This window comes from Atractosteus spatula, chromosome 7 (genome assembly GCF_055471065.1).
Source record: "Atractosteus spatula isolate fAtrSpa1 chromosome 7, fAtrSpa1.hap1, whole genome shotgun sequence".
NCBI lineage: Eukaryota > Metazoa > Chordata > Actinopteri > Semionotiformes > Lepisosteidae > Atractosteus > Atractosteus spatula.
In genome coordinates this window covers 52,507,457-52,651,635 of record NC_142712.1, presented here as the reverse complement: position 1 = coordinate 52,651,635, position 144,179 = coordinate 52,507,457, and the positions used below count along the sequence as shown (strand labels likewise).

General features: G+C 38.7%; 7 protein-coding genes across 9 annotated transcripts; 4 read left to right on the top strand and 3 right to left on the bottom strand.

Annotated features, from left to right (window-relative positions):
• Window positions 1-9,374: 9,374 nt before the first annotated feature.
• Window positions 9,375-29,720, top strand: cspg4 (chondroitin sulfate proteoglycan 4). Its single transcript, XM_088922486.1, has 9 exons — window positions 9,375-9,428; window positions 10,691-14,236; window positions 15,815-16,285; window positions 18,225-18,401; window positions 20,984-21,182; window positions 22,731-22,862; window positions 23,055-23,215; window positions 24,308-24,491; window positions 24,680-29,720. Exons 2-9 carry the CDS (start codon window positions 10,703-10,705, stop codon window positions 26,503-26,505), a joined length of 6,684 nt encoding a protein of 2,227 aa, XP_088778612.1. The 5' UTR covers window positions 9,375-9,428; window positions 10,691-10,702; the 3' UTR covers window positions 26,506-29,720.
• A 23,571-nt stretch (window positions 29,721-53,291) lies between these two features.
• Window positions 53,292-74,972, bottom strand: snx33 (sorting nexin 33). 2 transcript variants are annotated; one of them, XM_088920933.1, is made up of 3 exons: window positions 74,636-74,972; window positions 70,990-73,762; window positions 53,292-56,142 (listed from the first exon to the last, which is right to left on the bottom strand). In XM_088920933.1, the coding sequence occupies exons 2-3, from the start codon at window positions 72,413-72,415 to the stop codon at window positions 55,889-55,891; spliced, it is 1,680 nt and encodes a 559-aa protein (XP_088777059.1). In that variant the 5' UTR covers window positions 72,416-73,762; window positions 74,636-74,972; the 3' UTR covers window positions 53,292-55,888. The 2 variants fall into 2 exon arrangements, with proteins under 2 accessions (XP_088777059.1, XP_088777060.1); XM_088920934.1 differs by lacking the exon at window positions 74,636-74,972 and adding an exon at window positions 73,887-74,033.
• A 1,573-nt stretch (window positions 74,973-76,545) lies between these two features.
• slc39a1 (solute carrier family 39 member 1) lies at window positions 76,546-82,860 on the top strand. Of its 2 annotated transcripts, XM_088920932.1 has the most exons (5): window positions 76,546-77,209; window positions 80,033-80,163; window positions 80,765-81,061; window positions 81,580-81,974; window positions 82,404-82,860. In XM_088920932.1, the coding sequence occupies exons 1-4, from the start codon at window positions 77,095-77,097 to the stop codon at window positions 81,931-81,933; spliced, it is 897 nt and encodes a 298-aa protein (XP_088777058.1). In that variant the 5' UTR covers window positions 76,546-77,094; the 3' UTR covers window positions 81,934-81,974; window positions 82,404-82,860. The 2 variants fall into 2 exon arrangements, with proteins under 2 accessions (XP_088777058.1, XP_088777057.1); XM_088920931.1 differs by having other exon boundaries at window positions 81,580-82,860.
• A 505-nt stretch (window positions 82,861-83,365) lies between these two features.
• Window positions 83,366-89,642, bottom strand: LOC148831415 (cation channel sperm-associated protein 2-like). The gene is made up of 12 exons (XM_088920930.1): window positions 89,631-89,642; window positions 89,143-89,314; window positions 87,805-87,978; window positions 87,327-87,395; window positions 86,802-86,974; window positions 86,302-86,463; window positions 85,480-85,604; window positions 84,642-84,820; window positions 84,435-84,534; window positions 84,153-84,194; window positions 83,879-83,985; window positions 83,366-83,658 (listed from the first exon to the last, which is right to left on the bottom strand). The coding sequence occupies exons 1-12, from the start codon at window positions 89,640-89,642 to the stop codon at window positions 83,435-83,437; spliced, it is 1,539 nt and encodes a 512-aa protein (XP_088777056.1). The 3' UTR covers window positions 83,366-83,434.
• A 430-nt stretch (window positions 89,643-90,072) lies between these two features.
• pdia3 (protein disulfide isomerase family A, member 3) lies at window positions 90,073-99,956 on the top strand. The gene is made up of 13 exons (XM_088922331.1): window positions 90,073-90,457; window positions 92,273-92,351; window positions 93,447-93,564; window positions 93,713-93,820; window positions 94,060-94,189; window positions 94,743-94,859; window positions 95,160-95,285; window positions 95,402-95,584; window positions 95,806-95,914; window positions 96,132-96,260; window positions 98,813-98,892; window positions 99,118-99,175; window positions 99,467-99,956. The coding sequence occupies exons 1-13, from the start codon at window positions 90,324-90,326 to the stop codon at window positions 99,575-99,577; spliced, it is 1,482 nt and encodes a 493-aa protein (XP_088778457.1). The 5' UTR covers window positions 90,073-90,323; the 3' UTR covers window positions 99,578-99,956.
• A 1,330-nt stretch (window positions 99,957-101,286) lies between these two features.
• Window positions 101,287-106,348, top strand: LOC148831413 (apoptosis-enhancing nuclease-like). Its single transcript, XM_088922483.1, has 4 exons — window positions 101,287-101,349; window positions 102,098-102,811; window positions 104,140-104,340; window positions 104,846-106,348. Exons 2-4 carry the CDS (start codon window positions 102,128-102,130, stop codon window positions 105,047-105,049), a joined length of 1,089 nt encoding a protein of 362 aa, XP_088778609.1. The 5' UTR covers window positions 101,287-101,349; window positions 102,098-102,127; the 3' UTR covers window positions 105,050-106,348.
• Window positions 106,349-109,403: 3,055 nt separating this feature from the next.
• Window positions 109,404-121,013, bottom strand: LOC148831412 (retinaldehyde-binding protein 1-like). The gene is made up of 8 exons (XM_088921535.1): window positions 120,899-121,013; window positions 118,091-118,126; window positions 115,724-115,852; window positions 114,513-114,717; window positions 113,109-113,287; window positions 112,362-112,520; window positions 111,694-111,804; window positions 109,404-111,394 (listed from the first exon to the last, which is right to left on the bottom strand). Exons 2-8 carry the CDS (start codon window positions 118,100-118,102, stop codon window positions 111,236-111,238), a joined length of 954 nt encoding a protein of 317 aa, XP_088777661.1. The 5' UTR covers window positions 118,103-118,126; window positions 120,899-121,013; the 3' UTR covers window positions 109,404-111,235.
• Window positions 121,014-144,179: the final 23,166 nt, after the last annotated feature.

Sequence of the window (144,179 nt, the reverse complement as noted above, 5' to 3'; positions counted from 1 at the left end):
CATGCTACCAATATTCTCAAAGAGAGAATACTGGTCTGCTTAACAACTCTATAAAATGGTTCCTTTATAAATGTTTCTACACCTTCTTCATCTACCACAGTAAACATGGAGCAAAGTGTATTACAGCACTGGAAACCATAATAAATGACAATTCTCAGAAAGGTATAGTAAACCCGGGATCCCACAACACACAAAATAAATGCATGGTACAAGTATGGTAAAACCATGGTATAATTGCAAAAATAGTTTAAATTTACCACAGTAAACATTCTTAAGAGTTACACTAGCTTCATCACGGAGTAAAATGGATTAGTTCCTACTGCTGCAAGAACTTGGTATGGATATCATAGATGCTCATTCAAGGGAGGGAGTCTTTCCACTAAAATAATTTCAGAAGGTTTTCATTAACATGATTGTACACTTTGCAATGCTTAGAGATGGTTCTCACTTTAAAAGTCATTTCTGTATCACAAGCAATCCTTCAAGAGGAGTCCAAGAACATACAGTTCTATGCAGGGCTTGACAGCCTTGTTGCACCAAGCTTGAGAAGGTGCTGGTTGCATTTATGTTCTTTTGCACTTGAATGAGTTTCTATGTCCCAAATAAAAAAAAAGGCCGTTAAAGCAGGGAGTGACCATGTACAGTAGTGTAAACAGTGGCAGGAGCAGCAGCTGTATTAAGGGTGTGGAGGGTTTCTGCTGGTCTGCTGCTGCTGTGACGACTACAGTACAGCTCTGATTGCAAGCTCTTGGAAACCTAGCAAATGCTGAAAAAATAAGCACAATTTTTCAGCTTGAAAATCATTCATCAGAAGCCAAGTAGAGGGGGGTGAGGGAGGAGATATATCAAACACACTGTAGCCAACCTAAGCTGTTGGAGAGAAGTCTAGTACAGTTCATTGTCATCTGCTATAGATTAGGCCCTCTAATAAAGAAAGCTTGCCATATAAATATTCAAGATGACAGTGAACTCTTAATGCACCCCTTGTACTCCAAACTGTACTCTCAGTTGTCTTTTGTAAAACTCTTGATTTTTCGAAACCTTCGTTTTTTTAAGGTACTGTCTGGATCTTAAAAAAAAGATGCTTGTTCCACCCACTTACAACTATGAGTTGCTTTCAGGAGAACAAGATCTCCTATCTAGTACTTTCTAGACTGTATCATTTTATGTATTACGGAGATCTCCATGACAGATATATCTGTCTGAAAATATTTTGCATTCACAATAAAAGCATCTGGACAGAAAATATCAAAAGGTCATGCCAGCCTACTGTGCTTCAGGCCTAACCTACAGCTTTACATTGAAGGAAAACTGCTTTTGTAAAACTTGAAACTTGGTACTCCAATAGAATTTAATACAATGTATGTAGTAGAATCTACTGTAGAGTCTTTCCAATATGCTGTTCATGCCAGAAAGTGCCATCTTTTCTCTACACTTCAAGCTATTGCAAAGCAATAAGACCTGCTCTTAAAATGTTGAAAATCTACTTTGTGCTCTTTAGAATACCTCAAAGAAATATAACAAACTGAACTGGGAAGACAAGGAATACTCAGTCAATGTTCATAGTCATCCATTAACAGTGTTTCTATTCAACCGCTGGAATTTAACCTCAGAGCAAGGTATACCTAAGCATGTATCCCCACTGTTTTCAGTTTTTCCTCCATACATCCTGGACACAACTATTAATTTACCATCTTCATTAAGAGGAATGAAAAGGAAAGGTCAAGTCTGCTGACGTATGGCAAGGAAAAGGCAAAGTACACACTGCCTCCCTAGGAAACAGCCCAGGCCTTTCTCTCCACACTGAGTGAGTCAAATGTTCCAGCCTGCAGAGAAAGGGGACTTTAAAGGAATTCTGTAACGAAGTCCTCAGGAGCCTTTTATTGCTGTATAAAGTTACTGATCTGTGACTCAGTTTACCTTACAGAAACATAGAGCTCACACATATGTCCACACTCACAATGTACGTGCTTTAAAAAGTTTGTGCTTGTTTCAGACAGGGTGGGGGACCCTGGTGTCATGGGTATAATTAACTAGAACTGCCCCGAGGGACCCTGGGGCTGATGGCTTCCGTTCCTTGCCAGGGCAACAGAGGCACCCTTTGTTCGGGCTCACATAAACTCCCCTTTCTTTTGCTCCTATCACAATGTGCTTCATGAAAAGTCTGTTTTGTTTAGTCTGTTACAAAATGAAATCACCAGGCACACACAGAGTTTGGTATTGTGCTTAATTTTCTTATTATTTTTTAATTTTAAGCATTGAGAATGAATAGAAAGTTCATTTGCCCCCATACCAACCAAAACGTAACCTGATTAGCTTTTGTCCCTCACAGAAGACTCTGATCTACTGTACTAGAGTCACGTGCTGCTGTGCTTTTGTTCTCTCAGGTGCTCTTATTTGGTTTAATAAAGTTTATGTAGGTACAGTATGCATATACAGTATACAGTATCCTTTATGACCTTGATATTGGCAAATTTGTAACTTTACTAATTATACTGAGCCTGTTTAGCTTAGCATGGTTATCACACATTAGAACCACAGGCTGGGTCCTTCACTTTACAAATAACCTAAAAGTGTTTCCCTCCATCATCCTCAAATGCTTTTTTTTGGACAGCTTTCCATGAGAAGATTTGCAAAATAATCCTTATTCATCTAGTTAAAAGCATTAATCTGTATATGAGGGGCATTAAAAAAATCAGTCAGAAACTAAAAAAAATTATAATAACCGTCCAAGAAAATATATATATAATGCTCCTGAGAACATCTGGTTTCCCTACTGGAATTCATTAAACAAAATGCTGTGGTAAACCATGAGCATTAACATGGCTCAGTCACAGTGCAGCTTTGAATAGTGCCCCATCTCTCTGATTCAGCTCATCTCTCTTTCCTCCTAAGAGAGGAACTGCAGTTTGGGTATGATGATATAATTCCCAGGACGGCACAGCGGTGCAGTGGTTAGCATTGCTGCCTCGCAGTTCCAGGGCCCTGAATTAAATTCCTGGGGTGCTATCTGTGGAGTTTGTTTTTTCCCCCAATGTTTGTGTGGGTTTTCTCTTATTGCTCTGGTTTCCTTCCACAGTCCAAAGACGTACTGGTAGGTTGTCTTCTGGAAAAATTGCCTCTGGTGTTAGTGTGTGTTAGTCTCTGCCTGTGTGTGGCCTGCAATGAGATGGTGTCCCATCCAGGGTGTATCCTGCCCTGCACCCATTGTTTGCCTGGAAAGGCTATGGCTCCCCCAATACCTTGTATTGAATAAAGTGTTTTGAAAATGGATGGATAGATAAGGTTCACAAATGGCTTTCTCTGTGTATGTGTTGGAAATTCAAGTAAACTCCCATCTGTTCTAGTACTGTATGTCTTATATGTATATATGTCTATATGTATTATTACAAGCCATTAACCTGATACAGTAAATAATATGTAAGCAGCAGTTAAAAGATTATGTGAATTTTTAAGAACAATTTATCATAGAAAACTGGTTATAATGCAAATTAAGGATTCTGTATCTTTTTTTTATTTTTAGTCTGAATTCTTCATTAAAGTTACTTAGCAAGGATACCCTATATTTTAATTCCTCACCATATTTATGTTATCTTACAATTTTCTCTTCGGAAAAAAGAAAAAATGTTTTGCTCAGATTTGTTTTTTGAGAGAGAAAAAATTGTGTACATTGCAAAAATAGATAAAAATTTGCTTGCAACTGAAATCTGTTTCTTGCAAACTCTTTAAAGCATGTCAGAGACAATATATAAATGATAGAGATAACTAGCAGCACAACTGCGATTTTCTTTATTTTATTTTGTTCTAAATAAACATAAGGCTTGGAGAAGGTTGGAATGCTCTCTACTTGTTCTTATTCAAGGACAATAATTCATTTTACATGTCTCAGTAGCTGAGTGCATCACATACTTTAAAGAATATTGTCTATGTTAGAGTTTTTATTCAATTAGTGTCCTTTTATTTTTCCTTTCGTTTTAGACATTACTTTTCCAATTTATTTATTTTCAATTAGTAGTCTAATTAGTTATTTCTCTAAATATTTGCTTTATTTCACAGATTTTCCTAACCACAGGTACTAAGCAGCAGAAGAGTAAAAACACTTCAGTACATGGTGAAGGTTGTAATATCCCAATAAATTTTACTTTATATATAAAGGCTACAGTGAGCTACTTATGGTGTCCATAAAAATACTTCTCTTGCTTTTATGAGAGACTCTGACTAAGTCTTTCCAGTCATGGTCAGTGTTCATCCAGCAACAACAGAAGAAAATCTTACTAGTACTATATAGATCTTTTTCAAAATAACTGATGTTCACTAATAGCATAAAAGTTAAAGTTTTAAATATGGTCTTTTCAAAACTCAAGACAATAAAGTGTTTTTTATATCTTTGAAGCATGTTTGGAGGTTCTGTTTTTCAACATCTATTCCAGCAGGCTGAGCTGTATCTCAAATGGAACATTTTTGTTTCAAAAGCCTACAGTATGACTGAAAAGGTTACACAAAGTTATTCTTTAATTTAATACAAGAAAGTACTGAAACATATTGTACAGTATCTCTGACTATTGTTCTTTACATGTTTGGACAGTTTTATTAGTGGGATCCTAAGGCAAAAATGGATTTGGATATGTATTTCACCAATTGCTTGTGTGGAGAATATTAACTGTATTTCTAATTACAAGAGTAAAATTTCAGAGTGAGGCAGCTGCATTAATACAGTATGTGAGTTGCAAAGGAACAAGTAAAGGTTTGTGCTGAAAAGTAAAAACAAAAAGCACAATGTTTCAGTGAAGTAGCTACGTGACATCTGACAATTTGCAGAGTGGAATTAACCTCTATTTGCTCCTAAATAAAACGTGGCTCTTTTTAATTACCATAGGGCCTCCATTATTGCCAACCTAAATCTATCAGAGATGGAAAAACCAGTGTATATCACAGCTTTCTTGTCGCCAATTTTCTCCTCTATAGGTTACAGAATACATGAGTCTTATGCTGATTAATATAAGGCAAAGGGGGGAATAAAAAGAAAACAGTGAAACATGAATTGGGAAAAAATTGCTGTCAGTTTCCTTTGAGTGCTATAAATAAAACTATAGCCAGTCATCAAATTATAGCCATCTGCATTGGTCAGGACTCAGCCTAATGTACTCACACAATAACACACTGTTTCCTGGGGTGGGTCAAACAGTCTGCGTACAGGGAACAGCTTTGCAGTGGTGGTGGAGAGGAGTGTTATTTCTGAGGCTTGAAGGGGAAGTAGCTCCTAGATTAATAAAAATGAATTCTCTGCTGGCCAAACATTTTGGCGGGAAGTGGGTAAAAATGTAGTGCTAGGAGCTGCAGACCATAAATGTAAAACTGGACCGTGCTTAATTCTATGACAGAATTGCATAAGAAAGAGCCTACAACAAGCTGATGTCATTTTACAGCAGACGTTTCTGATAAGCTGGAAAATGTGCTCTAGGTGTTTGAATTCAGTTTTGTATTTCATTGAAACGAACTGCCCAAAGATTAGTCTAGAATCACTCAGAAGCTTTACATCATTATTCACAAGAGTACACCATTATAAATTATAAGTAACTGACTCTGTAAAATTTCTTCCATGGGAATATTTATCATACCAAAGCTTCCTTTCTATTTATCTTAGACACGCAAAAAACCAAGAGCAACAGCATAAATTGGCATAAAACACAGATATCAAATTTGTTTGCCATTGATTCCACTTAACTACTTTGGCCCATGAAAGCTTTTTGGAATTTCATCACTTAATTTAGCTTTTGCTGGATTTTTAATACAGGCAGATGTTATTATTACAGATATAGAGGTTACAAAAATAGAGAATACAAGAGGTGACTGAGTGGGTTAGTCAATAAAAAAATATCATAACCCCCAAATTGTAAAGGTTTTGCCAAAAATATACCCTGTTTAGTTGTTTTCAGTAGAGGCACATGTTCTTTGTTCTCTGGCACAGCTTTGGTGAAAAAAGTAATAAAGCTGGCATGCTGTCTTAAATAAAAAATATTAAAAATGACACAACAGAAACTAAACAACACACAACATAAACTTAAAATCTGAAGTAGTTCAAGTAGGTAGCTGCATCAGCATGTGTAGGCTGCAAAGGAACAAGTAAATTCCATGCTGAAAAGAGAAGAAAGGAAACAGCGTTTTGGCTGTGGAACCTTCTTTGGGTGTGAACCTTCTTCACACCCGAAGAAGGTTTCACACCCAAAACGTTGTGTTTCTTTTCTTCTCTTTTCAGTATGGAATAAATCTTTACTTGTTCCATAAACATATGTTATATAACCTATGTGCATATTCTGTAAATGCATCCACAAACCAGGAAAGACCATTTTCTCTATACAGGCAATCAGATTTTTCTAAAAACAACAGAATGGAAAGCGCTCTTAAAAGGTTTTTTAAATACTTAACTCATTTTGGTCTTAAAGGCTGATGGGAACGGAGACCTCCCAATCCACTGTCTCTTCTCCTCTCTCCTGTTCTTCTCTCTCTCTCTGTATCTTCTTTTCTCTTCTCTTCTGTCCTTTCTTCTCTGTTGGCTACCTCCTGTTTTTATCTTCTGTTCCTCAAATGATGATGACTCTTAATCTTTTACCCAGAACTTAATTAACTGAGTTAAACTGGAGGATTACTTTGAACAATGTTTTTCAGACCCTCTTCCACTCAGCAAACTCCCAGTTCCTTTTGTGCTTTGAAGATCCTGAGAACAACAAATGTTGATACTAGCCAGATGTTAATTATTGTAACATTATACATGCAGATGTTCTAACCTGGGAGAAGGGTAGATCTTAAAACACTGTCAGACTGTATTATATTCATTAATTAGATTAAAAAGTAAAATATATACAGGATCCAGATTTGGTTGATTCAAATAGAATTTTCCTCACAAAATTTCAACTCATGGTGATTTTCAAAGTATTTGTAACTTTAGACTAGTTTTCAAGATTTAGTATAAAATAGTAATGCAAACCTTAAAAACTATTTTGTATCACATGATTTGGAAATTTGGGAATGTGTTTGAAAACTTTCAAATATGGAACCTAAAGATGCATATGAAATGTTAAAGATGGGCAGTGGTACATTAGAAGAAATAAACAAAATAGTGTTGTTCATCTTATAGCTGTTCTTATTAGACTTATAGCTGCTTTTACAAGCAGTGGTTCTAGATTTCTCCTTCTGTGGATCATGATCTTAAATATCACACAATATTTGCCAATATTTCTTAAAATATTTCTCATAAGCTTTCAGATTCATTATCTTTGTATTTGCATTGTGGTTATTATACAGTAAATAAGCATTGTGTTCATTTGATATATTTGTATGTTTGTTCTAGTTGCTATGGATCCACACTGTTGTCTTTGTTTATTCCACCATTCTGTGTGAGGTTACAGTTGCTGAATCGCCTGTGATGAAAATAGAGGATTATCTGTCCATCAATAGGAGCCAGGGGTAGAGCTTAGGGTATTTAACCAGACACTTATGATGTAGTGAACTAACCATCATTCTTTTGTGGTATTAAACAGCTTAGGTAATTGAAACTACTAGAAGGGAATTCCTTGCAGAAACTATGTTCAGTTTTTGTTTTTCTAAAAGAATTTGTGCATCAAAGAATTTTTAGTAAATGACACTTTTTGCACTATTCTTTGTCTGGCTGATATTTGTTATGCATTTTTTCTGTGAAAACCCAGATTTACAGCCAGGTGGTTTAGTCAAAATTATTAAATATAATTCTGGAAACAACATTTTTGTTGTTTTTATAATCGCTATGAATCACAGCTATATTACCCTTTAAAAAGCACAGCAAATTCTTGGAAGTATACTTAAACTCTTAATGTTCACAAAACACATAAAGAATGCAAAGGTTTGTATTGGTAATATACGGCTTAAATAACATTCATAATGCATTATTTTTTTCTTTTTAAAAACAAGGATTGTAATTTGGATAATAAATTTAAAAATACCCTCTAATATTTCTTCTCTGAGGCAGACAATTACAACATTTTCATTTGATTTTTTTTTATTTGGCTGTTATAGAATACATTCAGGCTTTAGTCAGTAGTAGATTTCCAAAAGCTTTCCTGATATTTCCTGTTCAATTGTGATTAGGTCTTTGAGGGTTATGTTTCATTGGCTTATGTCAACTGGCAAGATTATGTCACCAAATTCATTTAACTTTTGCAGGCATTTTTAACTTAAACATAAAGAGGTGATATTCTGCAATTCATCCTTCACATCTAAACTGAAAGTTACTTAAATTTACTTAAAATCGATGAGGAAATAAGACCCATTATTTGATTTCTGTGACCTCCAAAGAATGTTCAGAACAGTTCTAAATACAGTATAATCCTCGCCCCCCTCTTTTCTCTTCAAGCCACAGTATTGTCTGGTCTTGGACAAGTATCAGAACAGTTCCCCTCTGGAGCATTTCAGATAGTCTTTCTATGTGACCTCTAGTTTTGCTGCCTGTTTGAGAGTGTGTGGGTGGTTGAGAAGCCCCTTCTTGGCTTCAGCTGCGGAAAACACTGACCTGGATGGGACCTCAGAGAGCTCAGTTCTTATTTAGGAGAACAAGGAATGAGAAACAATTGACTTTCTGAGTACTCTGCAATCACAGAATTCTAAAAAGGGCAGGTGGCTATGTTTGTTTAGTATCCCAAGGGAGAAAGGAAGAAAGACACTAAGGCCTGGGAAGAGTGCACAAGATTCTGGGATGCCCTACCAAATAGTCAGGGGATGTCTACTGACGTCATGATATAAGAGGGAATCCGTGAGAGATCCTGGAGAGGAAATCTAAACCTTGAGAGATTATACTGTATGTGTGGTGTATAAACAATTTTAGCACAGAAAATATGTACTTTTGGCAAAGATTCTCTTTTAAAAAGGAATTCTAGAGCCCTAGTCCCTTACATAAATTTGAAAAGGCTGAATATCAGCATTTTCAAGTGTATGTTTTGTTTAATATATCTGAAATGCAGTCAGATATAACCTAATGAGAAGGTTCTGAGATTTTTCATCACAATATTTTATATGTATGTTCTTCAGCCTTATGTTCTTTCTTCATTCGGTCAGCTTTTTTTGAAGCATCTAATATAAGTGCTTGTAGTGCATCTAATAAGTTCATTAACACCAAAGCAGAGATAGGAGGCTGTGTAGCACAGAGAGGATGTGTATGAAAGAATGTATGTCCAGCCTCATGGAATGCTTTCATGAGTAGGAGTCTTAAAGTCTGTTAACTATTTTCTATTACAGTATCCTACTTTGGAGCAAGTTTCTGCAAGATCCAGGCTGTCCAGGATGTCACATCATTCCATCTCTCACTGCAGTTTCAAACGGGAAAGCGCAGTGGCCTCCTCTTTCTGGCTGGAGGAATCTCAGACTACCTTGTACTAGAGCTCCGGAATGGCAGGTTACAGGTGAATGCAACAAGGGTTTCCATGAGCTCTCTAAAAAATTAGATTTAAAGCATCCTTGTTACTTGTATCATTGAAATTTCCCTGGTACAGAATCAGAGCATTCTTAACCTTTCCATAAATGTGTCGATGTTGGACCACTTTAGTAAAATTACAGTTGTTACTGGTCATGCACTTTGGGCAAAATAGACAAATAAATGTCTTTCCTCAAGACAGCTCATTCTCTTTGAATTACAAATCTTAGCACTTAACAAAATAACAAATAACTGAACAACTACATCTTATTTAGAACATATGTTGCCCATAGGTTCCAAAGGTATGTGCTTGAATAATTGTCTTTAAAACAACTTGAAAATCAGAAATTATTATTTTAAGGAGCTTATAATAAAATATATTATAATAAAATCATATCTTAGATGATTTAAAACGTTATTTATTTACATAGTACTATAAATGCTGTAGTCATCAAATGCATTAGTCATCAGATGTGGGTGTTATTTTATTATTATACACAATGTACCTACTACTCTCCTGTTTAAGTATACTGTATATATCATCCTGTTATCCTTAGAGCTTTGTATCTTTTCAGTCACAATACTGTCCCCAATATGAACCAGTATATATTAACTAGTATATGGGCTCATTTCACTTAATGTTTGATATCGAATATATAAAATGTATATAAAAAGTTAAATTGACAGTGAAATTGACAATTACCACCAAAACAAATGTTTAATAAGCATGCATGGATGATACTGAGTTTTTAGTTGAGATGCAGAAAATAGTCTGCATTATTTTGTATAATTGCAAACATTCTAATGTATATTGTGTACAGTATACTCTATGTATACTGTATAGTATGGTATCTCAAATGGGCAATACTTTAATTAGGAATTTAGTGGTTATAATACAAGCAAATCCTTGATAGAATGAACAAAAACAGTAAACAAATCCTCCTTCTTTCCATATTATAATAATTATAATAATAATTGCTTACACGTATATAGCGCTTTTCTGTACACTCCACTCAAAGCACTTTACATTTAATGGGGATCCCCTCCACCACCACCAATGTGCAGCCCCACCTGGATGATGCGACGGCAGCCATAGTGCACCAGAATGCTCACCACACATCAGCTATCAGTGGGGAGGAGAGCAGTGTAATGAGCAGTGTCATATTACTCATCAGCAGAACTGATTAAAGATTGCAAATACTGAACGTTTTTAAAATTAAGAAATAAATACACAAATTTTTTTTTTTGCAGGCACGTCTAGACATGGGATCTGGTGAAGTGGTTGTTTCATCTGCTCTTGGTCTACAGCTAAATAACTTAATGGACCACCACGTGACACTAACTTTACAAGAGACCAATTTAACTATGGTGATTGATGAAATTTTCCCCAGCGTTGTTATGCTGCCTGGTATCAAACAGGATCTCAACATTGATCTGGGATTTTACTTAGGTGGCAAAGGGAATCTTGAGCGACCTTATCTGGAAGAATCTGTCCCTCAGTTCCGGGGCTGCATGGGGAATGTACGCTTTGAGTCCAATGACTTTGACCTTTTATCAGCAGAGCAACCTACATGCCATGAGACTAAAGAGGGCTGTAGCAGTGAATTTCAGGGTGGCAAAGGGGAAGCTATCAGTTTTATTAGTGCCAATTCATATTATTCCTTGCCAATATGGAACATGGTGGATGGCCTGACTCTTGAGCTACTAATGAAGACCACTATTGAAAATTCACTTTGTTTTTTTCATCTTGATCACCAGTCAAGATTTGTAGGTTTGTGGTCCGTAGGAGGCTACCTCAAGGGTATTGCAGACCTGGGAAATGGAGTGGTTGTTTTGGACAACCCCAATGTACAGATGGATGATAATCAGTGGCACAGAGTTAAAGTACAAGTACATTCTAGTATGTTTGAAATCACTGTGGACAGTCAGAGCATCACGGTTCCTCTGAGTGGTTCAGAAAGCCTGCATCTTACTGGAAATGTATATATGGGAGGTTTGGAAGAGAATGTAAAAGATGTCCTTAGAAGCACTGGGATGCTATCTTCTTTCCAAGATCATTTGACATTAGAGTCTTTCATTGGTTGTATGGGTGAAATTAAAATTAACCAACAAGATATAAGCCTGCAAGACATTTCAGTTAGCAAAGATATTCATGTAAATTGCGAAGGCGACGAATACGATTATTCCCATTATGAATATGATTTTACTACAACTGCACCCTCTGTTAAGTTTCAATATGTTGAAGAACAGCATTGTCACCCTACAGCTGATATGCCAGAAATCTTCCGCAACATCACTAGGCTCCTTGATATCAGGCCTCTGACTGTTCCTGAAGGTGGGCAAGCCTTTGTGAACCTGAACAATATAAAACCTACTCTAGATCTAACAGCATTAGGCATCAGGCAATCCCAAATAGTCTTCACTCTTCAGAGCGAGCCATTGAATGGTCAAATGGATTTAAATGTTATTAACAGAAGAACAAAGAAGTTTACTCTATTGGACGTGGTCAATGGAAAAGTCAAGTATATCCATAATGGTATGGAAAGATATTCAGACCACATACCATTTGATGTTGTGGCCCATAGCTATAGCTACCTTCCAGAATGTTTGAAAACTCCTCAAAACTATATACTTCCTGTAGAGATAATACCCATCAATGATATACCTCAGTTAAGTGGAGGAGACATCTTCATCTCAGAGTATGCAAGGACACTCTTAACTGCAAATCTTATCAAAGTTGTGGATACAGACACCATTTGTGATGAACTGAAGTTTACAATTATCTCGGGACCCAGCACTGAGGAAGGTATTCTAGAAAAAGCACAGCAACCTGGTCATAATATTTTGGAGTTTACATGTAAGGAACTTAAAGATGAAAACATTTACTATGTCCACAAGAGTGGCACTATGGCCGAGCTGAAAATACAGGTTTCTGATGGAAGCTCATTGAGCCAGTCAGCCACCCTCAGACTTTCAGCAAGACAGCCTCAGATCACACTTGTAACAAATACTGGCCTCATTCTTTCTCAGGGTGGGGCTTCTTTGATTGGAATCCATAATATAGCAGTGTCATCAACACCACAGAATGGGGACATTATGTACAATGTGATTGAGGATCTCCGTTTTGGAGAACTGCAGATTCATACAATTAATGGGGATTGGAAGCAAACAAACACCTTTCGGCAATCTGATTTACAAAAAGGACATTTGAAGTATGTCAGTACAGATACTCACAATTATGAAGACATTATGGTAGAACGGGTCAAGTTTGATGTACAGCTAGGCCGAATAATTCTTAGCAACAACACTATGTTGATCAAGATCAAGCCATCTGAAGTAACAATGACTAAGCTGATCCCATTACAAATAGAGAGAGGAGAGCAAAAGGCTATAAAACAAACAGAACTTGAGGCTGCTCTAAAGGGAAGAAGTGTGGATTACAATTCTTTGAAATACAGGCTTTTGGAAGCTCCATCTAAAGGTATTTTGTCACTATTTGGTCGAGACCTTTCAAAAGGAGATTCATTCAGTCAACAAGACCTATGGAATGGTCATCTCATCTACAAAGTAAGGATCCGCAGAACAGTAGACACAGAAGATAAGTTTCAGTTTCAAGTGTTTGTTGAAAACCAGTATTCACCTGTGTATACCTACCCAATTAAGATCCTAGCTGATCCAAATGTACCTGTCCTAACAAATGAAAGACTGACTGTTTTGGAGGGTGGAGAGAATTACCTGACTAAGGAGTACCTCTGGGTTCAGACTAGAAATGTGACAGATTATGTATATAAGGTTATCCATGGTCCTAACCATGGTAAGCTTATCAGAGATTCCCCACCTGGAATGCCTAGATTTGAAGGGGCAATTAAGGTGTTCAGTAATGAAGACTTACTGTTAGAGAGACTTATATACAAGCATGATGGATCAGAGAGCAATGAGGATATGTTTACATTCCTTATTCTTGAACAAACCACAGACAGCTCTACAACTAATGCCATGTTGCAAGAAACATTAAGTGGAGTGTTCAGTATATATATACAATCCCGCAATGACCATGTACCACTCCGAGTAGTCAACAGGACTTTCAATGTGGTGAGAAATGGACAGCGTTTGTTAACCACCGATGACATCCTATTCAAAGACGATGATTCAGACTTCAATGACACCCAGCTGGTCTACGTGCGCATGGGCATTCTTTCTGGGAATATTGTGTCGGCTGAAGATGTCTCCCAGCCACTTTACCGCTTTACCCAAGCTGATCTTAGGGATAAAAAGGTACTCTTTGTGCACCATGGAGCTGATCGTGAGAGGTTTCAGTTGCAGGTGTCTGATGGTTTGCACAAAACAACAGCTTTGCTGGAAGTTCAGGCTAGCGACCCATACCTCCATATCGTTAGTAATACCATGATTGTAATTGACCATGGTGGGTTTAAGGCCCTTGACAACATTGTCTTAAGTGCAGAGTCCAATATGGATATTAGAGACACAAGTGAGATAAGGTATGAAGTGACAACACCCCCAAAAGATGGAAAGATTACTGTTAGGGGAGAAGAGGCCACTACATTCTCTCAAGAAGATCTAAACAAAGGAGAAGTGTCATATCAGCACAGTGACATAAGCCTCAGATCCAAGGACTCATTTGGCTTCACAGTAAAATCTCATCATTTGTCTGAGGATGGTGTTTTCAAAATCAAGATCTTTAAGCAAGGCTACATGTCTCAACCACAAATAATCAACAATGAGAAGATCTACTCTTTTGAAGAAGAAACAACTGAGATAAACCAAGACAATCTTAAGGTAGATAAATATTTTTTATCTTTATCTTTATCTTTGGATAGTGAGAAAATTCAGCTTCTTAACAATAAATATGCTTATACGTATTAAACATTGTATTTGTTTTTAAGCGATTTAATTTGAAAAAATGTGTGTTTATTCTGTTTTTGATGTTTCATGTAATTGTGAATTGCTTTAAAATACATGCGATTAATTTACACTATGTCATAGAAGAAAAGGCACATTTAAGCAATCCCACTCTTCATGAATTTCTTTTACAAAAAGCTAACAGGTGGCATGGCTTATCTTTTATCATGCTTGCATGTGATATGTTATGGGGGGAAAACAGTAATTTTCAGTATTCTGAGAGATTTCATTAAATTGAATTCATTTATTCATTAAACTCCTTTGGTTTGGTGTAAATGATGCAATATTTGTTCAGCAGCACATTTTTCTGTGCTGTTCTAGTGCATATTACACTGTGACTGACAACACTATTCAGCCTGATCTATGCTCCAATTGTTACATGTTGCAAAAGATTACCAGCTGTTATTGCATTTCGGGTTACCTCCACAGAGAGTAGGATCCATACAGTATGACTTGCCATTTGAAACAGCTGTAAGCCAAAAACATTGTAAAACTACCTTGGCCTTATTTTATTAATAAATATGAGTAAACACATCCATTGGGATGACTAAATAAGTGATTTATATTAATTATATTCCAAAACATTATGACCTTTCTTTTAAAAAACAACTGTATATAAACAATATATAACTATATTAATAGCCAAGATTTCCATTTTTTTTGCTTCTTAGCAACTTGTTGAATAACAATAGTCAGATGTTTATGGTAAGCTGTCACTTACAAAGCAATGTTTCTTACTCACTTCATTCAGTATTTCTTTCATAGTAAGAGAAACCCATTATTCATTTGTACATTTGGTTTCATATTAAAAAAGTCAAGGGTTTGAACAGTACTTGGATAGGATCTAAGCAATATAACATAACATGTAAAGAGAGCTGCATAAAAAGGTTTTAATAGAAAACACATATTCTAAACCATACCACAGTCTTCATCTGAAACTCTATACATCTGGTCACAATTAACTTTTGCCTACTGATACATTTTGCACAGCACAGCACTTATTTCTTTTCGTATTTCCCTTCAAAAATAATTGCAATGGCTCTCAACAAAACCATAACTTTCATTAATGTTATTGTTCATATTTAGTGAGAAAGACTGTCATGTTCACATACTTAAAACTATACTTTGTAGCAAGTTTTCACTAAATATGGTTTTGTATATTCAAAACTAATGGCAATTTCTAAAACATGACCATAAAGCCTTATTTCTCCAAATAACCCTTCACTTAAACTCTCAAAATGGATAAATCAGTTCTTAGAATTGATGTAGCAGATACAGTCTGCTATAGGACACAGTATTTTAGCAATTGCGTATACTTACCTATACATTTGATTCCTTTTCCATTGTTAATTTGTTTTTCTTAAAATTAATTTTAAAATGTTATCAATTTTTTCAATGGTGATGCACAACGTTTATTCCAAGGTGTGACACACCAATATTACATGTATTTTACAGGTAGAACAAGCTGACATCCTGCCCTCCGAAATGATGTACACTATTAAAGAGCCTCCCCGCCTGGGCCACATCGTGATGTTGATCAATGACTCAGAGAGCACAGCCACGCCCAGCCTTCACTATATCCACACCTTCTCCCAGGAGGACATCAACAATGGACGCATCCTCTACGTCTCCACACCCATCCAAGGCAGCGATTGGTTCACTGTGGATGTCAGCAATGGCTTCACCTCTGTGGAGGATCTCCAGATCAACATTGAGATCCTCCCCAGAATGGTTCCCTTCCATGCCAGAAATATCACTCTTAGGGAAGGTGGGTCAGCAGCTTTGAACCAGGACATCCTCAATATTTCCCATCCTTTCTACAGCACTACCAATATTGACTTCATTGTGGAAGAGCCTCCTCAACATGGTGCCATAAAGTACTGGGAGGAACATGAGGACAACATAGGTTTTTTCACTTTGGATGAGGTAAGGACATTTTCTCAGCTGGTGTAAGAAAAATCGTAATGTTACAGTATTCAAACAAATAAGGTCTAAAGCATACTGCTTAGTCATCAATTTTGTTATGTCATGTGTAGTGCATGGTTCTTTTGACATATGTCAATACTGTAGAAGTTTATTTGAAGGTACTATGAGTCAGGCATGATTATACATTATGCTTGGCCAGTTCTTGTCTATGTCTTTGATCATAAACCTACAAACGTTTTAAGGTTCAGGTCTACTTTGTGCTGTATGTTTCATTATCCTTCAGCCACAACCCCTCTGGTTATTTCTTGGCTCGCCTTTGTGTGCTGCTTGTGACTATGCTGTGGTTTGTAAAAGAATATAATGAAGATCTTTTTTAATTGGTGTAGAATTATTCACTGTGGTACAACGCAGTCTATTCACGGGATAACCTTCCAAATTTGTGGTTATTCACGGAAACCCATCATTTTGTTAGGATGTATCACAAAACTTTGTGGAGTTTTTTAGTCACTCCACCAAAGCAACACAAAAGACTTTAATATGTAGTTTGCTAAGTGCCATTCTTTTTTATGCTCTTCTAACGCTGTGGAAAAACTGATGCTAACACTACAGTCACTGGAGCCAAACTAAACTGGCTCATTTCCTACAATTCCTATAATAATGAATCGTATGTGCATACATCCTTCAAGCCTCTTGGCAAACTCAGTTCTCAGAGATTACAGCATATGGTTTTATTAATAGAAATGCATATTATTTCTTTCATCCAAAATCTGATCATGGTGATAATTTAAATGTAATACTTCTTATCATATTTTATTGTACTAATCTTATGAAGACTTGACCCATTCTTTACATTTCACTGTAGTTTATGTTTTAGAGCAAAGAAGTACAGTGCTGCTCTCTAAATTAGTATCGCATTGACAAAAATACCATATGCAGTAGTAGAATGTAATTGGTGTTTCATGCATGAAAGTTGAATGTATTTAGATATAATCTATGTCTACAATAATTATGGAACAAGTGGTTCCTGTTGTGTATTCAGTTGCCCGTCACACACCATGTTGCATGCTAATTACTCCTTAGACTTCAGTATACAGTAAGTCTAATTTTACATTATCTTGGCCTCACAATATACCTACCATGTGAGATGTTCAAAAATAACTGAACCATTTCCTTATTGTTGTGGAGGACAATATTTGAAACTAAGACTACACATTTCTTTCCCACTCTGCAAGAGGAATCACACTTGGAACTAAAGAATCTTTTCTTGAATTGAAACAAGGTGCTTATCTGTTACTGAACAGTAAAGCTCTTCTGCTTACAGACAATTATAGTTGAACGAAGTACAAATCAGCGTGAATCTCAATAACATCATAAGCAGAAATCATGAAGTTCTTAAGAAATCACTTATATTTGTAGCTGAGCAAATGCAGTGGCTCACTCTCGGAATTCTGATCTACAGTAAATTATTATTTTTCTGTGATTGGCAAACTACTAAGTGCAGATTTTAATTCAGCCAACTGTAAATATGTGAAGCATTATCATTGCCTAAGAAAATGAGCCTCTTCAGCAATCAGACAGTACAGTAAATACACTCTCCAAAAAGTCTCAGAAATGAGGGATAAAGGCTGAGGAAAATAACAAGAGATGACAGCAGTTTTCAGTGATTGTTACGAAAAGAAAAAACATTGTGAAAACAAAGGTTATCCTTTCATGTATCTATTCCTCTGAGAAAAGTCTCCTTAAAATCATAAATACTGAAAAATGAAGCAGTTCATTCTTCATCTGTTAGGTGCATAAAGTTTTTTTTAAAAGCACCATCTAAAAAATTGCCTCATGTTTGGTTGCTTTAATTTATTGTGCTCATTTAAAAAATTTCACTAAAGCAACACTGACAAAATAAATACTGTAGATAACTGCCCACTGTGTTTTTTTGTCCTAGGTGAAAAAAGGAAAGATCTACTACCTGCATGATGGCACTGAAACTACATCAGATAGTTTCAATCTCACTGCCACAGCATTTGAAATTCAGAGGCAGAGTCTACCAGTGACCATCACCATTACTGTGCTCCCAGTCAATGATGAACCCCCAGTAGTGACAGTCAATGCTGGTTTGGAGGTAAGAAGACTTTTTCATTTCCTTACGTGAAGTCAGCTCTGCAAATATTTTGAATGCACCTGATCAGAAGTCACACAAAATTAAATCCTGTGTAATCTTTAAATAATAAACTTGCAATAAATAATGTTTGAAAAATATGAATGCAAAGAAGTTAGTACTTTCTTTCTGATGGCATTTGAGTTTGCTTGGAATTGTTAAACACTTTAACATGCAGTTGATAAGGTGAGGTGGTAATGGAGGTGCCCATTAAGAAACAACTCCTTGGGTGTAACTTTGCAATTTGTGAGTTGTAATTTGTACACTGCAGACTCTTTCGATCTACGAGAACAATTTGCCGTTATTTTTATTTGCTGTACTTTGGCAAATTAAATTTTCTGCATTATGTTTTATAATTAACAAAATCTCGCATGCAGTGATGTGCAGCCTGGAAGGCAAAACTTTAAATGTTCTTTATTACTTAATAAAGCGCACTAAGAGAAACTATTGATGAATGGGATTAAAATTGCCTATTTATAGCAACAGATTAAGGAATTTAGGAGTTGTAGAGTTGAATTTAAAATACCACTTTTTATTAAAAGGTACCAGGAATCAATACATTAATTAATCCCTTACTATTTATCTATCACCAGTGAGCATTGTACATTCATACATGTGGCTTCAGTACATTAAATTTCAAGGGTATAGTCTGAAATAGGAAAACAGTAAGGACTGGAAGCCTGTGGACAATGTGAACAAGCCTGGCATGGCTGTAGTCTGTATTAAATAAAACAATTCAAGACACTTAACTCTTTTAACCAATGCAAGCAAGACATCCGAATATTTCAGTATTACGTCACATTTTGGTTCCATTTCAATCAGTAAACCTGGGTGAGATCCTAGACCTGACCTTAATTTAAGGCATGAGACTTGACTCTGATCACACTTGATGAGTTACATGACTTAAATAATGTGCATGGATTGCCCCAGATCCTGTCAGGATACACTGCAGCTGGATTTCATTATTACAGTAAGTTAGAAACCCAGTGGAATGTTCTCACAAGCTCTAGTGTGTGGTTGGACTTTAAAACACATGCTGTGTAGCACCTGAGGGGTTTTGTCAGTCCAATAGTCTATAGAACTCCCCTAAAATTACTGCTTGCAGATCTCCCATAAAAGCTGTAACATTAACCAAAAGCAAGAAATCTCTATGAAAGAGTTGACTATCATTTTGATTATAATTTTGATTTTGACAAGTGAGGTAGATTTAATTAAATAAAGTAGTTTATTCAGTGTAGCTTTAATCTCAATATGATATTCTAAATGCCACACCCTTTGCAGTTCAAGGCTTTTCAAAACCTTCAACTGACAAAATGACTTTTTTAGAAAAAGCCCATTACTCCATCTAGTGGAATGTCAACGCACCAGAGTTCCATACCAACAGTGTCCGCTAGAGGGTACTACATACTTGCGACAGATACTCCAAGATACTGATGGCTAAATGCAAGGGTGCAGTGTACTTATCTTTATGATCATAAAACATTTTGAATAAATTGTCAGTCTTCATATAAATCAATTAAAACACATTTTTAAGAAATTGTTTTATTTTAAGGACAAAAGAGAGATGTGCAAAATAAATTTTCTTAGGAATAGATGATGCTCAGAATTTGAAAAACTTCCTCATGCCTTTATATCTGGGAATAAAGATTACATTAAAAGAACATTGGAAGCAAATGAAGAAAATGTAATTTTATTTTCTCATCAAGGTATAGGACATAGAAGGGTTTAGAGTTTATACTCCTGATCAGAGGAGTGTTGGTTTAAAAGACTGTTGCAACTGGTCTTTCTAGACCACCCAGCTGTATTAATAGGTACCAGCCTGGCTGAGTTCCGCTAATATTGTGGGAAAACCCTGCAATGGTTTGGTGTTCCCTCTCTTTACTCTTCACACTGTGGAAACCAGCAGAATCTCTGGCCTGATGAGCCACTAGGTTCATTGCTTGTCTTTATAATGGTCCATGTATGAATGCTCTTATGAATTAGAACTGTGCAGTGATACTCTAACTTCTGATGTGTGACTAAATTTACTATTCCCTGAATTGTAATATTTTGTGGGCTTCTTTGGGAACATGAGGCATATTCAAATAGAAATAGAACAAATTAAAACCAATCATACCACATGGCCTCAATTTTCCCTCCCGCTACTGACTAAATAAGAAGCTCTGTCAGTACATCTGCCTCATTCATACCACAAATGTTCATCGCTTCAACAAAAGAAGCCATTCGAAGTCCATTAAACCCGTGTTCTTGCACGAAAAGCCCAAAAAATGTGCTCTTATCTTAAGATAACTGACCAACCATGCATCAAATTGAGGCGAACTTAGAGCCAGACACATTTTGCAGGTTTTCTGAATACAACAGAGCATTTATCATTGTCTAAAAACACCATGAAACAGAACAGACTTTCTAAAAACAGACATTGACACCGAAAATAACCAACAAGTTATTTTCTGTTAAGACTGCCCTGACGGGGGTTATGTGCATATAGTCCCAATAAAAATAAATGTCTGTCTGCTTTATGAGTTTTCCTGCTTTTTCTGTTTCAGCTTCGGGCACATGCAACAGCTAAAATTACAGCCAGTGAGTTAAATACAGAAGATCTGGATACCCCTCCTGAAGATCTGGTGTATTCCATTGAACCACCTACAAATGGGTACGTGGCACTGGAATCATCACCCAACAACAGCATCCGAGGCTTCACACAGGCACAGATTAATAACGGCCAAGTCATTTTTGTTCACAAAGGTGAGTCTATCAAAGTACACAAATTTCAAATGATAATTGCAGTTGATAATTTTCACAAGTGGAGCATTCACACTGTGCCCTGGAGGCCTTCTTCTGAGCTTTTTCCACCTTCAACCAAGTTGATCATGTTAAAAATGCAATACATGCCCACATTTCTTCCAAGCAATAATTCCTTACATTTCTAAACATTTCTAAATAGGCCCCAGTTTGCTGAACAGGTACACTACAGCTATGTTATAAGTTGTCCCTTTATTTGGATAAGACTTGTGACCAAGGTCCTGACTACATAGTCATTAAAGAGCCCATGATGCTGTTTGAGCCAAATTCCACCTGGTGCTTAAACATTCTAGCCCACCTAAAGTTCTCCCCTATGTCAATTGTTGAAGCAACTTCTCGCTTTTCCACTTGGACTGGTGTGTAGTTTGGTTGTTGAAGCATTAAGGGTGCCCAGGGCATTTCTTGAAAAGAGTAGGGGGTGTTACCCCAGCATCCTGGCCAAATTTCCTATTGGCCTTTCCCATTCATGGCCTCCTAATAATCCCCATCTATGAATTGGCTTCATCCCTCTGTTCTGCTCCCCACTGTTAGCTGATGTGTGATGAGCGGCTGCCGTCGCATCATCCAGGTGGGGCTACACATTGGTGGTGGTGGAGGGGAGTCCCCATCACCTGTAAAGCGCTTTGAGTGGAGTGTCCAGAAAAGCGCTATATAAGTGTAAGCAATTATTATTATTATTATTATTATTATTATTATTATTATTATTATTATTAACCACTAAAAGTCCAAAAGAGTAAAATTGACTGAAGAGCTTCTTCTTGTTTGTACTCTCTTTTATGCTCTTGCCACACTGAATCCTGCATATAAGTCTAACACTCTGTACATAAGGCTTAACTGAATGTCTTCTTTCTGAAGGCTGATCTTCATGCCCAAAATCTCTTTTATATATTTCAGAATGTTGTCTAGAATCGGCAATTTTACTGGACGTGCTCATTTCAGACATTTCCCTTGCATTAGGTTCCAAGCCACTTTTATTAGTTAATTCATTTATATTTAGATTTTAAAAATACATGTGTTAGACTGTCACCAGTCCTAGTGTACTTATTATAGTTTACTAAAAGGAGTAATTTACTGCTTCGTACCTTTTCATTGGAAACATAGTTTCTATGCAATTTTATCTACTGAGCTACACAGCCCCTTTTTCCAGACTAATTCTGAGGATGGGTGGAGTTGTGTGAGCCAACCTATTTACAAGATTTCTGGTCTAAAGTCTTTCACATGAGTAAGGTATTACTTGGGCTTGCATGAATAACTGTTTTATCACATTATCCTTTCTATAGGAACAGTACCCAGTGTAATCCACCCTTTGCTTTCCAGTTCCACATATCCACTGACATCATATTTTTTCCCAACAATTTACCTCACTATACCACTTACTAAAACTCATATATTTATTTTTTATTTCTAAGTAAAAGGTCTTTTTTAATTTAGCATTGTTTTTTGTAAAAACTGATAGATCACTTGACTGAAATGATTGTCTTCTTCCCTCAGGTGCTCTCTCTGGGAGTTTCAGTTTCACAGTGACCGACACAGAGCACACCTCTCCTAAGCATCTCTTCTCCATTACTGTTAAGCAGATTACCATCACTATGGAAGCAAACAAGGAGCTCATTGTGTATCCAGGTGAGTGCTTCTAACGTGATGTCCCTGAACATTTGCATCGATGTACAGTAATAAAAAGCCACCTTCCTTTGTCTCATGTTTAATTTTAAAACATATGGCTTATTTCAGGCATTTTAAAATGGACAATTTAAATGTAGGTTATCCTATTAAGAAAGATGTGCAGGTACTCAAAATCATTTTTCATTTTACAAGGAATGAGGCAACCAATCACAAGCCAGATACTGAAAGCAGTGACAACTGATGAAGCAGAGGTGATAACTTATAATGTAACAAGAGCACCAAGGCTGGGCAGGCTTACTACAACCACTCAGAGCAACGAATTCAAGGAAGTCTCCAGTTTCACCCAAGCAGAGGTGAGGATGAATTTTCTGCCAGTTTGGAGAAACATCATAAGTGTTAAACATAACCAGCTGCAGAACCAGACAAGCCATCTGGGAAATAATGCATGAACCATGTTTTGTACCATTTAGACTCCTAATTGCTGTTTTTCGTGCAGAGAAAATTATCTTTTTGTTCTTAATGTCACACACCCTTCAGCTGCTCCTCTTGCTCTAATTAATTTAACTTAGTTGTGAGTCTCGTGTGGTCTTGCAAACCACAAAGCTGCTGCAGTTTGGTTTGAACCCTGCAGTGATACGGTATACCCCCCACATTCACCTGCAAAAGCATAATAAGCAGTGTAATGTTACACTGACTCCTATCACAGCAGGGTCCTTCTTTAACATTTAATGCTCTGCAACCTTGTCATGGTGCTGTAGAAGGGTATACTGAAGGAAAGTGATTCCTGCATTGGGTGCAAGTGTGTAAGGTATCACCTCACTGTCAGATTTTATCACTCTGCAAAATCCCTTCCAGAGATGCAATTGATCAGTATCTAGATGGAATGAAAATAAGAGTGAAGGCAAATGAGACTGAGGGACTTGTTCTCTTAGGCACCAACTCCATCAGATGCCTATGTCTAAAAATAATTTTACATTAATGGCAGCATGTTATGCTGAAAAAGGATTAAAACACAAAAAGTAATTTGGAATAATTGCTATGAAAATTCCTATTTTTAAAGATTGAAGTATTCTTTGGCAGTACAGTACAAGGGCTCCACTGTAAAGCATATTACTTGTAAAGTTCCACTGGAATACATTTGAATACTTTTTTGAATTCTTGAATTAATTATATGATCCAGAAGGTCTGTGCCCATGTCAAACCCACAGATTGACAACACAGTGATAGTTGTTTTCTAACCAAATTTCTTTTTATTTTATGTAAAAAAACATTTGTTAAAACAATATCTAAAAGAAAAGGCTTATAAGACTAACATTTCTAAGCTCCAAAGTTTATTCCTTCGCTTAAAAATATTTCCGCCCATTGTTGTATAGATTTATCTTGAATATAAGCCTAATCATGATACTGGAAATAGCCAAAGTTAACATTTTCTGTCTCTATTACAGCTGCAGAATGGATCTATCCTCTACCAGCATGAGATGCCCAGTGAGCCATTTTGGATCATGCAGGATTCAGTTGACTTCCTTCTATCCTCACATACTGCAGAAGAATTAGAGCACATCCTCCATATTACAGTCACCTTCCAGGCACCAAACCTCTCCCATGATTCACAGCTTTGGAAGAACGCGGGTACGACTTTTTAGTAAATCATCAGTTCACACACAGGGATAGCAGTAAAACATACTATGATTACATGTTACAACCTTACATTTTTCATTAAACAGATTGTGTACAGTAGTTACACATTCACTGATAATTGCTTTTATCCTGATGTCATGTAAGATAATAATTTAAAGATTGTTTTGTTTCTTCTCTAGGTCTAGATGTCCTGCAAGGTGCAGCTACAACTATTGAAAGTTCCAGACTAGATGCTTCTAATCTCTTAGCCAGTCTTCCGGTATCCCAGAGAGATTCTTATGATGTTGTGTTTGAGGTGAGGAAATTCCCGGAACATGGGATCCTTTTTCTTGATGACCTAGCCTTGCCACCGGAATCACCATATTTCCTACAGGAAGATGTGGATAAAAAAGAGCTTAAATATACCCATGATGGTTCAGAATTTTGGGAAGATGGCTTCTCCTTCCGAGTATGGCTTAAGCCTCAAGAGAGGGGGCTAGTGGGGTTGTCACAAACAAGTGGTAGCATTATCATCGAGGAGTCCTTCAACTTCTCAATAAAGCCCAAAGATTATAAACCACCACAGCTGGTGATCTCAAAGACTTTCTTAGAGGTAGTACAAGGTTCTACTCTAGTTCTTACAGGGGAACACCTTAACACTATCGATGAAGACAATAAGCCTGAGGAGATCATCTTTACTGTTACCAAACACCCTTCCAATGGAGTGATTGCTGGCACACACACTAAAAGCCAAATCACCAGGTTCACTCAAGCAGATATCAACACAGGCCAGGTGGCATTTGTCAGTGATGGGAGCCTGTCTGGTGGATTCCTGGAATTTACTATATCTGATGGCAAGCACATTACATCTTCCTACAAACTAAACATTGATGTGTTGGCCAGGAGCCTAACTCTCTCCCAAGCAGAAGAGATGCAGGTTAAGCAAGGGGATGATGAAACATTAATTACAAGTCGTGTTCTCAAGACAACAACTGGAGGGCCAAGGGAAGAGGAGGTAATCTATGCTATAACTGATGGTCCAAAATTTGCAGCTGTAACAGTTGATCACCAGTCTTCATCTCGATTCACTCAACAACAGGTTGAGGAGGGAAGAGTCAGGCTCCGCTTTGTGCAGTTCACTTCCCCAAAGGACAGTTTTGCATTTGTGGCAAAAACTAAAGCAGCCAATGTCTCAGGAATACTGAATATGACTGTAAAGCCTTTAATAACCCTACCACAAGGTCCATTTCTGCCTAGAGCATCAACCGTTCTGGTAGACAAAAAAATACTTGATGCATCAGAATTAGCCAACAAAACCAAGAGTGTTCCATTTTTCAGTATAACCCAGCAACCACAAACAGCTAGGTTCGTAAAATTGGATGGAAGAGGGGAGAGTCATCCATTACAGACATTTACTCACAAGGATGTGGAGGATGGAAGAGTAGCACTGGAGCTATTCAACCAAACAGAAGCAGGGGATCAACCTCACACTGATAGATTCCATTTCCTTCTGAAAGCCAATGGTGTCCCTCCTGCATTGGGTTCCCTGTCCTTCAGAACTGGCCCTTACAATTCCTCTGTTACTTATGATGCAAATTTACTCAAGATTCCCCCAAGTCTCATGGACCCTCTTACCACACCAGTATGGAAAGAAGGGGATCTAACAAATTCACGAAAGAGGCCTCTGGTCTCCACGGAGAACAACATCTGGGCTATCATCATTCCCATCTGCATCATCATCTTGCTCCTTATTATGGCAGCTGTGTTAGCATACTACCTTGTTCGGCGTAACAAAACAGGAAAACATGAGGTCCAAGTGCTCTCATCCAAGCCAAAAAATGGGGAGCTCAACCAAGAGACATTTCGTCAAACTGATCCTGCCCATAGTATACCAATGTCAAATATGGGTCCAACAGACTCGAAAGACGGGCTTCAGAGCACAAAAGGGTCAGACCCCGACCCAGAGTTATTGCAGTACTGTAGGACAACTAACCCTGCTTTAAAAAAGAATCAGTACTGGGTTTAAAGTCATTCCTGGCCTACATGAAGGATGTAAAAATTTGACCTTCTCTGTGTCATTCCTAACAGTGTTACAGATCTTTATCAGTCTTTACAGTTGGAGCAATCTATTTATATATTAGCATTTGGTGCTGTTTTGAACAATTTCAGTACCCTTACTCAGGTTATCAAATTCTGTAGGTTTCAATGAGTACACAACTGAATTGACTAATGTATTTAGTGACTTAGATACTTTATGAAATTAATTTTTCTTTTGTGAATGAAAGACTCCAATAGAAATTTATTAAAAATAAACTTATTTTTGACAAATGTTCATTATGCATGAGTATAAATCCCTTCATTTGCAAACAGAAAACATCTTTTGAAGGAATCTATTCAGTTTGTATATGCATTTTTTGAAAATATTATTTCTAGAATGCTTACAAGGCACTATTGCATTTCAGATACTGATCTGCTTTGACTAGAAAAACTTTAAAAGGGCAAATGTGCACATAGTAAATCATTCATATCACTGTATGGGACAACTATAAATGTTAGTTTGAAAAGCTACTAAAAGTTGCCTTAGTTCTCGGTCTATATGCATTTATCTTACTCAGACATTTTGCTTTTATTTGTTAACCTGTTCACTAACGCTGTGGTTCATGCTTTCAGTTTCACTGCTTGTTTCATAAGACACAAGACGCAAATCTTTAATTTATATCTTGTATTTTACTCAGAGAACTCAGTCCTGTACTTCAGTCGATCTTTTTCTTCTGAAGTCTTTCTGAAACCCACTGGACTGACTGCACTGAAAAGCTCAACATTTGTAAATACTAATAAAAGGTTACTCACTGGAATCTAAATAAATACATTCCCCTTGTTGATACAAACTAAGTAATGTAATTTAATGCCATTACAAGGCTTTTCTAGAATACTGTTCAATTACTATGTTCTATTGAACATCTCCAGTTTTTTTCTTACACTCACAATACATTTATCAGGATATTGTGTTTTATGTGCTAGGTGGTCAGTTTAATCTCTTTGTGTTTTAAAACAGCCAAGTTTCAATGTGTTACATCTCCAGACTTTGAAAAGGAAAGTGTGTGATCACATTTTTTGTTTGTTTTTATATCAGGTTAAATGTACACTATTTAAGTTTCAAAAAACTATATCAATACAAACAAAAATATTGGAATAGGTATAAATAAAATCTCTTGTTAAATGTTTCCACTTTGTTTTGAGGAATTCAGTTAAGATTGATGTTTTTAAATTGTGGTATTCTGAAATGCTTCAAAACATCAGAGAATCATGAAATGAACCTTGACCTGTTGACGTCTGTCCTTTTTTTTGATGGTTTGGTTGAATGGTGAATGCTGAAGGATCCACATTTCCACTTGTCCTATGTGGTCACATTAGCTAGACATGCAAAATTATGCTTGTCTGGACCATTGAATGAAGGTACTATGCTGTCTTTTTATCTGGCTGGGTAAATTATTACTGTATTCTTCATACCATTGTATACATTAAGCAGTTTACATTAAAATTGCTAATATTTCTATTCCTTCTTCTAAAGAACAGCTGTCTTTATCCCAATTCCTTACTCCTGGTGTGGAATTTGCATTCCATGTTTTATGCAATATCATAAATACATTCAATCCGAATATAAATATGAAGTTGAACAGTTTACATTGCTCTACATGGAGATGCAAAGTCCACAAGTTATGGCTTTTGGGTGAGGGGGGTTGATTTTATTTCTTCTGTTTTGCTGTGCTTTGAAAGATCTAAGCCCTAAGATGTATAGTATAGCTCCAATACATATGGAATCTTACTTACAATTGCTTTACAATTGGAGAATATGTTTGTATTTTAGGTCATTTGGAAAGTTAAGGAGATGTGTAAGCTTTTAATTCAATTTAGACAAACTCTAGCTCACAAGTTTAACTTGACATGTGTTCACATTTTATTACTGCATTATAATTTATGTATAATAATATAATAAGTTGGAACACAGTTACCAGCATCAATTAAGTATGCAAATGTTAAATGATAAGCAACAATTGTCAATGATTGTGCTGCTCTGCAGGCTTTTTTTGTTTAACATACATCTTCATAAACAGCAGTATCATTTAAGCATGTGGGCCTGATATCACAATAGTAAAGTGCTCTTTAGTAAGTCCTAACAAAAACAGGACTTGGTTGAAGTTTGTACTAATTAAGTATGTAATGAACAGAATGGAGAGTTTGGTGAATTTTTTCCTTCAAAGAGAGGAGCATAAACCCCTGTTCAACTCCACTTCATCTGCTCTGTCTCATGGCAATGATGAGTAAATGTATCAGTTGCTATATATAATTCGTATATTTAGATCAAGACCTTTAATGGTACTTTCTATATAGAGTACAGTAACTATTGTGTCTAAAAATATAAAAATGTACTTACTTGTTTTGTACTCTTATAAACAACTTTGATGATACAAGCCCTTTTGTCTGATGCTTGGCATTGGTCCACTTGGGTGCATTTATACTGTATTCTGAATTGTTTTATATGTTTTGTAAAGGGGATCTGGCTCTTGGGGGTGCTGGCATATCTTAAATATTGTTTTATATTTTTATTCTAAATAACCCTTAGAGAAAATAGAAGTTTCAGTTGAGATATTTGATTGGCAGTTGTAAATTTCTGGTCATGTAAATATATATTTATATCTATTGTCAGTGTCAATGCTTGGTTATACTAAATAAACCCCAACTTAAATAATACCATTGCTTTTCAGTTTTAAACAAATTACAGTTTTCCAAACAAACTTAAATTACAATAGCAGGAGTTTAGGAGATTTCTAAATAATTAATATTGTCTCTTGTTCTAGAATTACTGTTTTTAGTTGGGGGTTACAGTCTCTTAAGATTGATCCTTTTTATGAGGAGGACTAAAACAAACTCCAATAAGAAAATATGCTCTTGAACAGTTTAATACACACAAGCTTTGAAGCTGAATATTTAATGGGTCACACCTTTGCATCATTAAATTATTAAATGATTTAAAGGATACACCACAATGTATTCTACATATTTTGGATAGAAGTAATTGATCATTTTCAAAATACATCTTTACATCAGAAACATTGCTTTTGTTTTGTTAAAAAGCTAAATAAATATTACAACTCAAAATGTTTTACTACAATGCTGGGATATAAAAAAGTTTTATTTTGTTGTAAAAGATAAATGCAAAAAATAAAGAACCAATTCACAGATTTCCAGTGTGTATTTATTTACAGAAAAATAATTATCCATTTAAAGAAAAAATCACTTTCTCAATATTAGAAAAACAACAGGAATAACTAGCAGGTGAGGCTAGATAATACATGTAACTTCTGTCTGAATGTTTACAAATGTGACTGGAAATTAGTTTCAAATTTGGTGTGGTATTCAGGACAGCTGACTCGGCTTCTCAACAATTGACAGCTTATTAGAATTATCTTCAAAAGGATCAAATTAAATTTAAAGTAAAGTAAATTCATGCTATTATATATCTTTTGGGATTATGCTAATACCACAATATTTGTTTTTATTTGACATGTATACCTCAATATGGCCATCTATGTTTTGGGTTCTTAGATTTTACAAATTAAATAATAATTACAAAGTTGAATTTAATTTTATTTAATCTTTCTCAGAAATATTTCTCTGCCTTTTTTAATCTACAAATTGACATTTAATCATCCTCAGCAATTATATAATCTAATCTGAGGCAAACAGCTAAAGAATCATTTAGATACTGTATATACAATAATGCATCTTTTGTAGGTGTCTACATGTGGAAAGAATAAATTATATTTTGTATCAAAATTATTTTACTCTATTTGTCAAAATTATATTATACTGAATAAATATTCCTATAATTAATATATGGGAATATGAGAAAAATGTACAGATTTCGTTTTGGAAATCTAAACTCTAGAAGGTATAAATCTACTGCATTTTTTTAATAGAAACAATTAAAAAATTAAAATTAGACTTTGATGGTGTATCAGCGTAATTAGGTTGTTTGATTTATTGTAGATGAAACAAACAGTAATATCAAATGAACATAAAAGGATTATTTGGGTTTTCCAAAGTAACAATAGTAGGAAATGTTGTCTCCAACTTTTAGAACAGATTTTTCTCCTACAATTATTGCTTCACCTAGTTGTAACTTTAAAAAGAGCTAATTTCCATCAAGATCAGCCTGTGTATCTGACACCAGAGAAATATCTTTTATTTCAACAGAAGATGGCGCAAATTTGCAGGACAGAATAATAGACAGGAAATAGATCAGAGAAACCCTCAGCATTATTAGAAACGCCTTTTTCATGCTAACACTTAATCTTTCCTGTATAATACATCTGTCTCCATATCATCAGATATTTCTAAAAGCAAAAATATCTACTTTCACTGATTGAAAAATAGTTTTCTGTTTTCAGTATTTAATTTCATTTTTGAAGCTTTCTGAAGCATTTGGACGCATTCTGTTGCAAAACCAGAGTCTATACTAATGTACAATTAATGTGTTAAAGTTTCCCAACTAGCATGAAATAGCAATAGTGTAGGCATGAGGAGGAGCAACTTCTCCAATGTTTTCCTTGAAGTAGATTCTGACATTAATAAGGCTGTTAGACTGTGTTCCATCAACAAACTGGTCAAGTGCTTTGAGTATTTGAATCCTTCTTGCTTCCTTGAATCCTTTCAGGATTCTTATCGCCACCTTAACAAGTTGAGTATTTATTAAATACTGATATCATGAGATTATTTATGTCTGCAATTTGTTCTTTGTTATAATTCTGCAGCTTGGTTTATGGCACTTTCTGAAAGGGTAAGGGTTAACTATTCAGACAACAGCTAAAGAAACAAAGTTTTAAACAATTTCAGGAGGAAGTCAAAATTATCTCACTCACTTCCACCTATCTTCGCGGAACTATCATGATATTTGTGTGTTTCACTTGCACGTCCCTCCCTCCAACCAATCTTCTCCCCTGTCACCTCCTTCTTTTATATATATTCAGGGGTTCCTGAAAGCCTGTTTTTGTTCTCCTCAACCAGGTGAGATAAATAAAAAAACCTCACTGTTCAAACCACGCCCCTTCTCTGCCTTAACTAGGTTTTGACTATACAAATTAAACGACCTGTGTTCTACTTCAGCAGTGAAATACAGTTTTGCTAGGATGCCTGGCCCCTATTCTTCAGAACATGCTGCAGCTAGTTTGTTTTGTACAATAGTATGATTGTCATACAGACCATTTTCTGCTAAATGATCCAGACAAGCAGACTCAAGCCAGCTAAAGACCTGAAAAGTGTGTTCATCAGTCTTTTAGCTTCTGCGTTGCCACAGGCTTTATGTGAAAGGTCTATTAATGTATGTTATACATTAGGAGGAATACTAGTAATGTTTCAGTGGTCTTGTCATTAATCTTGAATGCAACACAACTGGTTCTTTTATGCCTTCCGTGAAGTGCCACTGCAGCAGAGGGTGGAGTTGTGGATCAGGAGTTCACGTTCGAGGTTTTTTTTTTAAAGAAATGAATGTTTGCATATCTAATTAGGAAGGTTATTTTAACAGCCCTTAAAAAACAGGTTTGAGCCCACAGGGTAGCCTCTCTTTTTTCATTAACTTCAAATAGCTAACAGGATTCAGTATTTTATGGTGAAACAAACACTGCAAGGCATCACCCTTATGTTTACCTATTTAGCTATTGTGTAGAAACCACTTTATTTGCAGAAAAACTACTGTACCGTTTTGGTATGGTCAAAAAATTGTTTTGCTGGTTTGCGAGACAGACATTGCTGCTCACTGTTTATTTAAGGGACAAAGGGTCCATTAAGTGCCTGCTAGAAAGAGGTTCAGTTCTTTTCTGACAGGAATATATACAAGCAGTTTCTTCAGACACAGAAGTAATTAAGTATTTATCACCATGAAGTAAACAAACCAAGAATTTCATTTCCAGCAACTGAACACTGTAAATTTCTTTTGAACCCAAATTTAGAATGACAAACCAACATGGAAAACCCCCTTGAATGTGAAGTAACATTAAAACTTAAGGAGATACAGTGTGCGTGTGAAGGCATGCCTCTATTTCAGATGTGAGTGGTAGATGTTAAGTATGTTGAAATCATTACATGTGGCTTTCATAAAAGGGACCTTAATAGCAAAGGAGTGTTACAAACAAGAGGTCATTTATGCCCATCTTGATCATATGGAAATAATTTTGGGACATGTGGAATAAAAAACTCTTTATTTTAAAATAATTGAAAATGTGTTCTATATAGCTCATTTTCAAAATGTGATAATTAAAGGAGAGCTATCACTTCAAAGATCCACATAGTAGAAGAGCAAGAAGTAGAATTAAAGCTCTGTACACAAGATTGTGCACCAGGCAGCACACAAGCCTGCAGTATGGACAGCCTAGCCTGCAGTTTAGACTGAATTTCCTGCTGCAGCCAAAGGTGCCTCAGTTATTTAAGTGCTATCACAGCAGCAAATACATACTATGTACATGCCCTGTATGCAATTTACCTAAACCAGCAGTACAGGACAAAAAACACTCTAGGTACTACTGAGGTCTTTGTGAGGTATATTCACACATGCACTTGCATCTCATTACAGTTTTTGTATTATTCTGGATTTCACTATTTTTATGTGGTAGCTACTTTTCCTAGGGGGAGGAGGATTAAAAAAAGAGGGGGTCAAACCCTAATCTTGTCCACTTTCACCTACCTATGTGTCATGGTTTCCGTTTACTTGTTTGTGTTTAATTTGCTCACTTTCACTTCACTTTCCTCCCTCACCCCATCTCCCTGGTACATCCTTCATGCTTTTCAGCTGCTTTAATTAGGTTTCGACCAGACCAAACTACTGAAAATTATACCTTGCACTACTATTCTCAGCTGAATATGGAAGGACACAAAATTCAATAAACTGGCTTCTGCTAAAATAGAAACAATCTTGCAGGCTGTGAAAAAATGTACAAGCTTTATAGCTTTTTTTTTTTGGTGGAAAAAATATTCAAAGAAACCAGCCTCTCTTGGTTGTTCTGGTTCTACTTAGGACTTACATCAGAATTTTACCTTAAAAGGAATTAGGCTTTCATTTTGTAGGTGTGTTGCAGCTGTTGAGAATTAATCAAAATTGAGTTTATGCCATGCTTAATGGTACATTTATAAATGGTTGGTCGAAGACAACGTTTGTCACACAGAACTGTCCTGATAAACATGGTGATAAAATAAGGAAGGGCACTGTGGATGTCGGGACTTCTTTAAAGAATATATGATGTAGTTACGATTTAAACATTCCGCAAACAGATTTCCTAGAAGTGCCTGCCAGTTGTGTAAAAATTCAGGAGCTGAATGTTTTGGCTAAAAAATCACCAGAAAGCTGACAGCTCTCATACCAAGGCTATAATTTCAAAGCAGATTTATGAACCTTCAAAAATGAAAATCCTAGAACCAACAATGCCAAGTTGAAATTTTCCATTTTCTAAAATGTTGCTTTAAAATGCAATTGTTTCGTTTACATTTTTTTTCTACATGAGCCTTTAAAACTTAAATCAGGCTATAGCCTTTCCATGTGTGACAAGTGAATTTTACAATAACAGAAGGAGAGGCACATATCAGAAAAGCAGTCACATCTAAGGACACACTTGATGTAGGCAGAATGGTTGCAAGCTAGGCCTTAGCCTTGGTCTGTAGTTCTGATGGCTCCCTTGGCAACAGCACTTTTGTAGACTGGAATGAGGTGTCGCACTGCCAGAAGCTCTGGCTTCACACTGCAGGGTGTGTGCTGTCAGATACCGGATCTTACCCAGTCCCAGACTTGGATGGCATTCAGATGCTTTGTGAGTTAGATTACACAAACACTGAGAAAAATATTGCTGCAAAATCATATTCAGAAAGGAGGTTTAGGTTACAAAGCATGAGGCAAAGGAGTAAAAAAATGACAAGAAAATTTACAACAATTTTAGGCAGGCATGGTTCCAGAAATAATTAAGGGGACCTCTGCCTGCATTCATGGTGAATATTTGGGTTTAATACGATTTGCTTTTTTAAGAGTGATGTCAGTCTCTGCTAATGTAGATCATCCTGCATAATGGTCTCTGAAGTGTTTTACAAGAAAGAGCTTTGATTAATACAGATTTTCACAGTATCCAGTCAAATAAAGTGTATTTTTTTAGATGTGGTGTCTTAAGCACTCCCAAACCTAATAGTCTGTCACAACCCCTGATTGTAGGATGGGCGTTTCCTTAATGTAAGGTTATCTGAGGCTAGTGGTTCAGTAGTTTGTAATTTATTTTTTAAAAACGTTCCTGATTGGTAAAAGTGAAACAAAAAAACTTTTTAGTTGTACTTAATGTGCTTCAGTTACATGGATTAGATTTCCATATTGCTGGAAATCAAAGATCATATTAAGCGACGCATTTGACAGTTCTGTCATCTACTACACTTGCTGCAAGGACAGCAAAACATGAGTAAAACTAGTTATCTTTTCTATCCATGGTGTTCTGACTTATTACAGACAAATGAATGGGGTCAGGGCATTTGTGTTAAATGTATTGTGTTATGTTTTTTACCTACCTGCAAACCAAATTTCCCATCTGGGACAATAAATTAAAGGAAGTAAGGGTAACAACTTCAGCAATATACAGTAACTGTGTAGCTTCTTCCACACTCTCACAACTGTATTTAAAAATAATTGCCTCTTTTTTTTAACTGCACTTCCCTATGATATCCACTTTTGTTCTCTGGTTAGTGTTTCACTGTTAGTTCATGAGCTGTTTAAGGTATGAAGTGGTGGTCAAATTGTGCCCTGCGCTTTTGTGTATGAGAGGAAGGCCAACCTCAGAAACTAGCACTTTAGCTCTGTTGTTAGGATGTGCAATTATTTTGTTCCACATTGTTCATATCTGTGCCCTGGACTGAAGTTTGAATAGTAGCACTGTCATTAAAACTGGACTGCACATGGCAAACTGCAAGAACCCAGGTTTGTCACATAAAACCACAAATAACTGTATTTGTTATATATATTATATATACAGTATATAATAAAAAATAATTGCAACAGGAGTTAACTTTGACTGCTTCTTAATTGCCAGTTTACTATCCAAGAGAACAAACTGGCCTTGCTGTAGCAAACTCTACGTATTCTATTTGTTTTCATTTCCATCTAGGATTTCAAAAGCCTTTAACTCAATGATAGTTTTTCAGAATCTACAAACACGTAGAGCAGAAAACAGATGACTAACAGAAACAAGAAATTCACCAATGGGCTGCCACGTAAGTGTTAAATGAATCCTTGGAAAGCTTAAAACCTTGATAGCACAACTAACACATCTGACTTAAATTACAGTTACTAACCTTTCATAGACTACCCTCTTGCAGTGTTGTGCTTTTCAGATGGATTATCGTAGCACATTCTGCACAATGTTACTAAAGCTTGAATAAAGCTGGCGTCATCCTCTTTCTCAAACAAACCTTACTGTTCCATTTTTAAAAGGATAATTCCTTAAAACTGGAGCAGTGCTGGGTGCTTGATTAATCAGAAGTACAAGATTGAGTTCTAGGCTGGCTGGATTGTGGCAGTCAATCTATAGTCTTGTTCAAGCATGCCTATGCATGCATCAGCAAAGGGATGTTAGCTTGTGGGTATGCAATGTGTCTCAATTAATCTAAAGCAGATCACTGCTCAGCCATTATAATAGCCCATTTCTGTGCTATTAGAGATATAAGGTTGAAGATTTGTTTTGCTTTCAAAGCCTTGCTTCCCCAATGGGGTTTTTGGATTTAAGAGTGAAGGTGGAACATTGCCACCTGACAAGAATTGTGTCTTTGTTCATCTTTTGTTATCAAGCTAGGGGTGAAACAGCATTATGCAACACATTTCTTCAAACTGTTTTGCAATTTCTTCAGCTACCATATCCAAGGTCACCTCTCTTTAAACAAGGTGTACACTGTATTGTTTGTACAAGCTTGAGATAAAGCAAGAAGGCAGGCTGTTTGTGGAATAGTGGCTCATGAACAAAGAATCAGCTGACTTTGTAGGGACTCCAAGTATAACATTTGGAAATCAGTGCCTTTAAAGTTATAATGCCATGCAGATTTTTTTGGGGTGATGTTGCTAAGAAATAGAATATTATAATAGGATTTGTGAGTAAATCATTTTTACAGTTGAAACCAGGAATGAGGTCCAAAAACAAACTATATATAACATCACTTTATCACATCACTTTATTAATCCTTTACAATTTCTTGCATTAGGAATTTGTCTTTTCGCATACCCCAGCTTGCTCTCCATGAGACACACAGACACACAGATAGGGAGAGAGCATGGGGTCAGAGCGCAGGGTAGGCAAGGCCAGGTAGTGTAGAATAGCAAGGGGTGGGGGTAGGTAGGGTAGAGTAGAGAGGGTAGGCAGGGCTAGGGCTAGAAATATATGAAAGAATGTGCAATGTTAACAGAACATTAAATGTTAGAATGTGTAACATTCAGCAGTAGTGTATAGAGAAAATTGTTTTATTTCCCCTTTTTGTATGGGTGTTTAGCTTACTGTTCTGTACTGTCAAATTGTTTAAATGTCTCATTCTTTATAGGTCAATCACTAATCCGTTTTAAGTTGACCACATAATAGTAATCGCCTATAGCTGTGCCATATTGTCACTGCTGGGAATCACATTTTATAATGTCCTGCTGGCAGACTAGAAATTCTGGGGCAGTGAAACTAGGTCTTTATTATCAGTGCTGACCTGTTTTAGAACCAATGAATGCTGAAAGCAATTTGGCCACATGTCATCTCTTTTGATAAAATCAGTTTTACAACAACAATAATAAAATAATTCACATTTCACAAACAACTGAGTTCCTCAACAATGCCTGTCAGCAGTTGATTTCATTAACCAGTTAGATAACAATTGCTGAAATAGGATATTCTATGTTTCCCGAAATGCTACCTGAAAAATTAGATTCAATTAGTGATAATTTGGATGAAAAAAATTTAGATGCACCTTGTTTCTCAAGTTACTACACATATTTAACCGGTATGAAAGCCTTGTTCACAGTTCATGAAATTATACAACTTCAGCTGTTAATGTTCATACCACAGTACCTGCGTACTTCAGCATTGAAAGACTTTATACAGTAATTTGCACAAAATTTATAGGCATAGATTTTGCACCATCAAGTGAATTTTAAAATGTTTAAATAGTACAGTACTCCATGCATATTTTCAAAAATCAAATACTGTTAAATAAATAATTCACAGCAAACTTCAAACATGAAATATTTCTGCATAAATGTACTCCACCACCAAATATAAAATCACTATAATGACTTGTATACACTTGTATACTGGTATACAAATAAAATACTAGACTTTCTAATAAACCAGATTTATTTAAACCCCATAATTTATCAACATCACCTTTAATAGGACACACATTTATTTACTGTCATGTGGATTTTTTTAGATTTACACCTGCAATGTCAGTGTTTTTATTCTGTAGTTGGGACTGTAATTTAACTGTACTGTTTTCATGTGTGGATCTCACAATCAATACTCATTACTGCAAATTCTTCAGAGTGAGATAATATTCACTAAGGGAGAAATCATGTTCCAGTTTGCTGCTGGCTTGCTGGAGAGGAAGGAGGAGCCAAATACAGCACACAAGATTATGGTCAATCCATTAACAACTGGGTCTAGATGTCTGCTGCTTTAAAAAAAGCAAAAGGCGTGGAGGTCCAAACCCCAGCTGCATCCAAATAAGATCCTGCCGGGACTGGATAACAGCTTCCATAAAAACCAAGCTGAAACTTCAACGATATAAAATGACTAGATTTGTGCTTATTTTAAGAAATAATCCTGCAAATGCACTCTGTCAACTAGCTCATGTCAGGAACAGACATTAAGTCTAGAAAATATAGGATACAGAAAATAGAAAATCATTTGTTCATTCATCTCCAGTTTAAGGAAGCCTGTTAAACACTGGGACTATTATTCCTAAATATGGCACTAGTTAAATTTTGCTACACACACTGATAAATCAGATTTAATATTATATTATCAAGACTTGATAACTGTTACACTTTCTTGCTTTTCATTTTGGGATACATTTAAACTGGATTCTCTTTTTTTTGCATTTGAAATGTATCAGTTAAGATGATTGGCAGCTGGAATTCCTAATGAAGCGATTATTTTGCAGTATCATTGAACACTTTTCTCTTGTTCTGCTGCTTGCTTTCAAGTAAATGGCTTTCACAGCTTTTCAAGCAGCTGGCTCAAAAATCAGAGGTTCAGAGATAAAGCTTCCAGTAATTCACTCTCCAAAATACCCACTACTGCATAGTGAGGAAGAACAAGAGATAGTATTCTGCCATACATTAGCTACATGCTTTCATGGAGTCAGAATGCATTGAAAGGTCTTGATTTTCACAACCCTCCTGATTGCAGGTGACAAATTTAGGGAGTACTACAAAAAAAGCCTATTCCTTGCGGGATTAGCTGACAATCAAATACCTATCAAAAACTTTGATAACACAAGAAAGGTCTTCCAGTTAACCTTGCAAAACAATGTGCAAACACTTGAAACAGTAAAGCATTTTTATAGCGAGTGCATCTAAAGCCTCACTTTTGCATCTGTCAAGAACCGGGGAAAAAAAGGATCTGGTAGTTGAAAAGAAATCCAGTTCCTTCCGTGATTCAAGACCTTGCTTCAAACCTTATCTAGATACATTTTGCACTGTTTCCCATAAAAAACATGAAAATGTCTGCCTAAAATAGGAGCTATAGCCAACTTCATGGTGCTTTAGCTGTAATAGGATATGATCTCAGGACTGGTCTGGACATTGATGAAGGCAGGAGAGTATGGATATTGGGCATCACTGGAAATGCTTTCTTTTAAAGCTTCAGGTCTCCATTAATTCCTTAGCCACCAAACTACCTGAATCTAAATGTGCTTCTGCCTTGGTGCCTTCTGTTGCTACAGGACACAATTGCTTAACAGTCAACAACATCATAGGACAATTCACCTCTAAATTTTGCCCCCAGGTTGCATTGTACAGCACATGTTCAACAGACAGGAGACAGTCATTAGCCTTATGGTGTAACTCCTGATATTGAAAGCTACATTCTATGAGGACCTCTCCTGTTACCTATGTAAAGCCTCACTTTCACTTTTTATTACAAATGTTCTCATTGTGTTCTTCAACAACAATCTACCCAGATAGTCGTACCAGGCCTCCAGGGTTTCAGCATGGAGGTATGTCACTTTTAGTGGGTACCCTGGAGCCACAAATCAATTCACCAGAGAAAACTGGACTGAGCATTTTTTGCAGATTTTTTGCCACTCTGGTAGCAGTCCAGGAAGACCAGACCACAACCTGTCAGTCGTATGGTCCTCACATTAGAGCAACTTTGTGGCAAGATGCATCGTCAAATACTTATCAGGGTGCCACACCCAGGGTAAAAGTGTAGGCATGAAATCTTTGCAGTCAGACTGCATTGGTGACTCCAAGATATGTTATGATCTCTGCCTTCAGTTTCTTATAATGCCTGGCCTGCTCTGGCTCTAAGTCATGGTAGGTCGTTTGAGCTTCCCTGCTCAAAAAGAGCCAGCAGCCCAGCCCAGTGCTCAGGTGGGCTTAAGGAAATAAACATTTCCTTTATGCTGTTCCCTCTAAATTGAGCAGATAGGCCTCTACTTCCTAGTAGTCATCCATGAGGTAGCCCAGACCAGTTAAGAATTACCAACTACTTCTCAGGAATTTAATCATTTAATCTCTTCCTTCATTTTCTGGGTTGCTATTTTTTGCACTTCCCTGGTCAACCAATTCATATTCTGTGCAGTAGCTATCTCCTGTAGTTCTGAAGCTCCTGCACTAATGCTTTCAAATATTCTTCCATGATTAAATTCTCCAGACCAGCTCTGTTCACACACAGACCTTGAAGCTGGCCACCATCAGCCATTCTTTCACTTTCCCTCTAGTGTGAAAGAGTTCAGATTCAGGCCTCTGAGGTTTCTTCACTATGCTTCTTTTTTCGTCAAACAAACAAGTCAAACAAATGGACAAGTAATAGGTTTATTCCATGCTGAAAAAAAGAAGAAAGAGAAGACAACGTTTCGGCCGTTGAGCCTTCTTCAGGTGTGAGTTCTCACACCTGAAGAAGGCTCAACGGCCGAAACGTTGTGTTCTCTTTCTTCTTTTTTTCAGCATGGAATAAACCTATTACTTGTTCCTTTGCAGCCTACGCATGCTGACGCAGCTACCCACCTGAAGTCAAACAAATGCCTAATTACCAAGTTTCAAAAGAAACTCCACTGGAAGTTTACTCACTGGTAGTTAGGATTTGTGAAACCATTCACTGACTAACCAAACATTTTACTTTAATTGAGGGCTTGATTTTTTTTTTCTCCCTTTATGTCAACAAATCTCACCTTCACAGTTCTTTTAACACTTTACTTTTACCAAATATTCTCCTACCACACCAGATCTGGTCTCCATCAAAATATCTGGAGCTGTGTGCTGTGCCCATTTGTGCAGAAGTCTTCAGAGATAATTGATGACAGCTGCTCTCAATCAGCCCAGGGAAACTGTCCGTTGGGCTGCAGTTTCTTAACAATTTCCTGGTGCTTGTACTTTCAGCCTGAAGGCTGGTAGCAGAGAACTGCAAACATTGTTTCAGAAAAGCTGTAAGAGGTAATTTTCCATACCTTGAGAACATAGTACACCACCTTCTATTATCTTGTCCCTTATACTGCTTTAATGTGCTTTTGTAAAACCAGGGGTCCACCATAAACATTTTGAGAGTTCTTTAGAATGAATAATTACCCTTTTGAAGTAACTTCAAATCAGAAATTGAGAAGTGGAGAAAATAGACATGCTATTTAAATCATTTTTTTAAAGAACTTACACATTACATAGCCCTTCTCAAAAGAGTCCTGATTTCCCTTTACAAATGTTTCACTTCCTCTTGGTAATTGTTCATCTTTAACATTTTTGTTGGGGTTTTTTGTGGGAAGGATGCAATAAGTTCCAAGTTCAAGTTCAAGTTTATTGTCATTATACTCATATACAGGTATATGGTATAACGAAATGCTATTTAGCTAGCTCTCAGACGATAAGTAGAACAAAAAAACAACAGTACAATTGTATAAGAAAAGAAAGACAGAGACAACAGGCAGTGTGCAAAATAACAACAAGTAACAGGTAATGTGCAAAACAACATCAGATGTGCAAAATCATACATCAACAGAATGAAATAAAGGATAGAAAATTATGGGGAGTGAGCTTCTTGACATGTGAGGTAGAGGTAGATTTCAGTGTGTGTTTGAGTTTTTGGTAAGAGAGAAGGCACTGTGAGGTTCAGATCGTACGTGAGAGAGGCTGTGAGTTTAATAGTTTGATAGTGCAGGGGTAAAAACTGTCTCTGAGTCTGGTAGTCCGGGCCCAAATGCTCCAGTACCGTTTTCCCGAGGGTAGAGGGTCATACAGTCTGTAGCTGGGGTGTGTGGGGTCTTTGATGATGCTTAGACCTTTCCTCAAGCACCGTCTGTCATAAATGTCCTGTATGGATGGGAGGGCAACCCCAGTGATGGACTGGGCAGTTTTCACCACCAGCTGTAGGGCTTTGCAGACAGCAATACTGCAGTTGCCATACCACACTGTGATGCAACCTGTCAGTGTGCTTTCTGTAGTGCATCTGTAAAAGTTAGTGAGGATGTGGGGACATATTTTAGGCTTCTTCAACTGTCTTAGGAAGTACAGGCGCTGTTGTGCTTTCTTGATCAGACAGGTGATGTTGAGAGACCATGTGAGGTCCTCGGTGATATGGACGCCAAGGAATTTGAAGTTACTGACCCTTTCCACTTCAGTCCCGTTGATGTGGATAGGGACATGTCCGTTTTTCAGTTTTCTGAAATCCACGACCAGCTCCTTGGTTTTGCTGACGTTGAGGGTGAGGTTGTTGTCTTCATACCACGTTGTAAGGAGATTGACCTCCTCCCTGTAGGCCCTCTTATCATTGTCTATGATCAGACCTACAACTGTGGTGTCATTGGCAAACTTGATGATGGAGTTGGGGTTGTGTTTGGCCTTAGAGTCGTGGGTGTAGAGGGAGTAGAGCAATGAACTCTACTTAAATAAGTAGTAACAACTTAAATAAGTATAACAACTTAAATAAGCATTAAGTTGCATTTTCTTTCAATTTTGGGCAATATTTATGGTCGAACTGGCCCTGTTCATAGTCAAACATTGTTGGAAAGGATTCAGAAAAGTCAGCATCTACTCAAGGACATTTGGGGATGTTTATATTTATAATGGCAATGGCCTTGATGTTATTTTCTTAAAAGACAATAAAAATCAATTATATAAACTTCATAAGGTAGCATGGTGGAAAAAAACCCTGTACAAAAATACTTTACTAAATACTAGATTTTCATTTTTCCAAGCTTCAGCTAAATCAGAAGGAGTATTTAAGTCATATTCTTAAAACAGCATGACTTTCAGTGGACAGTTTGTGTCTCTTGCCACATTTAGTTCAGTTTCCACAATCGTCATTGTATAAAACCTCTTAGGTTCCACTGCAAAATAAAAATGTGGAAAAACATACTGTAAATCTAGAAATTTCACACTTCAAGTTAGTAATTTGAGAAAAATGTTTTTAGCCATAATGTGAAGAAGACGATAAAATACACAAAAAATAAAGATAAAATCAAATTTTGTCAGAGATTTCAATTTTTTGCATTGATTGAAGGGCATGTGATAGGAGTGCACAGCTTTATGGGATAAATGTAAGAAAACAACTTGAGGAAATATTTCAAAATACACTGTAATAAATGTTTTTACTATGAGACCAGGTTACATTTAGGATTTATCTACTTCCAATTCTCAGAAACAACACAGCACTCAAACTCTATCTTCCTAAGAAGCTAATATTACTTACACTGATGCTTAAGTCTAAACGGTGAAAACTCTTAACTGAAAGTCATCTGCCCAACTCTGTATGGCATTAACTTTCTGGCAGTTTGTTTTTAAGTCTAAACTCTGTCTCTTTATTAGTTTATTAGAATTGTTGCCACTGTCACAAGCAGAGCAGGCAGTAATGAGATTCTTTTCAAACAAAGACAGCAGGTTCAAAACAGTCTGAAATCCAAAGTCTTCCTTTCACATGTAGAAATGTGTTTATAAGTGGCACTTGGAATCTCAGGAATGTGCTCTCAGAGTTCAGAGGAAATAGCTGTGTATGTCTCTTGAGAGATCTTGGCTTTGAACCCAGAAGGAGCAAGGGGGGTTGAGGAGGTGGTGGTGAAGAGTGGGGGCATCCACTGTCCTCCAAAAAAAAGGCTTACCTAAAAGACTCTCTTCCTTTCTTAATCAGGTCTCTGAGTAGTGTACACTGAGGAATTCACAACTTGGAGAGCAACTGGCAGCTTAAATCTCATAGAGTGAGTAGTCTACCACAAAGACATGTCTTTTTGTTTAAACAGGAAATGCTTTCTTATTACAGACTGTACTTTGAAATCGCCATTTTCAGTCTCCTAAAACGACCTATTCCTCTTAGAGCATCATTCTCCTTTACCAGTTACATGTTTTCCGTGCTTGGGACTGGAATGAGCTCTGGACATCAATGACACTCTTTCACACACAGAGAGACACTGTATGGGCTCAGAAAGTAATTAGTACATCTGTGTTTAACCACATTTGTTTTGAAATTCCAGTTTATAGTCATGTATGATTCATGGGTACAACTTCATCTCCTTAAAACATTTTTATTATACAGCTAATCAGTGCATTATATTGACTTAGAGGACTTGTAAACATGTCCCTTTAAATTAAATTAATCTTAAAATTAGACTTGTAATGTCTTACGTTTGTTTTCTGCTTTTTTTAAATCACTTGTTATGCCTTCTGTTACTTGTAACACACATAATAAATATCCTAAGGCACACAAGTTTATTTTCAAATATATTCATAAATTCTGCTCAGGAATTATAGCATAAGCATTCACTAGTTTATATATTCAATGAGCCATTATAGATGTTCCTCGATCACTTCTGACCATAGACTGCTCAACACGATTACGTCATAAATGAACAGACATGACAGCATATGATTTTCTTTTTCTTGGGAGTAGATTGTTAGCATCTGATAGGAGCTTGTCTAAATCAGTGTTGTAAACCACTCACAATCAGATGCAGCAAAAGTAACAGTACAAAAACAGGGTATGGAGAAGGATGGCATAAAAACAAATCATTTCAACGCCTGTGTACCAAAAACTGTAATGCAAACAATGTTCAGAAAAGAACAGAACCATTCCCGTCCCACAACTTGAAACTGAGCAAATTTCAATTATTCTTGCACCCTCCCTGAAAGGCATTATCTAAACAATCTGTACGGTGAGATAGCCAAAGAAGCACAATACCCTGTGTAATGTTTTAGAGAAAAATTTAATACGTATGATATCATTTTTCCTGTGCAACTCAATTCTGTTGCTCTGCAGGTATTACTGGTTTATTTCAAAATTTAAGAACACACAGTCTTACTCTTTCTACTCTTCTAGTCTTACTCTTATCTTATCTTATCTTACAAGCTATAACTGCATTTTCTTCATTCAGGACATTCTCAAACAAAACAAATCTTTCCAAAACGTCTATTCTGGTCCATGAGGATTTAAGCAGAGGGGTGTTGGGATCTTTGAGTTGTGTGTGGTTTCTACTTTAAAGAAAATTCTAAAAGGAAAACTTATAGCGGTGTGTCCTCACTTCAGATGGCTGTGTGGTGTTACATCAGTCCTTAACTATGCTGCCTGACACAGAGCTACACAACGGCTCAAACAATAAGAGAGGAGATTTGCATGTGAACAGGCCTGCTGGAGCGTGGATGCAGGGCAGAGCAGAGCCCTGTTGACGTGGCTGGAGGACAGCCAGTGTGTGTGGCTCACCACATGCAAGAGGCTGCTGGTACTCCGACTGCTGACTGTGAGACTGCTCATGAGCTGTTGCCACATTTCATAATGCAGACTAAACCTAATATGGTTTAACCTTATGAACCTTTACTGTCAGGTCCCATTCTTTGGAATTATTTCATTAAAAAAGAATCATTAGGTTTTTTACTTAAAAGATTGTGTCCAATCAGTACTCAAAAACAGGAATTAAAATATTATCATCAGCGTCAGGCTGCGCCAGAATGTGACTTTCCCCATTCTTCACCAATTTAAAAACAATACAGTTGTGCTTACAAATAGCATTTCCCATCTTTTATTTGAAATGATAAAAATAGGATTCTAGAGGACCCGATAGTTTCTCTTCCTTGCCATTTCATCTTGACCCCTAGGAGCGACTGCAACTTCAAATGTCTTCTACCTTGTGACTGTGGGGGGCCTTTAGGTTGGGCCTGTAGGGATTTACGCCAGTTCTACTCTGACAATTTGCAGCATCTAACTTATAAGTAGAAACTTGACTTCCAGATGTGATACAATTAAAATTTGAATTGTTTTATTATTTTTTCATGCTCAGTATTAAATAGGATCTGAATTTGTATTATCTTAAAGTTTTCTCATATCACAAGAGAACATACTTCTTTAAAGGCATCTGGTGCTGCTGTTTTGTTAACTGAGCTATTACAAGCTTATGTTGTCCTTGTCTTTGTGAGCTGCACACCCATGAATGACACTGTGTACAAAAGAGGTGGAACTGCAAATATTTATCCAAGTTTTAGATCAAACGGAATTCAACAGAAACATAACCCATTAGCCAATGTACTTGTTAGAAATGGCAAATAAACTTTGCACTCCAACTTGGTCATTCTAACATACAAGTGCATCTGTTACCTCATATGCCTTGATCCTTTGTCACTTTTATATTGACTTACATTCTATATGATGTAATTTGGAGAAAGTATTATCTGATAAAAGCTTGAAATACAAAGCTAAATACTTCGTTTTGAAATTTAACTGATAAAAAAAAGTTTTGATTCACAGCACCTTTTTAGAAATAGTAGTAATATTTGTTACTTCAGTAATGAACTCCAATTCTTCTGTAACACTCTTTAAAAAACACATTCATAATTTCATTACAAGATGTACATGCTATAATAAGAAATGAGTGAGACCCTACTTAGGATGCCGTAATAGACATTTGGATTTCTTGCCAAATGCTTTTGAAAACATTTCAGATTTGTTAAATATGAAACACTTCCCAATCACTAAAACAAAATTGTGTCATTTGATATTGTATACATTCAAAAATTGGACAGTTGCGATATTCATTTGACTATGACTGCTGCAGGAGCTTTTACTCATACAAATAATCTAAATGTAGGATACAATATAAACCACGGGAATGTCTCTGAATTCTATTTAGACATCTGAAATAACTTGTGTGAAGATGGATAGGTGGCAATTTTAACTAAATTTGGCAGAACTGTCTGCAATAGTGGGCTGCATGACTGAGCTGCCCCACCTACTGGGTATTACCCATTTATCATTAGAATTGTTCTCTTTGCAAGGCTCTGCCAAAGTGAATGAACCACATCTGGAGTTAGTCTGGGATATTTTCCTTTCAAATGTGAGATATCATTACATACAGCTCCCCAGTGTCCTGAAAGAGAACCAGGAATTTTCAGTTTGCCAGAGTGGTAACCACAGTAATGTTCATGAACTATCCCTCTCAATTTACAAGCTGCTGCTCTTTATTCATCCAAAGCCTGTTGAACTGTGACAATTTTGCCTCTGTGCGGGAGTCCAACTTTTTTTTTCTTATAGAACTCTTGAAGATTCATCAGTAGAGAAATCATGTGAAGTCTGTTTTTGCACTTCATATCACTATTGTATTTAAAAATCAAATATTGGGGCATTACTTGGCCTGTTTAATATCTTTTTTTACTTGTGCTTCCAATTTGCTGTACTCCTTTACTTCAACAGGATACTGGTGTTTTTTGGTCATGTGCTTTATTTTCTCTGAAGAACTGATTTGTTAACATATAGTTTTTGATTTGCACACTCATTATTTCACAATACTTCATCAAATTAAATATGTTTTCACTGACAGAGGAGTTCCTCTGTCTGTACATTCAAGGCCCCTCTGGACAAATGTATCTCCCAGATGACATCATGTATTTCCAGCCACCTCATTCACTGCATGTCAGGCAGAACATGTCCAGCCATTTACATTGGTGAGACAGGAAGAAGACTGGCAGACTGTTTCAGGGAACACGTCAGAGCTGTAAGAACCAAAGAGCGCTCCAAACCAATATTTCCCTATTTTGCCTCTAATGGTGCTTCGAAACTCTTATTGCAGAAAAACATCTGAAACCAAAATTATCCTGACAGACTCATCTCCTTCTAAATGCTCTCTATTCATTTTGACTTTCCACATCTCTCCTCCTGTTCTCCCTGAGTTTGTACACTCCGTCTCACCTGTTTCATGTCCATTTCTCCCTGCCCCTTCTTATCTTTTCTGTCTTTTGTTCTCTTTTGCTATGTTTAACTAGCTACTGTACCTCCCTCTCTCCCTCACACCTAAAGAAGACTCCACAGCCAAACTGTGTTTCTTTCCTTTACCTTTCAACATGGACTTAACCTTTACCTGTTCCATTATGTAAACTGAATCTGTTTTTTACACCAATAACAGAGAACAGGACTGACATTGATAAAGTGTGGAATTTCCCTGTTTCCAATTTGAACTGCTAGTTCTGCATTTCTAAACCCTCAGATTTTCCTATTCCACTGACAGCTACAGTGGTGCGAAAAAGTGTTTGCCCCCTTCCTGATTTCTTATTTTTTTGCATGTTTGTCACACTGAAATGTTTCAGATCATCAAACAAATTGAAATATTAGACAAAGATAACACAAGTAAACACAAAATGCAGTTTTTAAATGAAGGTTTTTATTAAGGGAAAAAAAAATCCAAACTTACATGGCCCTGTGTGAAAAAGTGATTGCCCCCCCTGTTAAAACATAAATCAACTGTGGTTTATCACATCTTTGGAAAGCTGAGTTCAATTTCTCTAGCCACACCCAGGCCTGATTACTGCCACACCTGTTCTCAATCAAGAAATCACTTAAATAGGACCTGCCTGACAAAGTGAAGTAGACCAAAAGATCCTCAAAAGCTAGACATCATGCTGCGATCCAAAGAAATTCAAGAACGAATGAGAAACAGAGTAATTGAGATTTATCAGTCTGGAAAAGGTTATAAAGCCATTTCTAAAGCTTTGGGACTCCAGCGAACCACAGTGAGAGCCATTATCCACAAATGGCGAAAACATGGAACAGTGGTGAACCTTCCCAGGAGTGGCCGGCCAACCAAAATTACCCCAAGAGTGCAGCGACGACTCATCCAAGAGGTCACAAAAAACCCCACAACAACATCCAAAGAACTGCAGGCTTCACTTGCCTCAGTTAAGGTCAGTGTTCATGACTCCACCATAAGAAAGAGACTGGGCAAAAATGGCCTGCATGGCAGAGTTCCAAGACGAAAACCACTGCTGAGCAAAAAGAACATAAAGGCTCGTCTCAGTTTTGCTAGAAAACATCTTGATGATCCCCAAGACTTTTGGGAAAATACTCTGTGGACTGACGAGACAAAAGTTGAACTTTTTGGAAGGTGTGTGTCCCATTACATCTGGCGTAAAAGTAACACAGCATTTCAGAAAAGGAACATCATACCAACAGTAAAATATGGTGGTGGTAGTGTGATGGTCTGGGGCTGTTTTGCTGCTTCAGGACCTGGAAGACTTGCTGTGGTAAATGGAACCATGAATTCTGCTGTCTACCAAAAAATCCTGAAGGAGAATGTCCGGCCATCTGTTCGTGACCTCAAGCTGAAGCGCACTTGGGTTCTGCAGCAGGACAATGATCCAAAACACACCAGCAAGTCCACCTCTGAATGGCTTAAGAAAAACAAAATGAAGACTTTGGAGTGGCCTAGTCAAAGTCCTGACCTGAATCCGATTGAGATGTGGCATGACCTTAAAAAAGCGGTTAAGGCTCGAAAACCCTCCAATGTGGCTGAATTACAACAATTCTGCAAAGATGAGTGGGCCAAAATTCCTCCACAGCGCTGTAAAAGACTCACTGCCAGTTATCACAAACGCTTGATTGCAGTTGTTGCTGCTAAGGGTGGCCCAACCAGTTATTAGGTTTAGGGGGAAATCACTTTTTCACACAGGGCCATGTAGGTTTGGATTTTTTTTTTCCCTTAATAATAAAAACCTTCATTTAAAAACTGCATTTTGTGTTTACTTGTGTTATCTTTGTCTAATATTTCAGTTTGTTTGATGATCTGAAACATTTCAGTGTGACAAACATGCAAAAAAATAAGAAATCAGGAAGGGGGCAAACACTTTTTCACTGTATGTTTGGTTCTAATATACTCCTTTGAGCACCACAGTTTTTACTGATGTTGGCCGCCCCTCTTGCATTCAGTGATTGCAGTTCTCTGCCATCAAACCAAACAGAAGGAGCTGCATTTTCACTGGTAAAGTGATCAGACCTCTCCTGGAAGGCAAGTCCCTATTTACCATCTGCTGAGAAGATGGCCATGAGCAAGTCATACATATTGGGAATTCCAGTGTTATATGACACTGTCTCTTGGCTCCTCTATCTCCTTTTAAAACTTTCCTTTTTCTTGCAAAAAAAGGCTGTAACCTCATTCAACCCTGGGCTATAACCACAAAAAAAAAAGAAGTGAGTCTGCCTCTTTTAATATGTCCCTTCGTTGTATAAAAACTCGTAAGAAAGAACAAACACTAGCTATACCTCTGGCAATGCCCTAATCTCTAAAGCAATTCTAATGTATTAATCATGTGATAATTTCCACTGTTCTTATGTTACAGGCTTTTCTTACTTAATGATTTGACACTTTTCATTTTAAGCCAACTAGCCATCCAGTAGTCCAACAGGCAAAAGTTTAAATAAACCGCATGGCGGATATCAGGTCAGGATTTAAAAAGTGTAAGAAGCTACAAGTGTTCAGCACGTTTAGGGATGAAGCAAAGGAATATGAATTTCCAAGGGTAATATACACATTTCCTTAAAAATATTTTTACAGCAAATATTCATAACCTATTTGAATGAAGGCCAATGAATTCCAGCTGTTTTGATACTGTTGAAAAAGGGGGTTTAACATCACTGGGCCCATGTGCAAGATTAATTTAATTGAGAAAAAATATTTGCCTAGCTAAACTTTAAAATTATAATCAGGAAAAGAAAACATTAAAAATTGACAGTCTCATCCAATTTTTTTTTTTTGCTTGTGCGTTTCATTTTTCTCAACAGTCTAATGGCTGAATTTACACCAGGGCTTTTCATTTATATACTGTACAGTATGGGCTTCGGCTTTGAACCTGGCTCTGCAGTAGATGGAATAAGATGGACTTTTTCTGGCAAATCCATCTTAGTTGACATCATTGCTGAACTCCTTCAGTGCATTGCAAAAGTATGAGAAACACAGACGGGGAAAGCAAGCTGGTCTTAATTGTGGACTTAATTAAGAGCCCACAATGCTTAAGACTGTTTAATTTCAAAAACAAAATGTCAATAAAAAATACACACCCAAGAAAATGTATTGGAATTGAGGTATTGGTAGCACATTTTGTTCCCTTTACATCCATTAATCCATTTATTTCCTGTACACGTTGCAGTAGTATGATATACATAGAGGTGAAAGGTACGAAACTGCGGATCATTTACTGTTTCAGCTATGTTTTGATGTAGCAAAATTCAGTTCATCTATGATTTAGGTATTTAAACATGAAGGTGATATTGGGTAATGCTTTTTGCTAATCATTGAAATGTACTTAAGGGCCACAAAAAAATAGGAATTTGCTCTAAACCATTTAAAGTTCTTCCAGTTCAAAAATGCCCGATCTGATTACTACAACAAAAACTGTCTAGTTGTCTTTTCTGCAGTATCCCTTAGGAGGAATTATAATATTAGATCTTACTTGCTTTGGAACATATTCCAGTCTTTTCCATGCCTTATTGATTACTTTTCATAGCACTTTGCTTGTAGCTTTGGAGTCAAACTCATTTCAGGAGATGCTGGAAATGGCTTGCCAACAGCTAAAATAATCCAAGTGCCCTTCAAATAATCAAATGTTGATTCTTTTGACTGACCCACAAGAAGAGCTTATATCATTTCAGGTTTTCTTCTGATGTAGAATTAATGTAAATTTCCAAAAGTCCAACAGCATTACTACTTTAATAGTGATATTATTAAATGAATCAATGTAAGAAATATAATTCTATATTACTATTTTAAAGGAAAAAGCTTACATTAAAATGAACATGTTCTGATGACAACAAACCTGCAGCTGTTCTATTGGAATTATAAGCAAAAATACAGTAATGAATAAGTGACGTGTTTGTATAATGATGTGGCATTATATAGTACAGTTTGTGATTATGCTGCATTTAAGAAACCACATGCCAACTTTTGGTGAATGAAGTATCTATTTTGGGCTCCAGAATAACAAGGCATCAATACTTTTAATGTCATTTTTAACTTTGGCAAGTGAGATTCGACATATTGGGCTGACGCACCTTATTTTACTGGTCCTGACAACCAGAATTATCCAACATGGAACTAGATTATTAAGAACTATAAACTGTGCAAATTGTCTATATAATATTTTAACTCTCAGATTACATTTACAACTTTTACTCACACATTCTGCAGAAAAGAACAACAAAATAACAGAAAACAACAATATTATAAAAGAAAACATTTCTCCTGCAATATGTTGTCATTTATTACCATGTTTGTACAATTGATTTTAAAATGCAGTAAATTCTTCATCAAAAGGTACTTTTCATATTTCATGAATGAATCCTTTAATGTGACTGCTAAACTGAGCTCATCATGTGATCTGATAACCAAGGGCTTTTTATTGAAATGGTTAGGAGCACGGTAGTCTATACACAGAATTTTAGCTGATTTCGTCTTCTGGAGATACATTACAAATGCAGTGCTTTATTTTCTGGATTGCATTTATGTTTTTGTTGGCTTGTTTGTCTGTGTTTAAAGAAAATACACTATATTGCCTAATCGGTATTTATCAGAATCCAAAAGGATAATTGTGCAGACAGGAACGTAAACTTTGTGAAAATGACTGCTCTTTTGGTTCTGTTTGCAGAGCTGTGAATCTTGGGGTGCCGAGGAGCACACTAGAGAGGTGAAGTACACTAAAGAAATGCACAGTGGAATCCTCAGCAGGGACAGATCACACATGCTGCACTGGAACAGCAATCGAGACTGATGGCTATAAATCACTGTACCCGCTGTAGGAATGGGATAACAATGAGATATAACAATGCTCATTTTGTATGGGCCAGTTAAAGCGATATAATCGTCCAGAACTTGAAAGGTGTGACCTAGGTTTCACCACACAGACAATCTCATGGCTCAGTAGATTGTATTCTTGAAATAGCTCCTCTGGCAAGGAAGATCATGCTGCATTTAATGGTTTGCAGCTGCTAAAAAAAGACAGCATGCAGTAATGTGCAATAAGAAATTAAATGCAGCAATATAAAAACAGAAGAATGAGCTCTTGTTTCATGTAAATGGCTATGTTAACTACTAATCATTCTGCCAACTTTTAAAATCAGCTGTCGTAACTGCAGTTTCTCTACCAAACCCTATCAGTTACACCACCAAGCCCTAAACTACAGTAACTATAAAATGGAAACCCCTGCTCCTTCAACTGCAACTGCAAGATACCATGCGTGGGATGATGATATTAAACAACAAAACAAAGCATACTTTTTATGTACCCATTTTTAAATAAACTCTTGTAACACCATGTAACATTCAAGTACTCAAGCAGCAACTGATCAATTATCATTTTTATTAAGACTTTCAACGATTTCCCTCTCTGTAAAACCACGCTTCATTTGAAAACTTTAACAATTATTTTTCATACATTTTTTCCTGCTGCTTCTCTAAGAAATAAAATACAACAAAAATCCTTGGTCTGTTTTGTAGTTGGTCCATCCACATTAAACCCACTCTTTTGCATGCCTGGTAGTCTTCACAAAAACACATTGCTGCGTTTAGACGGCTTCATGACCGAGGCTTAATGTGTGTCTGAAGAAAATCACTTTCAAGTCTCTCTTGTCATCTTCATCCTCTCGCTTCATCATCTCTCAAAGGAATCCAATATATTATCAAGGAATGTTCCTAGTTGTGGTAGAGGTTTCAATATACAATTTCAAAATTAGCACAGCTAAAACCACCAAAGCAAAATACAATTGCTTAAGGAAAAGCAAGAATTTTTAAGAAATTAAAACAACTTCAGTGTTTTTAGTTCATAAATTCATCTACTGGGCGGCCTTGCTGCACTGCAGAGCAAAGTCCAAAGACATGCTGGTAGGTTAATTTGCTTCAGGAAAATCTTGGCTCTGTTGTGTGTGTGAGCATGTCTGTGTGTGCCCTGAGACAGACTGGCATCCCATCCAGTGTGTACCCTGCTTTGAATATTTTGCTTGCTGGGATAAGCTCCAGCTTCTCTGCAACACTGAAGCAGTTAGAAAATGGACGTAAATCCATCTACTATCAGAAAGCCACATATTCCTAGTAAGGAACAGGAGCTTTAGAAACACAGGGTGCAAGGAGAGCTATACACTAGATGTGACCACAGTCCATCACACAGTGCACCTGCAAAGGGACAATTTAGAGACTCCAATTAACCTGGATAATATGGCATTGGATGCTGGGAGACACCCCAAGCTACCACAGGGGGATCACACTTTTCACACAATCGGTGAATTATTCTAGAACTAGACCCACCATGCCGCCCTATTATGTAGACTACAAGGTCAAAATCCAAGATCAGAAAACACTTATAAAATGTAACAAAATATAAAAATCTTTCTTTTCCTTAAACTGTGAAGTTCTGCAATGGCAGTAATTACTTGTAATGACATGGAACAATTAAGATAATACACTTATAATATATAACCATAACTTTCTGTTGTATACAATATGACAAAAGACTTCTTTTGACTAACAAGAACCCTGTGTGACAAAGAGCAGTCCTCATATTTTGGTTTTACAACACACCAAGTTCACATTCTAACTGTGCACTTGAAATGTATTTCAAGTCACTCCATTTTAATAACAACAAGAAAGCCTTATGTGGTTCTGAAGGATATATTTTTAAAAGAAACAGATTACCCCATAATATTTGAACAAACTAAAGGGTTTGTCGAAGATGAACCAACTGAGGAAGAGAATCCTTGCAGTGACAAGACTTCAGTTGCCCTTGAGCATAAATAAAAACAGCTCAAGATCTTAACACAGGTTTTAAAAAAGTAATCCACCTAACTTGCTTCCCACTTTCCTACTTTACCTAGAGTCTATGGATTCCTTCAGGCACAGCTTCAAAATTATCAGAAGAAAGAAGTTTTCTTTTATTTGAGTATTTTAGTAGTGACTTTCAAAGATATCGGCATGACCCTGATATAGTCTAATTACCCAGGAAGGCATAATATCATAACATAGGCAACGTTTACATTTTGCATCGCAATTCCACTCTCATAAAGATATTTTGGTATCGAATGCAGTGCACACCTGAGCATCTGGCCCACTATTTCCTTATACGTTCTAGAGGAATACAAGATGACTGTGTTTCACAGACCAGCCCTCTTCTCTGACTGCAAATGCAGTTTTAGCCACAAAATATAGTCATTTGTGGAACACATATAGTCAGATGTCCTGTGCCAATTTATTGCAATCCAAAAACTGCCAAAAATGGGGAGGTCACTTTTTCCCCTGGAGCATACATAATTCATAAATAAGAGGCATGTATATTAAGTGTCAACTGGAATTTGATCGAAGCCTCGTGCTGGTATTTAGGTATTGTCTCATAGGAAAATAATCTAAATGACAACATTACACATTTCTTTGTAAAATGGTAGATATCCCTCATTGCAAGACTTGGAAGTGTTCAGGTCTAGCCCCAAAATTGAAAACAATGACGTGTCAGTTCAAATATATATACAGTTCAAACATATATACAGTATATATGCAAGACAATCAAAAGTACAATCTGCTTGAGCGAACCTTTTACAAAACCCAGAACAAAAATAATTAAGTAAAGTGATTATCCAAAAGTGCATCAACAGGCACAGCAGTGAGGATGAATCCTTTTGTGCTTTCCCCATTTTTTTTTCTTTCTGGGATACCATTTACTGTAATCCTAGGAGCAAATCTTAAGACATCTATTAAAAGAGGCACGTGTAAAGCATGACCATATAAGCCTTTTTCATGGCATGGAAGCTTTTGTTGTTTTCAGCAGCCCTATGGCCAGGATTCCACAGGATTTCAGAGAGCTCCCTAAACTGGAGACAGAGATGGAGTGGAGAGCGCAGGAGCAGGTGAGCTTTCACAGGCGTCCGGGTTTAGATGTTGTCGTACATGTGGAGGGTTCGCTCCAGCTGCTGCCCCACGCGCTGGTAGAAGGCGATCTGCTGCCTCAGGTAGGCCTGCATCATCTCCTTGAAGTCCACGGCCCGCCTATCATGAAAGTGGTTCATTTCAGCCTGCAGGGCAAAGCCCACCACACGGCAGCGTTTCCGGATCCCATCCGCTTCCTCCTGGTCCATCTTGCCCTCATCGCTCATCCGCTGGCTCTCTTTCACCTTTGCAAAAGCACCTGGGGACACATAAGACAGGGGAGGTCAGGGTGGTTCACTATTCTTTTGTGAAAACGTACCATATGGTAATTGTCAAATCATAAGCCTCCAGTGAACTGACACAGTTTTTTTCTACTTATCAGCAGTTTGTGTAAAGGGCTCTGGCCCAGACAAAGTCAAAATAGATTCTCTGTCTCTGAGGCACTATCTCATAATCTTGAAACAGTTTCTACTTTCGGTGAAATTATTACAACAGTTCTTACCTAGATTGAAGAGACAAAACGATGGAAAAACTTGCACATGAGCAACTAAGTGCAGTGCACTGTGCATGCAAATCGACGTTTTTCGCTAGCGGGGGCTCAGATAAATTAAGTAATAAAACTCAATTCACAAGCAATTATCTGCTCCAGAGGCTAATTCTGTTAGACGCAGCAGATACTGAGTTTTGTCCTGAAAACCTGACAGGTGACAGTTGTGCTCTTGATAAAAATGTTCAACTGGAGAACAGCCAGAAGGCAAATGTTCATTTTTTTTCTACACCTTTTTTTTTATGGAGAGATGCATCATGTTATCATATGATCACCTGCAAATTCTCTCTTGGGTACATTGAACAGATTAGTGCAGGGTGGTGGTGAAGTAATTCAAATTGTTTATAACAGTATAAGTCAGGAAAACTTTCTGGATAAAAAGTGCTTGACTTAATAAACACACCTAAGCATATGTGGCCAAGATTTGTGGAACTAGCAGCTAAGATTTGGCAAAAGGTAATGAAATGGGAGAAAACATTTTTCCTTAACTAGCATTAAAACAGTTAGCTCCTGTCCATTCATACAAATAGCAGCTGTAGCTTCTGTTCAAGACCTGACATTTTTCTTGTAATACCTTTATGCAAATCATTTCAGTTTTGTTTTTAAAGAATGACTCAGATTGACAGTATTTTTCACCAATTCTTGTTTTCAGGACCACAGAACTACAGATTTGTTTATTTTGGCCGATTCAAGAGTAAGAGATGAATGGTGTATTATGTATGGAAAATCTGTTGCATTGGTTTCATTCTGAAAATCATTTAGAAACAAAATAAGTTATAGCTTAGTGGTCCCTGAGCACTCTTCATTTTATCCAATGGCAACAAATAAGAGAGACCTTTCAAGTCTTAGAGAAGCCAGAGCATTCAAAGTGACAAAAACAAATGTTGCTTTGACTGAACAATAAACCCAGCTAATTACAAATAGAACGATGTTATCTGTACCCATTTATTGTGTTGTTCTTTAAAACCCTCAGATTTACATCTGATAACAGGTCAGGAATCTACTTATTTCCGTACAACTGGACATGTGTTATGAAAACAAGAAGCAGTTGTCTGGAAGATCTGCTTCTCATGTTCAGCTTGAAGTGGGAGCTGAGGGGGAGCTGAAGAACATGCATTGGTATGTGGTTTCATTTGCATCCCTATGCAAACAGCTGACTCCAATATGGAGAGAGTCTGTGTGGAGACAGTTAACCCTTCCAGAGCTGAACACATTTATCACTATGAATAGAAAGATCATACAAAAACAGTATGATGGAAAAAAAGCTTCGCGTCCGGAATGTTTCCAATCTGATTTGTTTTTTTAAATAGGCAGGGCTCAATGTGAAAGCAATACCAAGACTACTCAATCACTCAGAAATGTTAGTGGTCTATCATGACTGTTTTAGCACAATGCAATTTTTTTCCTCATTCAACAGATCAAAATGTCCAAAAAGGGTCACCTTTTCACTACAATGTAACATTTATCAAAACAAAGCTAGTGTATCAAGGTCAAATGGTTCTGTTGGATTTTAACGCAGTGAGTGCAGAGTAACCTTCCTGTTTGTAGCAAAGCAAGGCTCTGCAAAGCACTAAATAATATAGCACAATAAATGTACTCTGTGCAACTCCGTCAAACATTAATTTTTTTCAGATGTTTCTTACTAAAGAATGGACAGATGCATACGTCATTTTTCCCATAATGTTCATTGTTAATAATTGAAGGCTCCCATATTACAGGAATTATGCAGCATTTTGCACTGTTTCTTGGTGAACAAAAAAAACATGATTTTACACATTTTTACCACCAAACACCACTTCACTCCCTAAATCAGTAAATTAAATGTGTAGTTTTTCATAGCACAAATAATTGGGTACTGTTAGTTTACTCTTTCCTGCTTCCTGAAGCACTTTAATATAAAAATGATTTTATAGCCAATGAACTGTAGTAGCCCAGTATTACAGTAGGTATTAATACAATGTTGTAATAGTGTTTAAATACATTCAATGGATTTGACCTAGATTAATGTATTGCTTTCACATGCGGAGACTGTGCTTAACCAGACAGCATGCAGAAAAAAGGAAAACAAATATTTTCAATCTCTCACTGTCCCATGGGTCACATTTCAAGAGGTATGTGAGTATTGCACAACTGTTCTACTGTCCAAACCAGTGTAGATGTAAGAACAAAATCTAATCTAAAATCACTTCAAGAAAACATTTTCATAGCCTTTGGTTAATACTGGACACAGTTTCTATTACAACAATGATAAAGTGCAGTCAGTGTATGTCTGTTTTCATGTTGATGCTGCAATGTCAATCTTTGAACTCTATCCATGAACACATTACCAGTGCAACTATAAAAAAAGATAATGTATTCTAAATAAAAACTGTCAACGTAAAACAACCTTTGTGAACTAGTATGAGTACTAAGTGCATTCTTTAGAAAAGAGTATTTTCCAGTTGAAGTCTAATTCTCTTCAATCATGCAGCGTTTATTTTTTCTGAATTTACCTGAACATGAATTTACCTGAACCTGAACATCTATTTTAAAGAAGCACCACTTTCCAAAGCACACAAACCTCATAAGACTGAAAAAGAGTTGCTACTGTGTTTTGTACAACATTAGACCTCATTACGAATGATAGTCATACATGTACTTTCAGTTAAGTTACCACAAAGGACTGATTTGAATTAAAGTCCATTTGTTAAAATGTTAAAACTCTTTTTGTTTCACTAGACACTTGTCACAGTTCTTATTTTTTCTATCTTGTATTGTCCAGTGGCTTTGTTTGAAATGGCTACCACAACAACCACAATTCAAGTAATTTAAGCCAGCGCAGCAGACAGATTTCCCTAATGAACCAATGAACAGGACCTTTGTCATGTCCGAGCATTAGACATAATGTTTTTATGAGAGACCCTCTTTCCAACTGTTTTTTTCCACTTGCTCTCCAGACACCAATCTGTACTATTAGCAGTATTCAGAAGTGTAAACGTTCACAGCTACTATTTGAATACAAAATTCCACAGTTCAAATTGATTTCCCCTGGGTAAAAGGGCTAGACATTAGCCGTTTGCTTACAAACAATTCTAGACATTTATATGCAGTATTTAAGTGAATTTTATCCCTGAGAAGCTGCCCAGTACATGTGGCAAATGAAGCAGGCCAAGCTTCTGAGGCAAGAGGTCTACAACAAAGAATCTGGCAACTCTCGGGGATCATAAAGCTGTGAAGTCAGACACAGCGCTAAAAGAAAGACCATGGAACAAAAAGGTCATCTTCTGTCAGAAGACAAACGAGGCTTGTGATCTCAATGCCAATGACGGACAGCGGGGAAGTGGGAACGGACATCCGCACCAAGCACTGCGAAGAGCTCAGAATCGAGTGAAAATCACACCCGCTGCCTTCTCAGACTTTTAATACAAGAACATTGTTACTGAAGCAACCCATCCATGCCCCTTTTAGTTCAGTTGCCTGTGACAGTTTTCTGACTATCTGACTAAGCTGCTTTAGATTGTAAAAGGGGAAAGGTAACCTCACATTAATTAGCAAATATTACTTTCATTTTCTTACGCCTGGTGCCTGGACATTGAATAAACAAACTTTTAATTAGTTTTCTGGTACCCCATTTTCTAAATATACATATTACTCACGGATTTTATTTTACCTTACACTGGCTGCCGTCGCATCATACAGGTGGGGCTACACTTTGGTGGTGGTGGTGGAGGGGAGTCCCTGTTGTCTGCAATGCGTTTTGAGTGGAGTGTCCAGAAAAGTGCTACTGTATACAAGTGTCACGATTATTTGTTGTTTCTGTTGATAGTGCAGGAGGTGTTGAGCAATAAACATGTTGTATGTGAAAGCTGTAAAGGGATTTTATAATCAATCTTTCTTGATCTGGCAGCTTCATTTAAGTTTTTTTTCTCATTGAGAAAATTAGAATGAGAATTATTTACTAAAGTGACAATATACATAATTATAATACAGTATAACTAAATACCAAGGTTAGTACACTTACTGAATATGTAAGAGGCATTCCAAAAAGTACTTTTTATTGCTTAACAAATAATTAATTATACTGCTAACTAGGAAGACCAGACTTAAAGGGAGATGTACACCATATGTCAAATCCTTTAATATGAAAAAGCAATTATATCCCACACAAGATAACCCTTGCTTATGTGTTTTTTAAAAAAGAATTACAGGTAAACAGTGGATTTAACAAACGTTGCCAATTGCAGCACTGCAGTTAGCACCAACTTTTATCCGACATTTCATTTTTATAACATCAGATGCTTGTATTTTTGTCACTGTCATTGAACGAAGCCTGACACCAATACAATACTCTTCAGTTATCTAGCTTTAAATGTTTCAACAACGCATCCTGAAGAACAGAATTATAACAAAGTTAAACTTATGCATGTAAGAAAATGTAATGGTAATGTCCACTTCCATCAAGTGTTTTTAATGTCTTTTTTAAAATACAGATACAACTAAAAAAAAGTAAAGGCCATGTGATCATTCTTTACACAGCCTGGTTGGAATTCCTAAGTCTGCAGAGTTTAAAATTGAGCTCATTAGTAGGAATCACAGCTGTATGGAGTAATGTATGGAGAAACCATCCTAAAGACCTGACAATCTTTCTTGTCAAATATTAAAACACATAAATCACTCGATTAAAGAAATGGGACTGGTCTCTTGGGATTATGTCAGAATACACAAGTCTTATTAATGGGTTCTTAGACCAACTGAACTATATGTTATTATAGCATCAGGAAATTAAAAAAGGATTTGATGCCTATTAACAGCAGAGCAAGACATCTTAAAACCCAGATCCATGTGTCCAGTGGGCCAAATAATAGGTAATTGAGATCCATACTTGATGACTCTAAAATGCTTTGGCTTTCAGAGTTTTATTGCATGAACACAAATGTTAAAAAGTTACATTATTTCCTGGAAAATGGACACATTTATCGCTCAAGTATTTGGAGGACTACTGCATCATCAAAAAGAGACACTCCTTCCTGACACTGGATGCTTTTGTTAATAATGATTTAAATGTGTACTTTTGTATTCTAGTACAGACTGAAAGAATAGCATTCCACTCTACTTTCAAAACAGCAATCTAATATTTTAGAAGCCAAAACATGATCTGTAGAAAACTGCAAATCAGTCTCTGATATTTGCAATATTCTGATTTTGTATGTACTTCTCTCAAGTGCGACGTGTATATAATATTATTATTTCAGTACGATTTGTAACTGGTTGCTCATGTAGAAAATGATTAAATCCTGAATTTTTGTAATGCCTCTTTTAGGATTTCCCCTCTTTTAGCGCAATTGTGTATAAAATGGTTGTAACATAAATTTTGAATATAAATATTAGAATCTCTGCCAGGTAGCAGAGATCTGTGGCAAAGGAATGGCTGGGAGAAGCTGAAGTGGCATCCTTCCTTGCAGACTAAGAGATCAAAACCAGGGAGTCTGTGAATGTTATACAAGCCAAGGCAAGAAAAGAGCTAAACATAAACTGACAAAAGTAAAACACTAAAGATAAACTTTCTTGTTTTTGGGACACTTTGTATATAAAAAGTTTAGACTCAAACAAAAGGTTTTTGTTGTATGAGGCGGCATCGAGAGATGAGAAAACATTTTTATTTTATAGAATTGCACCTGCTAAATATTTCAAAATCAGAAAACTCTAAAATAAATGGTTGTTCATTATTGAATTCCGTTTTACTGCTCAGGATTAAAACCTACAAATGTCTTCTTCAAGGCCCCTTTATAATATCCTACAATCATGGCAATAATTTCACCCCTTCCATCTTAAAAAAAAAAAAACTTGAAAGCAGGCTGCCTTTAAACATAAATTCTGTCTGAGCTATGTACTGTATAAGTCACCTTGGATGTGAGTTAAAACAGAAGAGTGTGTTAATGGCTGATATCCCTGCTTTTTAATTTTGTCTCGATGTACTGTGATAATTCTTGTGCAACATGTATCTGCTTCTGGGAAAGCAATCCTGGGTTATTTATAACCAAAGGGAAAAGAAAGAAAAACCACTGTATCAACCCCCTGCTACTATACTAATATCCCCATAGGAGGATTTACAGATGGAAAATTTGTTAGACAGACGTTTCCTTTACTAGTGAGTTTTGTTTTTCCTTTTTAACTGAGAGATGGAAATACTTGTCTTTTTGTGCCAAGAATTTCTCACACATCAAAGTACCAATTAATTTTAGAAAGCATCAGGAAACAATTACCAAAATATCAGGTGATTTGTAAAGTAGGCCCCCTTGTATTGCTATACTTCACAACAGGAGAGCCTGCTAAAGAGTAACTGCAATACTATTTCTATATTTCATGGTTAGAAAGAATCAGCATTGATGAGTGTATTTTAAATCACAATAAAAGTAAAATGTACACAGAAACTTGTAAAACCATTTTACATCACAAAATAGATTACATTTCCAGGTATACGCGGCACCATGTTCTGCAATTCAGAGGCAAAAAAAATAGTCATTACTGTGACTAGTCAACAGGAACGACTGTATCATGTTGCAAATCATGTGCAACTCAAATTCAAGTTTGCCACAACATGGCACCTTACAGTACTTTCACAAAGTTCCTGATTTTGTTCTTAATTCTAAATTTGTATTTTTTTTTATTTTGTTACTGAGATTTAATAACCGGTCCGAGAAATTGGGACTGCAGTTCCCCTTTAAAAGCTTTCTCGATTTTCAAAAATACAGTATACACCTATATAGATAATCTGATTGTACTGAAGATATTAAGGTCTAATTTGGTACTCTGTAAAATATTATTTAGTGTCACACATCATATAGTTGTAAACATAGGCAGGTCTGTATATTGGAGAAGAGACATTTTTGCTTAATTCATTTGCCTTTGCATTCTCTTAAATCCCCTATGTACTAACCACAATATGGGGAGTCTGACATGCAGAGTATCCAAGTATAGTGCACAAAAATGCAACCAGCATAACTAATGGGCCAGTAAAGGATATTTCTAAACTAACCTCAATTACTGTACAAAAGCCCTGTGAGTTTTTATTAAATTTAATTAACATCTAGTAATCTTAAATTGTACTGTTTCTCTTTCATGGTATCAGATTTTCTGCAGATGGTTTTAGCTGAAAAGGCACTAAAATATGTGTATTTTCAAATTGGATAAATTAAAGACGTGCTAACTACTGTGTGATGACATGTTGTCCTGTTAAGGATGTATCTGCCTTGAGCCCTATATGTTCAGTATTTGTTCTGGGCTGCTGTGACCCCTGTTGGGAATAAGTAGCTTTCTGAAAAAAAGTAGCTTTCTTGGAGAGAAGAGCTGCCAATTGCAAAGATGGGAGGCTATGGTGTACTAGAGGATAGATTTTACTTTAAAAGTAAAAAAGTACTATTTATGTACTGTGGCATGAACTTGTTCTTATGATTTTGTAGTATATTCTCATTAAATTAATATACTGTTTCTGGAGTTTACGTGTTAGGTCCCATAAATGCTAAGGGCAGCAATTATTTAGGCATGCCTTTTTTCTTCAGAACAGTTCCCTTCTTCAGTGATGACGTACAATCTGACACTGAGCACGTCAGTCTGTGGGTGTATGCAGATGGGTAAGAAGGGCAACACCCCAGACAAAGTTTCTCTTCAGAGGTACACAGTCAACAAGGAAACTAGAAGGAAGGGCAGCTATTGAAATAAGAGTGCAACAATACATGCTGGCTTGAATTCATATCAGGGGTGAAGTCAGAAAATTCTGTTAATCAGAGCACCAAATTAAAATTTTAGATTTTTTTTTCTTTTTGACCAATGGCAACAACCAGCAAATTAAAACTTGCAAAAATATTAGTGTCATAAGAGGTAGATTCAATCTAAAACAGGGTTATTCACCATGTATTGTCAGACCTAAAAGGATCAAACATGCTATCCATGTTTGAGCCACTTGGACAACCATTAAGGACGCTGAACACTATGATCATGAGTTTGGGCCTGGGTCATGTCACTAGCCGACTGGGACTATGAGAAGGATTCTCCATGTCGCAGCACACAATTGATGACCCACTAAAGGTAGAGTGCCTTTATCAGCTAGGGCTCTTGCAACACTACTACCACTGCATCCTGCCCAACTTTAGCTGCGATTGTAATCCTGACCTGTAAACGGCACAAAACATGTTCAATTTATGTTGCAGGTTGCAAAAAAGAAATACTGGACAATTAAAACAGATTCACAGCAGATACAGGGTGTGGATTGTGCCTCTCCTCCAATTGGTATTGAAGCCAAGATACAAGCATGTGTCACCCGTGACGTGTTCAAAGACAAGACAAGACAAGGGATGGTTCAAAGGTGGGTGGGTCAGAGGAGTCTGCCTACACTTATTCATCTCCTGGTTGCAGGATTTGAAGTTGCAAGTTAAGACATGAAAAACACACAAATAGCTACTCCAAATCAGGACGGAATAGGAAAAATAATTAGCAATTCTAAATTTTAAAAATACCTTATTAGAGCATAAAACATCCTACCAGTAGAAATGTGTAAAAACACATAACTGTTTTGCCATGTTCTAGAAAAGACACTGCCTTTCAGCACAACACAACACTGCAGGAAAAAAAATATTACTTAAGATCACAACCCTTCTCCTAATAGTATTCAGCAAGTTAAGTCTATAATGCCATTGATGTTTGTTCCAAGAAACAACAGCATATGAAAGGTATCTAATGAGACACAAACATTAAGCTGATTTTGCTCTTCTTGGTCCAAATGAAACAATGATTAAGAACATCTGCCAGCTGTTTTTTCCCCACTTATCTTAGTGAATCATCATTTTTGTTTAGTACTTTGCTCAATATCTGCAGTATTTCTTAGTAAATAAGCCACATCCTCTCGCACACAAAATATTTTTAATGTGAACTGGCAGTATTGGCATACACTTGGTCTAGGCCAGTTCTACAAAATTGTTTGTATACTTTAGGAAACAATTAAGATGTGGAAATCATGATAGTTTTCCCACGAAGCCAGATAATTGTCAAAGAAACATTTTAACTTCAAATTGTGACACAGTCTATCTATCAAATATGACTAAATTTCTTTTTTAAATTTATTTCTTAAAACACTGAATTAATACAATTGTATTGGAACTATTTATATCAAGAAAGAATAAAAGAACCATGGAATTAATAATTTTAATGATTAGAAAGAAAGCAACTGTTCTTTGTCTTCATGACCTGTCTGTTAGATGACATGTAACACAGGACTCTCCTGTGACAGGGCCTCTGGCTGATTATCGGTCTTTTTTTGGTTAATGTTTTACAGTTCAATAATGAATCATTCACTTGTTTTTCACTCTTCCTGGGGAAATACATCCATATATTATTTAAAACACTTTATCCAATACAGGGTCATGGGGGAACCGGAGCCTATCAAAGCTGGCAATTGACGCAAGGCAATGTAATATGCTGTAGGCTATTAATCAGACTAGTTTTTAATTCAAACTTGCTGTCTTTCGAACTACAGACTCTTAACCCATATAGGTTAACTGCAGATATTAATTGCATATATGCTCATACATGTCACTCATATAGGTTCATTGTAGAACAAATTATTCACTTTATTTGATCAATGTAAACAAAAAAAAGCTACAAAAAATGCAACAATTTTCACTCTACAGCAAAAATATTGGATCTCAACATCCAATATTGGAAAACAGTTCTGGTTAAATCCATTATTTTGTTTTATACCCATCAAATCTTTTTCTAACCAATTCTTCCAATTAAACCTATCCCAGCATGCAATGGGCACAAGGTGCACCAGGGACAGGGCACCAGTCCATCTCAGGGAAGACAGACACAGACATGTACACACTCACACTAGGGAGGATTTTCCCAGAATCCAATTAACCCTCTAGTATGTCTTTAAACCAGGGGTGCCCAACATTTTCACTTGCCAGCCCAGCGCGATCTACCAGTGTGAATTTGAAGCTCTGATATAGGAAAAACAGACTGTGGCACATCAGTACAATAACGATACCCATCACTAAAATGAAAGCAAATAAAAGCAAGTGGCACATGATACAGTGAACAAGTAATGTTCCCCATTTTAGAAAAAAGAATATCCTAACTTAATGTGAGCATTGGCACTGAGAAGCTTAGTTACTTTTACTTTTTGAACATGTGACACTGCTGATCATGTCGATGACATTTTTACTTTGTCCCTGCAGCTCGACATTCAGCTTATTCAGCAGTTCAATCAAGTCTGTGAGGAATGCTAAATCCAGAAGCCACTGGTCATCCTCTAATTGGGCTTATTCACCATACAGACAATGGTACAGACAACATGAGAAACTCTGCGATTTCAGGCAACAGCTGTCTGAACCTCGCCAAAAATGTTTGTTTTTGAAATCTCCAAACAGCAAGCCAGCAGCCTCAGCAAATGTTTTTTTTTTAACTTCTCGTTCCCTGAATTACTTTTTCACTAATTTTTCTAATTTTCTTTTTTCGTAACTCACTTGTAGCGGGAAAGGCCACTTCATATGTTTTGTGGCCAGTTTTAAAATGTTGTTCTATATCTCCCTTTATCGCGTAGATGCTAGCATTGCAGATTTGAATGCGATAGTACAAAAAAATAATCATGCTCCCATTCCTTGTGGTACCGGTAAGTTTTCGGTCTCTTTGCTTCATCATTTTTGCTCAAACACTACAGCTATCAAATAGGCAATCAAACTGTGGGACTCGTGCGGCAATAACCAAGAGAATGTTCTTGAGTAGCACATTCAACACTCTTTATTTACGAAGATCCTGTAGCCTCCCCCCCCCCCCCCAGTGTCAGCCAGCACTTAGGGAATAGAAGGAACAAGTAATAGGTTTATTCCATGCTGAAAAAAAAAAGAAAGAGAACACAACGTTTCGGCCGTGGAGCCTTCTTCAAGTGTCAAATATGATGTTCATGATGATGATGATGATGTAAATATGATGTTCATAATATTTTATTAACTTTAATCTCCTGCAAAGTACTTTTTCCAATACATATTATAATTGCTAATTTGTGTGTCTTTCTCTTAACATGTTATGATCAAATGTTCAAAAGTATGGATAATTAATGGACAGATCTACAACTACCTAAAATTGTTGGAAGCCTTACAGTCCAGATCTGCAGAAATCACATTTTTAAAATAGGAATTATGCATTTGCATTAGCTGTTAAGAAAATGAAAATTAGGCTATATATATACACATTTCTGCTTCCAGTGTGCATGGGACAGGTCAACAATTCATTAAGTGTATAACAAAAAGATGCAGAATTACTTGCTTGGCCTCTCACTGCTTGAGATAATGTTCTATCTTTCTATCTATGTAGAGCTCAGACAATGAGAAATGGAACCTGAGACTGAAGAGTCTCACCTAATGGTCTAAAACAATAGTGAGCCAGTAAACATCTCCATGGTAACATTAACAAGCACCCGTAGACAGCTATGTGGAGGTGGACGAACAGGAAAAGTAGGTTAACCAGACCCTAACCTGTGACTTAATAAACGAGGTCTATGGCATATAAATTTAAAAGGCAGCAGCCTCTGGCAATAACTTTTTTGGATACTGGCTTTTTTATCATTTCTATAACTGGGAGGAAGGTTCAGTAATTATTGTATGCTTATATTACTATAAAGTTTCACTGCTCATGTTGGCCATCCATTTGCAGACTGGACTGCCAGCACATTAATAATAATAATTAGAATAACTGCTTACACCTATATAGTGCTTTTCTGGACACTCCACTCAAAGCACTTTACAGGTAATGTGGACTCCCCTCCAACACCACCAATGTGCAGCCCCACCTGGATGATGCGACAGCAGCCATAGTGCGCCAGAACGCTCACCACACATCAGCTATCAGTGGGGAGGAGAGCAGAGTAATGAAGCCAATTCATAGATATATCTATTATACAGTTTCATCTATCACTTAAGTTAGAACATTTGTACAGCTCCACCGTACATGTTCAAACATTTGAATTGTTCCATATACTGTAGTTTATTCAGCAGGATTCCCAGCAAAAGCCATCTCAGGTCACAACAAAGACATTTCTTAAATGCTTGTGAACCCAGTTTCACAAGCCAAGCTTAATTGGTGCTGTGTCAAGGCTGGGAAGCTGCCACTACCCCTTGGAGCTTTCAAGACAGGGATTGAAAAATTCATCTTAGCAAAGGCCTCAATAAATTGTGATGAAGTGCTTCTGCGATGACATAAAGTTTGAACTTGCCATACGTTTATTAATCATTTATAAAGTGCACATGAAGCTTTCTTATATAAAGCACTGGTGTCTATCTTCTATACATTAGATAAAGAGTGGTTTCTAAGCAATTTGTTATCGTAACTACAGTATTCTCCACTCCAAAACTAGTAGAATTCTAAGATTCACCCAGTCTCATTGCAATAAAGGTAAGAAGGACACGTTACCTGGGATGCATTTTTGTAGGTGTTAAATCAACTTCAACCATTAAATATAGCCAGAAACCTATTTGCATTCCTGACTTGCCATTTTACAAAAAAACATGATAAAAGTGACTCCACAAGCAGTTTCAATGTTATATTTAGATGCATCTGCTAGCTTTTAGCACTATGCACAAAGAGAAACAAGTCAAAATAAGTGGCATGAGGCTAGAACAGGGAGCTGTATCAGCTCACACTGGCTGCAAAGTTCCAGTTTAAATTAATTTAAAATTCAATTCCACACAAAGATGCAGAATTGTTACAGTTTCAGATGTTAAACCTTTTGTGTGTAAGACACCTGACACCTTCTTCAGGTGAGTTACAACAGTGTGTCAGTGTAACTGCCAAAATGTTGCATATTGTTCTTTGTTTCTACTTGTCAGCATGGAAGTACTGTAGCTTTTACATTTTCCTTTATAACTACATACCATTGAACATAGCTGACACTAGACACTTCAAAGTAACATTAGAAAATTTAAGCCATTCTTAGGAGCTTAAATGAATTTAGTAAATACCCAGCACACCTATTAGGTAGGTGTGAGAAAAGAATGAGAGAAAATCTCAAATTAAACCATGATGTTCAAGATTTAAAAATCATTTATGGTATAATGAAACATTTTAATAATTTTGTTCATGACCAGACATCTAGTTTAATCACTAGATGCCCTTTAATTTCAAAAGTTTTGGCTCACATAATAATGTCTAATTGCTTCTCAAGCAGTTCTAACAGAACATGCTGATCACTTCAGTTTTTAAGTAGAGAATGTATTGCATTATGCATCATCCATTTTTCACTTGAATACAAATTATTTTGCAAGAAACATTATTATTCACTCATTTAAGTTCAAAAAGCACTTCTAAATATTGTTTTTTATTTTAATTAGAAGATTTTTAAGTTGGTATCAATGATTTTCATCACCCTTACTCCTCTGATTTTTTCATTAAACAGTGTGGTCCATGACCAGTAACTGCAAGAGCAAGGTATGTGGTTTATGCTAAGAAGATCACAAAACAAAGAATGAATATCTTCTATAAAATGTATTATACAACTAAGTTTCATAACTTTCTGCCTTTTGAATATTTAATTACACCATGGATTACAACTTTTAAAATATTCTTTAAGCCTCAAAATTGAATTATTTTACTGCTGTTATCAGTACTGAAACTAAACAAGACTGGGCCTCATCTATTTTAAGATGGGAGACATCCAAGCAAAACTAACATGCCGTTGTAAGTGGTGTGAGTGGACCAATACGTGGCACTCTTTTCTCTGTACCACAATTTCCAAGCAATTGTCCTAGTTGTGGTGACTGGGTACACTAAGCTGTAGCAGATGCCATCTGTTTGATTAAACTTTAATGAATATGTGGTCATTTAAATGGTTAATAAGAGGGGTGGGGTGTTAACTCTTGTGTCCTGTGCCACTCTAGGCTTTCACAATTTGGCATCTTTAAAGTTTCCCCTCAATTTAATTAGTGATCCAATTTCTCACTCTGAATCTGATTTTCTGTGTAGTGGAGCTGCTGGGTCATAATAGTGACCATGTGTCAACCAGGTGGGTGATGCACTAGTGTTGGATGAAGCAATTCCCTTCCTATATTTAAAGCACTTTGGGACCATTTTTGATGAAAGCTCTATATAAATGCAGTGAACTATATTAATAGTGTTTACAACAAATGTTCAGGAGGGATTACAACAGCTAAATTCAATCAGACTGGGCTATCAGTAATTTGCAAATCAATCCTGGCATTATTTCCTCACCTAAACATTTTAAATATTATCCCTTTCTCACCCTAGCATGCATCTTTTGCATCCCACTTCCAATCCATCTCCACCTTTACAGCTGCCCCTTGGTCATGCCTCACTCTGCATGGGGGTCCTAGCCTCCTCATCCTATGGCCAGGGGGTTAGCCCTCAACCAAATAGGTTAAGCCACATTTTGAATAAACCACTCCATAATCCTTTCAGTACACTTAATTATTGGTTGCTGTTATTCCTCGTAAATTGTTTGAAGAACTCACATTTGAAATGGCGCACTTGAGAACAATCTCAGTGGTGCTGGAATAACAAAAGGTGAGGTCTTACCTTTCTGGAGGTGAATAATGTCTGGGAAATTGGAGAGCAGTCCCTGGTACAGCGAGAGCTTGTCCAGCATGTGGAAGAGGTCATTTTTGGGCTGCTCTGCAAACATCTCCCCAATGGTCTCATATGTGCGGCCCGTGTGGGAAATAGCATTGTTGAGGGCATCGGAGCTGTAGGGAGGATCAAGGGTGAAGGCCTGGCTGACAGACTGGAAGGCATTGCCCAGTTTCTGGAACTCCTTCCTGAAGCCGCCCACATGTTTGCGCACCAACTCGGAGGCCACATGGGTGAGCTGCATTACACTATCGTCCATTTTCTTGGTGAATGTCTTGAAGGAGTCCACCCTCTCTTCCACGTCCTGCAAGTCCTGGTGCTCACTGGGGATCTGAAAGGTGAGCAGGAAGGTGGCACCCACCATCTCATCCTTCTCGGCCCGTCGCTTGCCCAACTTCCACTGCTTGTCATCCGCACACATAAGGAAGTGCTCAAAGCCCTCATACTGGGAGAGAACTGGGTGACTGGTCATGTGATCCATCCACAGAATCAGCCTCCTTTTGCGTTTCTCAATAAAATCCTCTTCAAACCGTCCTGTGGCCTGCTTTTCCGGCAGGTGGGGCACAGATATTACTGTGAATTTGTGTAGAAGCCGGTTGTAGAGCCAGTCAAAGTGCTTGTAGCGGCGGTAGACAGGCCTACCTGTGTGGCTAGGTGTCACCCTATAGGAGATGTAGGTCTTGATGCCCTTGAACTTTGTCTGCTTTGTGGGGTCCTCAATAGAACAAGAAAAGGGCCTGGGATTAGCCTTCCACTGGGGGCCTTTCGAGCCCATCTCAATGCAGTACGTCTCCGCAATCTTGGACATCATGGGCACATCTCCAAGCACAAAGGCCTCAACGCCAGAGCGGACAAAACTGGAGAACCGGTTGAGATTTCTGCCCACCACGCTTCCCTTCCTGGAGCTGGAAATGCTGTCCTGTCTCTCCATGGGGGGTTTGGGTCGATAGTGGACATTGGGATTTGAATGGGGCGTTTGGTGAGCATGTCCATTAGCGCCATATCCTCGCCGAGTCTCCTCGTCCTCCACTACTGTGGAAGTATCGTCCCAATCATCCCAGTCATCGTCATCATCTTCCTCATAGCTCCCCAGATGGTAGGAGGTATGATGAGCAGAATCGAAGTAGGAAGAGTTATTGCTGGGTGAGCTTGCAGGGCTGACTGAGTAGTCTGTTAGATTGGAATTGGTCCGGGGTCTTACGATTTCAACATAAGAGGCTGGGAAGAGACCTCGTTCCCCTCTACTGTTTTGGCCTTGAAGCCAGCCGTCTAAGGAGTTCTCATCAAAAATAATCAGTTCTTCATTCTCCTGGATGCTGATCTCTTCCTTATTTTCACTCTGGAAGGTGTAAAGTGCCTTAGCTTTCAAGGACATTTTGGTTGATGCTTATGCCTCCTGATAATCTGAAAAGTCAATTTGATTTTAAAGTTACTTTTTCCTCATGCAACAGATCGCCATTTTAGTCTACTTTCACTTACCAACTCAACATTCCTTTTCAACCCAAATCCTTTTTTAATTCAATGGAAGTCTTCGGTCACTGTCAAACAATAGCTGTTGCTCTGTATTAGATAAAAAAAGACGTTTCCTACCCCTCAGCTGAAATGTACCGATTTCAACATTACAAAGGACGGGATATCTATTTTTAATGTAGCTGAAATGGCTACAAAACTAGCAAGTGACTCGTGTAGCTAACAATTAGTAAAAATACGGAGCGATTGTTCCGCTATTTGTTTACAAGAGACAACAGTGTATTTAAGACTGAAACCATGCAACTACCCAACGTCTCCGCCTCTGTAGAAAACCATGCAGCCTATTATAAATACCTGTCGGTTTAAATGTGTCATTAACACTTTTTCAATATCACAAAAAGTAAAAAGGGATATTTCTAGCAGATCAATCTCTGCCTCTTTGACCAGTGCTAATTGAATTGCTGAATCTAAAATTTAACAATCAGAATTAACATACAATAATCACAACAGTAATCCAAAACATACAAGGTGTTCCGATATTAATGTAGTTAACATTTTAACAATAATCGTGCGAAGTTTCTTCCTTTTTTGCCACCTGCAATGACACCACGTAAACTATTTTTTATACTGCGGTAAAAAAAACTTGATTGACCTCATAACCGCACAACAATCCTTGAAATAAGTGCATGCTAAAACTTTTTCCCACCAACGTCTCTATGAAATCTTTCGACGAGTACACAAATCACACCAAATCATTTGGTTACCACATCCCTACGAAGATTATTTTTTTAAAAAACGTAAACGAATCCGAGAGAAGACCTCATTTTACCTGATATCATATTAGAAAACTCAATTAAGATCACTAAATGACATGCTAGAAATTTCATAACCCTGAAATATTACTACACTGCACTATTCCCATGTTACTGTAAACCTAACCTCTCTTGAAACCCAGCTTCCGCTTCAAATATTTATTGATCTTCAACCTTTACTTCAAGCAGATTAACAGCAGTTGTCAGGACATCCAGTTATTTGACTTCCAATTGGGGAAAAAGATATCCCTAAAATTTTCAAAAAGTTCCAGTTTCATCTATGAAATGATGAGCCGATATAGGAAAATTGTTGCTAAAAAGTTTTTTTTCTTCACATATCATCAGTGCATAGGCTTTAATCTTAGAAACAGGCTTTAAAATAAAGTTGTAGTCCGGCTGAAAACGTCCAACGCACTCTTCAAAAGCAGTTTAAATCCCAGCTGTGTGAAGAAAAACAACAGGTCAAAACACTACCTCAACATTTCGTTCCAGCAAGAAAACAAAGTGTCTTGGCAGGAAAACATTTTTTTTTCTAAAGGGAGAAAGATGAGTAATGAATACGACCTAGTGCATTGTGGGCTCGATCCACATTCCTTTGTAATCTTGATCCCTTTTCGAAGGAGAAAACACTTCTTTAATACCGGTTTCTTAAATTATGAATTTAAGTCCGTTCGTATTTCCTCTATATCCTTCAGTATTGTGCACGCATGTGGAGAATGTATCAAGGAATCATATTTCTTAGCAGCGATTCTTCGGCTGTCTAACAATGTAACTCTTTCCATGACGTGTGGGCTCGGACAATCGGGAAAGTTTTCATCTGCGATTTGTTTTCTTCGGAATATAGAAATTAAGATCTTCAATGCCCCCTACCGGCCAAAGTATGCACATGTCGTTATATTAATTTTAGAATGAGTTTTTGGCCGCAAGTTCACTTTTTACAATCATAATACACGTTTCGCTATGCAAAAAAATAAACGTAGCTTTAACTTAAGTCAATACTCAGAGAATATATATTATATTAATTAAATATCCAGACTGCAAATATTATTTAAACAAAACGTACAGTCGTCACAGGGTTTTGAAAGTGAAGAGAAACAGCATCTACAAGCGACAGATTTGTTATTGTATTTACATCATGGAGGACTACTTTGTAAATAGAGCTGGTATAAATGTCTGGTTAATATATCTTGTTTGTGGTGGGCCAATCAATAACCGCTCTTAAAGTTGGACTGTGGAATAAAGAGCCACGACATTTCAAGCATTAGTTATTAATTATCCTACTGGTCTTGAATTTAAAAAGAAAAACATTTTACCGTGGATAGTTGCTCCGTTGTGAATTTACCCAATATTATTTTCTATTACACGTTTCAATATGAAAACCAAGCGATACTTTGCATATGATAAAATACTCATAACTACATAAGTTAGCCATATATGGTATATTCTACAACAATGCTGTGCACGGTTAGAAAATGGTTCATGTTGTATTAAGTGTATTATGTTTTGCACCTGCCTGCAAAGTAAATTTCCCATCTCGACCAATAAAGGAAGTGCTTTTGCCATATGACCGTGTTTCAACGTAGGTGTAGTACTTGGTCGTCCAGCAATGGCATGACGATGCTCCCGATATGAGGATTTACGTATATCTGCGCTGTTTCTGCACAGATTTCTCAGCAACTCTGACCACAGTCGGCGTCCGCGTTAACACAGACAGGAGGACGTCATCAGGTCAAGCATCTGAAGTTTGCCCAGCTCAATACAAAGGCAAAAAGCACAACTGATGTCTCTTTAAAAATCTTAACTTGTGTTGAGTAATTATCTATGGCAACATATTATGTGTTTTTTGTGTGTTCACTCTTCTTTTTGGGATACCTTTTCTTGTATTATTTAATTTTCAATCAAATTTGAAAAAACAGCCCGCTCTACCGCGCAGTTTCTCCACAGCTCCTGCTCTGCGGCAGCCGCTGACGATGAGGTGAGCAGGTATCTGCTTTCCATCTGCTAGCGCCACCTAGGCGGGGGGTGTGAATTACCTGCGAGTTACGGTGTGAACATTCCCTTCAATTCCGAACTGCGCATTGCTCTCTGAAATACTGTCAGAAATTGTACGTATATGTATACCTATGCACTGTTTCAATGTGTATTTAGCAATATATGCAAAATATGAAACATGTTGTAAATGGTTCTACGCAGTTTAATAGTATCAATTGCACGCCAGTTTAACCCTTAAGTGGCGCGACATAGTAATGGCCACTAAATTTTAAAAAATCCTCTTAAGAACAGTTACGCTGTGGTGAAACCAGGTAATTAGTTAGCTTAATGGAATATTCACAGATGTGTTAAATGGTCTATTGAAACCTTTGTGCTATGCACCACTACAAGCAACAAATGCAACTTTTTATGAGCAAATAAAACCGCTATATACTGCAAAGTAGTGCATATCTGTTGTGAACAAACAAGTTGTCGCTGGCAATTTCCATACTTTTGAAATGACGGCTTAACAAGGTCCCAGATGCCGACTAGCTGCCCCTCATTCCAAGGTACTGTAGGTAAGGGGGAAAGGTCAAACGGGTCTATTTTAGGTTTTGACAGTAACGCTTCTGTCAAAGGGGAGAAAACAAGACCTTGTTTTGGAGAACTATATTTTATTTAGCTTGTGTGCTGACGGTCAGCCTCAGTAAAGTGTCTGTTCATATCACAGTGAAGACAGAAAACTGACTTACAAGTCTGTTCTCTAAATATGTCCATTCTCTAAATATTTCCTTTATTTGCTGTTTTGGACACGGCTGTTATTCCACAGTTCAACTGCTGTATTACAAAACCTCTTTTTGCTTACGATGTATGAATAAGACCAAAACAACTTTCGTTTTATTTGTTTCGAGGGAAGACAATTTGTACTATACTCACTGTCAGGTTACCGTGAATTGTGACGCTTGTGAAACACGCCTGCTGTCCACTTTACGTTCGCAAAGACCATAAAATCTTGCAATTTAGCCGGTGGGAAGGTGTACTGAACGGAGTATCTGAGTATCAACAGCTATTGTCACTCAGGGTTGTATTGCAGGTTAGGTGCGTGTTTCGGGTACCGCTGTTATTATTTTATCGTTGTTTACAGTATCATATCGGGATCTTCCGGGTAACAGTTTCCATGTATTCAAACGCATCGCAACTTCAGTTGTGCTCATATTTTTTATATTTCATTATCATGTCGAATGTACTGTAATTGGAATCCCAACGGTAAAACTAGATTTACTTCCCCGTCAGTACTTGCCTACTGACTCTGCATGAATCACTGCTTGATTACATTTAGTCACATGGGACGCAGTCAGGTGCTATGACAAGCTAAGAACAAGCATGCTCTCTCTACTGCACCACTGTCTCCTCAGTATTGACAGAGCAATCTTCGCCTCACAAGTACAGTTCGCCGGCTAGGGGGAATCAGTCTAGAAATGGGTCTAGCGAGATGAAGACTCGGAGAAGCCACTTCAGAAAGACAAGTGGACTATTAATATGAACATTAATAATAATGATATAACCTCGCGGTAGTGTTTGTAGTGGGGAGGAAAGTAGATATGAAAAGTGGCTGTAGAATGATTTGAAATAGCTGCTTTTTAAAATAGATATTTTATTTAAGAAGTGTATCGATAAATGACAGTTCGTGGTTTTCAATCAAGGTTTTATTCATATAAAAGAGTTCGGTGTTTTTTAAGGTTTCGGAGTTTTAAGCGAGCTCGTAATAGTTTGTGTTAACTGTTCATTGCGGCGTTTCGAAATGGAGTACCTGTTGCAAGTGAAGGTGGGTTCCCTGGTGGGTTTGCTGCTGCTGACGATGCTGATTGGCTTCATTCCCGCTCGTTTGCAGTGGTTCCGAGATACCAGTGGGACAGGTAAGCGCTCTGATCCTGCCCATATTCTCAAGACACCTTCAATTCCCGAGGCTCACCCCAGAAGTGGGCCTGAGCAAATTCCAGATAATCTGAAAATCAACAGACGTCCCATCGTCTGTTTATCACTTGGTTAAAGCTGAACATTTTTAAAAAACATCGATTTTTGTCAATTGCCAATATTTCGCTGAAGGTACAAAAGGTCAAGAGGACTTTAAGGAGCGAATGATTGAAATTAGGAGCTGCACGTTTTAATAAATTGATGCCGTTCGAACTGTAATAACCATTGAGAATGTACTTTAAAGGGTGTAGTATGTTTCAGATTTGAGTGTTTCGCGGCTGCAATAGGAGCGACTTCTCAGCTTTGTATAACCTCCGAGTGTCGGTTTCAAAACCTCTAGACAAGACAAGATCAAATAGCATTATACAAGCTGAACTGGCACAAATGATAAAAATAACATTAACTTTGGTAAGCGCAGTGGTGACCAGTTTTTTTTTTTTAGCATGAAACTACGCTTCAGAATTTAAGGTTGGAGGAAGGAAGTTCATTTTTATATTGGATTATAAATATCACCACACAGCTATATACATTTTGATCTAGAGTGAATAATTGCCTCTGCTTTACAAAAATAAATGCAAAGGTAGCATGACATGGTTTTAGAGCTGGAGCACATGAGTCCTGGATTTGACTCTGAGCAAGGTACATTCTGTATTGAAAAATATCACAAAACAGGACTCGACCAGTGGCCCAGTGGTTATCATGGGTTCAGTTCCTGGGGTGTTGTCTGCTTGGAGTTTATTGTTCTCCTTGTGTTCGTGTTTCCTCCCACAGTCCAAAGACATACTGGTACTGTAGGTTAATTGGCACCTGGGAAAATTGGCCCTGGTGTGAGTTTGTAGTGTGTCTGTGTGTGTGTATCCAGAGTGTATCCTGCCTTGTGCCTGTGTCTTGCCAGAAAAGGCTTTGGTTTCCCTGCGACCCTCTATTGGATAAAGTGGTTAGAGAATGGATGAATAGAATAACACAAAATGAAAAACAAGACAATCATGGTGTTTCTTTCCCAGTTTAATTTTTGTGGCAAGTATAGAGCAACTGTTGAACACCACAAAAACTACTTAAAGTGTAAAATTTGAGGCCATTTGGTGCAGCAGTATAAGCTTGTAAAGTCCTGTGTATTTTGTGTATGTGAGCTCTAAATGAGGGAGTCACTGTGTTGCTAGAGAGGGGACCGGAAAAACAACTGAAATGACTTTTTGTAAGAACTTTGAGAGAATTACGTAATTAGGCAAAGTAACATCTGATGGGTGTTCTTACATGAAATTTCCATCTGTATTCTTCTGTATTCTCTATGAGCCCAGGTTTCAGTTCTTTATTTCCTTGTTGTCACAATTCTTTATAATTCCCCCAGGTCTTTATATTCTTGGCATTATGGTCTTCATACTAGGATTTGTAGTTCATAATGGCTAAATTCTTAAACATCAGCCTCTAACTCACACAGCCCATTTTGTACTAAACAGTGCCTTGATTTTTATATGCATTTTCATGCTTCTTCCATTACTTATTCCAATATGCAGGTACTGTATGTTTGTGAGTGAACTTGAATGGCAGCATAAGCATAGCTGCAGGCTAAAGCAGCACTGAGAAAGTTTAGTTGTGATTCTAACGTGCACTATAAAAGGGAATCAAGGTCAAATTAGATTCAATTTCTTGAATAATGGCAAGCACACCTCCTCTGTTTGGCTTTGTGTTGTAATCTGATCTTGAACTGTTGTAAGCTACTTTAAGATCAGTTTGTATAGAGCAGTTTTGAAACCAAAACTCAGGTTTTACAGGGCTGAGAAGTAGCTCTTATTACAGTCGCAAGACACAAATCTGAAACGGATACTCCCCCTTTATTGTACTTTCTCAAAGGTTATTACAGTTTGGACGATTTAAATGTTATAAACCATGTTTTGGGTCTCAGTGGTAGTGTATTCTTGTTAGTAACTGTATATTAGTTTGGTGAATCACTCTGCTCTACTCTGCTGTACAGCTGGTATTTCTGTAGTTCTTCAGTGTGCTTCTGAGAGCAGAGGGCAACCATGCACACCAAAGTCAAGTGATCAGCCCCAAGGGTCTATTGTCTGTGGCTTACAGTAGTTGAATTCAGTGCAGGGTCTGCAGGACTATCCATTTTGGAAAAACAGAAGACATTTTTTTTTCCTTTCTGCCTTTTTATTGCTTGAAAAAATACATTGAAACCTGATGCAAAATATATGTGACTAATTATTCTCCAGTAGGTTTTAAATGTTCATCTCATTTTGCGAAGAAACCTGTTACACTTTTATATTAATTTTGGAACCTGAAAACAAAATCCCACCTACTATATCTGCTATATTTTTCTGTTCAGTGAAATAGGAAACTCACTACACTGGATTTATTTTTCTGCTTGATAATGAGATGGGGAAAAAGGAAAACCAAAAATGAATGCATCTCATCAGAATACTTTTTTTAAATTAACTGAATGTTATAGAATATGGTTCTGCATTCTGATTGCTGATGCTCGTCACTTTTTAGACCTCTCATTCTATCCTTTTGATTTTTAGCCTTCTTTTTAATATCAGCATCATATTTCCAGCCACAGGAGTATATTTATCACTAGAAACAAATGAAAAGATTTGAGAAAACAGCAGAAAACAGTTTCATGGTTGATCATTTTGATAGCGCTTTCACGATTCACAAATAAAACATTGTGGGTGGAAAGTAGGATGTGAAGTCATATTTAGCTGTGGAATACTATCCGGTGTAAATCAAATGTGATAAAGGGTTTCTCTCTTCTTGTCCAGTAACACATCGCATGGTTCTGAGCTTTATCAGCTGTTTTGCTGGAGGTGTTTTCCTGTCTGCCTGTCTGTTGGACATCATCCCTGACTACCTCTCAGATATTGGAAAGGAGTTGCAGGCACGCAAATTGGAAGTGAGTGATGCTAATTAATTTCTCACAACCTCAGAAGCTGTGTACTTGCAGTTTTTAATAATTTGCTTGTTTTGTGAAAAATATAACACATTGTATTGTGGTAACTGACCCAAATACTTTCAAAATGGTTAAGATCAATCTTTTCTTGCAGGAAAATAAGTATTTTATTCCATGTTTGTCAGGGACAAGCAAAACTGCGAAGATTTCCCCACCTCTAATACTGTATATTCTTTCATGAAGCGTGAACATCAACTTAATTCTTAAGGCAATTGTGTCTTTTATATTTGACAAATGACATTTATTGTACTGTAATCAGGTAGGTAGCTGCGTCAGCATGCGTAGGCTGCAAAGGAATAATAGGTTTATTCCATGCTGAAAAGAGAAGAAAGAAAACGCAACGTTTCGACTGTGGAGCCTTCTTAAGGTGTGAGTATCTTGATCTCACACCTGAAGAAGGCTCCAAGGCCGAACGTTGTGTTTTCTTTCTTCTCTTTTCAGCATGGAATTAACCTATTACTAGTTCCTTTATTGTAATCAGATTATATTTCTTCCCACAGTCTAACAATCAACCTATTGTTTTATGAAAATATTTTATTTTCAGACAAACTTTCCTCTGGAAGAGTTCATCATCGCTTTGGGCTTCTTCCTCGTGTTGATTCTGGAGAGGCTGGTTTTGAACTTCAGTAGGTGGAGACATGAAGAGACCACACCCCTGATCCCCCCTACAGGACATGCCCATGGGCACCACCCAAATGGGGACCTGGAGAGCAGTGGCCATCACGTGCATGTTGACTTAAATGCACACTCCTCATTCCGTTCCTTCATGCTCTTCCTCTCCCTTTCTCTCCACTCTGTGTTTGAGGGCTTGGCCATCGGGCTGCAGACTACTGAGTCCAAAGTAAGATGAACTAAAGGGCTCTTCCCATTCTTTCCTTCCCAGCTTCTCATAGAGCAGAGTCTAGCTTGAAGCATTTCCTGCATTGCTTTGTAAAACTGAATCGGCTTATGGCAGGTGGTAAGGTGTTTATTTCCACATTTGGAGTTTGATCAGTGCATTACAGGTTCCTAGGTTAATTTGTTAGTCGGGTGCTCTAAGGTGTAGGTGGTGGCAAAATCATGGGCACACACCATGTCAAGTCATCCATATTAAGATGCAAATAGGAAATGGCAGAAGAGACTAGCTTTGTGATTTCTGCAGTATAATAAACAAAGAATAATTGGCAAAAAATATGCAATAATTAAATGTTGGGGAAAAAATCTGAAAGGAAAGCATTGAGAATAAAAAGAGAGCAACAAACAGTATCTCACAAGAAGAGGTAAATGTATGGAAATGTGTTAAGTTGTTGCAAAAGTAATCTCTAATTTTTGTGTTGAATTGAATTCATCCATTCTCTTTTCTGCATGCCCCCTGTCCAGGTTCTCGAGATCTGTGTTGCCATCCTGATTCACAAAAGCATCATCGTCTTCAGCCTGTCGGTGAAATTGGTGCAGAGTGCTGTCAGGCCCCTGTGGGTGGTGGCCTATGTGGTGGTGTTTGCACTGATGTCCCCCTTGGGCATTGCTGTGGGGATCATCGTGATAGAGGCACAGCTGGTGGGCGGTGCTCTGATCCAGGCTGTGTTGGAAGGGCTGGCAGCAGGAACTTTTGTCTACATCACCTTTTTGGAGATCTTGCCACATGAGCTCAACTCGCCTGATTGGCAGCTCCTCAAGGTGTTGTTCATACTGCTGGGGTTCACAACCATGGCTTTGCTCTGCTTCCTGGGCTGAGCCAACATCCCCAGCACGAGGTACAGCCTCCTCTACAAACAGTAAGTCCTGCACTACAACGTGCAGTGCACATCTATTTGTATGCCAGACTCAATTAAATCACCGCTTGGAAAGTCAACATTGCACCAATTCCTTAAGTCAGTAATGGTGGAAACTCACAAATCTTTTTAACAGCAGTTTTTTTTAAACAAGGAACATTTATTTTTATACCTTTTAAATGTAAAGATTAAGATTAGTTATGTTTACTGAACCCTGATGGGTGTATTCCACTTGAAATGACTCCATTTCAGTACACAGGGAGCGAATAAATACAGTAGTTCAGCTAGTACTGGACTGAGCATGTACTAGCTGTCTTCATTCACTGAAGGTCTCTAATGTTTCGATTTTTTTTTAAACCTGTGATTTTATGTATTCTTGAATTATTTACCATACACAAGGAGGAAATAATTTGATGTCATTTGAAATTATAGGAATGCAGGCCAACTCATGGTGCACTCTGCAATGGGAAACTCCACTGGCAAAAATTCCCCCAGGCAGGTCCGGGGAATATTATCTCAATTAAAAAGTCTTCTTTGGTGTGACTAACACTAACTAACTTTGTGAGGTTCTAATTAGGCACTGTCATTGCAAATAACCCCTGGAGCCATTACTAGAGAGAAAGGGCTGCATAACACAACTGAAAGGAAGAGTGAAATCAAAATGGTGATATGTGGACTAAACCTTTAAACATTTGTGTTTGTTGACAACTCTGATCATTGTTGTAAAATTTCATTTACCAGTGTTGGTGACCAGTGATTATTGTCTTTCCTGTGCAATTTATGTTTATTTGAATGTCTTGAGTTCCATGTTTATTTTTTGAACAAGTCTTTACAGTACACCTGTATTTTTAAATAAATTTGTGGCAACATAATGTTGCCCAGAGAGGTATTAATTTGCTAATTTCTGAGTATGAAGTTTCTTTCAAAAACAACAAATATACCCAACTACTGAGTACTCTGTCATTGTCTATGTACAAACTATATACCAGCTCATCTCTGAAACGTCTCTTAAATGTTAATCTGTAAACGGACCAATGCCAGATATTGGAATGTAGTGTATTTTATTTTTCCTTCAAGTGTCATGAAGGAAAGATGTTGTAATCTTCAGGGAGAGGAGAACAAATCGGGGGCATTCCTCAGCAGATACATTTTAGGAGTCATGGAAATTCAGCAAAGCCTGAACTGCAACACAGCAAATTTAAGAACAGAGGAAGTGAAACACTTGACGTGAATGATTGGAGCTGGGCCACAGATCCTATTTGCACTGCCAAAAACTTGCATAGCTTCAAGAATGTTGATTTCACTTTCAGTAAATGTCTGTACAGTCTTAGTTCTCGCTGCTTTTTTGAGTGGATCTTACTTTATCTTATATTAGAGACTAAGGTGAGGAAAAAGTAGCTACAAAAGACCAAGTGGAGTGAAATTCTAAGCACAATTCTTCAGCGTGTCTCCTGACTTCATATTTACATTTCTGTGGTTTGTGGGTGAGGGTAGATGGAGCTGCCGGATTCCAGATCCTGAACCTTACCTGCCACATTCTGCAGCCTCTTGCGCTCATCCAGGTTGTACTGTAGCTGTTCAAGGAGCTCAAAGTATCTGAAAAGTAGGTCCCGGGGCCACGTCACCTTCTCATCCTCTTCCTGCTCCTGCATCACTGCTATATTCTCCTCCACATAAGTCTCCCAGTCTGCAAGGTGACAGAGGTCCTCATTAGTGAACACATGTGAGCACACTGTAGCCTGTACTGCACCTGTAGCAGCACCACATGTGCAGAACATATCTGAATGAATATTACTTTGCTTGTGCCTTTGTGCCTCTGGCTCTAACTGAATGTTTCAATACTCTGTGCAGTTAACCTGTTAGACGGCTTTCCTGGTACCTATTTTTCGTTCAATATGAAAACTCACCCTTTTCTGCCACCATATTTTGTTCAGTCACCCTGCCTTCCTTGTAAATCAGACCTGAGTTGCAAAGTTGCTCTTTGCTGCCTTCTACTGGTAATTCTTTAGCAATGCTGTCAGACCAATGGGGGGAAAAACATCAGAATGGACTAAACGTACTGCAAAATATACTCATTTTCTTCACAATTATCAATTAAAACAATGCTTGAAAACTGTATTTTATTGGTACTCAGATGATATACTTGCATGTATCATACATATTATTCAGTCAACATTTTACCTAATATCGTACCCATCTGTGCCTTTTGACTGGCTCATCCTCCTGTAGAGAAAATAATAAGGCATGTTATTGTTAGTGGTCTATTGGTTATACTTCTTAATTGGTATATAGCAAACTGTATAGACATGATAAAGTTAAGGTCATAAATACCAAGACAGATGTGGGTGTTTGCTGTACTAGGACTGTTACAATCCGAGCTCTGTACGAAACTGGTCTGCTTGCATGCTCTGCAACATACCTCTCTAAACACGTGTCTCTGAATACACCTACTTCTGATCTTACCTATTGATGATTTGTGCTTTGAAGAGGTCTGCCTTGTGCTGGATTTCAATCTGCTGCACCTCCCGGGAGAGGTCATTCCGAATCACCTGGAAATTGTTAACTTGAAAGGAAAACAGGAAATCCAGATAAATGAGTGCAAGAGTTATTTTTCTAGAGCAGGGGAAAAACCTGAAAGACACCTGTGCCTTTTTCCAAGATGTTACCTACCCATAATTCCTACAAATATATTTCTGAAGATGAAGGAGCCAATGAGCAACCAGAGAATTATGTAGAGGCCACTGGTGGCTTGATCCAGCTCCTCCACCTTCCTGGTGTCCTGCAGCAGAGCGTACCAGTGATCCATTGTGAAGAGGATAAAAAGGGTAATGAAGGTATTGGGGATATCCCTGCAGTCACAAGGGAGAAGAAACACTTGGTTCTCTGTAGATTTAGCCCCTGAATACCTGCATTACTTTATATACTGCAACCTAGTAATCTGACTACTTCTTAGTTCTGACATGCTTACTTACTGTAAATACAATAAAGGCTATAAAAAATGCAACATCATTTTTACTCTACAGCAAAAGTATCTCAACAACCACTACTGGAAAGGAGTTTGGGTTAAATCCATTATCATGGATCCTGTATTACAAAGATAAATGCTTCAGTCATTTATGTCCGTGAATACTATAGTTACCTATTTTATTTTTAAGGTGGGTAGCTGCGTCAGCATGCGTAGGCTGCAAAGGAACAAGTAATAGGTTTATTCCATGCTGAAAAAAAGAAGAAAGAGAACACAACGTTTCGGCCGTGGTGCCTTCTTCAGGTGTGAGGTGTGAGCTCACACCTGAAGAAGGCTCCACGGCCGAAACGTTGTGTTCTCTTTCTTCTTTTTTTCAGCATGGAATAAACCTATTACTTGTTATTTTATTTTTAAGCTACTCATGAGAACTACTGCAATAAACTTTTAGCAGAAGAAATTTTATCCTGCAGTGTGTGTATATGAGGAGACAGGAGGCCAGTTGACACAGGCCAGTATTTTCGGCTGGCAGCCCCGGACACTCACTTGAAGTTCTGATTATATACCAGGTCAGGTCTGTCAGAGCGAGTGTAGCTCTGGAAGAAGATGACCCCTGCCACAGCAAAGATATAAGCAAACACCAGAAGCAGCAGGAAGATGAAAGTCATTGCCTAGAAGAAAACATGAGCAAAGGTTTGCTGTCACTCAGAAAGAGGACATGACGATTGAAATACTATATGGGAATATTTAGAGCGAAATACAAGTTATATAAGTAAATGTGCATTTTGTCCAGCTAATAATGCTGATTAAGTCCATACAGTAAGTGTAGGTAAGAGCTGACTAAAAAGCTAAGCTAAAACTATTGTGTAGTCTATGACATTTAGAAGACTTCTGTAACACAGAACTTACAGTATTTATATTAATAATAACTACTTCCTAATAATTGTGGATTTGTCTCAAAAAAAGGGTTTGTAAAAATGCTGTAGATGGAATGCTGTAGGTTGTCTTCACAACCACCTTCATGATTCTAAGCAGTTTTGCTCCAGTCATGGATAGTACAAATTGCATTATTGCATAATTCAAACAGTTTTGCAAATTGGAAGGACAACAGATTTGACAAGAGACATGTAACAGGTGTACTGTATGGTGGCGGTGTTGTGATATTACAAGTGCTATCTAGCAACATTAAAATGTTTCATTCTTTGCAGACTTTGAAAGTACCTGCACATGGAAAATTAGTTTACACAGTCATTTTAACACAGGAACTGCGCGCATAAGAGAGTATTTTACATCTGTATGATACGATTATACCTATATTAGATCTCCTTGGCACATGTAAGATTTTCAGTACATATTGCTAAGCCCTACCTTAAATGCTTTGGAGATGGCCAGAACAATGAGCCGGACTTGCCGGAATTTGGAAACCATTTTCAGTGAGCGGAGGATCCGGAATATCCGGATCAGCTTCACAAAACCTAAGTCAGAGGAATCATCTCCTTGGTGTGCCTTTATAAGCTCAGGAAGAATTGACTAAGAGAGAAAACAAATTCTATAAACATAGCACTCAAGAGTCCAAGGGAATATTGTACCTAACTTAGGGAAGTTATTTTTTGTTAGATAGAAACTGCTAACCTTGTCTACAAGAACTCCTTCTGAGATTCAATACTTGTACACACACAATACTGCAGCAAATGATTGACACAGAGTCAGCACAAACCTATTGACTTAGAGTATGCTTTATGTCTTTAATATTGATATCACCCCCACATCATTCAATTGGAAGGGTGATTGCAACATTTGATTAGTATTAATAGCAATGTATCCTTGTCAAATTACAAATGATTTAATTAAAGATTTTAGTTTCTCACCAATGTTGTAACAACAAAATCAAAGATGTTCCATGTGCTTTTCCAGAACCGGAAAAAATCATCAATCCACTTGAGCAGGATCTCAAGCAGGAAGATGGTCAGGATACTCCAGTCCAGCATCTCCAGGATTAGCTTCAGAATCTCCATTTTTGGGTCCATGTTGTCAAATACCTCTGGAAGAGGAGGAGAGTAAGGATCAAAAAATTTAAGATACTGCAAAATTATCAATATTTTATAAATGTTTAACACAGCAATGGCCTTGAGATATACTGTACATTAGCAACACATAAATATCTGCTGATTTGATTTATCTTGCTTTGTAGCAACAAGCTCTGAGTGGATTGAATAGCTTGAATAACAGACTGTATTAACTAGATCCAATTGGATCTTATTTGAGTGACTTTGAGGGGCTTAAAATAATCATCTGCTCTCCTTTGTGTGTTGCAGGAGTGGACTTGGTATACTGGACATTTCTTATTGAAGTGCAGAATGGAAAGAGATTAACCTGTGTAAAACAGATCATACCTGCCTGAATGCCCAATACAATGGTGTTCAGAATGATCAAAAAAAGAACGGAATTTGCAAACATATCACCTAGAAAAATCCCCATGAAGGAAAACAGAGGATGTCTTTAATAATTGCACAGATGCAATTAGCTTTATAATCATAAGCCTCATTTAAAGCAATGACTTAAACATGACATACTGCATATAATTAATGTAGAAATTATGCTGGCATTTACTTATTAAAAAAGGAAACCAAACTTGAAGCTTACATGGAAACAAGGACCAGAGTAAGCAATGCTTAATGTTCTTCTATCTTTTGTCCTTACTTTAGAAAGAGCAGAAAAGGGAGAGTAAGATTCAAATTGGCAAGAAGGAAAATGGGTTGTCATTTGGTAATATGGCCAGAAAAGACTTACAGCATTTAAAAAGTAATTAAACACAGTCTATTAAAGGCAAGGTTGCACACTGGCATCTATAGAGTTGAGGACAAAGGATACTCTCCAGGACCCAGTGAGCCCACATGTTCAAGGGGGGGTAGCAAGCACAGCGATTCTTCAGTCGGCTGCGCCGGCGGTGCTCCTCAGTGATGATGTCGTTCCTTAGGGGAGAGACCTCGAAACGCACCAGCTGATGGGACTCCTTCGCCATCAACATGTTGAACACTGTGTTATCTGCAAATTAGAAAAAAGCTGGAGACATTCGCCATTGTTTTAGCCCATTACAGCCCCATTGCAGAAACAGTGCGTAAATATGTCCCACTGTTGAAAAGCTTGTCTTGCAAGACACTGAAAAGTCATCTTTCCCAGCTTTTTACTGTAGTGTGAAACTTCCTATTTCCTTCTTTAGATTTGGATGGGAGTCTAAAATGAACAAACACATGAAACGTCCACTTTAAGTACTGGTGGAACACATGTATCCCCGTCATTGGCTCATCTGTGTTTACCTAAAAGTTGAAAGTCCTACGGATTAGGGACTTCCTACAAAGTAGTAGCTTTATAACAGCCAGATTGAGAAATTTAAAGAAGAACAAGGATGTAGGCTATGTGACACTTGATTTCTGATTTTTATTCTATTCTAAAATACATCTGTATCTCTCAAGATAGTCACCTGATTTTATACTCAAATTTAAAGAAGACATGATTTTGGCTAAATAAAAAGTATTAGCTTAGTTTCCTCAGTTTATTATATTTTGCAATGTTGAAGAACTACTTAAAATGAAAATCACAAAATACATACCAGATAAACCTGATTACCAGCAAATAGTTCCTGTTACAGTATCAGGTTTGGCAAGAAAACAGAGCAACAGTGCAAACATGCAATTCAAAGGTCTTTGTATCCTCAATATGTTCCTTGAAATAAATGGCTTATTGTTCAGGCTTTTGTGTTATTGAAATACAAAAATCCAAATAAGTCAAAAACAGGGTTGAGATAAGTCCAATTAAAACGTTTCTGTTTTAATTTGGCTTTTTTTCTATTTGGGGGGAAAAAAGTGGTTTTGTCTTAATATACTTATCAATCTACTTTGCCAGGCACCTATAAGTATAAAGTAATAGGTTTATTCCATGCTGAAAAGAAAAGAAAGAAAACACAACGTTTCGGCCATGGAGCCTCCTTCAGGTGTGAGCTCACACCTGACACTTCACCTCACACCTGAAGAAGGCTCCACGGCCGAAACGTTGTGTTCTCTTTCTACTCTTTTCAGCTTGGAATGAACCTATTGCTTGTTCCTTTGCAGCCTACGCATGCTGATGCAGCTACCCACCTGAACTACTTATAAGTATCTATGCGTAGGGCTAATATAATCAGACATGGGATGAATGGGTGGCAGACTGTACCTAGTACATCCTTGGTGCTATATTTGGGGGTCCCGCATACCTCCCCCTGTAAGTGGTCTAGCAGGTAGAAGCTCTGGATGAGTTTGGCACGAACTATCTCAGCCCGGGGCAGGACCTTTTCCTGGGCTGGCCGGCTCTTCTGTTCAGGGAGACTGTGAACTAAGGGGGGCTCCTGCAAAGATGACAGTCACACTACTGATTCAAAGAATGATTTCTTTTATTTAGTCAGGGGGCTCCACAAAATACTGTTCTTAAACGCAGTTTTAAACACAATATTACTTTTTACACAACATATGATAAAAAATTGACGTATTTGTAAACCCATTTCTCCTTCAGATATTTTATATCAACACTGCATTTCAACCGCCTTTGACATTTTTATTTATACGTATTTTACATATATTGTATATCAATGCTGTTGTTAACATATACATATATAAAATGCTTTAATATTTCGTACATAGACTTTATTTTTAATATAACTTTACCTGCGTCCCCATTTCCTTTACTGGTCAGGGGTCAGGGCTGGTTTTCTTTACTATACTGAAGCATCCATCACCTGAAGTGCATCTCCTTCGCGCGAAACTGGAGATTTATAGAAGCTGAAAATCCTCGTCACAATGGGGAGTTCACCAACATTCTGTGATATCACAATCAATGAAGTCCCTACATAAATTGTGTAATCAAACTGGGCTCTGTTTAAAAGACAGGTTAAAAACACGCTAGAAAAAAATTCACCATAAGTCCGCCATTCCAATACAACACTTTCTAAGAGGAAGATGCCTGGCGTTGACGTTTCAGCGTTTTCCTGTGAGCACCCTCTTATCACAGACAGCCCTTCGGCGCGGAAATAGTTAAATCTTGCAACTCGCGTGTGCTCTGCGCTGATTGGATCTTTGGGAGGAGTGACGCTGTTAAAAATCCAATGGTGAGGTGCCACACTTTGGTTGCTTTGGGAAGCCCCGGTATCGAACATCCTTTCAGTGCAAAATCCTTCCTTTTCTTATTTGGGCATTGTTAGCAGCGTTGGGCCTGAGCTCGGTTTTGGTGTTGCACAGTTTAAAACACACTAGCTGCACAGAGCGGAGGCGATAAGGTTTTTCTTTTTGTTGTTGTAGTTTTATTTGAAAAAAAAAACAACAATAACGTCTGTGAGACTCCTCCTAGGATAAAACCGAGCAATGCTGAAATTGTTTTTGTTAGGTTTTCTCGCCGTGGCTGCAAGTGCCAGTGATGTGCTAGAGTTCACCGATGACGATTTTGAGAGCAGAATTGCAGACCATGAACTGATTCTGGTGGAGTTCTTTGCGCCTTGGTGAGTTGTTTTTTTTATTCTCAGAATAGCTCGGGAAACAAATTGGCTGTCCCATGGGAATTCGTATTTGCATAGATCAGATGTTTCTTTTGCTGATGAGTGGATACGCATTGCTCGATTAATTTACCTATGGGAGCGCGACATGTTCTGTCCAACTTAATTTGAGTATACGAAACTAACGTTTACATGTTGACTCTTACGTTAACGGTTTCAGTTTTGAAAGACGCCTACTTTAAATGGGCAAGAAATCACTTTCGATTTTCACACCCCACACTAGACGGTTAATTAATAAAACTGGTAAAAGGCCTCGTTTTATTTTTAAATAACTGTAGCCATTTACTTCATTGTGCACAAGCTATCGTAACATGCGGATATATTGGCAGATTTAAAAACGGTTCATTCACTAAAACTAAAATGTTCATACACGGAAGCGCATAGATGTAAGAAACTTACATCCGGTTCTCTTCAACTCCTGGGTAAGAAATAAGGTTTCCAGAAGATACGCCTTCCATCTGGGGGATTTGGAGTAGACTTTGCACCTTGAATCGGGCGATGCGTGAATAATGTCAGAGTAAAAATCTCCCGGGACACTGCATGACGCTGGAATTGGCTAAATTACATAATGTATTGCATACTGTAAAATTAAAAGACGTTTTCGTGAAAGTCTTTAAAGACTAGTGCTCATCACGTTACTCAACGTCTCGTCTGCTTTCAGAAAGTAAATTAATCGAGTTCAGATTGCCCAGGACCGGTATATTTTAACTACGACAGTAAAGAGAGGGGTGAATTAAAGTAATCCTAAAATCAGCTGTATTATAACAGACTTGATGAGTCCAAGAGTGAAGACTTCCGTATTTGTTTAGATTTCAACATGCAGCTCCAGAGTTACTTTATCAAAACTTGTGAAAACTGACAAAAAAAATAGCACTTACTGATTGCCAACTGGCTGAGCACAATTTACACTTCTTCCGAGTGAATGTGTAGCCCTCTATGAGGGAGATAAAAAAATCGCACTGTCTCAAAATTAAAATATCGTCTTTATGGGGGGAAAACTAGTCTAAGGTGCCTCTGTCGGTCAACTAATATATCGAACAGTACGTATTTCGTGGTTGCCTTAACTTGAAAATGATAGCCTGCTCTACCGTCAGGAAAAAAACGCTATGTTACGCTAAACTTAAAACTTTGAAATGAATGGTCGCGCTTTTTTTTGTCCAAACGTCACTAAATGGAGACCTTGAGAACTACAGCTCCCATGGTTGCCGTGGGTTCAGGTTAAGGTTGCTAGGAAAGCGGAGATTTCCGCCTTACTGTTGTCAGGTCATGATAGGCTTGCAGAGTTTGGGTGTCGTCTTGTGATTGGCTGATGAGATGAGGTGGACAGTTAAGCATGCGGTTTTCTGCTGCGGGGTTTGGTAGGATAATAGGCACCGGAGCCTGACATTTCAGCTTCGTGAGCTCTTTAGTGTCTTATACTGATAGGGCGTTAACAGCATTGTCATGTTAAAGGCGGTGTCCACATTCCCATTTGTCCTCCAGTGTAACTTTTTCTTAGTCAGTACACTTCATCCACAGCCTTCACCCATAACTTGTGACATCTCTATGGTACTTTACATCCCAAAGGTTGTTATAGTGCCTTATGTAAGAAGTAAGCTCCATTAGCTTTTCTTTTAAATTAAGGCTGTTATTCCCTTGGTGTGGCAGAGAAAGACCATTTAAATATAAACTGTTGCAGATGCCCCTGTCCTCCTCCTCCTCCTCCTCCTCCTCCTCCTCCACCTCTTCCGCGGACCTGAGTAAAAGACCTTTGCTTTGCAGGTGTGGTCACTGTAAACGCCTGGCCCCTGAATATGAGTCTGCTGCAACGCGTCTCAAAGGCATCGTCCCTCTGGCAAAGGTACAGCTGCTTCCAATATAGGCTGCATTGTGGTTCCTTTTAAAAAACTTTTTAATAGGTTTTAATGCGTAGGAAGAAAAAGACAATTGTAGGTTCTGATGAACAGGTATGTACACGCAAATACGGGTTGTATTGCTCTGAGAGGAAAGACGTGTAATGAATTCGGTTAGCGGTTATGATTACAGGTAGGCCCTAATGGCCGAGAAGAATAAGTGAATGAGAGAGGGCTTTGTTCTGTTTAAAGAAAAGTGGGCTTTACTGTAGGCTCAAATTCAATACCCACTGTTGATTCTAAACCCAATTCTGATAGAAGGTGTGTGACTTCTGAGATTTAAGATCCAGTTGTATCATCAATTCCCCCTCACTTTTGTTATTAAAAATCACACAGGAGAAATAAAATCAGAAAATGAATAACCACCACCACCACCAGCTCCTTGAACCTGAACTTTATTGTCATGTAACCGGTACATGTACTGGTACAATGGAATTTTTGCTTCCTTATTCATTTCTGATAGTCTGGGAATCCATACTCTGATTTTTTTCAGCCCTTTATTTGCCTACTCCTCTGAGTGGGTGAGACATTTTGATGCACATTGGGGGGGGTGAGGTGGGATTAGAGGTGCTAAATCTTGTTTTAGCCTGCAGAATTTGTGGGTTGGTTTCATGTTTTCCCTCTGGCAATCGCAACTATTGGGGACAGCCAGAGAGCGTTTTGACAGATAGGAAGTTGTTTACACTGTTAATAATGCCTGGTGACCTTGGGCCTTCTCCAGTAAATGCATCATGTGCTGTTAAAGCCTTGTGCAAGGTACTGTTTCGAGCTTGTTCTGGTGAAATGCTCAGCTGTGTAGATTTGATACAAATTAATCTTTCAGATAAGAGTAAAATAGTAAACGCATAAATCAGTAATGTCGAGAGGGGCATTTATATCCATAAAATGTAGAATACACTCCTTAATTTCAGATTTTTTTTCAGTATGCTACACCTTTGTGTACAAAATGCTGACTCATTGAGGGGAAAAAAATGGAAGTGATTAAGTGGTCTTAATCTTTTGATTAAAACCAGTGAAAGTGATGGTCACTGCTGTTTCTCTAGGTTGACTGTACCGCAAATTCCAATGTGTGTAACAAGTTTGGGGTGAGTGGATACCCCACACTGAAGATCTTCAGAGGTGGAGAGGAATCTGGTGCATATGATGGGCCCCGCACAGCAGGTATTTTTGTTTGATCTTCTGTTCCATTAGAAGGATCTTGCTAGTCTGCTGGGTGGAAACCAGTAGACACCGCCGTCCAGCAGAGTTGTGAAGGCTTTCTGAGTGAATTGGTATTGACTCTGACTCCTGTGATGCTCTGCTTTTCCAGATGGGATTGTGAGTCACTTGAAAAAGCAGGCTGGCCCAGCTTCAGTGGAGATCAAGACTGTAGAGGAGTTTGAAAAGTTCATTGGAGACCGTGATGCTAGCGTTATAGGTAAGTTTGTTGGTGAGGTGATCAGTGTAGTGATGCATTTTACTGCCAAGTGTTTAATTATAATTGTAAGTGTATTTCTGACTAACTGGTTTTATGAACTTATTTGCAGTGATAAGTGAAACCTTGACTATAAGGCCCTTTCTTGATGCATGGGTTTTTTTATAGGTTAAAATTAGTGCTTGGGTAAAGGTGACTCAGGACAGTACTTTCCTTGCTGACCTCTGTCCGTTTTTCTCCAGGTTTCTTTGCTGATGGTGGCAGCACAACTCAGGCCGAGTTCCTGAAGTCCGCTAGCGCCCTGCGAGAGTCCTATCGCTTTGCACACACCAATTCTGAGGAACTGCTTCAGAAACATGGCATTGATGGAGAGTAGGTATCTCTGGGCTGCATCTTGCACAGCTTCTGTATCTGCTTCTCAGCTCTGAATTACACCTTCAGGAGTGTCTCGATTCTTTAATATAGAATGTGACGGAAACTATTTTCGGAGAGAGAAAACCCCAAAATGTGGTAAAATGGCTGATTATATTAAGGACTGGGGCCTTTCTACACTTCTAGAATCCTGCCTGAGATTTTCTTTGATCTTCAACTTGATTTTTTTCTAAGTTCATGCTGACCATCATAGATGTCCTAATGTCTTGTTAGTAAAAACAAAAGTCAGCCAGATGAGGATTCTTCATAGTACACTGATCATTTTAACTCTGGTGGCTGTTTCTGATAACATCGTAGTAAAGTTTCAATCCAAGGTAACCTTATAAACAACTTGTTCTTCATCTGTATTAAATCTACTATCATCTAACAAAGGCAAGGCCTCCCAGATCTCAGCTAGTAACCACCATAACCTTAGTATGTGAAATATCGTTTTCTGCTCTAGTACATAGTGTGACAAAGGGAATGGCCAATTTGAATGGTATTTATATTCCAGGGGAATTGTTCTCTTCCGGCCACCACGCCTGAGCAACAAGTTTGAGGAGAGCAGCGTGAAATACAGCGAAGACAAATACACCAGCGGGAAAATCAAGAAGTTCATTCAGGATAATATGTAAGTTTTTTTTTTTTAGTTGGTGTTGGAGTACTTTATTCAGACATAGCCCATTTTAGCCTTTTTTTAACAAAGCACTTAAATGTAACAGCTGATTTCCATGAAATAGTACAGAGTGCTGCAGCACTTTTAGAGCTTTCTGCTCTTTTGAAAGAATTGGCACAGATCAGGACATTTAACACTTGGATAACTTCTGTGCTGCTGTGAAGCATTAGAGGACAGTGTTTTATAGGCTGCATATTGTCATGTTTGAGCCCTGAAGGTTTTGAACAGCAGGTCACACTCTGCCCATTCTTATAGTTTGGGAATCTGCCCGCACATGACTGAGGATAATAAGGACCAGCTGAAGGGCAAGGACCTCCTGGTGGCTTACTTTGATGTGGATTACGAGAAGAACCCCAAGGGCACCAACTACTGGAGGAACAGGTATGCTATAGGACCTGGCCTGCTTAATTGAGGAGTAGAAGGGAGTTCTTTATGCAGTTGTAGAGTGAGACTGGGGCACTCCTCATCCTGATTCCGACATCTCCTTTTTTGTGCAGAGTGATGAAAGTGGCCAAAAGTTTCCTGGATCAAGGAAAGAAGCTGAGCTTTGCTGTAGCCAGCAAGAACTCCTTCAGCCATGAAATCTCCGAGTTCGGACTGGACAGCAGCAGTGGCGAGTTGCCGGTTGTTGGCATTCGAACTGCCAAGGGGGATAAATACGTTATGCAGGAGGAATTCTCGTGAGTATCCCTAATGAGGCTTCCTGCAATGTTGTGTGCAGTACTGCTCAGATGAGAAATAGTCATTAGTTTTACTTTATTTAATAGTCGTATAAAATGACTTTTGACTTTGGTTCCTGTGAGGACAGTATTTGGAGTAAAATGAAATGGATGGAATACTAGGCTGACAAGCTACAGTAGTGTCTTATGCTGACATTAACATGTTTTGTGTTGCTGTGCAGACGTGATGGCAAAGCACTGGAGCGATTCCTGCAGGATTATTTTGATGGCAAACTGAAACGTTACCTCAAGTCTGAGCCAGTGCCCGAGAGCAATGATGGTCCAGTCAAGGTGAGGTTGCAGCCAGTTTACAGCTGGAATTCTTGGAAAGATGACATTCTTTGTTATATAGCAAGATATTGAGAAGTCTGTTCTCTACGTTGCCTAAAACACTGGGCTTTCTAACTAGTTCTAAAGTCTTGCAGCAGACTCCTAAGCTCCCCGTTCCCTGCTGATTTCACTATTGTAATTTCCTCGCACGACTTAAATGCTGTTATGTTCCTCACAGGTGTTGGTAGCTGAGAACTTTGAGGAAATTGTGAATGATGACAGTAAGGATGTTCTGATTGAGTTTTATGCTCCTTGGTGTGGACACTGCAAGAGTCTGGAACCCAAATACAAGGAGCTGGGTGAGAAGGTGAGGGGTTTGCTTACTTTTTGAGGTTCTGCACAGATAATGTATATTACAGGCAGGTTATCCAGCTGTAGAAATGCATCTTATCTGTTACTTTGCTGAACTGACCCCATAGTTTAGGAACTACATTATCAAGTTGGCGATTATGCCGGCATCGCACTGCACATCTTTTCCTAGGATTTTCAGTCGTAGCCTTTATTTATGTAATCGTAAGAAAGTCACTGAGTTGTAGAGAGTCGCAGTGTGTGCCCGTTACCATCAGTTGTGTCGTGTGACACCCTCAGCGACTCAGTCATAGCGCTCTTAACAACCCCTATGACTCTCTGCGACTTGCTACTTGCGACTTGCTACAGTAAATTCAAACTAGTCGTAGGGATGGGCAGTGAGCCAGATGTGTACTTGTGAAATAATGTGCCAATTATATTGGATGAACATTTTATATTATAAAATGAACATGTTTATTTGTGGGAAAACAGTGCCTGTGTTACATTTTTCAAGATGTTTGTTTACTTTCATGCGGTGCTCCACATTGCTTGGCTGCCAAAGTGAGGTGACCTCACAGTACTTTCACAGCGCAATACGAGATTTGGAAACGTGATGAAAAGTCGTGAGGGAATCGTGTAATTTGTCACCCCCTGCGATTCCTAGACATAATTTGACACCCTCTAGGACAGAAAAGGCAGCGACATTCAGCAACTGCAGGCGTTAAATTTGACATGCTCTCCAACCAGAAGTCATGTTGAGTCATATAGTTTGACGCCGGCTTTAGGAGTGTGATTGGACAGTAAACCAACAAGAGAATGGAGATACCAAAGGACTGTTATATAAAGGAGCTTCTTTTGACATTTGAAATGTGAAAGGTAAATAAAGTGTCTCAGACTGAAATCACTTCTGCTTTCTTTCCAAGTAGATTCCTTTTCAGTTTTGCTTTTGGTTTAGTACATTAACTCAAGAGAACTGATAGCTGGCATGTGTTGTTGTAGCTCTGTTTAAGTTAAATATTGACTTGTAAAATAAGGATACAATCTTAAAACTCCTGTTTTTATTGTACACCCTAGTGATTTGAATAGATTCTTAAGAGATTGGTTAAGAGATTCTCATGAAATACAGAGAGAAACATGAGTTATCACAGACTATTAAAATTTATTAAGACTTATTTTGGTGGTCTATACCTGTACATAAGCAGTCATATTCATGAACATGCTTTAAAATAAAGCATCTTCTTAAATACTTTGAATGTGCTGGGAAGCATTACATTTTTTGTCTTATTCTGCTGCCAAAAAGTCAATTGTACTTTAGCAGTTAAGTTTTAAAATGTGATTTTAATACACTAAAAAAAGCAATAAATACGTTTGGAGCCAATACTCATTGGGTGTATTTAATACTGATACTGTTTATATTGTTAATAGATATCATGTCTTTTGCATCAGATACTTCACAAATTAAACTACCAATGAAGCGGTCGCAGAAAAGAAGCAAGGGATTTTGCCTGTTAGTGTTTATCCTTTAAAAATGGGCAGTACTTAACACTTGATTAAAAAAAGTATATAAAGTGGAGAAAATGTATGGGTATTGCAAAGGAATCTTGATTTTGTCTAAAGTTATTAACACAGTGTACTCTACAAAATGCATTCTTCATATCAGATATGCTTTTCATTCAGCTGACATTGAGAATAACTTTTTTTACTGTATGGCGAAGCACCAATAGTAATGCTTAATTGACAAGTTCATTTCTTTAACTTAAGGGACAATGTTAAAATAGTCATGTCTCTGTTCTGGGTAGTGTGGCTATATCCTAATAGTTTATTACGAAATATGAATGCCAATAACTTCTGGTCCCATTTTCATAATCTTGCTAGAACTACCCTTAATAGGAACAAACAATACCCCCATGTTATTGCCAAATGACAAGAACTTACAATTTCTACCGTGCTTGGGGAAAAAAAATAGAAATATATCTTTGGGGGATTTGGATGGCTGGGGTAGAGCCAGCCAGTCAGTCAGTCATGATTTAGATTGGGACTGTAGAAAAGAAATTCTCTTAGTCAGGTTTGCTGAGAAAGGTGCAGTGAGTTTATGTATGTATGAATACAGGAATTGCTCAGCCACAGGAGTGGAGGAGTGGCAATTCAAAGTACCAGCTGGAACTCTTCCCATTTATATAGACTAGCAGTTACAAAAACAAGCGCAAAAAGAAATAGTTCACATATTTGTGCAGCAAAGCAAAGATATTGCAGGACAAAGACAGCTTATTTACAACTCCAGACATCCACTACTAGTCCTTGAACATTATTTTTAAGTCCAGCGAATTTCCGTCCTGTATAATTGTATCTGTTGCTTGGGTTACTCCTCAGGCAGTTTTTCTGCCCAGAAAGCCAAGAACTACAATGTGCTCTTAACCCTTTCCTTCATGCCCAAATGAGGCATAGGAATAATGCAAATTTTTAGAAACTCTCTATTCAGAGGTGACTTCTGTAAAACAAAAAGCTTAGTACCAGTTTAGAGACGGGCTTTCAGGTTTGCCGCTTAAGTTGGGAAATTTTTCTCATCCACAGCTGAGCGATGACCCCAACATTGTAATTGCCAAGATGGACGCCACTGCTAATGATGTGCCCTCTCCATATGAAGTCAGGGGGTAAGGATATTTTTCAGATGAGAATTGAATTAATGATTTGGTTTCATCACTTAAGCAGCTTGTAAAAGTTAACGGATTAACTGCTTGTGTTCTAAAATGAGCATTTGAACTTTTCTATTTATAAGCCCCATGTTTCTAAGACTTGGATGTGGCATAGAGGCATTAAAAGTTTATACTACTCACTTTCATCATCAAGTCATATGATTTCCCCCTCTTCTGTTTCAGATTCCCAACCATTTACTTCTCTCCTGCCGGGAAAAAACAGAGCCCAAAGAAATATGAGGTTTGTGCCAACTGTAAACTTGGTGTCCATTTAGTTTTTTTTCAATGTACTTGACAAGTAAAGTAAACCAGTTTTTAGTTGGGATTTATAGCTGAGTGTGCAACAATTACTCAATCCCAAGATTTAAATGGCAGATGAGGACATGAGTCTCATACACACTATTTAAAAGTATAAGATCTTGCTCGTTTTGAGTGATGTGGTGATGGGAGGGCAATTGGAATGCAAGTCAAATGCGTTTTGCTTTATACCTTCTGACACAGCAGTTCTCACTGTCAATGGTGTTACTTACAGGGAGGCCGTGAGGTCAGCGACTTCATTAGCTACCTGAAGAAAGAGGCATCCAATCCCCTAGTTATCCAAGAGGAAGAGAAGAAATCCAAGAAGAAGAAAAGCGAATTGTAAACCATGACGAGATTTTCATGCAAGGAAATGTAATGGGGAATTGTTTTTAAAATTCAATATTTAGAGTATCAAAGAACGACCTGATCCAAGTGATGATGTACCTATCTGGGACAAGCTGCTCTGGGAACATGGAGGAAGGTCGTCTGAGAGAATGTCTCTCCTGAATGGCTCAAAGTGGACACAATTCTCCCCTCCCCACTTTCTTGATCTCATTCCTTTGCTAGATGCACTTACTGTTTGAGACCCATCCCAAACACGGCTGGCAGTTTTTGTTTTGTTGGGGGGGAAAAAATAGTTCTGGGGATTTTTTTTAATTTTATTTTGTACCACTTTTTTTTGTACATCTGGAAGAACTTAAAATAAAGTCCCATAAAACAAACCTCTTTTTGCTTTACTTCAGCAGCATAAACTTCAGATTTGGGGTGAACTGTAGAATTTCCTCTCTATATTGCTTTATAATTTATCTGAAAATGTAAAATTAATTTCTATCAAATACATTCTACTAATGTCAGTTTTTTTTTCTTTGGAGGAAGTGTTTGAGTGCTGTATATTGAATGTTTTTCTTTAAACTTTCTGAATGCAAATTTTAAAAGCAAGCAGTGCCAGGTATACACTGATGCATATATCCAAATCTATAGCACATGTACAGCCAGAATTGTGACTCCACACATCAGGGAACAAGCTATCCTGGGTAATGGTTAATTGAACGTAGTCTAGAATTGAATGTTATTTACTCAAGGCTCATATCGTTAACCTAAAGGGTTTGTTATACATCGTTACTTTCCATTAAATTGAAATTACAGGTGTAGTAAGACTTGTGGAATTGCTGTAACGTAAAGTGAAGGCAAATCTGTATGCAAAAAATTGTAATGTGCTACACAGCCTTGTTTAGGAATAAATTTTGGAGTTCTAAAGTGGTGGTGTTGTAGTAAACAGTTCTTGGTCTACAAGATGAGAAGAAACGTTGTCAGTGCTGATGTTTATCTTTAGCCCTAATGCCTTAATCTTTTCTTACGCTAAATTTTAAAGCAAATTCTTCAATTAAAATAGTTTTCGTTGGGTGATAACGTGGTCAGATAGTAGAAGCTTCTTAAAAGCAGTAGTAAAACCCTGCATTCTAAGCGATTGATGTGAACTTTGCCCTTAAGAACACAAACTATTTTATGTATTATTACTATTATTATTTAATACTATTAATGCAATGCCCCAGTAATCGAATTTGCCGTACTTTTCGAAACATCGTTATGCGATTGGTGGAATTTGGGGCAACAAATGCACGGAAAACCATGCATTACCGATCAACTGTATGTATCTTTACATCTAGGCAGCTATGCCTACAGTAACTGGAGTATTTTCTGGCAAAGGTAGCATGAAATTTCCTTGACAGGATATGACGATACATTGATATCCGCACCTCCTTTTAACAATGAAACGCCAGAAGCGTCCTGGGGTCTACCAATTTTACAATCCGTAACAAGAAAATGTACCTGGAATTATGGTTCGGGTTTTGGAATAGGGAGAGACATATTTTGCTTTTAATTAATTATACGATAGCCATGCGGAAAAATCATATCAGGAAAACCTCGTGGTCCAAGTCGCCTGTGAGTGACGGAGCCTTTAGCCTATTATGTCCTTTTCTATCAGCCAAGGGGATTTGCTACCTTGTCGTAGGTAGGTGGAGATTAAAATTAAGTGAACCAATCAGGGGGTCACTGACTGAGACAAGTCCGGGCATATGTCACATCTGAGAGAAAGTGCACGTGTAGGCCGGGGTAAGTGTGTTAGCATTTGAATTGATTTTTAATTTAAACCTCAGCATAGGTGATTTGGACTTTTTGTTTGCGCTGTTTGTGAATGAGCGGAGGCCTCCGAGTTAGAGACTGTTATAGATATGAAATATTTATTCCTGTTGAAATGAACTGTGCTCCGACAGTGTTCGGTTTTGTGAGGTCTTAGACCTCGTGATATGATCGCCTGTTCTAAAACGATTTATTAAATACACACGCTTTTAATTCATAATCTCTGCTCGATGATGCTTTGGAATGTTCTTAATGCGTCATAATACATTGTTGCTGTCAGTAGTTGTCTTCATAATAGAAACAGCTGTTATTAGACCTGGAAGACGTGTCGCTTAAGACGATTGGCCGGAGACTGAGACGGAAACCGATCATTTCCTTTCATGAGCGTCTAACAACTAGTTAACATATTCAAAATTAAATATTGTTTTAACGGTTTGCTTTCCCTGTTTGTTAGAATTAGATATTGCATTTCCTTTTCATATTTTCATCTTTCCATGAGTGTATTTCATCAAGTGAGTATGGCTTTTCTCTGAGTCTAGAAAGTTGAGGCATAAGTCCATAAACTTACAAAGAATCATACCCTATGAACAATACATCTGTCGGTGAGTTGCAGAAAATTATTTCAAAGCATTGTTCTCCTGATTAATAACTGTGTAAATATACACATAAAGAGATGACGATGAGTATATTTGATTGTTCTGTGCTTCTCTGCCCCATACAGATCTTGTCTCCTGGAGCGTATGAAGGAGCAATGCCTGGTAGATGTGAATTAGGAGGGCCTTCTAATAGCAGGGACAGAACTCCTGTCTCTTCCCCCTGGGCACCCATGAACTGTCCCAGACCCACTGCTGTACAAAGTGATGCAGGGTGCCACAGGCCGGCAGAGAGACCGGGTGGCAAGAAGAGCCATCCACGCAAGAGACAGCGGCTGCTGGCTTGGAGGGCCGCTCTGGAGAATGCTGGGGTTCTGAAGAAGAAGAACAGGCTTAAAGTCCCCTCTGCGAACCACTCCTCGGGCGGCGGAGGAGAGGAGCAGCCGTCTCTGAAGGCGGTGGCAGTGGGAACGGGCCTCTCGGAGGGCACCGTTGCCAAGGAGGACCCAGCCACGCGCAGCCCCGCCATGCCACCACCAGCCAACGACCACCCAGAGGGCACCCGTGGGAGTTCTTCGGTGGCCAGCCCACCCTGCCCCTGCCCCTGCCCCAGCCTCAGCCCGGCCAAGCTGGTGGCTCTGGACTGCGAGATGGTGGGCACGGGCCCCGAGGGGCGCAGCAGTGAGGTGGCGCGTTGCAGCCTGGTGGGCTACTACGGAGACGTCCTGTACGACAGATACATCCAGCCCCTGCGGCCCGTCAAGGACTACCGCACCCGCTGGAGCGGCATCCGCCAGCACCACCTGCTCCACGCCATGCCTTTCCCAGAGGCACAGAGAGAGGTGAGGCCACAGGTCTGGCACTCAAGCCACATGGGTCATATGTGGCCAGAAACGCAAATATCATGCAAAACAAAGCAGCTATACATATTAGGGGTTCACAGTGTTTCGGAGGTCAATATATTATTCTCTAATAAATAGGAGAATTTAATTATTATTATCCTTCCGATATTGGAATTACAGGCAATAAATACATCCGATAATGCAGCGCCCTATTTTTGTTCACACAACTAGTTTTTTTTTATGTGCACGCACTGACTCGCACTAGACTGGGTACAGTACAGTTGCTGCAGAGTAGAAGTGTCGGAGGTCTGAAACTTTTTCACCATTGCAGCAGAGGACAACAGAATTACAATTTGCAACAAATATTCCGCCGAAGTACAGCGAGGAGGAAACAAAGTAAAGAGTTTCAGTGGCACTAATCTAATGAGTCATTTGAAAAGTCGTCATTCCAATGATTTATTTAAAGAATATGAGGCAGCTAGCATTGGCAAGAAAACAAAAACAGTAGCAAGTGCAGCGATGCCGGTCCGACAGGCATTGGAAAATTGCAGACAATTTGCCAAGGACAGTCCGAAGGGTAAAGCAAACACAGACAAAATCATGGCGTGCATGGCACTTGATGACCAACCCTTCTCGACTGTGGAGGGTTAAGGATTCCATCAACTGAGCATTTGGAACCCCGTTATACTCTCACAAGCCGCCACTACTTTTCTGATGTTGCCTTGCCGGCTCTGTATGATGTTGTCGCCACACACACACACACACACAAACAAACACAAACACAAACAACCTGATCAAAACTACCGTCAGAGGCATTCGCTTCACAACAGACGTATGGACTTCTGACGTTAGTCTGATGAGTATGCTAAGCTTTACGGAGATTTAGCTTTCTTACCCTCATTGCACATCAGCTGTGGATTATAGTGTGAACTTTTAAAAAAGTAAAATTATCGGTTATTGGTATCTGTATTGGCCACAACAAGCTATTAATTTTCGGTTATCGTTAGTGGCCCAGAAATTCCATATCGGTGCAGCCGTAATACATATTAACTTAAAAACTGAATGAGGTTGTAGTGATTCGTCCCCATTAAGCTTGATAGTTCTGTTGGTTAATTAAAAAGGGAGAGGTCATACATTACTAGAAGATCCTGTGGCTCTCCTAGAGAAATTTTTTGTGATCCCTGTTTTCTGTTCATAATTCTGCAGTTGCCTGACAACTTGCACAGTCCTGCTTCAGGATTTGTGACATCTGAAGCAAATGCAGGACCCCATTCTAGATGTTCCCCCGGCATTGTCTGTTGCTTAATTTTCCTGTCATTTCATTTTAGATTCTGCAGATTTTGAAAGGGAAAATAGTAGTCGGGCACGCCTTGCATAATGACTTCCGGGCCCTAGGCTATTTTCACCCCTGTCACATGACCAGGGATACCAGCCGTCAGCCACTTTTGAAAAAGCTGGCCAATTTCCAGGCCAAGGATGGCGTCTCGCTGAAAAAACTTGCCAGGAGGCTTCTTAAGAGAGACATTCAGGTGAGGATGCTTTCCCACTGCAGTGCAATAGAGGGCAGACTTGTATCATCTTTCAGAAACCACTCCAGTCTCTACACTAGGTGCTTTATTACAGCTATATAGTGGAAACACGTCAAACCTAGTTTTGAAAGTTTATTTGAAAATGTACTTTTTGGTTAACATTCATTTATAAAGAGTTTTTAATTTTTATACTTCTTGCAAGCTGTATTGTGATCAGATTTATTTTTGTAAGGGGAGAGGGCAGCCTTTTTAATTCTTATGCTGTTTGGATAGTTGGCAAAATGACACTTGTTTTAGGGAAATGGAAAAAAAAACATTCTTTTGTAGTGTTTTATTGAAGAAGAAGTAAAATTGCATTTGAACAAGGAACCAGGTCCTTTGAAGAAGAGATTCAAAACTTTAAAAAAATATTAAAAAGAATAAATGATAGAGAAAGTTGTTTTTTTCTAGATTAGAGATTACACCGGGTTCCTGATGTCACCTCTGTCATTGTGTCGTTCTCCAGGTGGGCAGGGCTGGACACAGCTCAGTGGAAGACGCCACAGCAGCCATGGATCTGTACCGATTGGTGGAAAGGCAGTGGGAGCAGGAAATGCAGGACAAGATGTTAATGGCAGACACAAGCCCTGTGCCGGACATCATCTCCTCCCCCAGCCACTACATGCAGGACCAGTACTGGCCAGAGGACCTGAATGAGGATTCTAAGTGAGACCGGACAGTCACAGGAGGGTTATTAGCTGCCTCACAGTCTTAGAGCAGTAGTGCTCAATCCTGGGACCTCAGGGGGTACATTATCATCAATTTTTAATTTTCATTCCATCTTAACGAGCTAGCTAAGTGTCTGTTTAACTGGACTTATTTAACACTCTTCAGACAGCCTTGCAGCTGCTGATTAATTTAAGGGGACCTAGGAAATGTTCTAGGTGTTGAGTTATGCACGTTTCTTGCACACATCTACGGTTGAATTCCACTGTGTGTGTGTCGGTGTCCGTTTCCAGAATAAACATCAGTTTTTGTGTGGGATCATGACCACAGTGGCTTAATGTGTGATGGTGGTGCTACACACGAATACTGTGTGGGAGTCGCTTCAGTTTTTTTCTCATGTGTTTTGAACAGTCGCAGTCTGTTCAAAACACCTTGTGGCACTAGGACATTATCTGTAGGTTGTGAAGCTATATGTCCCTAAATATTACCTCATATGAAATGTTTTGCAGGAAGCAGGATTCATCTCCTGAAGATGTAAAAGTCTATAAAAGTCCTAGCCTTTCTGTAAGTGATGCAGAAATCCAACAGTGATGTTTGAAACATAAGAGGTGCTCAGATGTTCTTACTGCAGGATGGCGCAGTATTTTGAGAGCAACAGGAGGTGTCCCAGTAACACAAAGTCTGCGTTCCTGCTGGTTTTTTATTTTCGTTGAAGATGCCTTTGATTGAAAGATTTCTGCTTGATGACAAGATGTTCATTAAAAAGCAGTGCTGCTAAATGCCATTTGCAGTGTATCTTGTAAATCAGTGGTCTTAAATGAGGCCAACATATTTGCATACTGTTTCTGAAACATTGAAACTGACCCCTGTGGTACAGTATATGTAGGAAAGAAACAGAAAGCCCTTATTCTTTTTGTGTGATTAACACTTCCTGACTGAAGATTTCAAGGAGATCATTTATATATTCAATCCATTTGTGGTTTTCAGTTTCTTTATTTTCAGATAAATGGAATGTAAGTTTGTCTTTAGGCATTATAATCTCTAATTTAAAACACCCAATTTAGGTGCCCTGCATGTAGGGAAAGAGCCCAGTTTTAACGGATGAAGCACTCATTGATGTTGCAATGCAATGTGTTTAAAATCTGCTCTTTTCTTTTTTGTGCCTGGATCGGATTTTTTCTGAGATTTATCAGTTTGCTCAGTCAAGGATTAATTAGGCACTGAAATACTGTTTGCACAGAACTGGTTTAATAACTTATTGTTTTAAACTTAAATTTGTGGTGAAATAAAAGTTTTAAATGAACATGAGTGTTGTTTCTTATATTTTAGACGGATTTGCTTAATCAACGCCAGATTCTGAGTATCCACAGGATACCAATGTTAAAGTAAGATTCATACTCCTCCACACCCACTCTGCTTAGGAAAAAAATATTTCTGTGACAGAAAAAATGTCTTTAAATGTCAGTTTGCAGTGCAATTTTAAGGGATTGAGTAAAGGAAGTTTGTAGCGGCTTCTCTGGTGTTTCACTCGAGGATAAGACTCTCCTTGTTCTTTGGCTTCAAAGCCCTCCTGTTCTACAGCCTCCGATGAAAACGAGTGTTAGTCTTTCCCCAATTTCACATTTCCTGAGTTCCTTATTCACATACTGTGGATCTCAATCCAACCCAGAGCCTGTGAGGAGTGTGAGTCTGGGGGCCTGTATTTGTGTGTGGGGGGGGGTTCTTTGGCAGATTTGTCCCTAGGTGGCAGTAAAAGCCAATGACTGATCCGTACTGTGAAATAAGGCAGCAGGTGATGAGATCTCTGGTTTATATTCAGTTGTTTATATCTATGCTAGTTATCACTGCTTTACCAGTTATTATTAAATGTCTCTTTAATACATACTTTATACTGAAGTAGAAAGTTAGACAAAAAGGTGTGGTTTCAGACAGAGGCAGGAATGGTTTTAATTATTTTTAAAGTCTTTGTACTTACCATAATTCTGTCTTGTCACACGTGCAAGAATCTTGCAGATCGTTTCCTCTGAGGGTAACCAGGTTCCCACTGACCTTGGTAGATCAGTAGGTGGCGCTTTTTAATCTAGATGAGAATTTCCAAATTAGTGCCACTGTGTGGTGACTGGGAACGTCTGTGCTGCAGAAGGAACCATCCTTTACACCTTTATATGAGATGTTAAAACTTAACTCACTATATTTAACAACTATGGCAGTACACTCAGGGGATTGTCTTTGCTAGGTTTGAGCTCTCTGTTAGACTTCACACGTTTGGGTTTTAACTATACTTACTGTATATACTGTATTACACTGCACATTTGAAGAATGGTATTCCAAAACTGAGTGAAATTGAAAATGTAAAGAAAACCCATTCCATTGTGTAAACTCTCTCAATTTTGTTGTTTCAAATGGAACCAGAAGTATAACTGGAGTCACAATTGGATGGTTCTTGTAACCCTAACCCTAGCCAGGCCTGAAATGCATGCTCACGTAAATACTGTACCACTTTAACAGCATTTTTCAACTATATGAAAAATAGCCTAAAGAAGGTACAATATTGAAGAGGATACATTTTTAAAATGGTTCTTGCATAGATTTGAATGTTTTAAAGCCCATACTTTGTGAATTGAGGGACATTTTCAAATCACATAATAGGGGGGCTCCCAGAGACAGATTACAGAATTGCTCAGTTTAAACCCCCGCTAGGGTTAGGGTTAGGATTCCCACAGTACTTAGACACTTTTTAGCTTCGTTGCTGTATTTTGGTTCCCAAGTGAATGCTAGGAAGAGTCATACATTTCTCCTATCTGTAACTTGTATTTTTTGGATATGTCTGGCTGCTTGTATAACACTGCACGTTTGAAGAATGGTATTCCAAAATTGAGAGAAATTGAAAATGTCAAGAAAACCCATTCCATTGTGTAAACTTTCTCAATTTTGTCATTTCAGATGGAACCAGAAGTATGAATAGAGTCACAATTGGATGGTTCTTGTATTCCTAACCCTTGCCTGGCCTGAAAAACATGCTAATGTAAATATTGTACCATTTTAACAGCTTTTTACATCTGATTGAAAAGTAGCCTAAAGAAGAAAAAATATTGAAAAGAATACATTTTCAACAGATTTTGTTCATGACTTAGAATGTTTCAAGGCCCAGATTTTGTTGTTTGAGGTTCATTTTCAAATATCATAAATGGGGCACTTTTGGAGACAAATTACAGAATTGCTTAATGCTTAAAGACAGAGAGGTCAAAAAGGACACTCGGAGGCCACTTCAGAGAACCTGTTAGGGTTGTGAAAATCAAGGATTTCTCCAATCCTATAGTATCTCATTTCAGCTCTAATGCCCATAATCACACTGATCTCTTTGTGTTGTTAAACAAAGGTTTCTTAACTCCTATTGCAGAAAGACATCTGAAACCAAGATTATTCTGAAACTTTGTTCGCATCTTTCCCCTCATCTCAACGACAGACAAGTTTCCTTCTAATCCTCTCTATTCATTTGCAGGTTTCGACTCCATACCTCTCTTCACCTCTCTCGCCTTGAGAGGTGTCCTGAGTGCCCACTCTGCCTCCCCCCTTCTCCCGCCTGCTCTACACTCCCGGCTTTTGTTCTCCTATGCCCGTGGTTCTCAAACTGTGGCCCCTAGGTGGTACGCCAGATGACCCTGGAAATTTGTTGCATGCACTGAACAAATGGGACAGGTTTTCATATTTTCTAATTTAATAAAATTAGTTTATGTGTCAAATACACAGCCTGTGTACTTACTGTAGCTATGATGCTATAGAACACGCTAATACATGAGTGGACACAAGGGCTACTATGTAATTCTATACCATTGTATAGGAATGTGTGCTACGTTCCTAAGTAACGAATTGTATTAAAATAAGTTATCTTTAGCACAAAATGAGGTAGGAGAATGTGATTCTGGAACACTGCCAATCTTGTAAGAACAGGAAAGCATGACAGATAAGAAAAAAATATTTAAGGACTGTTTTAGGTTAATTTCAGAAAAATACACAGAGCATCTCTGTGTTTCACTCCCATGCGCATAAAATAAAAACTTCTTTTAACCTCTAAGACGGATTCCTGACTGCCTATTAAGGGGAAACGTGTCACAGTCGTCATCCCTCCTCTAGAGGGCGCTCCAACTTTTTTTGTATTGATTTTAGTTTTAGCACTTTCAGCTGTGTTTCCTCCCTTTTTGTTATATAAACCTTGGCATCTCTGTGGTTCCGGGCTCAGCTTTGGAAGATGGACACCCGAAGGCCTGCCTTCTACCAGGCTTTAGGCAAAGCCTGAGGGCATAGGTCTTCACCCTGATGTCCTGACCTCTGAGCCTGGGGCTTGAAGTGCCTAGTCCCGTCATTTTTTTATCTTCCATGTTCCTGGTCCTAGTTCCCTGGTTTTTATCTTCTTCGTCTTGGATTAATCTCCCGGCTCTTGGATAAAGGACTGCGCCCTGACTACCCCTTTTGGACTTCCTTGGATTTGGTTGCCTTGGTGTTTCCCCTGTACACTGGATCACTACAGTCACTGCCCCCTGTCTGTCAACCTGTCCTAACCCTGCTGTTTCTTCCCCTCATGTCCTTCTCCAGACTCTTCTGGATCATACTGTCACACATAGGGTCTTGATTACACACTTCATGGGAGCCTGACCCGGCTCCCATAACAATACAGGGAAAAATTTCTCCAACAGTGCCACATTCGCCAAAATAGCAATTGATCGAAAATGAATCGAATAAACAGGCTCACCCCTCTCACTGAAATGGTAAGTGCTCAGTGGTATTTTTATTACATGTGTGTGTGAGTGTGTGTGCGCGCACGCTCATGTTGGTTATTGAGATTTTCTGGGGTTCCTATGAGAAGATGACTTGTAGGTGGTACTTGGATGCGTTGGTTTGATCAGGGGTGGTACTTGGTCCAAAAAGTTTGAGAACCAATGTCCTATGCTATATAATCTCTGCTGACTTCCCTGTGTTTCTCACACCCGAAAAAGGGTCCACAGCCGAAACGTTGTCTTTTGTTTCTTCTCGGTTCAGCGTGGAATAAACCTTCACTTGTTCCTATGCAGCCTATGCATGCTGACGCAGCTACCTACTTGAACTACATAAGTCTAGAGTAGTTTGGCTTTGATCATAACATGAAGACTCACATACAGGCAATTGTTAATCTTTTTATACATTTTATTGTAAATATTGCTTTTTTCCTTCTTATTTCATGAGGTATTCAGCTACATAAAATATGTTAATATCTCTTTTTCAATCATCAATTACAATTTAACATCTGGTAGCCTTTGAAATGTTTCATTTTGTGGTCTTCTAGGTAGCTGACTAAAGCTGTGTCTGCTTTCCCAATTTAGCACGAGAAAGCAAAGCATGTCAGGCCAGGTCAAAAGCTGGGGCCAGCCAGATCTTCATCAGCCTGAGCGATCAGCTCAGAGGTATTAATTCGCACACAAAGCAAACCACACCATGAAAAACACCACCTCACACCAACAGCTTACCACGGAACTAGAGGAACAACATTAGTATACAACACCATTTCCTGGTACAATTCCACTGTGCACTGCAGCAGTTTCTTGAAAATGTAGCTAATTGCAAGAAAAAAGATTCTGCTTTTGTGAATCCTTGCAAGACATTTGGTTTAACACTTCCTTGTACTGTAATGTTCTGAGGATTAGCTGTTTGTGGCCTTCTAGCTATTCCCTGACAATAAAATACACTTTGCTGGTATTCTTGTTCTTGAAATTCTGTCACCAGCTTCTGAACCAGTGACCAGACTTATTTGGCCCTGACTAGTGCTCTGCCAGTGCTCCACAGCTCTTTGCCATTATCTGGGTTTAAGGCTCAGTGAGATGTTCCACAGTCATTATTACAATTAAGGCAATCACAGACACAGAAAAAAATGTGGCTTAAAAGGTCTATTAAGATCTATGCCCTGTACCTGTCCCTGGTACATAACACATTAGAGCAATATATCTGTAACAAGGAAGAGGTGTTGTGTCAAGCCGGAAATCTATACTAAGGTTTTTATTAAGGTTGTTTTGGTGCGGTTTGTGTTGTTTTGCTTTGTCTGGTGCGCGATTTCAATTAACTACCCAATTAAAAAAACTTCGTAATATAAACTCTAAAACAAAAAAAAAATGTTTTCCAAATTTCTGTGTCCTAGCCTCAGATCAGCGTGGGTAGCAGGTTAAAGGGCCGTGTCTTCTGACTCGCTCCGTGGCCCAAAAAGTTTCTCTGCTGTAGCCTTGCCATCATACTTAGGGCACTTCCCATCAAAGTCAGAGGGCAGGATATCCTCGTCAATCTCCTTGAAGAAGTTTTCCAACTCATCTCCGTGTACGAAAACCTAGGGACAAAAAGATAGAGGGACAGAAAGTTAGTATAAGTTAATCAGAACTGAAAGATAAGAGCAATCTAGTAATCTGTTCTCTAAAATAGATGCACCAAAGGCTTCATGAGCATTGTGTGGAGTTCTGGAAACATTTCTTAATGAATGTCTCCTATAACCATTATTGAAAGAGCTTTGAGCTCACTATGAAGAATACATACTGTATTTGTGTTGTTTTTCATAAAGTCAGTTCAAAGTTATACAGATGGAACATCCAAGTCAAAGATTCTAATGCCCAGAGCCCTCCTCCTCCTCACCCTTTCAAGCAGCTTGCTCTTCATCAGGGGCTTGACCACATTGTAAGTGGTGGTGAAATACCAAGGCTGGTGGATAAAGTGGACAGCCTTGAACCGGGCAGGAAAGGAGTCCTGAACACACAGAAGAAAAATAAGTATCAGGATGTGTTATTGTGGGAGAATATGTTCAACATTCAGTACAACTACAGTGCTCAAAACATGTCTTTGGTACATAGTTTAAGAATAATTATGAATATTGATGGGCACATCATTTGGAAATATGTATTCTAGCCAAATGTTATTCATTAATTTACTCTTGGAATATTGTATGACAATATAACAACACTTTCACAGCCAGTTGTTGTACAGTAACTCACTAAATTGCTTTGACTATTTTAAAAATCATCCATAGCCTTATACAAACCAAAATCAATTCAATTAATACGTTTTTTGTTACTTCAGATCACCTCTGTATATGTTCTGTCAGTACGTACACATTTTGTACTTTTTAATAACATATGCTTGTTTCTAAGAAAAAACATTACACACAGCAAAGTTAAAACATTATGATCTTCAAAACCGGGAAAGAAATTCACAGAAAACAATCAATATAAATTTCAGGCTTTTGCATTACAGGCTCAGAGATATGTTAGGAATTAATAAATAGTATTAATCAGGATAACTCTCACCTGCAGCATGTCCACCATCTTCTTCAGCTCAGTGGGTTTGATCCCAGATGCTTGCTGCATGGTGAAGCCCTTGAAGTTCTCAATGATGCAGAAGCCATTGATCTGTGTCTCCTCATTCTCCAGCAGATTCTCCAGGATCACACAGTATGCACGCAGGATCTGTACAACATACACATGGTCACTTTGCTCAGGGCCTTTAAAACACCACATTGAGGAGGCCTACTTTTCTAGAGGTCTGAGGTGTGTTATACAAAAGCACGTTTTATTTTTGGAATCACATAACACTATTATCTTAAAATGGGAAGCATGATATTTCTCTCTTACAGATGTGTAGCTAATTGATGCTAATACTGTACATGATTTTTGCATCTGTAAAGTAAAACCATTAAGACCTCACAATGAAATAATTAATTAAACACAAAAAGAGAGGCGTATAGCCCCCAGTTGTTTCTGAAGCATACACATCAATGCCTAAGGTAAAAATCAAAGTGTGTTGTGCTGGAATGGGCTTGTGTGAAACTGTGCTGAACAAACTTTAACATGACAGAGAGCATGTCAACTTACAGCCTGAATAAAGCTTAATAAACCAAAAGCAGGTATAGCGCCTCTCTCAAGAGGGGGTAATGTCAGCTTGCTTCTGGGTGCTATTTCGTTGTGCCCCCTATGATCCTATGATGCTGGTTAGTGTAATTCTTGCCATCGACAAAGAGAATGTCTCAGTAAAGTAGCCAAGGGGTTGTGCTGTACCTCATCAAAGGTGATCTCCTCATAGTCCCAGTTCTCAATGTTAAAAAGCAGCACCACGCGGCCGTACTTGTCCCTGCTGGACAGGATGCCAGGGTAGCCAGCCTCAATGGTACTGCGCACAGCATCGGGGGTCAGGTTCTCAAACAGCTCGGGATACTGCTCCCGGAAACGCACGTAACCTACCAATGACACACCAGAACACGCAGTCATCCAAAATGTTAAGTAAAGTAAAATTTTGGCTTCTTTGTGTTATTACGTTGCGAGTATGCTGTAAAACAATTGTTTTTACGAATGGGTCAATAAAGCTTGAACGAGTTGAATTGGATCAAAGTGAATCAAATCAAATCAAATTCTTGTATATACTGTAAGTAAAAAAAGTCTGAGAGTGTCAACCTAATGGGACAGTATTTTGCATTTAGTCTTAAGCTTACAGTATTTAATAATTTTGCTATTGCTGTCAGGTGCACATGTACTGTACATTAATGTTGCAGTTCCTTCCCATGACCAAATGCTTTATTTTCTTGTTTTTGAAGTTACAGTACTCTTAGCTTCTGTCTCTTTAAGCTAGAGGAGCAATTAGCCATCCCTGTTTATCCTTGTTTAACCACACATTACACATACTTCCTCCTCTCCTCATACAATGAGGTCATGTGTGTTGTCTAGGGGGTATGTTTACTGATATGTTCAGTAAAACCTGCTTGTGTGTTTTCACAAAGTAAGTGTTATATGTGTGGAATCTGCTCCTGTACGCAGTGTGTGAAAAAAAGGGCACAACAAAGCTAAGAACAATGCACCTTATTTGTCATCATCATTCCTCTTCTTGCCCTCAGATCTGGGATATGTACAGTGACCTTGTTTCTCGTCCTTGTGATTACAAACCTGCCCCATATGTAGACAAAGAGCCCTTTTGTCACTAGAAGCCTCAGCTCTCTGAGTTTTAAAAAAGGCCTAATTAATGAAGGTTCTTTTTTTGTTTTCCCCCAAAGAAGACAGAGACAGATGCAAAACAGAACACAAAAGAAATGTTTTTGACCAATTAGTTGGCCTGCGTGGAATTCCACAAAGGCCTAATAATGACAGGTCATGCAGTAAACCTACTGCATGGTTGAATCTGCGCTTGATTGTTTTTGCATAGAGAAGCAGTTGTGTAAAAACAGGGGCTTTGTGTTTCAGTCTGGTTTAAAAGCAGTCAATCTAATCTGATAAGAGTGGATTTCACCATGTAATATTTGTAAGTGGAAGTACAAAGCTTCAAAATTATTATAACTTCCGTTTCTCATAGAAAACACCCTGCTTTTATCCAAAATATGCTCATAATTTTACAATATCTTTAAGATTAATGTATATTCATATGTACATTTTTATAATTCTATTGTTTTAGAATAAGGAATAAGGAAAACCCACCTTTCATAAGCTCGTAGGCGCGGTTGATGTCGTATTTGCGAGCACGAATGAATCTCAGCAGAAGTGAATCGGGCTTGTCCAGCATGCGCTCAGCAACAGACTTGGCCACGTCTTCACCCAAGTCCTGCTTCTCCTGGATCAAAGCCCGCAGTTCCTTCACCGCTGACACCCGCTTCTCATCTGTCTCATTCATCTCATCCTTAGCCTGCAAAAGGGTAGTCACATGTCACAGCAGAACAGAGATGGAGGACACTTGATTATATCTCTTTACTCCTTAAGAAAAACTGAATCAGAGTGATGCAAGTGAAGGATCCACCACAATGATATTTCTCCCATACGTACAAGGCACTTAGCTTTTCCTCAACCCTAGCCTGGATTCTCCAACCCTCACAGTCTCACTTTTTAACCTATAAACTGTTTCAATTCAGTTGTATTACCCTGTGGTTCTGTCATATGGTTGTGTCCACTGGGAGTTAGACTGACCTTGATAGCATTCTACCCATTGTGTCTAGATGTTCTGGCCATCCCAGAGATATTAACTGAGCATACGCATAACCTGTAACTTTGACCTGTATTGCTACCTACAGTACCACTCACAGTGGGTAGTAGGTATAGGCTTAACATTAACCCTGAGGAGTTCAGCAAGTTAAAACATATGAATATAGTCTTGTAATAGTAGTTAAAAAAACACTTAATTTACATTAAACCTGCAATACACCATTGGTATAAAAAGATTTTTTAAAGCTTGTGTTGATCCATTTCTAGTGGTTTTGAAACACCCCTGGGAGTAAGAGTTTAATGAATGGAGATCATTATACAGCTACATTACACAACTTGCAGGACCCACATGACACATCACCTGATTGAGTACTGTAACTAAGGCTCAGGCACAAAAATGATATTTTTTACAAACTGCAACACATAACAGTTCACTAATTCAATTAACCCAGACAATTTAGACATTGAGATTAAATTTAAATAATAAAATTCTCTCACAAACGAAATCCTTTTTGATATACCCTATGAAAAAATTACTATGTTGTGAGGAAAACTTTTTCACTAATTGTACAGGAGAAAATATTTTTGTCCTTTTTAGGCCTCATGAGGTTGCCTTCTCTCTCTTGAGAGAGCACCTGTGCATAAAGCGGAACTAACAGGGCACCAAAACAAATGTGTGTGAAATTCCAGCAGTACCAAAGTGAGGGGCATACCTTTTGTACAGTGTGAGGGGGTAACTTCTCACAGGACCCAAACACAGGCCCATGGTCCTTCACAGTGAGACGCTCCAGTTTGGCACGAAGGGCCTGCTCCTCCTCAGACACCATACGGAATGTTCCGGTCTTCACAAATAAAAGGAGATGGTAAGATTTACAAAGCAGTTTAATCCCATAACTGACTTAGTAGAAGACTAACAAACTAGAAATTTGCAATTTAGAAATGTGAAGCAAAGTGTAAAATTATGGTCCTTCTATTTTACTAAATAAAAGTTATTTTGCCAGCCATCAAATTCAGTAACAGTTACTATTGACATTTATTATGACAGAATTTTTTTAGGATTTTAATTTCAAATGGCCAGCATTTTAAATCACAGTACTGAACAGACATGAGGCTCGTTATTCAAACTCAACTAGTATTAAACCTACTAATATACAGTATAGTGAAATACTGACAATGTATTGTTTTCATAATGCAGATAACCTACAGTGAGACAGTCAGACATTAGTACACAAAGAGTGTCATGTGAAAGAAAGATGGCAACTAACTTTTGTTTCTCCCAAGATCAGAAAACGTTCATTTTTTTTGCTGATGACTTTTGTTTTGATGTTCTGTGCATCAGTTCCTCCCCTTTTCATTTATGTATAATCTCATATTCTTCCCCTCAGAAGCTCACTCCTACTGTTGCCGGGCAATGAGTCCACATGTGGCAAAGTGATATAATAGGCTTCAGTTCAGGAGTAAAGCAGCCTCTGTTCATGTATTGACAAATGGCAGCACCTCTGAGCAAGGTAATCTTGCACAGCAGCACTTTCTGCAGTCAAAGGCTTCATTGCACTGTGTACATTGTGGATTTTTTGTTCATCCTCAAAAATCTTGTTCAGGACAGATGACCCCATCTTTATTTTTAACAGATATCCCCTTTTTCTGTTACTTTGATTTAGGAGGCACAGAATAAGGTCTTCTTTTTCGCAATCACTCATTTTGTGTTAAGGAGATAGATGTGCTTGAAGTTTCGCTGTTAAATTCGTTGGGTATTGCTCAGTGAAATTGTAAATCTTGCAGTACTTGTGATGATGTGTAATTTGCAACAACAACAGTTGAAAGCAAACTAATCCTGAGCTTTTGCCAAGGAAGGGGAATGGAGATCAATGCATACTGCTGCATGACCAATAAGCTTTCTCACATGACTACCAAAAGCCTGGTAAACCTTCCTCTGAAACAAGAGATTAGGTGCTAATTCCAGTGACTGCATCTTCAGCTAACAGTAACCACCTTTAGGCTGGCAGAACATCTGATATTAAGGGGAAAGAGCTCCAGGATTTTTGGAAAACTCAGAATGTTTATATTTCTGTTTCCATGGAATAGTTTGAAATACTGATAATGTTCAGCATGAGCCCTGGTCTTAGTAAGAGTGTGGTGTTAATTAACTGTGAGGACTCTCAGCAGTGCCTCAACTCATTCAGTATTTAACGTTGAACCCTGGCACTTAACAGTCCCACAGAGTCCTTCCATCTAATTAAATAATTCCATTAATCTTTTCTGGCATGCTTCATTATTTTGTATACGCATTTCACTTGTTCATTTATAAAAGGGTAAAATACAAGGACATTCAATCAAGGTCATTGTGTAATTCTTTAGAGCATTCATAAATGCGATTGTGTAAAGAAAAACTGAATCTACAGCACTTTTAAACCCTGTATTCTGCAGTCATGTCTTTGACATTTCCCAAACTCTTGCAAGCCTATTGCACAGCTTTCTGAGTTTTTTTTAACAATATCTGACTTTCCTCCCTTTTAGACAGGTCTTTTGGTTTGCTTGTTGCTTTTCTTTCTCTAAGGAAAAAAAAACATTATCAACGATCGCTTTTCCTCACGATTTCTGTTTTAGTGTTTGAAGTCACCGGCAGGCAGTCAGAAGAGTTATTCAGGCTTCTCCCTAATCTTCCATGAAAAGAAAATGTCCTCTTTGGAAAACTAACCAGTCACCCATGTTGACATAAAATCTTTGCACAAACTGATGTAATGTCAGATCCTGCACAAATAATGTATCCTATCCACGCAAATGTCCAAGCACAGTGTCTCTCTCATGCCCTGGCCAGCCAGTAGATATAAGTTCAATGGATCATAGGAAGCTCATCCTCCATATGAAATCATTTGAATGACCTCCTGTCCTGGGGCTCTTTGAAACAATTCCTACAATAGGATTTTCCTCTCATTGCTTTATAAGGCTGAGTTCATTTCCAGACTCTGAAATATGGATGGTTTAAAAACCGTCATGTATGTTATTGATGGATTATTCTTGCATTGATCTATAAAGAATTAATAATACAATAAGTAATGAAAACATGAATGAGTACTCACAATAACTGCCATGGCTCCAGACTCTTATTTCAACTTCTGACATATTGGGAAAAAGAGAGAGAGTCCACAATAAGAAGCAAATAACAATCCTGTAGGAGTAACACATCCTAGTTGTAGATTTCAGATACAGCTTTCTGTTCAATCTTGGAAAACAGCAGTTAGAAAGCAGCTTTTTCTGTTCTGGAGTAGTATTTCAGGGAAATGGAGAGGAGCTGCTTGTGAAGTAAATGGCATCATTCACAGAATTAATACTGAGGAGAAGTTTCACAGTTTCACTTTTTCTGTACAAGCAAACCATAAAATGAGCTGGACTAAGTGCTATAGGGACTTAAGTGGTCTGGAGTAAACCCTGTGATAATCCCGTTAGACATACAGACCCCAATGGTATAAATAACTAGGAATGAGAACAAGGGATGGGGTAGGGTCATTAATTTAACTCTATGATGACTGATTTTTAAAAGTCAAATACAATTTAATTTGGATTTTTTTTACTTTCATATGACATGTTAATGACACACCTGAAAGACTCCAAATTTAACATTGACCATAACAGAAAAGACGGCACCTTATAAAGTGGAATATTTAAAGACACATACGATAAAAATGGGCAACATTAAAATGTACAAAATACCTATCTTACGTTTGTTTTTCAAATAACTACAGCTGCATCCCAATGGTATTATTGAGTGATTTGTAATATTCTATTCAATTATATAGTTTCTCTTAAAAGAGAACAATAGTCAGGAAGACAAGTCTTTTTTAAAAAAAAAAAGAGAATTCCAGTGCTAGCTACAATAGCTTAAGAACAATGAATTGACAGATGTCTTAAATGTCATATTCAAGCAGCACTGTTAAACTCCTTAGGTTGTTAGAATGAAAGTCCCCATCTGTTATTTATCTTACCATTATTTCCTGCCATAACACAAGCATGCTTTACATGTTTTGTAGAGTATTTTTGCAAAAACAAATCTACCAACTCAGCTTATAGAATTTTAATATTTTTGTGCACTGTCCAATCAGAAAGTATAATAGCAACTGTGCGGAACACTCAACCGCTGTAATGGTCTCTGAACAAAGAAACAACAGAAACCATTTTGAATCCAATTGAAAGGACAGATAACAGATCTACCGAATGAGAAAAGTTTTGAAAAAGAGTGTTGTCCTGTCGGAAAGTAATTCTAGCTGTTGTATATTTTGTAAAGAAAAACCTCATGACAGTTCAACAAAAGACTTCATTGTGTGAACGTTGGTAATCCCATCAATCCTTTATGATGGCATTTTTCTCAAGGATGATTTGTTATACTATACCAGCCAGGTCCACAGTTAATCAGACACTTGTTATCCTGACATGGGTTAAAATGTTAACTCATTCAACACTGCATAGGCCAGCATTGTTCCAATTATGCATTTGCTATTCTAAGTATTACCTTTATTAAAATACATTACCGAATGTTGAAATTGATCATTTTTGGTTCATTAATCTATTTGCTCTTTTTTCTTGTCTTATATGTTCTTTCCTGTTTTTTCATGGAATAAGCAGTTTGCATTCCATTCCATGTTTTCCAACAGGTTTACATAATATACGGTATATGCCACAATTATAACACATTTCTTGTTTAACGGATGTTCTATTATGAAATCTGTATTGAAACTAACATTCATTGGTGTTAAGTTAACTTTTACTTTTTCTCAAAACATTTCAGACAGCTTAGGTTTCTCAGTCCTGGAGTATCTCCTTTATTTCTGGTTTCATTCCAGTTGAACACTAATTTAGATTAATTGAACCCCCAATTCAATCAGTTAATTGATTTTTGTTTCCTCTTCTCAGGTTCTAGTTTCAGAAATAATAGTATTAATTTCTAACAAATGTGTCACACAAAATCAGTTTCAACTTGGTTTAAACTTGTTGCTCCTCCTTCATTTCCTAAAAAGCTTCTAACTTGTTACCCATTAGTGAAGGTACAGACACAAGTGAGAATAACTCTGTGTTAATAAGACTCAATAAGGCATTTTCAGTACTGCAAAGGCCTGAGATTTAAATTCTACCAAGTCATAAGAACAATAAACCTAAGAGAGAAGAGTACTGAAATCCAGCACTTGGCACTGGACTCATGCTAATTAGCAACCTGTCCTACTGTTTAAGAGGAGTTTTAAAAACACACACAAGCATTCAATAACCCTAACTAACGAAGTTCATTGAGAAAGAAGCATAGAAGACACAGGGGTACCAAGGGTATACCAAGGCACAAAATTAATGGCATTGAATATTGTGAAATTAACAGCCTGAGCCCCTTAAACCTGTTCGAATTTGATGCAAGAATGCTACAGCTGTTAATCAAAGAGTGTAGAAGAGCTATTTAATTAATGTACATTTGCATCGCTGCGTTTGTTTCCCTCACAGAAGAGCTGAATTTTTTTTTTACACAGCAACAAGCTAAATCAGCATGTACTAAAACTAAAATTCACCTTCACACAAATTGCTCACAAAAATATATTGTTAACTATCTCGGTAACACGCACTCAACAAATACAATGAAACTTGAAAATACTGATAATAAACTGCAATACACTGGCGAATTAAGATAAACAGTTATGTATAGCCGTGAATTATCCAGAAGACAATTTTTAAATAACTGTTTATAAGTCAAACACTGTGCCTGCAGAACAAATCAGGAATGCAACAATGTAATGATATATCCTACTCTGAACTGTTGTACTTGTATGAATAAAAAGCATTATGTGATAGAAGAGAAGTTTGTCTTCCGTTGCCTACACTACAGCCCTGCCCAGTGAATGTCTGGAGCTTACCTGGGTGGAAGGGATGTGTCTGCTGTGAGGGCAGTATGTCTCCCAGACGAGCACAGACTAGCACTGCCCAGAACGGCGCAAGAGAGCGACAGTAAACAAGGCACTGAAGAAGTGTCCGAGGAGGAGAGACAAGCTGTGAGGAGTGGAGGAGCTGAGCAGTATGATTTGTAGCATCACCGAGTGCAGGATTAGCCTGTCACACGGTATTAATCACAGCAGATTTTTGAATTAATCAGCACAAAAATGGCAATGGGAGCAGAAAAGGGGAGGAGGGCGATAGAAACCCAATTAACAGTGTGCACTAAGGAAGGAGCTGCGTGTGCTGGGGTGTTAGTTAAAGAGTTTGTGGACAGAGGGGGGAGGTGGGGGTAGGGGGGTGTCTTCATTTAGCAAGAGGGAATTGAGCAGATTCCAGTGCTTATTAGAGCACATAAAGTGTAACCATTGTTGCACACTCAGTGTTTTGCAACGTGAACCACTGAGGAAAATGCCTTTGGGGCCATATTTCTTCTTCTATCACATGTAACGGGCATGCTTATTTAATTTAGTTCCTTGCAATGCCAGATTTTTTAAAATAAAATTAAAGGTCTCTTCCAAACCATATAGGTTTTAATCTGTACACTTAAGGTTTATCATTGTCTTCTAATATATATATATTTTTCATAGTTATGTACATAAATTGACTTGAAAGTCAAATCTACATTATTAAAAATTAAAACAAATACTAAGGACTGAACATTATTGATCTTTTGAAGATAAAGTTCAAGATAGAACCTAAAAAATTAAATAAATTAAATGAAGAATTCTTGACTGAGTGCTCCTCTGCCCCAGTTTGTTTTTAGTCTAAATGGATGAGCTTCATTGGGTATCTGAACTTTTGTGCTGTGCTCTATCAGGCTAGGAACAAAGAAACAGCACATGTAGGAGTGTGGGATAAAAGAGAGAATATTGTATGAGTTCAGTTTAGCATTACTACAGCAAGCACACAGAAGACAGGTGAGGAACAGTAAGAACAGTTTACACATTTTCTCACCTTCAAACCCTATGAGACCTGTGGGATATAATGGGTGTTTAAAATGGTGGATTGCCTGTTTCAGTTTATTAAAGTAACACTAAGCAAAACTAAACTAGACTCATTATATTAGAAGAGCTCAGTATGAATTAACTTGCTTCCTTAACTCAGACCAAACTCCAGTCTTCTCTAGTTCTGAAGAGCTGGAAGCCCCCTCACGTTTATAAATGTTCTTGTGTTGCAACCAGCAAAACAAACTGCCTTGCAGTGCCTCTGCTCCAGGGTCGGATTACTTTACCTCCAAATCCCACAGCTCAGAGCATTTCTGGTCCCTCAGCTGTAGCTGCCAGATCACACAACAAAGAATTAGAATAAAGTTCATTTTTCTCAGTTAATCAGAAGCTGCTGTAACAGTCATACTTCATTCTGAAGTTGATAAAGACTTTTAATATGTTCTACGTAATATGTTCTTCTTTCTGCTTGAAATTTTTCTAAATCCAACTATACATTTATTTTCTAACCGCTTTTTTCAGTCGAGGGCCCGCAGAGCCTGTCCCAACAAGTAAACGGCACAAAGCAGGATTCATCTTTCTAAAGGTTTGGTGCTTTAGAATTTCAAAAATGTACAAGTCTTTTTCTTCTGGAAAGTATAATCTTCCTATAGTGTTCTAAGTGTTCATGTGCATCTATCTACCTATCCATTTTGTCTTATCTCAAAGTATTATGTATGTACTATATATTTTAGGTCCTGCCTACAGAAAACTGAGTAGATATGTATATCATCTCTGCTAATAGGAGGAAAAATGCAGCACCTCATGAATCAGTAAATGCATTTCAACCAATAGGTCTTCATTAGACCTATTGGTTCAGATGCATGCAGGTGTGCTCTGTTCTCCTGTTTTGAAGAAGACCCATTTGCCAAAACACATGTGATGCTTGGTGTGGTTTTGTTTAATGAAATTCAGTTCATTATTTTTGTGACAAAAAGGATAATAACTTAATTTGGAAAGGAATAGCTGTACCTGTTTCCCCCTCATCGAATGGAACTTTTTGTATCCTGTTTTCCCAGGACAAGACACCCCATATATAGGAAGGTTTCTTCAAGTATGCCAGCACTTGGATTGTAGAGAACATACATTAGCCTAAAAAGAAATTCAGCCTTGCACCCTGTGCTTTCCGGGTTATGTTCCATCTTGCTCTGACTCTATGTGGTTACCACCAGTCCAGTTTAGGAGTGCCTAGGTGTGGCCAATTAAAATAATTGTGGCATCATTGTGATTGCAGACCCCAGAGTCAATGTTCAGAATTCATGAGATTTCTTTCAATTGTAGTGTTTCATAGCCGTTCAGGGACGCCAAATATGTAATCATAGTGGCTCTCTGAAGGCACCAGTTCTGTAGGGTTTGGGCATTTACTGAGACAATTTTCAATTGTAGCAGTAAATCACAAAGTTGATTCTTTTGATGGCTTTAGAATCCAACCACGCGACATAACTCAAACAACGCGCACACACAGGTACTAATACACGAGGATAAATTTATTAATACATAGAATATGCCTTAAACCTAACAGATCTTATCGAGAGGGTTATCAGAATACAAAAGATATATATTCAATCAGTTACGAAGTGTTACACATCAAGAGGACATACGTTCAGTATATCATTCATTAAGACCGTTTCGTAAAGTGAACTTGGTTACAACTTCTACATTAGATACTCAAAACAAGTACATAACTCTTAGGAATTAAATTGATATCAACTGGTTGGGATAACAATTGAATCCTCGAGCTGTAATGCATTGAAGTTGAATACTCATCCAATTTCTGGGGATTCAGATCTCCTGCAGGCACAAACAATCAGCTGCAGGCTTGTTGCTGTCCAATCCGCGCTCTCTGGCTCCGTGCCAGGCTGTGCTGTGCGGCTTGCGACGGTGCGCTGCAGATGCTCACTGACCGGCTAGTTAGTGTTGGCTTTAACTAGCAAAGTTTGTGCACAGGAGAAAAGATGACTGTGGATCCCAGCAAGTCAGGAAGAGGACCGGTTCGTTCCTGATGAAGAGCTAGTTCTGAATAGTGATTCAGCTGTCCACAGTTCCGACCTGTTCATGAGGCCTGCTGCTGGTTACTCTCTGGCAACCTCCACTCTAGACTCTTAGAACAAAGGAAAGTTCTGGCACTCGGACACACTGGCCGTTCCGTGGTTGTCCGGGCTGAGTCTCGGGATGGTCAGGAGGCGCGCTGCGAGAATGTCCTGCCCTTGGGAGCCTTCTGCTCCTGGGCCGTCCTGCCCTGGAATTCTCCTTTGAATTCCCTTTAGAACAGTCCACAGAATCCTCTCCAGAATCTTACTGAATCTCCCGAATCTGAATCTTGTTGAATCTGAATCTTGTTGAATCTCTCAGGCTCTCTGTGTTGCCTGTTTTTACCTGGAGGAACTTCAGCTCGTTGATTGGCTGAAAGTTCCATGGGCATCAGAGTCCCACGTGGGTTACTCGGCCCTACCAGTCCCTGATTGGTTGATCAAGGTGAGATATGAGTCACTTACTCCTGACACTTAGGAATGCAGTCCAGATGTCCAACTGGCACTCCCTAGACAGATAGGCGCCAATGGATGACCATTGATCATGATAGCCAGACTTAGCTAAGTGCACCCCCCTTTGGGAGCTGTCCTAGGAAACCTTAAATCACCCTAATGGTCTCTCTGTGGCTGCACCACAGAGATGAACAGAGAAATGGGGCCTCATTTGGGAAGCTCAGAAACACTTAATTCTGCCTTATTATTAAGCCTCGCCGCTACATATCCCCCCTTTTTGAAGGTCACGAGGTCCTGAGGCGTTGTTGCCTTCAAAACAAAAACAGAGTTAAGTGATGTCCCTTGCCATTAGAACATTAATCTTAAATGTCCACATTACTCCTCGAGAATTCATACCAGAACCAGCATTGGATACAAACAGGATGAATAACATCTGGAGTATGTATAAACACGGTAGGAGACATTATCTAAGTCTAGGAATTACACATCAGGAAGTTCACTGTCAATATCTGATACCTCTGTGGTAGATATTTGGGGAGAAGTCACTTCCTTTCTTTTGTCATGCTACCTTTGACTCATTCATGCTACCCGGAGTACATCTTGATGTGAGAGTACATCATTCAGAGTACACTGTCAGTCATGATCCAGCTACCTGGCAGTAGTGTTACAATAACAACAGTTCCTGTTCCCAGCCCCCCGATAAACCACAACACCTGTGTTGGGTATCTGCTAGGGTGGTTTGGAGGTTTGTTCCATTAAAGCAAACTAAACTACCTGTACCTCTTCAGGGCTTACTGTTTCTTGGATTTCTATCCAATTCCTTAGTGTGGCATCTGAAGGCATCCATGACCTCAAGTTTGGTCTTATGTTGTCTGGTTCTAGACCGTACAGTGTTAAGTTACCATGCTGTACTATGGCCTCCTCAGGAACTTAAAGGAACTGTTTTATTAGGTAGCTGCATCATGCCTGTCACAAGTCACAGTGTCAGTTAAACGTGGTGTGCTGACCAGCCATTTACTTCCCACCTGCTCTTCATGGGGTTCATTAACCTTCCTCTGCTCGTTAGTAGCTTTACACCCTTCATTGGTGAATCGTTTAGACACAGCCAATGGATAGCTTTGGTAGCCATACCCATCTCAAGATTTGGAACCGAATTCAATCTTGGTTTGCCTTCTGGGTGAGCTATGAACGATGGGGTTAATGTCACACACTCCTCTACTGAGAAGAGTGGAATCAAGTGGGTTGGGAATTGTGCCGTGGTTAGACTGGCTACAGTGGCACTAAGCTCCCTTAACAGGTCTTGTGTCAACATTCTGGCCTGTTGCACACAAGCATAAACCCACTGTATAACACCAACAATCATGTCCACTGGTTGGGGAATAAGGTTTAACCCTGTTGCATAGGAAATTGCCTGTAGGGTTTTCCCTAAGCTTTCCAACTTTTGATGCTGTCGATACAGTCTGTCACTACCCTCTGGTATCTCTGACACCTGCTTTCTTGGGGCAGTCAGGGTGAGAGTGCCAGTAGCACACAAACCTACCAGAAAAAGCAAACGTGCAACAGTGGCGGCAGCAATCAGTCCTCCCAAAAGTCTTTTCGGGTGGCTGATCCCAGTCATCTCCTTCTGAGTGACTGTCGCCTTTCTAAGCTGGCGCAGCGTGTACATGGTGTCTTTCTCAGTATGCCATGTGGCATCTTGGGCACCAACATCCTGGAAATCTGGGGAGATCTGACGCAGCTGCTGATGCTGCTCCTCCTTTTCCAGGGCATCTACTTTTTCGATTTGTTCATGCCTGTGCTCTAGGAAACCTGCAGGGGGCGGTGCAGCGGTGGAGCATGCCTGACCCTCGGCTGAGTGGTCATCTGGAGCACCTGAGTGATCTGGGATTGTTATCCCATTCTCACTGTTCAGGTCCACCCTGCACACTTCCTGATTGAGGAATCCCTCTATCGGCATGTTTACAATCGTTAGCTGGGCGTGGGTGTAGGACACCTGCTCGCTCCCCCCTTCCCTCGCTAGGGGTTCAGGGAGCTGCCCCAGCACTGGGATAGCTAGTTCATTGTCTTTGAACTTACTATCACCCACCAGGCCCATGTCAGTGCAGGCGGGGATTCTGACACCCCTCTTTGCGATGTCCTGCACTGGCAGGCGGGTGACTTGACCATCCAGCTCCAGTCTGGCTGAACCACTGTTGGTCAGACTCAGACTGACAGACTGAGCTGGTGGCTGTAAGAAAACCGGCTCGGCTTTCATTCCCTGTCCCTTCTGGGGGACTGGGTGTGTTGGCAACCCTGCCGTTGAGGCAGGAACAATCAGGTCAGTCTCACTCACTACCTGGTAGTTGTGAGAAATAATGTTACCTGACTGCAGGTTCCCTGGGTCACAGCAGAGGGAATCGGCATCTGGGATCAGGTGTGTCCACAGCGCAGTAGTCTCAGCGTCCAGCTGGACCTCCTGTCTAACCTGTGAATGTTGCACCAGGGGCACCTGGCGGTGGCCCTGTGACAGCTGCTCAAGCAGATCCTCACTAATAGAGGACCTCTCAGGGCTAAGGGCGAGGGCTACATCACCAACCTGCTCTCCTGCCATCTGGATCCCTTCCACCACTGCAGGGTGGTGGTCCTGACCCCTCTTGGGTGCCAGGGTGCACAGGGAAAGCTCCTTTTCATCGCCAGGTGGGGAGATCTGCTCCTCTTTAGGGATGTAAAAGGTGTGTGCTTTACCTGGTGGATCAGGCGGCTGCTCGGAGCACCGCTCCTGTGGCATGGAGGCTGTTGGGACCTTGGCCAGGGCACGACTTCCCTGTATATCCGGGGAACAAGAAAATATTTTTATTTCTTGTCCAGAGGGAACAGAAGGAATCTCCGCATAGGCTTCTGTGTTCGGTGGGCACTGTGTAAGCACAGTCTGCCTCTTGGCCCCCCTTTCCTTCTGTACAGAAGGCTTAGGAGCCTTGACCTGTTTCCACACTTTGCCTTTCTGGTGATCCACCAAAGGTTCCACTCTGAGTCGCATACCCTTTTCTTTTTCTACCCGTTTGAGCTTGCCGTGTGACATCAAACACCTTTCAACCTCAGTGTCAATCAGTGTCTCACTGGGTAAGACATCTCCCATGGCAGCCTTGAGGTAAAAGCTTCGTGCTTTTCCTCTGTGTTTTACTGCCTGCTCTGTGACTTCAGGGGTGGAGTCAGCACTCGCTTGGGAGTGGCTGACCTCATCCTGGCAGGAACCCTTCCGCTCAATCAGATAGACTGAGGGAGGGAGAGGGGGCGGGTCTCCGCCTCCTCCAGTGGAGAGTATCAGCTCATTCACGCTTCCGGCAGCCTTGGGGAGCGGTTGTCCCTGTCCTAATAAAGCTTGTTCAAGCCTGGCCAGGCGGGCGGCTACTGAATCCTTTTGTTCAGCCTTTTCTAGCCCTTTCCCTTCCCCGGTGTTCTCATGGCACTTAGGACGCTGGGTGCGGTCCTGTGTGAGTGCTTTGGAACGGGGCTTAGCCAGCTCAGGAGCCTGTGCTCCTTCGAGCAGGGGGGAATTAACCCTGCTGGCTCTGACGGCGAACACAGTCGCTTTAGCAGCTTTTTGCTCAGAGCGACTTTGGACATCATACTCCCAGGCTTTCTGCGCGAATCTCTTAATATCAGTCATTTTCATGGTCTGTGCATCTGTATGCATTAAGATCATCTTTCTGACTGACGGATGGAGATTCGCAATGAATAAACCCTTGAAATGTGTGTTCTCTTCGCAACCCTCATAATTTCGCCCTGCAAAATAAGTTCGTCTAAGTCTCTCGTAATATTCGCGAGGGGACTCTGCTCTCTCGTGCTTAATGTTAAGGGCGGCGGCTATCGCGGCAGTCGGGTCAATAAACGCACTGTATTCTTCGATAAGTGCTTGACATAGCTGCTCAAAGTCATTACAGACTTCTTTCATCTGCCTAGCCATCCACTCATGTACAGCTCTGCTGGTAGTTTTCCTGACCAGAAACACTTTCTCCTGTTCTGTGGCGTTTGGCAGGAACTGCAGGTTATACCTGAGGTCTTGAATATAACTCTCGATATTATTCTCTGACACTGCGGGGTCAAATCTCTCTATGTCCTTCGCTAGCTCTCTCAGAGAATGGAGATTTATTCTTCTAGCTTCTCCGCTGACGGAGATATGACGGAGATCGTGGTCAGACTTGTCGCTGCTAGAGAGAGTGCTTAATAGCGACTCGAATTCAGACCTTTTAGCAACCATCGTTAAACTTAAAGAGTATTACTTTTAAGTACGAAATCACAGTTTTACCACAGAAAACCACAAGATCAAGTATGCAATCAACCCTGTAGATTGCAAAAGATCACAAAACAATCAAGCACTGCTTAAAGAGCAAGGGGAACTTTTTCTTTCGGCTTTCAGCACACTGTATTATCGTGTATGAAACCCGCGGCGTTTTATATGAATTATTCCGCTTGGTTGATTCATTTCAGTCTTGCCACGCCCACCCAGGGACGCCATAAATGTAGTGTTTCATAGCCGTTCAGGGACGCCAAATATGTAATCATAGTGGCTCTCTGAAGGCACCAGTTCTGTAGGGTTTGGGCATTTACTGAGACAATTTTCAATTGTAGCAGTAAATCACAAAGTTGATTCTTTTGATGGCTTTAGAATCCAACCACGCGACATAACTCAAACAACGCGCACACACAGGTACTAATACACGAGGATAAATTTATTAATACATAGAATATGCCTTAAACCTAACAGATCTTATCGAGAGGGTTATCAGAATACAAAAGATATATATTCAATCAGTTACGAAGTGTTACACATCAAGAGGACATACGTTCAGTATATCATTCATTAAGACCGTTTCGTAAAGTGAACTTGGTTACAACTTCTACATTAGATACTCAAAACAAGTACATAACTCTTAGGAATTAAATTGATATCAACTGGTTGGGATAACAATTGAATCCTCGAGCTGTAATGCATTGAAGTTGAATACTCATCCAATTTCTGGGGATTCAGATCTCCTGCAGGCACAAACAATCAGCTGCAGGCTTGTTGCTGTCCAATCCGCGCTCTCTGGCTCCGTGCCAGGCTGTGCTGTGCGGCTTGCGACGGTGCGCTGCAGATGCTCACTGACCGGCTAGTTAGTGTTGGCTTTAACTAGCAAAGTTTGTGCACAGGAGAAAAGATGACTGTGGATCCCAGCAAGTCAGGAAGAGGACCGGTTCGTTCCTGATGAAGAGCTAGTTCTGAATAGTGATTCAGCTGTCCACAGTTCCGACCTGTTCATGAGGCCTGCTGCTGGTTACTCTCTGGCAACCTCCACTCTAGACTCTTAGAACAAAGGAAAGTTCTGGCACTCGGACACACTGGCCGTTCCGTGGTTGTCCGGGCTGAGTCTCGGGATGGTCAGGAGGCGCGCTGCGAGAATGTCCTGCCCTTGGGAGCCTTCTGCTCCTGGGCCGTCCTGCCCTGGAATTCTCCTTTGAATTCCCTTTAGAACAGTCCACAGAATCCTCTCCAGAATCTTACTGAATCTCCCGAATCTGAATCTTGTTGAATCTGAATCTTGTTGAATCTCTCAGGCTCTCTGTGTTGCCTGTTTTTACCTGGAGGAACTTCAGCTCGTTGATTGGCTGAAAGTTCCATGGGCATCAGAGTCCCACGTGGGTTACTCGGCCCTACCAGTCCCTGATTGGTTGATCAAGGTGAGATATGAGTCACTTACTCCTGACACTTAGGAATGCAGTCCAGATGTCCAACTGGCACTCCCTAGACAGATAGGCGCCAATGGATGACCATTGATCATGATAGCCAGACTTAGCTAAGTGCACCCCCCTTTGGGAGCTGTCCTAGGAAACCTTGAATCACCCTAATGGTCTCTCTGTGGCTGCACCACAGAGATGAACAGAGAAATGGGGCCTCATTTGGGAAGCTCAGAAACACTTAATTCTGCCTTATTATTAAGCCTCGCCGCTACACAATATTACAGATTGTTCTTTTTTCTTTTTGTTGGATATTTTTCTTTGGTGAAAGGAGTGAATCACAGCACTAAAAACAAGAGTTTCTTACTTATTTCTCTCTTTCATGAGAAGTACAGTATGTGAATGTTGATTGAAAGCAGCTGATGCTGCCTAAACTTCACTCATTGTACAAAATAAAAAAATAATCTTTAACTTGATTTATTGTAGCCTTCAGAAATGGCTCCAGAATATTGTACTGTGTTTCATTTTGACAAAGATGCACGTTTTTGCTGGTCAGTGTCCCAGCCAGCCGGTCACGTCTGCTCACATCAGGATATTTGCTTCCAGGCAGCTCAGGAGCGAGTACAGTGGCTGAACCCGAGAGTACACAGCCAGGTGCTGTTGATCCTGGCTCCTTTAGTCTAACAGAGCTTTCCATTGAGTGGATAAAACCCATGTTTAAGGGATTACATTTTCTCTGGGTTAAAAAATAAAGCATATTGTGGAGATGAAGGTAGTGCATTGGCACACTGCAATGACAGGATGATTACATCAGGACAAACACAATAAATGATTATAAGATATCAACTTATTCAATGGGACATATACTGTAGCTGCAGTGTGGGTGTGACCTCAATGTACCTTCATTAATCTTTTGTAAGATCTTGCCTTTTTATGCAGATTTAATAAACGCTATTGCTGATGGATTTAACAGTGTCTGCAGTTGGTGCTCTGGCCTTGTTTCGCTACAACTTACCTAACATGACTGGTACAAAGGCCAATTGATCTAAACCCCTGCTAACTCTGTTAAATAATAATAGAGGAGTTACACAGTGCTTGAAATCCCTGATGACGTCTTTCCATAGCAAGGTTTTACTACAAGGATTAACAGAGTGGAAGCACGTAATATTCTCATTAAATTCTGTCTTTATTAGGGATAGATTATTAAAATGCAACAGACATCTTTCAGACAGCATGAACACAGCTGGTGTCACGGATGTTGGAAAGGCATGCCACGGAATGGCGAGGAGAGCAAAAAAGACCCTGTGTGTAGCGGGAAAACGGGGGTTAGCCCTGGCTCAGGAGGTCAGACGATGTCGGGTAACAACCTATGCCCTCAGGCCGCGGGGGAGACGACCTGGTGCTAGGCGGGTCTCAAGATATCTGAACCCTCATGTTGAGCCACGAGGGCTGAAAGAGCTACAGTAGACTTTAAATAGCGGTAGACATAACAGGCTACACCTGGGGAACATAGCAACAATCACGGAACAAATGACAGGAGTAGTGGAGCGCCCTCTACGGAGGAATGTTGGCCGTGACAGCTGGATTGCTTTTTAATGTGCAGTACATGTGGTTCAGCCATGACTCAAACTACCAACTTAATGGTTTTTGTTCTTTGGACCTCCAAATACAACTGGTGCAGAACAAAGAACTCGTAAGGATCAAAAGATTAAATACAGAGAGCAATGAAAACACATTAAAGGATACCATGTTTTAAGTCACTGCCACAGTTCTTAGAAGATAGAAGTTTCTGAGTCCTCTCTTTACTGATGGTTAATTACAGTACATGCAGCCAGACATATCCAAAAATAAAAGTTAAAGATAGGAGAAAAGTATTACTCTTATCAGCGGTCGTTTAGGTCCCAATAGACAACAATGAAGCTAAAAAGTGTCTAATTACAGTGAGAATCCTAACCCTAACCCTAGCGGGGGTTTAAACTGAACAATTCTGAAATCTGTCTCTGGGAGCCCCCCATAGCGTGATTTGAAAATGTCCCTCAAGTCACAAAGTATGGGCTTTATAACATTCAAATCCATGCACAACCCATTTTAAAAATATATTCTTATATATTGTACCTTCTATAGGCTATTTTTCATATAGTTGAAAAATGCTCTTAAAATGGTAAGGTATTAACATGAGCATGCATTTCAGGCCCAGCTAGGGTTCGGGTTACAAGAACCATCCAATTGTGACTCCATTTATACTTCTGGTTCCATTTGAAATGTCAAAATTTAGAGATTTTACACAATGGAATGGGTTTTCTTGACATTTTCAATTTCTATCAATTTTGGAATACCATTGTTAAATTGTGCAGTGTATAACAAGCAGAATTCCCACAGTACTTTGACACTTTTTGGCTTCGTTGCTGTATTTTGGTTCCCAAGTGAATGTTAGGAAGAGTCATACATTTCTCCTACAGTATCTGCAACTTTTATTTTTTGGATATGTCTGGCTGCTTGTATAACATTGCACATTTGAAGAAGGGTATGCCATAATTGAGAGAAATTGAAAATGTCAAGCAAACCCATTCCATTGTGTAAACTCTCTCAATTTTGTCGTTTCAAATGGAACCAGAAGTATAAATGGAGTCACAATTGGATGGTTCTTGTAACCCTAACCCTAGCCAGGCCTGAAATGCATGCTCATGTAAATACTGCACCATTTTAAGAGCATTTTTCAACTAAATGAAAAATAGCCTAAAAAAGGTACAATATTGAAGAGGATACATTTTTAAAATGGTTCTTGCATAGAATTGATTGTTTTAAATCCCATATATTGTGACTTGAGGGACATTCTCAAATCAAGTAATAGGGAGACTCCCAGAGACAGATTATAAACTTTCTCAGTTTAAACCCCCGGTAGGGTTAGGGATGGGATTCCCACAGTACTTCGACACTTTTTAGCTTCGTTGCTGTATTTTGATTCCCAAGTGAATACTAGGAAGACTCATACATTTCTCCTATCTACAACTTTTATTTTTTGGAGTTGTCTGGCTGCTTCGCGGAAATGCTCAGTGGACACCCCAGGTAGGGTAAGGATCAGCATTTACACACTACTTAGAGAATTTGTATTTTCAGGGATGGATTTTTGGCCCAAGTTAAAATAAAGAATAGTGGTTTCGTGATTCTAGCTGAAATTTTTTTTTCAGAAACTCCGGGGTGCCTGGTTGTCGCGATGCACAGCGCAGCAGTAGTATTCCAAAACTGACTCAGTCGGATCACACGAGTACCCAAGCATGACTGTAACTCATTCAAATACAAGTCCTTCTGTCCGTGGTCTTGATTGTTTCCCACTCATTACTTTTGGATTGGGGAATATGTCAAAATCCTATGCCCAAAGAACTTCAGATAAAGTCTGCGGAAATGCTCAGTTCACACCCCAGGTAGGGTAAGGATCAGCATTTACACACTACTTAATGAATTTTTATTTTCAGGGATGGATTTTTGGCCAAAGTCAAGTTGAAGAAAAGTGGTTTCGTGATTCTAGCTGAAATTTTTTTTTCAGAAACTCCGCGGTGCCTGGATGTCGTGGTGACCACGAAATGGCAGTTGTACTCCAAAACTGACTCAGTCGGATCACACGGGTACCCAAGCATGATTGTAACTCATTCAAATGCAAGTGCTTCTACCCTTGGTCTTGATTATTTCCCACTCATTCCTTTTGGTTTGGGGAATATGTCAAAATCCTATACCCAGAGAACTTCAGATAGAGTTCGCTGAAATACTCGGTTGACACCCCAGGTAGGGTAAGGATCAGCATTTACACACTACTTAGAGAATTTTTATTTTCAGGTATGGATTATTGGCCCAAGACAAATTGAGGAAAAGTGGTTTCGTGATTCTAGCTGAAATTTTTTTTTCAGAAACTCCGGGGTGCCTGGTTGTCGCGATGCACCGCGCGGCAGTTCCATTCCAAAACTGAGTCAGTCGGATCACACGAGTTCCCAAGCATGATTGAAACTCATTGAAATGCAACTGCTTCTATCCGTGGTCTTGATTGTTTCCCACTCATTCCTTTTGGTTTGGGGAATATGTCAAAATCCTATGCCCAGAGAACTTCAGATAGAGTTTGCGGAAATGCTCGGTTGATACCCCAGGTAGGGTAAGGATCAGCATTTACACACTACTTAAGAGAATTTGTATTTTTAGGGATGGATTGTTGGCCCAAGTCAAATTGAGGAAAAGTGGTTTCGTGTTTCTAGCTGAAATTTTTTTTTCAGAAACTCCGGGGTGCCTCGTTGTTGTGATGCACCGCGCGGCAGTTCTATTCCAAAACTGAGTCAGTCGCATCACACGAGTTCCCAAACATGATTGATAATAATTCAAATTCTAGTGCTTCTATCCGTGGTCTTGATTGTTTCCCACTGAATCCTTTTGGTTTGGTGAACATCTCAAAATCCTATGCCCAGAGAACTTCAGATAGAGTTCGCAGAAATGCTCAGTGGACACCCCAGGTAGGGTAAGGATCAGCATTTACACACTACTTAGAGAATTTGTATTTTCAGGGATGGATTTTTGGCCGAAGTCAAATTGAGGAAAAGTGGTTTCGTGATTCTAGCTGAAATTTTTTTTTCAGAAACTCCGGGGTGCCTGGATGTCGTGGTGACCACGACATGGCAGTTCTATTCCAAAACTGAGTTAGTCGGATCACACAAGTTCCCAAGCATGATTGTAACTCATTCAAATGCAAGTGCTTCTACCCTTGGTCTTCATTGTTTCACCTTCATTCCTTTTGGTTTGGGGAACATGTCAAAATCCTATGCCCAGAAAACTTCAGATAGAGTTCGAGGAAATGCTCAGTGGACACCCGAGGTTGGGTAAGGATCAGCATTTACACATTACTTAGAGAATTTTTATTTTTAGGGATGGATTTTTGGCCCATGTCAAAATGAAGAAAAGTGGTTTCATGATTCTAGCTGAAAATTTTTTTTCAGAAACTCCGGGGTGCCTGGTTGTCGCGATGCACCGCACGGCAGTTCCATTCCAAAACTGAGTCAGTCGGATCACAAGAGTTCCCAAACATGATTGATACTCATTCAAATTCAAGTGCTTCTATCCGTGGTCTTGATTGTTTCCCACTGAATCCTTTTGGTTTGGTGAACATCTCAAAATCCTATGCCCAGAGAACTTCAGATAGAGTTCGCAGAAATGCTCAGTGGACACCCCAGGTAGGGTAAGGATCAGCATTTACACACTACTTAGAGAATTTGTATTTTCAGGGATGGATTTTTGGCCGAAGTCAAATTGAGGAAAAGTGGTTTCGTGATTCTAGCTGAAATTTTTTTTTCAGAAACTCCGGGGTGCCTGGATGTCGTGGTGACCACGACATGGCAGTTGTACTCCAAAACTGACTCAGTCGGATCACACGGGTACCCAAGCATGATTGTAACTCATTCAAATGCAAGTGCTTCTAGCCTTGGTCTTCATTGTTTCACCTTCATTCCTTTTGGTTTGGGGAACATGTCAAAATCCTATGCCCAGAAAACTTCAGATAGAGTTCGAGGAAATGCTCAGTGGACACCCGAGGTTGGGTAAGGATCAGCATTTACACATTACTTAGAGAATTTTTATTTTTAGGGATGGATTTTTAGCCCATGTCAAAATGAAGAAAAGTGGTTTCATGATTCTAGCTGAAAATTTTTTTTCAGAAACTCCGGGGTGCCTGGTTGTCGCGATGCACCGCACGGCAGTTTGATTCCAAAACTGACTCAGTCGGATCACACGAGTACCCAAGCATGATTGAAACTCATTCAAATGCAACTGCTTCTATCCGTGGTCTTGATTGTTTCCCACTCATTCCTTTTGGTTTGGGGAATATGTCAAAATCCTATACCCAGAGAACTTCAGATAGAGTTCGCGGAAATACTCGGTTGACAACCCAGGTAGGGTAAGGATCAGCATTTACACACTACTTAGAAAATTTTTATTTTCAGGGATGGATTTTTGGCCCAAGTCAAATTGAGGAAAAGTGGTTTCGTGATTCTAGCTGAACATTTTTTTTCAGAAACTCCGGGGTGCCTGGTTGTCGTGATGCACCGCGCGGCAGTTCTATTCCAAAACTGAGTCAGTCGGATCACACGAGTTCCCAAGCATGATTGAAACTCATTGAAATGCAACTGCTTCTAACCGTGGTCTTGATTGTTTCCCACTCATTCCTTTTGGGTTGGGGAATATGTCAAAATCCTATGCCCAGAGAACTTCAGATAGAGTTAGCGGAAATACTCGGTTGACACCCCAGGTAGGGTAAGGATCAGCATTTACACACTACTTAGAGAATTTTTATTTTCAGGGATGGATTTTTGGCCCAAGTCAAATTGAGGAAAAGTGGTTTCGTGATTCTAGCTGAAAATTTTTTTTCAGAAACTCCGGGGTGCCTGGTTGTCGCGATGCACCGCGCAGCAGTTTTATTCCAAAACTGAGTCAGTCGGATCACTCAAGCACCCAAGCATGACTGTAACTCATTCAAATACAAGTCCTTCTATCCGTGGTCTTGATTGTTTCCCACTCATTCCTTTTGGTTTTGGGAATATGTCAAAATCCTATGCCCAGAGAACTTCAGATAGAGTTCGCGGAAATGCTCGGTTGACACCCCAGGTAGGGTAAGGATCAGCATTTACACACTACTTAGAGAATTTGTATTTTTAGGGATGGATTGTTGGCCCAAGTCAAATTGAGGAAAAGTGGTTTCGTGTTTATAGCTGAAATTTTTTTTTCAGAAACTCCGGGGTGCCTCGTTGTCGTGATGCACCGCGCGGCAGATCTATTCCAAAACTGAGTCAGTCGGATCACACGAGTTCCCAAACATGATTGATACTCATTCAAATTCAAGTGCTTCTATCCGTGGTCTTGATTGTTTCCCACTGAATCCTTTTGGTTTGGTGAACATCTCAAAATCCTATGCCCAGAGAACTTCAGATAGAGTTCGCAGAAATGCTCAGTGGACACCCCAGGTAGGGTAAGGATCAGCATTTACACACTACTTAGAGAATTTGTATTTTCAGGGATGGATTTTTGGCCGAAGTCAAATTGAGGAAAAGTGGTTTCGTGATTCTAGCTGAAATTTTTTTTTCAGAAACTCCGGGGTGCCTGGATGTCGTGGTGACCACGACATGGCAGTTGTACTCCAAAACTGACTCAGTCGGATCACACGGGTACCCAAGCATGATTGTAACTCATTCAAATGCAAGTGCTTCTACCCTTGGTCTTCATTGTTTCACCTTCATTCCTTTTGGTTTGGGGAACATGTCAAAATCCTATGCCCAGAAAACTTCAGATAGAGTTCGAGGAAATGCTCAGTGGACACCCGAGGTTGGGTAAGGATCAGCATTTACACATTACTTAGAGAATTTTTATTTTTAGGGATGGATTTTTGGCCCATGTCAAAATGAAGAAAAGTGGTTTCATGATTCTAGCTGAAAATTTTTTTTCAGAAACTCCGGGGTGCCTGGTTGTCGCGATGCACCGCACGGCAGTTCCATTCCAAAACTGAGTCAGTCGGATCACACGAGTTCCCAAGCATGATTGAAACTCATTCAAATGCAAGTGCTTCTATCCGTGGTCTTGATTGTTTCCCACTCATTCCTTTTGGTTTGGGGAATATGTCAAAATCCTATACCCAGAGAACTTCAGATAGAGTTCGCGGAAATGCTTGGTTGACACCCCAGGTAGGGTAAGGATCAGCATTTACACACTACTTAGAGAATTTGTATTTTTAGGGATGGATTGTTGGCCCAAGTCAAATTGAGGAAAAGTGGTTTCGTGTTTCTAGCTGAAATTTTTTTTTCAGAAACTCCGGGGTGCCTCGTTGTCGTGATGCACCGCGCGGCAGATCTATTCCAAAACTGAGTCAGTCGGATCACACGAGTTCCCAAACATGATTGATACTCATTCAAATTCAAGTGCTTCTATCCGTGGTCTTGATTGTTTCCCACTGAATCCTTTTGGTTTGGTGAACATCTCAAAATCCTATGCCCAGAGAACTTCAGATAGAGTTCGCAGAAATGCTCAGTGGACACCCCAGGTAGGGTAAGGATCAGCATTTACACACTACTTAGAGAATTTGTATTTTCAGGGATGGATTTTTGGCCGAAGTCAAATTGAGGAAAAGTGGTTTCGTGATTCTAGCTGAAATTTTTTTTTCAGAAACTCCGGGGTGCCTGGATGTCGTGGTGACCACGACATGGCAGTTGTACTCCAAAACTGACTCAGTCGGATCACATGGGTACCCAAGCATGATTGTAACTCATTCAAATGCAAGTGCTTCTAGCCTTGGTCTTCATTGTTTCACCTTCATTCCTTTTGGTTTGGGGAACATGTCAAAATCCTATGCCCAGAAAACTTCAGATAGAGTTCGAGGAAATGCTCAGTGGACACCCGAGGTTGGGTAAGGATCAGCATTTACACATTACTTAGAGAATTTTTATTTTTAGGGATGGATTTTTGGCCCATGTCAAAATGAAGAAAAGTGGTTTCATGATTCTAGCTGAAAATTTTTTTTCAGAAACTCCGGGGTGCCTGGTTGTCGCGATGCACCGCAAGGCAGTTTGATTCCAAAACTGACTCAGTCGGATCACACGAGTACCCAAGCATGATTGAAACTCATTCAAATGCAACTGCTTCTATCCGTGGTCTTGATTGTTTCCCACTCATTCCTTTTGGTTTGGGGAATATGTCAAAATCCTATACCCAGAGAACTTCAGATAGAGTTCGCGGAAATACTCGGTTGACACCCCAGGTAGGGTTAGGATCAGCATTTACACACTACTTAGAAAATTTTTATTTTCAGGGATGGATTTTTGGCCCAAGTCAAATTGAGGAAAAGTGGTTTCGTGATTCTAGCTGAAAATTTTTTTTCAGAAACTCCGGGGTGCCTGGTTGTCGTGATGCACCGCGCGGCAGTTCTATTCCAAAACTGAGTCAGTCGGATCACACGAGTTCCCAAGCATGATTGAAACTCATTGAAATGCAACTGCTTCTATCCGTGGTCTTGATTGTTTCCCACTCATTCCTTTTGGGTTGGGGAATATGTCAAAATCCTACGCCCAGAGAACTTCAGATAGAGTTAGCGGAAATACTCGGTTGACACCCCAGGTAGGGTAGGGATCAGCATTTACACACTACTTAGAGAATTTTTATTTTCAGGGATGGATTTTTGGCCCAAGTCAAATTGAGGAAAAGTGGTTTCGTGATTCTAGCTGAAAATTTTTTTTCAGAAACTCCGGGGTGCCTGGTTGTCGTGATGCACCGCGCGGCAGTTCTATTCCAAAACTGAGTCAGTCGGATCACACGAGTTCCCAAGCATGATTGAAACTCATTGAAATGCAACTGCTTCTATCCGTGGTCTTGATTGTTTCCCACTCATTCCTTTTGGGTTGGGGAATATGTCAAAATCCTACGCCCAGAGAACTTCAGATAGAGTTAGCGGAAATACTCGGTTGACACCCCAGGTAGGGTAGGGATCAGCATTTACACACTACTTAGAGAATTTTTATTTTCAGGGATGGATTTTTGGCCCAAGTCAAATTGAGGAAAAGTGGTTTCGTGATTCTAGCTGAAATTTTTTTTTCAGAAACTCCGGGGTGCCTGGTTGTCGTGATGCACCGCGTGGCAGTTCTATTCCAAAACTGAGTCAGTCGGATCACACGAGTTCCCAAGCATGATTGAAACTCATTGAAATGCAACTGCTTCTATCCGTGGTCTTGATTGTTTCCCACTCATTCCTTTTGGTTTTGGGAATATGTCAAAATCCTATGCCCAGAGAACTTCAGATAGAGTTCGCGGAAATGCTCGGTTGACACCCATGGTAGGGTAAGGATCAGCATTTACACACTACTTAGAGAATTTGTATTTTTAGGGATGGATTGTTGGCCCAAGTCAAATTGAGGAAAAGTGGTTTCGTGTTTCTAGCTGAAATTTTTTTTTCAGAAACTCCGGGGTGCCTCGTTGTCGTGATGCACCGCGCGGCAGATCTATTCCAAAACTGAGTCAGTCGGATCACACGAGTTCCCAAACATGATTGATACTCATTCAAATTCAAGTGCTTCTATCCGTGGTCTTGATTGTTTCCCACTCAATCCTTTTGGTTTGGTGAACATCTCAAAATCCTATGCCCAGAGAACTTTAGATAGCGTTCGCGGAAATGCTCAGTGGACACCCCAGGTAGGGTAAGGATCAGCATTTACACACTACTTAGAGAATTTTTATTTTCAGGGATGGATTTTTGGCCCAAGTCAAGTTGAAGAAAAGTGGTTTCGTGATTCTAGCTGAAAATTTTTTTTCAGAAACTCCGGGGTGCCTGGTTGTCGCGATGCACCGCGCAGCAGTTTTATTCCAAAACTGAGTCAGTCGGATCACTCAAGCACCCAAGCATGACTGTAACTCATTCAAATACAAGTCCTTCTATCCGTGGTCTTGATTGTTTCCCACTCATTACTTTTGGTTTGGGGAACATGTCAAAATCCTATGCCCAGAGATCTTCTGATAGAGTTCGCGGAAATGCTCAGTGGACACCCCAGGTAGGGTAAGGATCAGGATTTACACACTACTTAGAGAATTTTTATTTTCAGTGATGGATTTTTGGGTCAAGTAAAGTTGAGGAAATATGGTTTCGTGATCCTAGCTGAAATTTTTTTATTCCGAAACACCGGTGGGCATGGATGCATCGCATGCCAGCTGTATTCCAAAACTTACTACACTGCACATTTGAAGAATGGTATTCGATAATTGAGTGAACATGAAAATGTCAAGAAAGCCCATTCCATTGTGTAAAGTCTCTCAATTTTGTCATTTCAAATGGAACCAGAAGTATAAATGGAGTCACAATTGGATGGTTCTTGTAACCCTAATTCTAGCCTGGCCTGAAATGCATGGTCATGTAAATACTGTACCAATTTAAGAGGATTTTTCAACTATATGAAAAATAGCCTAAAGAAGGTACAATATTGAAGACGATACATTTTTACAATGGTTCTTGCATAGATTTGAATGTTTTAAAGCCCATACTTTGTGATTTGAGGGACATTTTCAAATCACGTAATAGGGGATCTCCCAGAGACAGATTACAGAATTGCTCAGTTTAAACCCCCGCTAGGGTTAGGGTTAGGATTCCCACAGTACTTAGACACTTTTTAGCTTTGTTGCCTTATTTTGGTTCCCAAGTGAATGCTAGGAAGAGTCACACATTTCTCCTATCAGCAACTTTTATTTTTTGGATATGTCTGGCTGCTTGTATAACACTGCACATTTGAAGAAGGGTATGCCAAAATTGAGAGAAATTGAAAATGTCAAGCAAACCCATTCCATTGTGTAAACTCTCTCAATGTTGTCATTTCAAATGGAACCAGAAGTATAAATGGAGTCACAATTGGATGGTTTTTGTAACCCTAACTCTAGCCGAAAATATAAAAGTTAAAGATAGGTGAAAAGTATGACTCTTCTCAGCGTTCTTTTGGGCCCCAAAATCCAGCAATGAAGCTAAAAAGTGTCTAATTACTGTGGAATTCCTCACCCTAACCCTAACTGGGGTTTAAACTGGGCAATTCTATAATCTGTCTCTAAAAGCTCCCATGTATGAGATTTGAAATTATTCATTCATTTGAAAAATGCTGTTAAAATGATATTTACATGAGCATGCCAGAAATGATAACAATGAAGCTAAATAGTATCTACTGTTGGAAATCTAACCCTAATCCTAGCTGGCGCTGAATACTGAGCAATTCTGTAATCTGTCTCTGCAAGCCCTTTATTTATGAGATTTGTATTACTTTATTTTATACAGATCCCTCAAGATCTCCTGAGCAATGATGTGAGGGGTGAATTAGAATATGATCATCATAGCTACAGTATATATCATAGCTATCACAGAATCAGCTGCTTGATTCTGTGAAGGCGCAGAAGAGCTGTACATTTCCCATGCTGTGACAGCTCAATGGTCCCGTGCTCTTCTGCTATCTCCAGGCAGATTCGGTAGGGGTAGAGCTGTGAGGCTTACTATAACTAGCACAATTCAGGACTTGCGTGCTTGATATTTTAAGAACTGTGTGGCTGCTGTTTGGAACGATTAGACATTCTTAACAGATCGGTTGATTTATTACACTTCTTGAATGTGCATTCTTGATGTGTGAAAGATAAGATCTCTCTAGAGTCTGGATTTGAAAACCAGTGCGGTGTCCCAGTTCCATTCCACTAATGTTTCTGTAAAATACATAATGCCACGGGTAAATATCTGTGTAATTTGAAATACTGGAAAAGAAACAATAAACATACATAATACAGTACATCGTTTGGCACTAATTGGCACAAATGGAAAAGTTTACCAGGTTCAAGTCGAGGTGTCAAAAATAAGTAACAAGTTGAAATTGTGAAGACAGCACCATGCATTTAAATATAAAATCCCTTCTGTCAAGAGGTACATGTCCTGCCTTCCTTCTTTCCTGTGGGAGCGAAATGTTAAACATGCTAACTAGAAGTGTAGGAGAAGAGCAATCCACCTACAGACTGGACCTATTCTCATCCATACTACACCAGCCAATAGGAAAATGAGACAGAACCTGAGCTTTCACAGCAACAAGAGCTGTTGTCTGACAAGGAAGAGCTCTAACAACAGCTGCTGGATTAAAATGTGAAATAAAAAAGAGTAACAATTCAATGTATATCTTCTATTTCTCTTTATATTTGTGAGATACGTTTTACTACAAGTAGTGTTTAATATCTGACACACTCTTCATCTAGAATCTCAGGCTGTTAATTTAGCATAGCAAAAATACTCAAGGCATTTCTATTCTGAAAATGACTTCAGTAAACAAGATTAATAGACAATGTGTAGAACTATAACAGTACCAAAAGCCAATCCATCTTTTAATCTCTCTGGAGCAGTGTAACGGAAATTGCGATTGCATCCTACATGTCCTTCATAGCATTTTATGTTTAAATATGTGACTACACAACAGTATTAACCACTTTAATCTCAGACATGTGAAAGACAATATTTCTTTTTCCTCTTGAAGTCAATTTCATTGCTACTCTAATTAGGGAATAAACAAAAAAACTCAGTGATACAGTGGGGAGAATAATTACTGTTCAAGTTACCTAGGATAAATGAACATACTGTTTACATGTCTTTAATGAAGTAGTACTGAAGCAATTCAAATATTTTTCTTTGGTAAATGGTTTATATGGGACAAAAATAGTTCCATTACCAGAAAAAAACTGCTTTAACCTGGGTGGTGCAGATTCCAAATTTCCTTGTTTTGTCTAGGGTAAGTTTGAAAAAAATGGGTCAATGAATTCTTTTTCATCAGCTGATCAAACGTATTATTACATGGGGCCACTAGGTTGTGCTGTATGCACACTTTTGGAAAACAGAGCATTATGCTGTATACTGTACATAAAGGAGCAGTGTCTATGCCCCCATCAAAAAGGCATTTCATGAATTTCCAAGAGTAACCGTTAGTATGGTTAAGAGTTCCAGGAGATACTTCCAGATTTCTGAATTTCTGATCTCCAATTGGACAAATCATGAACTGCAAACTCTGTGTAGCCAGCACTTTTTAGACGCTTCTCCTCAAATCAGACATTTCCATTGCAGTACATTTAGCACACATTAAATATTTGTACCATACTAAGAGAGCTCTTGTCAGGTGTACATCATGATGCTGTACTAATGGTTTCAAGTTTCTCCTAAACCACACTTTTACAGCATCTCTGCTCCTGGGAACTATGCTACTGGTAGAGTTAGGATTACTGCCAACCCTCCACATTTGGCCAGGAGTCTGACGAAATTCTGGACCACTCTCACACATCCTGCTACTGCCCAGAAGGCACTTTTGTCTTTGATCTGTTCTTTTCTAAGCACAACAAGCTTTTACAAGGATGGAGGACTAAAATGCATTAGCATTTCTTCTATAATTTTCAACTCTAGATTAACAACAAAAGAAAATGAGATCAACCATGAAAAAAAAAAGATCAAACAAAATCAAGCGTATGGAATGTTCTTTAGCAAAACT

Coding starts and splice junctions, on each gene's coding strand:
- cspg4 (XM_088922486.1), top strand. CDS start 10,703: ATGGGATCTGGTGAAGTGGTTGTTTCATCTGCTCTTGGTCTACAGCTA. Junction 16,286..18,224: donor GTTTTTTCACTTTGGATGAG/GTAAGGACATTT, acceptor TTTTTGTCCTAG/GTGAAAAAAGGAAAGATCTA. Junction 21,183..22,730: donor AGTCATTTTTGTTCACAAAG/GTGAGTCTATCA, acceptor TTCTTCCCTCAG/GTGCTCTCTCTGGGAGTTTC.
- pdia3 (XM_088922331.1), top strand. CDS start 90,324: ATGCTGAAATTGTTTTTGTTAGGTTTTCTCGCCGTGGCTGCAAGTGCC. Junction 95,585..95,805: donor GTTATGCAGGAGGAATTCTC/GTGAGTATCCCT, acceptor GTTGCTGTGCAG/ACGTGATGGCAAAGCACTGG. Junction 98,893..99,117: donor TCTCCATATGAAGTCAGGGG/GTAAGGATATTT, acceptor CTTCTGTTTCAG/ATTCCCAACCATTTACTTCT.
- slc39a1 (XM_088920932.1), top strand. CDS start 77,095: ATGGAGTACCTGTTGCAAGTGAAGGTGGGTTCCCTGGTGGGTTTGCTG. Junction 80,164..80,764: donor TGCAGGCACGCAAATTGGAA/GTGAGTGATGCT, acceptor TTTTATTTTCAG/ACAAACTTTCCTCTGGAAGA. Junction 81,062..81,579: donor TGCAGACTACTGAGTCCAAA/GTAAGATGAACT, acceptor CCCCCTGTCCAG/GTTCTCGAGATCTGTGTTGC.
- snx33 (XM_088920933.1), bottom strand. CDS start 72,415: ATGTCCTTGAAAGCTAAGGCACTTTACACCTTCCAGAGTGAAAATAAG. Junction 56,143..70,989: donor CATTATTCACCTCCAGAAAG/GTAAGACCTCAC, acceptor ATGTGTCCCCAG/GTGCTTTTGCAAAGGTGAAA.
- LOC148831412 (XM_088921535.1), bottom strand. Junction 113,288..114,512: donor CGCCTACGAGCTTATGAAAG/GTGGGTTTTCCT, acceptor TGTCATTGGTAG/GTTACGTGCGTTTCCGGGAG. Junction 111,805..112,361: donor AGATGGTGGACATGCTGCAG/GTGAGAGTTATC, acceptor CTGTGTGTTCAG/GACTCCTTTCCTGCCCGGTT.
- LOC148831413 (XM_088922483.1), top strand. CDS start 102,128: ATGCCTGGTAGATGTGAATTAGGAGGGCCTTCTAATAGCAGGGACAGA. Junction 102,812..104,139: donor TCCCAGAGGCACAGAGAGAG/GTGAGGCCACAG, acceptor ATTTCATTTTAG/ATTCTGCAGATTTTGAAAGG. Junction 104,341..104,845: donor TTCTTAAGAGAGACATTCAG/GTGAGGATGCTT, acceptor GTCGTTCTCCAG/GTGGGCAGGGCTGGACACAG.
- LOC148831415 (XM_088920930.1), bottom strand. Junction 84,195..84,434: donor AAAGCACAAATCATCAATAG/GTAAGATCAGAA, acceptor TTTTCTCTACAG/GAGGATGAGCCAGTCAAAAG. Junction 83,659..83,878: donor AAATATGGTGGCAGAAAAGG/GTGAGTTTTCAT, acceptor GTCACCTTGCAG/ACTGGGAGACTTATGTGGAG.